A 144,179-nucleotide genomic window follows, 5' to 3' on the forward strand; every position below is an offset into this window, starting at 1 on the left:
AATATACGGGTTTGTACAAAAAATCAGCAAAATCCCCCAAAAAGTTCTCGAGTTATGGCGTTTTGGAAACTTCTCCCTCTTAAGGGAGAAGTTTCCAAAACCCCATAACTCCGTTATTTTTCCAGTTAGAAGGTTGAAATTTTTACTGAAGAAACTAGAGGTTGTTTGGTAAGTTGGGACAAAATATCATTAAAATCCCTCATGCACTTTAGGAGATATTAAATTTTGAAAAATATATTTACAAATTCAGATTAATCAAATCAGACATCCCGCTTGCGCGGGCAGTTTCTTTAGCGGGCATAATCGACATGGTGCGTTTGCGCGCCGACGTTTTCCCCCTCTCCCTCTCCACCCTGACGCCGGGCATGACGGTCATGCGCCGCGACGCCGGCATCGCCGCCATCTGGCGGAACAAATGCGCAACCTCGTCCTTCATCTTCTGATCCGCCATCATCTGGATGATCTTGTTCTCTCTCTTCTCCAGCTGTTTGGCGCCAAACAAATCGTCGAACTGGAGCAGTTCGATCACCTCCTGGCACAATTCGACGTAACCGACCTTGTCCGGGTCCTGGAGGAGTTGCGCGCACGCCCTGGCGCCGGCCAAATCGTTTTTCGCGTCGCTCTTGTTGTGTTCCGCCATGTTGCTTTTCACCGTTTGCATCGTGCTGTTAAACACCCATTTTAGATTGTTGACGGTCTGCGCCTGTTTGATGCACTTTTTCGCGTACAATCTGGATAAATCGTAGTGGCCCGCATCGTACTCTAACCTGAAATTATTGGTGCCAAAAATCAGCCAAATCCCTCCAAGGGTTCTCGAGTTATGGGGTTTTGGAAACTTCTCCCTCTTAAGGGAGAAGTTTACAAAACCCCATAACTCCGTTATTTTTCCAGTTAGAAGGCTGAAATTTTTACACAAGAAACTGGAGGTTGTTTAGTATGTTGGGTAAAAAAATCACTAAAATCACCCATACAGTTTTGGAGATATTGAATTTCAAAAATTTCACCATTAAATTTTTTAAAAACAGGATTTTTTCTGAAAATTTTCTAGTACGGCGCTGATTTTTAGGTTCAATTTAGTACATTCAGTGAAAATTTCAGGTCCGTAACTGCCCAATTACCCAAATTATGCTCTAAATTGTGTTTCAAGTTACTTGAGTGAGTTTTCTGTAATTTTCAGTTTGGTTTTCCAAGTTTAACAAAAAACAGGATTTTTCCTGAAAATTTTCCAGTACGGCGCTGGTTTTTAGGTTCAATTTAGTGTATTCAGTGAAAATTTCAGGTTCGTAACTGCCCAATTACCCAAATTATGCTACAAATTGTGTTTCAACTTAGTTAAGTGAGTTTTCTGTCATTTTCAGTTTGGTTTTCCAAGTTTCACAAAAAACAGGATTTTTCCTGAAAATTTTTCAGTACGGCGCTGGTTTTTAGGTTCAATTTAGTACATTCAGTAAAAATTTCAGGTCCGTAACTGCCCAATTACCCAAATTATGCTCTAAATTGTGTTTCAAGTTACTTGAGTGAGTTTTCTGTAATTTTCAGTTTGGTTTTCCAAGTTTAACAAAAAACAGGATTTTTCCTGAAAATTTTCCAGTACGGCGCTGGTTTTTAGGTTCAATTTAGTACATTCAGTGAAAATTTCAGGTCCGTAACTGCCCAAATACCCAAATTATGCTCCAAATTGTGTTTCAAGTTACTTGAGTGAGTTTTCTGTAATTTTCAGTTTGGTTTTCCAAGTTTAACAAAAATCAGGATTTTTTATGAACATTTTCCAGTACGGCGCTGGTTTTTAGGTTCAATTTAGTGTATTCAGTGAAAATTTCAGGTTCGTAACTGCCCAATTACCCAAATTATGCTACAAATTGTGTTTCAACTTAGTTAAGTGAGTTTTCTGTCATTTTCAGTTTGGTTTTCCAAGTTTCACAAAAAACAGGATTTTTCCTGAAAATTTTCCAGTACGGCGCTGGTTTTTAGGTTCAATTTAGTGTATTCAGTGAAAATTTCAGGTCCGTAACTGCCCAATTACCCAAATTATGCTCTAAATTGTGTTTCAAGTTACTTGAGTGAGTTTTCTGTAATTTTCAGTTTGGTTTTCCAAGTTTCACAAAAAACAGGATTTTTCCTGAAAATTTTCTAGTACGGCGCTGGTTTTTAGGTTCAATTTAGTACATTCTGTGAAAATTTCAGGTCCGTAACTGCCCAATTACGCAAATTATGCTCTAAATTGTGTTTCAAGTTAGTTGAGTGAGTTTTCTGTCATTTTCAGTTTGGTTTTCCAAGTTTCACAAAAAACAGGATTTTTCCTGAAAATTTTCTAGTACGGCGCTGGTTTTTAGGTTCAATTTAGTACATTCTGTGAAAATTTCAGGTCCGTAACTGCCCAATTACGCAAATTATGCTCTAAATTGTGTTTCAAGTTAGTTGAGTGAGTTTTCTGTCATTTTCAGTTTGGTTTTCCAAGTTTCACAAAAAACAGGATTTTTCCTGAAAATTTTCTAGTACGGCGCTGGTTTTTAGGTTCAATTTAGTGTATTCAGTGAAAATTTCAGGTTCGTAACTGCCCAATTACCCAAATTATGCTACAAATTGTGTTTCAACTTAGTTAAGTGAGTTTTCTGTCATTTTCAGTTTGGTTTTCCAAGTTTCACAAAAAACAGGATTTTTCCTGAAAATTTTCCAGTACGGCGCTGGTTTTTAGGATCAATTTAGTGTATTCAGTGAAAATTTCAGGTCCGTAACTGCCCAATTACCCAAATTATGCTCTAAATTGTGTTTCAAGTTACTTGAGTGAGTTTTCTGTAATTTTCAGTTTGGTTTTCCAAGTTTCACAAAAAACAGGATTTTTCCTGAAAATTTTCTAGTACGGCGCTGGTTTTTAGGTTCAATTTAGTACATTCTGTGAAAATTTCAGGTCCGTAACTGCCCAATTACGCAAATTATGCTCTAAATTGTGTTTCAAGTTAGTTGAGTGAGTTTTCTGTCATTTTCAGTTTGGTTTTCCAAGTTTCACAAAAAACAGGATTTTTCCTGAAAATTTTCTAGTACGGCGCTGGTTTTTAGGTTCAATTTAGTACATTCTGTGAAAATTTCAGGTCCGTAACTGCCCAATTACCCAAATTATGCTCTAAATTGTGTTTCAAGTTACTTGAGTGAGTTTTCTGTCATTTTCAGTTTGGTTTTCCAAGTTTAACAAAAAACAGGATTTTTCCTGAAAATTTTCTAGTACGGCGCTGGTTTTTAGGTTCAATTTAGTACATTCAGTGAAAATTTCAGGTCCGTAACTGCCCAATTACCCAAATTATGCTACAAATTGTGTTTCAAGTTAGTTGAGTGAGTTTTCTGTAATTTTCAGTTTGGTTTTCCAAGTTAAAAAAAAAACAGGATTTTTTATGAAAATTTTCTAGTACGGCGCTGGTTTTTAGGTTCAATTTAGTGCATTCAGTGAAAATTTCAGGTCCGTAACTGCCCAATTACCCAATTTATGCTCTAAATTGTGTTTCAAGTTAGTTGAGTGAGTTTTCTGTAATTTTCAGTTTGGTTTTCCAAGTTTAAAAAAAAAACAGGATTTTTTATGAAAATTTTCCAGTACGGCGCTGGTTTTTAGGTTCAATTTAGTGCATTCAGTGAAAATTTCAGGTCCGTAACTGCCCAATTACCCAAATTATGCTACAAATTGTGTTTCAAGTTAGTTGAGTGAGTTTTCTGTAATTTTCAGTTTGGTTTTCCAAGTTTAAAAAAAAACAGGATTTTTTATGAAAATTTTCCAGTACGGCGCTGGTTTTTAGGTTCAATTTAGTACATTCAGTGAAAATTTCAGGTCCGTAACTGCCCAAATACCCAAATTATGCTCTAAATTGTGTTTCAAGTTACTTGAGTGAGTTTTCTGTAATTTTCAGTTTGGTTTTCCAAGTTTCACAAAAAACAGGATTTTTCCTGAAAATTTTCTAGTACGGCGCTGGTTTTTAGGTTCAATTTAGTACATTCAGTGAAAATTTCAGGTCCGTAACTGCCCAATTACCCAAATTATGCTCTAAATTGTGTTTCAAGTTACTTGAGTGAGTTTTCTGTAATTTTCAGTTTGGTTTTCCAAGTTTCACAAAAAACAGGATTTTTTATGAAAATTTTCTAGTACGGCGCTGGTTTTTAGGTTCAATTTAGTACATTCAGTGAAAATTTCAGGTCCGTAACTGCCCAATTACCCAAATTATGCTCTAAATTGTGTTTCAAGTTACTTGAGTGAGTTTTCTGTAATTTTCAGTTTGGTTTTCCAAGTTTCACAAAAAACAGGATTTTTCCTGAAAATTTTCTAGTACGGTGCTGGTTTTTAGGTTCAATTTAGTACATTCAGTGAAAATTTCAGGTCCGTAACTGCCCAAATACCCAAATTATGCTCCAAATTGTGTTTCAAGTTAGTTGAGTGAGTTTTCTGTAATTTTCAGTTTGGTTTTCCAAGTTTCACAAAAAACAGGATTTTTCCTGAAAATTTTCTAGTACGGCGCTGGTTTTTAGGTTCAATTTAGTACATTCAGTGAAAATTTCAGGTCCGTAACTGCCCAAATACCCAAATTATGCTACAAATTGTGTTTCAAGTTAGTTGAGTGAGTTTTCTGTAATTTTCAGTTTGGTTTTCCAAGTTTCACAAAAAACAGGATTTTTCCTGAAAATTTTCTAGTACGGCGCTGGTTTTTAGGTTCAATTTAGTACATTCAGTGAAAATTTCAGGTCCGTAACTGCCCAATTACCCAAATTATGCTCTAAATTGTGTTTCAAGTTACTTGAGTGAGTTTTCTGTAATTTTCAGTTTGGTTTTCCAAGTTTCACAAAAAACAGGATTTTTCCTGAAAATTTTCTAGTACGGCGCTGGTTTTTAGGTTCAATTTAGTACATTCAGTGAAAATTTCAGGTCCGTAACTGCCCAAATACCCAAATTATGCTCCAAATTGTGTTTCAAGTTAGTTGAGTGAGTTTTCTGTAATTTTCAGTTTGGTTTTCCAAGTTTCACAAAAAACAGGATTTTTCCTGAAAATTTTCTAGTACGGCGCTGGTTTTTAGGTTCAATTTAGTACATTCAGTGAAAATTTCAGGTCCGTAACTGCCCAAATACCCAAATTATGCTCCAAATTGTGTTTCAAGTTAGTTGAGTGAGTTTTCTGTAATTTTCAGTTTGGTTTTCCAAGTTTAACAAGAAACAGGATTTTTCCTGAAAATTTTCCAGTACGGCGCTGGTTTTTAGGTTCAATTTAGTACATTCAGTGAAAATTTCAGGTCCGTAACTGCCCAAATACCCAAATTATGCTCCAAATTGTGTTTCAAGTTAGTTGAGTGAGTTTTCTGTAATTTTCAGTTTGGTTTTCCAAGTTTCACAAAAAACAGGATTTTTCCTGAAAATTTTCTAGTACGGCGCTGGTTTTTAGGTTCAATTTAGTACATTCAGTGAAAATTTCAGGTCCGTAACTGCCCAAATACCCAAATTATGCTCCAAATTGTGTTTCAAGTTAGTTGAGTGAGTTTTCTGTAATTTTCAGTTTGGTTTTCCAAGTTTAACAAGAAACAGGATTTTTCCTGAAAATTTTCCAGTACGGCGCTGGTTTTTAGGTTCAATTTAGTACATTCAGTGAAAATTTCAGGTCCGTAACTGCCCAATTACCCAAATTATGCTCTAAATTGTGTTTCAAGTTACTTGAGTGAGTTTTCTGTAATTTTCAGTTTGGTTTTCCAAGTTTAACAAGAAACAGGATTTTTCCTGAAAATTTTCCAGTACGGCGCTGGTTTTTAGGTTCAATTTAGTACATTCAGTGAAAATTTCAGGTCCGTAACTGCCCAATTACCCAAATTATGCTCTAAATTGTGTTTCAAGTTACTTGAGTGAGTTTTCTGTAATTTTCAGTTTGGTTTTCCAAGTTTAACAAAAAACAGGATTTTTCCTGAAAATTTTCCAGTACGGCGCTGGTTTTTAGGTTCAATTTAGTACATTCAGTGAAAATTTCAGGTTCGTAACTGCCCAATTACCCAAATTATGCTACAAATTGTGTTTCAACTTAGTTGAGTGAGTTTTCTGTAATTTTCAGTTTGGTTTTCCAAGTTAAACAAAAAACAGGATTTTTCCTGAAAATTTTCCAGTACGGCGCTGGTTTTTATGTTCAATTTAGTACATTCAGTGAAAATTTCAGGTCCGTAACTGCCCAAATACCCAAATTATGCTCCAAATTGTGTTTCAAGTTAGTTAAGTCAGTTTTCTGCCATTTTCAGTTTGGTTTTCCAAGTTTAACAAAAAACAGGATTTTTCCTGAAAATTTTCCAGTACGGCGCTGGATTTTAGGTTCAATTTAGTACATTCAGTGAAAATTTCAGGTCCGTAACTGCCCAATTACCCAAATTATGCTCTAAATTGTGTTTCAAGTTACTTGAGTGAGTTTTCTGTAATTTTCAGTTTGGTTTTCCAAGTTTAACAAAAAACAGGATTTTTCCTGAAAATTTTCTAGTACGGCGCTGGTTTCTCAACAGGGAGAAGTTTCCAAAACCCCGTAACTCCGTTATTTTTCCAGTTAAAAGGCTGAAATTTTTACAGAAGAAACTGGAGGTTGTTTAGTATGTTGATAGAGATATTGAATTTCAAAAATTTCACCCTTAAATCAGGTAGTTTCTTTGAATTTCAATAACTTTGGTAGTTGGACAGTTAGAGACGTGAAATTTCCAGGGTGAATACTTCCAACAAATATACGGATTTGTACAAAAAATCAGCAAAATCCCCCCAAAGGTTCTCGAGTTACAGCGTTTTGGGTTTTCAAAACCCCATAACTCCGTTATTTTTCCAGTTAGAATGCTGAAATTTTTACACGAGAAAATATGGAATATTCTCTACCTGGACAATTCGTGGTAATACCAGCAAACCTCCTCTTCGGTGGTGGCATTCTCCAGTCTTGAGGAATATTCGGTGATTTTCTTCTTGTAATCGGTGAAAACGTTTTTGAACTGATTTACCACCGAATCTCTGGATGGTGGCCGACTGAGTGGAATACCCAGTATACAGTAGATTCGTTTGGTCTGTTGGTAGCGCGATTGTTCCGGATTCACCCTGTAGATGTCGTAGAAGGCGTTGCAAACCTGGAATTTCCAAAAAAAAACATTTTTAGGTAATTTTAAGCAGAAACCTCGTTGAAACACAATTTGTGTCCTAATTTGGGTATTTGGGCTGGTACGGACCTGAAATTTTCACTGAATGTACTAAATTGAACCTAAAAGCCAGCGCCGTACTGGAAAATTTTCAGAAAAAATCCTGTTTTTTGTTAAACTTGGAAAACCAAACTGAAAATTACAGAAAACTCACTCAACTAACTTGAAACACAATTTGGAGCATAATTTGGGTAATTGGGCAGTTACGGACCTGAAATTTTCCCTGAATGTACTAAATTGAACCTAAAATCCAGCGCCGTACTGGAAAATTTTCAGGAAAAATCCTGTTTTTTGTTAAACTTGGAAAACCAAACTGAAAATGACAGAAAACTCACTTAACTAAGTTGAAACACAATTTGGAGCATAATTTGGGTAATTGGGCAGTTACGGACCTGAAATTTTCACTGAATGTACTAAATTGAACCTAAAATCCAGCGCCGTACTGGAAAATTTTCAGGAAAAATCCTGTTTTTTGTTAAACTTGGAAAACCAAACTGAAAATGACAGAAAACTCATTCAAGTAACTTGAAACACAATTTGTAGCATAATTTGGGTAATTGGGCAGTTACGGACCTGAAATTTTCACTGAATGTACTAAATTGAACCTAAAAACCAGCGCCGTACTGGAAAATTTTCAGGAAAAATCCAGTTTTTTGTTAAACTTGGAAAACCAAACTGAAAATGACAGAAAACTCATTCAAGTAACTTGAAACACAATTTGGAGCATAATTTGGGTAATTGGGCAGTTACGGACCTGAAATTTTCACTGAATGCACTAAATTGTACCAAAAAACCAGCGCCGTACTGGAAAATTTTTAGGAAAAATCCAGTTTTTTGTTAAACTTGGAAAACCAAACTGAAAATGACAGAAAACTCATTCAAGTAACTTGAAACACAATTTGGAGCATAATTTGGGTAATTGGGCAGTTACGGACCTGAAATTTTCACTGAATGCACTAAATTGTACCAAAAAACCAGCGCCGTACTGGAAAATTTTTAGGAAAAATCCAGTTTTTTGTTAAACTTGGAAAACCAAACTGAAAATGACAGAAAACTCATTCAAGTAACTTGAAACACAATTTAGAGCATAATTTGGGTAATTGGGCAGTTACGGACCTGAAATTTTCACTGAATGTACTAAATTGAACCGAAAAACCAGCGCCGTACTGGAAAATTTTCAGGAAAAATCCTGTTTTTTGTTAAACTTGGAAAACCAAACTGAAAATAACAGAAAACTCATTCAAGTAACTTGAAACACAATTTGGAGCATAATTTGGGTAATTGGGCAGTTACGGACCTGAAATTTTCACTGAATGTACTAAATTGAACCGAAAAACCAGCGCCGTACTGGAAAATTTTCATAAAAAATCCTGTTTTTTGTTAAACTTGGAAAACCAAACTGAAAATAACAGAAAACTCATTCAAGTAACTTGAAACACAATTTGGAGCATAATTTGGGTAATTGGGCAGTTACGGACCTGAAATTTTCACTGAGTGTACTAAATTGAACCGAAAAACCAGCGCCGTACTGGAAAATTTTCATAAAAAATCCTGTTTTTTGTTAAACTTGGAAAACCAAACTGAAAATGACAGAAAACTCACTCAAGTAACTTGAAACACAATTTAGAGCATAATTTGGGTAATTGGGCAGTTACGGACCTGAAATTTTCACTGAATGTACTAAATTGAACTTAAAAACAAGCGCCGTACTGGAAAATTTTCAGGAAAAATCCTGGTTTTTGTTAAACTTGGAAAACCAAACTGAAAATTACAGAAAACTCACTCAACTAACTTGAAACACAATTTGGAGCATAATTTGGGTAATTGGGCAGTTACGGACCTGAAATTTTCACTGAATGCACTAAATTGAACTTAAAAACCAGCGCCGTACTGGAAAATTTTCAGAAAAAATCCTGTTTTTTGTTAAACTTGGAGAACCAAACTGTAAATGTCACAAAACTCACTCAACTAACTTGAAAAACAATTTGGAGCATAATTTGGGTAATTGGGCAGTTACGGACCTGAAATTTTCACTGAATGTACTAAATTGAACCTAAAAACCAGCGCCGTACTGGAAAATGTTCAGAAAAAATCCTGTTTTTTGTTAAACTTGGAAAACTAAACTGAAAATGACAGAAAACTCACTCAAGTAACTTGAAACACAATTTGGAGCATAATTTGGGTAATTGGGCAGTTACGGACCTGAAATTTTCACTGAATGTACTAAATTGAACCTAAAAACCAGCGCCGTACTGGAAAATTTTCAGGAAAAATCCTGTTTTTTGTTAAACTTGGAAAACCAAACTGAAAATGGCAGAAAACTCACTCAAGTAACTTGAAACACAATTTGGAGCATAATTTGGGTAATTGGGCAGTTACGGACCTGAGATTTTCACTGAATGTACTAAATTGAACCTAAAAACCAGCGCCGTAATGGAAAATTTTCATAAAAAATCTTGTTTTTTGTTAAACCTGGAAAGCCAAACTGAAAATGACAGAAAACTCACTTAAATAAGTTGAAACACAATTTAGAGCACAATTTGGGTAATTGGGCAGTTACGGACCTGAAATTTTCACTGAATGCACTAAATTGTACCAAAAAACCAGCGCCGTACTGGAAAATGTTCATAAAAAATCCTGATTTTTGTTAAACTTGGAAAACCAAACTGAAAATTACAGAAAACTCACTCAAGTAACTTGAAACACAATTTAGAGCATAAATTGGGTAATTGGGCAGTTACGGACCTGAAATTTTCACTGAATGTACTAAATTGAACCTAAAAACCAGCGCCGTACTGGAAAATGTTCAGAAAAAATCCTGTTTTTTGTTAAACCTGGAAAACCAAACTGAAAATGACAGAAAACTCACTTAACTAAGTTGAAACACAATTTGGAGCATAATTTGGGTAATTGGGCAGTTACGGACCTGAAATTTTCACTGAATGTACTAAATTGAACCCCAAATCCAGGGACGTACTGGAAATTTCCAAAAAAAAAAACCAAAAAATCATCAAACTGCCCCACAAACCTTGTCGTAGATCTCCTCCATGTACTCCCCCTTGTTCGGAAGCAGTTTCCTGGGCTTGGAGTCGCAGTAATGCTTCAAATTCTCCACCAAATCCAGAAACACCTTCAGCTCCTTCTTGTGATAAGCGGCCAGCATTCGGGCACACAAAATGTCCGCCTCCTCTTTCGTGTTAGCCTGCTGGAGCTCCAGCTCCTTCTTCTGCCTCACCTAAAATTTTCGTTTGTTTTCGGTCAGTTTACGCCCTAAAGGGCACTTTTATGGTGTTTTCTGACAGCTGACAGTCCGTGCTACAGTTTACTTTCTATGACTTTTTGTTGTCAGTGGTTTAATAAGCGAGTTACACGGAGTGGAAGTGTCTTTGAGGTTCTAGCAACCTCACCACTTTGCTTATCTTGTCAGAACTCCTCAACCAGAGGAGCTAAAATTTTGAGTTTTTGGTCACTTAACCTACTAGGCTAAGGCTGTAACCAGGCCAAAAATCAAGGCTGTAGGTTACCAAATAAATTTTTGAGGACAGATCAAAGTTACGTTGCCCTAGTGGGACACAACTCTCCCCAGAGCTGTGATTGATTGTCCTCTTAGAACTTCTCAACCAGAGGAGCTAAAATTCTGATTTTTTTACCACCTAACCTACAGGACCAAGGCTAGAAACCACCCAAAAATCAAGGCTGTAGGTTACCAAATAAATTTTTGAGGACAGATCAAAGTTACGTTGCCCTAGTGGGACACAACTCTCCCCAGAGCTGTGATTGATTGTCCTCTTAGAACTTCTCAACCAGAGGAGCTAAAATTCCGATTTTTTTACCACCTAACCTACAGGGCCTGGGCTAGAAACCCCTCAAAAATCAAGGCTGTAGGTTACCAAATAAATTTTTTAGGACAGTTCAGAGTTACGTTGGCCTAGTGGGACACAAATCTCCCCAGAGCTGGGATTGTCCTCTTAGAACTTTTGAACCAGAGGAGCTAAATCTCTGAAATTTTTACCACCTAACCTACAGGGCCTGGGCTAGAAACCACCCAAAAATCAAGCTCCTAACCTCAAAACTAAACTTTTGCGAGCGATTCAAAGGTTGCCCTGCACTTGGTTACCTTCAGGGTTGGGGAGATCCTGGCCTCCTGGTATTTGATGAAATAGAAGGGCCGTCTGGCTCGCAACAATTCCTGCTTGTAGGACACCTAGAAGGGAACATTCTAGACTGTTCTAGATGGTAATTGGAGGTGCGTAACCGTTTTCAAGCAATTTCGAGCCAATTGATGGATCCGTTTCGTTCCGTTTTCGTTGGGGCTCTTCGCGCCCGGTTCGCCCTGTAGATTTTTGAGGAAAATCTTGTCCAAATACATGGCGTCCAAGTATTTTTCCGCCATGTAGTTCTCTATGTTGGTCGTGTAGTGTTGGAGGGGTCGGAAGGGGAACGGTTTGGAGTATTTGGGGATCGGTTCGTTGTCCGGTTGGAGGGAGTGCAACGAATCCCTGATTTCCTTCTCTCTCGAGTCTTTGGCTGAAAATTTTCCATTTCTAGATTGTTCTAGAAGCTTTCGGGAGTTTCCAGAAGCTTCTAGAAGCTTTTGGAAATTTCTAGAAGCTTCTGTAACTTGCTAGAAGGTTTTGAATGCTTCAAGAATGATCTGAAAGTGTTCGAAGGTTTCTGGTTTGTTCCAAGAGTTTCTGGACGTTTCTAGAGCATTCTAGAAGTTTCTAGAGGATTCTAGAAGTTTTTGAAAGTTTCTAGAAGCTTTCGGTAGTTTCCAGAAGCTTCTAGAAGCTTCTGTAACTTTCTAGAAGGTTTTGAATGCTTCCAGATTGTTCTGAAAGGGTTTGAAGGTTTCTGGTTTATTCTAGGAGTTTCTGGAGGTTTCTAGAGAATTCTAGAAGTTTCTAGAATAGTCTAGAAGTTTTTGAAAGTTTCTAAAAGCTTCTAGAAGTTTTTGGAAGCTGTCAGACTGATTTGAATGCTTTTAGATTATTCCAAAAGCGTTTCGTAGTTTCTGGACGTTTCTAGAGGTTTCTAGAAGTTTCTAGAGGATTCTATAAGTTTCTAGAATAGTCTAGAAGTTTTTGAAAGTTTCTAGAAGTTTTTGGAAGCTGTCAAACTGTTTTGAATGCTTTTAGATTGTTCCAAAAGCGTTTGGTAGTTTCTAGAGGTTTCTAGAAGTTTCTAGAGGATTCTAGAAGTTTTTGAAAGTTTCTAGAAGCTGATGGAAAATTATTAAAGATTCTAGAAGTTTTTATAACTTTCTAGAAGGTTTTGAATGCTTCCAGATTGTTCTGAAAGCGTTTAAAGGTTTCTGGTTTGTTCTAGGAGTTTCTGGACGTTTCTAGAGCATTCTAGATGGTTCTAGAAGTTTCTAGATGATTCTAGAAGTCTTTGAAAAGTTTCTGAAAGCTATTAGAACTTTCTAGAAGGTTTTGAATGCTTCCAGATTGTTCTGAAAGCGTTTGAAGGTTTCTGGTGTGTTCCAAGAGTTTCTGGACGTTTCTAGAGGATTCTAGAAGTTTCTGAAAGTTTCTAGAAGCTTTTGGAAATTTCTAGAAGCTTCTAGAAGTTTTTGGAGGCTGTCAGACTGTTTTGAATGCTTTTAGATTGTTTCAAAAGCGTTTGGTAGTTTCTGGAAGTTTCTAGAGGTTTCTAGAACTTTCTAGAGGATTCTTGAAGTTTTTGAAAGTTTCTAGAAGCTATTGGAAAGCTCTAGAAGCTTCTAGGAGCTTTTGTAACTTTCTAGAAGGTTTTCAATGCTTCCAGATTGTTCTGAAAGTGTTTGAAGGTTTCTAGATTGTTCTCGGAGTTTCTGGAAGTTTCTAGAGGATTCTAAAGGCTTCTGAATGTTTCTAGAAACTATTGGAAAATTCTAGATTCTTCTAGAAGCTTTTAGCAGTTTCTAGAAGATTCTGGAAGCTTCCAGACGGTAGTGAAGATTTCTAGAATGTTCTGTAAGCTTTTGAACGTTTCTAGAAGTTTCTGGAAGCTTCTAGACGGTGGTGAAGATTTCTAGATGGTTCTGTAAGCATTTTGAAGGTTTTTAGATTTTTCTAGAAGCTTTTAGGAGTTTCTAGAGGTTTCTGGAAGCTTCTAGACAGTTGTAAAGACTTCTAGATTGTTCTGAAGGCTTTTAAAGGTTTCTAGATTCTTCTAGAAGCTTTTAGGAGTTTCTAGAAGTTTCTGGAAGCTTCTAGACAGTGGTAAAGACCTCTAGATTGTTCTGAAGGCTTTTAAAGGTTTCTAGATTCTTCTAAAAGCTTTTGGAAGCTTCTAGAGAGTGTTAAAAACTTCTAGACTGTTTTGAAGCATTTTGAAGGTTTCTAGATTCTTCTAGAAGCTTCTATTAGTTTGTAGAAGTTTCTGGAAGCTTCTAGACGGTGGTGAAGATTTCTAGAACGTTCTGTAAGCTTTTGAACGTTTCTAGAAGTTTCTGGAAGCTTCTAGAGAGTTTTAAAAACTTCTAGACTGTTTTGAAGCATTTTGAAGGTTTCTAGATTCTTCTAGAAGCTTCTATTAGTTTGTAGAAGTTTCTGGAAGCTTCTAGACGGTGGGGAAGATTTCTATAATGTTCTGTAAGCTTTTGAACGTTTCTAGAAGTTTCTGGAAGCTTCTAGAGAGTTTTAATAACTTCTAGACTGTTTTGAAGCATTTTGAAGGTTTCTAGATTCTTCTAGAAGCTTTTAGAAGTTTCTAGAAGCTTCTGGAAGCTTCTAGATGGCGGTGAAGACTTCTAGAAGGTTTTGAAGCATTTTGGAGATGTTTAAATTCTTCTAGAAGCTTTTAGAAGCTTCTAGGTAGTTTTGAAAGTTTTTTGATTGTTCTGGAAGCGTTTGGAGGTTTCTAGATTGTTCTAGAAGCTTTTGGGACATTCTAGATGTTTCTGGAAACTTTTAGATTGTTTTGAAAGCTGTTCAATTGTTCTGGACGCTTTCGAGAGTTTCTAGAAGTTTCCGGAAGCTTCTAGAGACTGTTAAAAACTTCTACATTGTTCTCAAACCTTTTTGAGGTTTATAGATTCTTCTAGAAGCTTTTAGGAGTTTCTAGAAGTTTCTGGAAGCTTCTAGAGCGTGTGGAAGACTTCTAGACGGTTTTGAAGCATTTTGGAGAAGTCTAAATTCTTCTAGAAGCTTTTAGGGGTTTCTAGAAGGTTCTAGAAGCTTCTAGACAGTGGTGAAGACTTCTAGATTGTTTTGAAGCATTTTGAAGGTTTCTAGATTCTTCTAGAAGCTTTTAGGAGTTTCTGGAAGCTTCTAGACGGTGTTGAAGACTTCTAGATGGTTCTCAAACCTTTTGGAGGTTTCTAGAGTCTTATAGAAGCATTTAGGAGTTTCTAGAAGTTTCTGGAAGCTTCTAGAGAGTGTTAAACACTTCTAGACTGTTCTGAAGCATTTTGAAGGTTTCCAGATTCTTCTAGAAGCTTTTAGGGGTTTCTAGAAGTTTCTGGAAGCTTCCAAACAGTGGTGAAAACTTCTAGATTGTTCTGAAAGCTTTTAAAGGTTTCTAGATTCTTATAGAAGCTTTTGGAAGCTTCTAGAAGTTTCTAGAAACAGTTTTGACAGCTTCTCTGCCACACCCTGTAGTTCCTAAACCGGACGTTTTTCGCGAAAAGTGTACAGGGTGAACCCTGGTCAGTTTTCCTCGTAGAATCTTCTGGTGCCCTCAAAATTTACCAGTTTCAGGTCGTTTGAGGTGTTTTGGCTGCGCCGGCTCCTTCACTCCCTCCACCTTCAGCAGTTTGGACAACATCACTTTCGGTCGTTTCCTGGGCATGTTGGTGGGCTTGGGTTCGAACGGTTTCTGCGCCAAATAGTTCCGTTTCCAAGCCAGTTTCCGAATGATTTTGAAATGATCCCTCAAAGGCCTCCCCGCCCTCTCTCCCAGGCAATTTTCGATGGCGTCCGAGCATTGCATCACGCCCATTTTGAAATTTTCCGGTTTCTGACGTTTCGGTAAGGTCCTGGTGTTCCGCACCAAACCTGTAAACACCCGTCAAAATCACTAATTCGTACCGCCCACCGTTTCCGAGATATCGAGGAAAGTTTGGATGGAGTACGTCAAATTCCACCAAGTCCTCCAAGACACATTTTCAACCACAACTCCCAGCACAGAAGAGTGAGGAGGTTGAAATTTGGTCACGTGACTTTACAGGCCACTGGGCAACTTTCACAAAGTTAGGCAATTTTCGCTCCAACCTACCGTTTATGAGATATGGAGGAAAGTTTATCTGCCAACCTGTGTGACCCTCCACCTAGTATGTAAGTCACACTTTCAACCACAACTCCCAGCGCAGAAGAGCGAGAGAGTTGAAATTTGGTCAGGTGACTCTACAGGCCACTAGGCAACTTTCACCAAGTTAGGCAATTTTCCGTACAACGCACCGTTTTTGAGTTATCGAGACCAAAAATGCTTCAACCTCCTCACGGTGATATAAGCAGTGGCACAGGCACGTTTCGCGCTAAAACTCCCCAATTTTTTGTGTTTTTGACACTTGACAGCCTTGACAGTGACAGTTCTAACCAAAAAATTGACTTTCCTCAACTGTCAAAAATCCAAAATGGCCGCTATAACCGATCTACGCGAATCGTTCGATTGGTACATACATTCTTCCAGTTTGACACAAAAAGCGGGCAAATTTTGATTTTTGACAGATGACAGTTGACGTTGACAGTTGTCAAAATTAACAATTCTGACAGTTTGACAGTAAAAATGACCGATTTGACAGCCCAAACTAACTAAGCAATCGTAGAGAACATTTCGGATTGAAATTCCCTGATTTTGGTACATTTTGACGTTTGACAGCTTTCGCACTGACATTTCTGACAGAAAAATTGACAGTTGAGACATTTGACAGTTGACGTTTTGACAACCTTGACATTTCCGACCTGTCAAAAATCAAAATGGCCGCCCTAACCGATCACACCATTCATTTACACGATTCAACGCTTTGCTGCTGCAGTTTGACACGTTAAATGACTAATTTTGACATTTGACAGGTGACAATTGTCAAAATTGAAACTTCTGACAGTTGACAGGAAAAATGCGAGGTTAAACAGCCCAAACTGACGTGTTTGGTACAAAAAAAATCGCTCAAACTGCTCGTCGGCTAAAAACGATTTGTCAGCACCAGAACGAGGAGTCACATTTTCGACCCTAACTCCCTTAACAGTAAAGTGAGGAGGTTGAAATTTGGTCACGTGACTGTACAGGCCAGTAGGCAACTTTTACCAAGTTAGGCAATTTTCGCTCCAACCTACCGTTTATGAGATATGGAGGAGAGTTTATAGGCCAACCTGTGTGACCCTCCACCTAGTATGTAAGTCACATTTTCAACCACAACTCCCAGCGCACAAGAGTGAGAGAGTTGAAATTTGGTCAGGTGACTCTACAGGCCACTAGGCAACTTTTACCAAGTTAGGCAATTTTCCCTCCACCCTACCGTTTCTGAGATATTGAGGAGAGTTTATCTGCCAACCTCTGTGACACTCCACCTAGTATGTAAGTCACATTTTCAACCACAACTCCCAGCTCAGAAGAGCGAGAGAGTTGAAATTTGGTCACGTGACTCTAAAGGCCACTAGGCAACTATCACCAAGTGAGGCAACGCCCTCACCATCAAGGCTTGCTAGAAAAATGAGGCCGTTCTTGTACACTGACCTTCCTCAAACTCGCTACAAAGGTAAATGTTCAAAGCCTTGTCAGCCAACACCACCAAATCGTCCGGATCAAGGCTCAAGGCTCTGTTCACGTCCTCCAAGGCTCCCTCGTACTGGATCAGCTTGGATCTAGCCCTGGCTCGACCGATCAAGGCTCTTTTGTCCTCCGGAGTGTTTTTGATTGCCTCATCGAACCATTTCAACGAATTTTCGTACTGTTCCAACCTAAATCGCCATTTTTTTGGGATGCGCAAGCCTTCAAACCGAGTTCAACCTACCTGGAAATGTAGCAGCCGATCTCGCGGTGCAGCGTTTGGTAGCCGTACAGCTCCTGTTTGGCGAATGGGTTGAAGGGAGCCTTGGCCGGAGGCATTTTCCGGCTGACAACTGTCAAATGGTTGATTGACCGGTTATGACAGTTGCGTCAGGTGATTGTACGGACCAGTAGGCAACTTTTACCAGGTTAGGGAATTTTCGCTCCGACCTACCGTTTCTGAGATATTGAGGAGAGTGTACATGGTCACCTTTCTGGCAGTCCACCAAGTCCTCCAAGACACATTTTCAGCCAAAACTCCCCTCACAGAACAGTGAGGAGGTTGAAATTTGGTCATGTGACTGTACAGGCCACTAGGCAACTTTTACCAAGTTAGGCAATTTTTTCTCCGTCTCACCGTTTCTGAGATATTGAGGAAAGTTTATCTGCTAACCTCTGCAACACTCCTCCAAGACACATTTTCAACCAGAACTCCCTTAACAGTAAAGTGAGGAGATTGAAATTTGGTCACGTGACTGTACAGCCCACTATGCAACTTTTACCAGGTTAGGCAATTTTCGCTCCGACCTACCGTTTCTGAGATATTGAGGAGAGTGTACATGGTAACCTTACTAGCACTCCACCAAGCCCTCCAAGTCACATTATCAATCAGAACTCCCTTAAGAGTAAAGTGAGGAGGTTGAAATTTGGTCACGTGACTGTACAGGCCACTAGGCAACTTTTACCAAGTTAGGCAATTTTTTCTCCGTCTCACCGTTTCTGAGATATTGAGGAGAGTTTATCTGCTAACCTCTGCAACACTCCTCCAAGACACATTTTCAATCAGAACTCCCCTCACAGAACAGTGAGGAGGTTTAAATTTGGTCATGTGACTGTACAGGCCACTAGGCAACTTTTACCAAGTTAGGCAATTTTCCCTCCAACGCACCGTTTTTGAGATATTAAGGCCCAAACTCCGTAAACCTCCCCACGTTGGTGGAAGCAGTCGCGCAGGCGCATTTCGCGCTAAAACTCCCCAATTTTGCGTGTTTTTGACAGTTGACAGTCTTGACAGATGACAGTGGACGTTGACAGGTGTCAAAATTGACAGTTCTGACAGTTTGACGTTAAAAATGACGATTTTGACAGCCTAAACTAACAAAGCAGTGGCACAGAACAATTTGAAGTGAAATTCCCCGATTTAGTTCGATTTTGACGTTTGACAGATGACAGTTGACGTTGACAGGTGTCAAAATTTACAATTCTGACAGTTTGACGGTAAAAATGACCGTTTTGACAGCCCAAACTTACTAAGCAGTCGCTCAGAACATTTCGGAGAGAAATTTCCTGATTTTGTTAGATTTTGACGTTTGACAGCTTTGACACTGACATTTCTGACAGAAAAATTGACATTTCCGAACTGTCAAAAATCAGCTTTGACATTTCTGACAGGAAAATTGACATTTCCGAACTGTCAAAAATCAAAATGGCCGCTTTAAGCGGTTACACTAATCATTCAATTAATTTCTGCTACATTCATCCAGTTTGACACACAAAATGAGCAATTTTGACATTTGACAGGTGACAGTTGTCAAATCTAAAAATTCTGACAGTTTGACATTAGAAATGACAGTTTTGACAGCCCAAACTGACCGATTTGGTGTGGAAAACTTTCAAAATGCTCGTCAACTAAAAACGATTTGGAAACTCCAGAACGAGGGATCACATTTTCGACCATAACTCCTAGAGGAGGAAAGATAGAATTTTGAAATTTGGTCACGTGACTCTACACCCCACTAGGCAACTTTTACCAAGTTAGGCAATTTTCCATACAACCAACCGTTTTTGAGTTATAGAACCGAATGTTGCACGATAACTTACATGCCATGTAGCAGAGCTACAGTTACCTATTTTCGCCCATAACTCCTGAACGAGGTAAGATAGGATGGTGAAATTTTTACCACACTCAGTACAGACCCAAAGGGAGTTCCACAAGAAAAATCATCAAAATCGACGAAGTATAACCGAAGTTATTTGCATTAGTTTGGCTCCCTTTGCCTGCACAACAAGATTACCATAAATTAAGCGGAAACAAGGCAACGTTGGCCTCGAACGGCCCTGATTTGAGCCCTAGAGAGATTCAGAGGGTCCCTGAATTAAAACCGGCAACACGATCCAATCATATACAGGGTGAACGTGGCGGAAAGGGGTGAAACGACCCCCTCGTGTGCCATCCCTTTTATCGTTGTTAATTCAGCTTTCCGCACGCGATTATTATCGTTTCTGCTTCGCAGAATGGATGGTCGGCTAAAATACGATAATTTGCGTACTTTTAGCTACATTTTAGTAAAAAAATCCACCCTGTAGCTCTTACACAACGAAAGTTATGACCTGTCAAACTAGACAGTGTTTTTTTTTGGTTTTGACTTAGTGTCACTTTGACGTTTCTCCCCTTGGCGCTATCACTACAAATTTTTCCGGACAAGCTCTACAGGGTGGTCTAGTAAAGCATTCTTTTAGCTACATTTTGGTAAAAAAATCCACCCTGTAGCTCACACACAACCAAAGTTATGACCTGTCAAACTAGACAGTGCTTGTCATGGTTTTGGCTTAGTGTCACTTTGACGTTTCTCCCTCTGGCGCTGTCACTACAAATTTTTCCGGGCAAGCTGTACAGGGTGGTCTAGTAAAGCATTGTTTTAGCTACATTTTGATAAAAAAATCCACCCTGTAGCTGTCACACAACCAAAGTTATGACCTGTCAAACTAGACAGTGTTTTTTTTGGTTTTGACTTAGTGTCACTTTGACGTTTCTCCCTCTGGCGCTGTCACTACAAATTTTTCCGGACAAGCTGTACAGGGTGGTCAAATAAAGCATTCTTTTGGCTACATTTTGGTAAAAAAATCCACCCTGTAGCTCACATACAACCAAAGTTATGACCTGTCAAAGTGAAGTGAGCACTTTTTGTCCCTCTTTTGATGTTTCACCCTGTATGTCCCTAAGTTTAGTTAGTGTAACTGCTTCAGGCGGCCATTTTGATTTTTGACAGTTGTCAAATGTCAATTTTCCTGTCAGAAATGACAGCGTCAAAGCTGTCAAACGTCAAAATCTAACAAAATCAGGACATTTCAATCCGAAATGTTCTGTACGATTGCTTAGTAAGTTTGGGCTGTCAAAACGGTCATTTTGAACGTCAAACTGTCAGAATTGTCAATTTTGACAACTGTCATTGTCAACTGTCACCTGTCAAACGTCAAAATTGACCATTTTGTCTGTCAAACTGGATGGATGTTGTGGCAAAGCATTGAATCAATTGAACAATCAGTGTAACTGCTTCAGGCGGCCATTTTGGTTTTTGACAGTTCGGAAATGTCAATTTTTTCTGTCAGAAATGTCAGTGTCTTTTGACAGTTCTCAAATGTCAATTTTCCTGTCAGAAATGACAGTGTCAAAGCTGTCAAATGTCAAAATCGAAAAAAAACCAGAAAATTTCACTTCAAATTGTTCTGCGCCACTGCTTTGCTAGTTTAGGCTGTCAAAATCGTCATTTTTCCTGTCAAACTGTCAGAACTGTCAATTTTGACACATGTCAACGTCAACTGTCATCTGTCAAACGTCAAAATCGAACAAAATCAGGGAATTTCACTTCAAATTGTTCTGTGCCACTGGTTTGTTAGTTTAGGCTGTCAAAATCGTCATTTTTAACGTCAAACTGTCAGAATTGTCAATTTTGACATCTGTCAACGTCGACTGTCATCTGTCAAAAGTCAAAATTGCCCATTTTGACAGTGTCAAAGCTGTCAAACGTCAAAAAGGAATAAAATCAGGAAATTTCTCTCCGAAATGTTCTGTACGTGTGTTTAGTTAGTTTGGGCTGTCAAAAGGGTCATTTTTCCTGTCAAACTGTCAGAATTGTCAATTTTGACATCTGTCAACGTCCACTGTCACCTGTCATACGTCAAAATCGAACAAAATCAGGGAATTTCACTTCAAATTGTTCTGTGCCACTGGTTTGTTAGTTTAGGCTGTCAAAATCGTTATTTTGAACGTCATACTGTCAGAATTGTCAATTTTGACAACTGTCAACGTCGACTGTCATCTGTCAAAAGTCAAAATTGCCCATTTTGACAGTGTCAAAGCTGTCAAACGTCAAAAAGGAATAAAATCAGGAAATTTCTCTCCGAAATGTTCTGTACGTGTGTTTAGTTAGTTTGGGCTGTCAAAACGGTCATTTTTCCTGTCAAACTGTCAGAATTGTCAATTTTGACATCTGTCAACGTCCACTGTCACCTGTCAAACGTCAAAATCGAACTAAATCAGGAAATTTCACTTTGCTTTGTTCTGTGCCACTGCTTTGTTAGTTTAGGCTGTCAAAATCGTCATTTTTACTGTCAAACTGTCAGAATTGTCAATTTTGACACCTGTCAACGTCCACTGTCATCTATCAAGACTGTCAACTGTCAAAACCACGCAAAATTGGGGAGTTTTAGCGCGAAATGTGCCTGCGCGACTGCTTCCACCAACGTGGGGAGGTTTACGGAGTTTGGGCCTTAATATCTCAAAAACGGTGCGTCGCATCGAAAATTGTCTAACTTGCGAAAAGTTCCGCGAAGGGCCGTAGAGTCACGTGACCGAATTTCAAAACTCTCCCTCTCCTCTTCGAGGAGTTATGAGCGAAAACGTGACTGTAGCTCCACTAAGTGGTTTTTCAGCTAAAATGAGTGAAATTTTAAAAATTTCCAACTCCTGCCCTGTACTAGACAAGCGAATGAAATTTTTACGGGAGCTAGCAGGATGATTCCAGAATGTACCAAAAAAATTTCATTAAAATATTTTGAAAAACAGGGCCGTAATCGCAAAAATTCCGAGAGCACGTCTGGTAGTTTGCTTGGTTGGTTTCAATCGCCTGTAACTCGGTTATTTGAAAGTTTATCTAAAAAATTATTTGACAGGTAATGAACTGGGCTGTCACGTGACGTTGACTGGAGTGGTTTAAGTTGAGGCGTTTGGCCGCTAGGGGGCGTCAAAGTTACCGGTTGCCCGGACTGTCTTCTGGGCCCTTGGGGCGTTGGTTCACACTTGGGGCCGGTACGGCCCTGTTTCCCGAGGGATTTCAGTGAAATTTTTACCAAATATTCGCAAAGGTTGGAGGAAGTTACGGTAAAAATTTCAGCTTCCTAACCCAACTAGTTTGGGAGGAATTAATTTTCAAAAAAAAAAAATTTAAATTTTTCTGGCATGAATCAACAGTTTCGTAAACGCCGCCATCATCAGCCGCCCGAAGGAAAGTAAACAGAAGAGTGCGCCCCCAGCTGGTGCGCAACGTTGCGGCATCGAGCGGGCCACGAACGCTAAGGCCCCGTACACACTGATCAGTATTGGCGGGCCGTAAGTTGAGTGTGAACGGTGCTTTAGTGAAAAACCACGTGATCGGGCCGTAAACTGTCACTTACCACCCGCAGGATTAACGGGAACAAGGCGGTAAGTCAGCTGTTTCTGCCCTGGCGATTTTTTAGGTTAGTTTCTTAATTTTTAACCGTTTTTTGGTGTCAATTTTCCAATTTTAGCGGCCAAAATAAAACTTTTAGAGGATTACTCACTTTGACAGCGATTTTCTCCCAGACTGTACCCGATTTTTTAGTGTTTTTTCATGTCATTAGATAGGAAATTTAGTGAGGATTCCAAAAATGTGCTTAAAAATGCGATTCGGGCACTCTAAGTGGGTTTTACAAACGATTTTGTAGCAGACTGTCCTTTAAATTGTCATTCTTGCACTTCAAACTTTGACAGCGTTTTTCTCCCAGACTGTACTCGATTTTTTAATGTTTTTTTCCGGTTATTGGATAGGAAATTTAATGAGGATTCCAAAAATGTGCTTAAAAATGCGATTCGGGCACTCTAAGTGGGTTTTACAAACGATTTTATTCCAGACTGTTCTTTAAATTGTCATTCTTGCACTTCAAACTTTGACAGCAATTTTCAACCAGACTGTACTCGATTTTTTAGTGTTTTTTCTGGTTATTGGATAGGAAATTTAATGAGGATTCCAAAAATGTGCTTAAAAACTCGATTCGGACACTCTAAGTGGGTTTTACGGAAGATTTTATCCCAGACTGTCTTTTAAATTGTCATTTTTGCACTTCAAACTTTGACAGCGATTTTCTCCCAGACTGTACTCGATTTTTTCGTGTTTTTTTCTGGTTATTGGATAGGAAATTTAATGAGGATTCCAAAAATGTGCTTAAAAATGCAATTCGGACACTCTAAGTGGGTTTTACGGACGATTTTCTACCAGACTGTCCTTTAAATTGTCATTCTTGCACTTCAAACTTTGACAGCGATTTTCTCCCAGACTGTACCCGATTTTTTAGTGTTTTTTCTGGTTATTGGATAGAAAATTTAATGAGGATTCCAAAAATGTGCTTAAAAACGCGATTCGGGCACTCTAAGTGGGTTTTGCGGACGATTTTATCCCAGACTGTCCTTTAAATTGTCATTCTTGCACTTCAAACTTTGACAGCGATTTTCTCCCAGACTGTACCCGATTTTTTAGTGTTTTTTCTGGTTATTAGATAGAAAATTTAATGAGGATTCCAAAAATGTGCTTAAAAACCTGATTCGGACACTCTAAGTGGGTTTTACGTACGATTTTCTACCAGACTGTTCTTTAAATTGTCATTTTTGCACTTCAAACTTTGACAGCGTTTTTCTCCCAGACTGTACCCGATTTTTTAGTGTTTTTTCTGGTTATTGGATAGAAAATTTAATGAGGATTCCAAAAATGTGCTTAAAAACGCGATTCGGGCACTCTAAGTGGGTTTTGCGGACGATTTTATCCCAGACTGTCCTTTAAATTGTCATTCTTGCACTTCAAACTTTGACAGCGATTTTCTCCCAGACTGTACCCGATTTTTTAGTGTTTTTTCTGGTTATTAGATAGAAAATTTAATGAGGATTCCAAAAATGTGCTTAAAAACCTGATTCGGACACTCTAAGTGGGTTTTACGTACGATTTTCTACCAGACTGTTCTTTAAATTGTCATTTTTGCACTTCAAACTTTGACAGCGTTTTTCTCCCAGACTGTACTCGATTTTTTAGTGTTTTTTTCCGGTTATTGGATAGGAAATTTAATGAGGATTCCAAAAATGTGCTTAAAAATGCGATTCGGGCACTCTAAGTGGGTTTTACGGACGATTTTATCCCAGGCTGTCCTTTGAAACTGTCATTTTTGCTCTTCAAACTTAAAAACCTTGCATGACCTTGAAAATCAAAAAAAAAAGCTCACGTGACCTTTGAACACCGTCATCTGTCAGTCAATGACGTTTCGATTACGATCTGTCAATGTCCAGTGGAAATTTCATTCAAATCGGTGCAATACCAAGGCTGTGATGGGCAAAAATGTATCTTGGTGTCTTGGACTGACTTTGGCGCCCTCTAGCGGCCTTACCGGTCAACCTATCGCGGTTGTTCAAACGTCATTTAACAGCCCTGACTGTCCCCTACAAATTCCTTAATAACGCATTTTTCGTGAAATTGAGAAATAACGGAGTTATTGACGATTTTGCGTCCTGAACTTATGGTCCTTCGAACCGGGTGATTTGTTTTTTTAATTTTCCTAGCCAAATTATTGGTTTTACGGCCAAAACTCACAGAAAGTAAAAGGTGCGTCTAGTCTTGCTCTACCTAACCTGATAATTTCAAGTCGATATCTCTCACCGTTTTGCAGATATTGTTTGGAGCAACTTTGGCGCCCTCTAGCGGCCTTACCGGTCAACCTACCGCGGTCGTTCAAACGTCATTTAACAGCCCTGACCGTCCCCTACAAATTTTCTAATTACAAATTTTTAGTAAAAGTTTGAAATAACGGAGTTATTTAAGATTTTGTGTCACCGCGTCCTAGACTTACGGTCCTTCGAGCCGGATTTTTGGTGCACCCACGGGTTTTTGCCCTGTAACTCCTTAAGGAGAGCCTTAAGGGCCAAAACCCTTTAATACAATCTTGTAGAGAATTAAATTTCCTACAACTTCCGTTATTTACACTTTTTTTGTATCTCCTTAAATAACGGAGCTACGCTCCGTCAAAATGAAGTGTGTCTTAAAAAAACCACTTTGGTGCACCGAGTCACTTTTTGCCGTGTAACTCTTTAAGAAGGCCCTTAAGGGCAAAAACCCCTTAAAACAATCTTGTAGAGAATTAAATTTCCTACAACTTCCTTTATATACACTTTTTTTGTATCTCCTCAAATAACGGAGTTGCGCTGCGTCAAAATGGAGTTAGTTTTTGGGTGTCAAAATCGCAAAATTTTCCAATTTTAACCTCAAAAATGGATTCCCCGACCCCGATTTAGTCGAAAACGACCTACAACTCGGTAAAATACCCAAAAATTAGTCCAAAACATGATAAATGTTGAGGCAACATGATAAATTAATGTTTACTCAAGAAAATTTCGGTTTAAATGCACTGAAACTGGTTTAAACACGATTTCTACCAATTCCTACATGATTCAAGTGTTTTACTGGAGTTTTGTAATGTTTCAACATGATAAATGTTGCCTTTCAACCGGATAAATTATCATGTTTACTTAGAAAAACAGGTTTGGTGCACCCACGGGTTTTTGCCCTGTAACTCCTTAAGGAGGCCCTTAAGGGCCAAAACCCTTTAATACAATCTTGTAGAGAATTAAATTTCCTACAACTTCTTTATTTACGCTTTTTTTGTATCTCCTCAAATAACGGAGCTGGGCTCCGTCAAAATGGAGTTGTCTTAAAAAAACCACTTTGGTGCACCCAGTCACTTTTTTGCCGTGTAACTCCTTAAGGAGGCCCTTAAAAGCAAAAGTCCCTTAATACAATCTTTTAGAGAATTAAATTTTCTACAACTTCCTTTATTTACACTTTTTTTGTATCTCCTTAAATAACGGAGCTGCGCTCCGTCAAAATGGAGTAAGTTGAGAAAAATCAGTTTTGAGACACTTTTAAGGAATTTCCTCTACCTGAGTTGGTTTAATGGTTTCAATTGCGAAATTTACTACAAAAAAGCCGTTTTATTATGAATGGTAGTGGATAGCGAAAACCCTAAATCACCCCCTCACCTCCCTTGGAAAAGGGACCAAAAAATCTACCTGCGATCTTTGGGAACCAAATTTCAGGGTTTACATTTGTTTAGGGGCAATTTTGATGCAGGGCGATCAAAAGAGGACACTTTGGGCTACAAAACGGTAAAAAATGCAACCCTGTAACTCTAGAAATAACCGAGTTATGGGCGATCAAAGTGGATCAAGTTTTCCGACACTTACGCAGTGACTCTCGTTTGGTTTTTGGTTGGTTTTTCGGTAAAACGGACTGTACCGTTGAATTCCCCGTCCCCGAATTAGTCGAAAATGACCCGTCACTTAGTTGTTTACGTCAAATTTCAGATTTGCCGCAAGGGTGACCCTACGGCAGAACCCTACGGCAAATTAGAGAACCCCTACGGCAAAATGCAAACTTTTTGATAAACGCACGAGTGAGGGGTGGTTCTTTACTAATTTGGGGACGGGGAATTCAATGGTCTTGTCCGTTTTTGCTTATCTGCTTCGCAAGTCTAGTTTTCGTCCAGTTTTCCGGCCTGGGTAAGAGATAGCGCCAATCTGACAGCGGGAATGAATTCCCCGGCCCCAAATTAGTCGAAAACGAGTGGTCACTCAATATATTTTGTTCGACAGCGCCAAAATGACCCTACGGCAAATTGGAGGACCCTTACGGCAAAATTGCGGCAAAATGAAAACTTTCTGATAAAAGCACGAGTGAGGGATGGTTTTCTACTAAATCGAGGACGGGGAATTCAATGGTGCAGTCCGTTTTTGCGTATCTGCTACGCAAGTCTAGTTTTTGTCCAGTTTTCCGACCTGGGTAAGAGATAGCACCAATCTGACAGCGTGAATGAATTCCCCGACCCCAAATTAGTCGAAAACGAGTGGTCACTCAATATAGTTAGTTTGACTGCGTGAAAATGACCCTACGGCAAATTAGAGGACCCCTACGGCAAAATTGCGGCAAAATGCAAACTTTCTGATATAATCTCGAGTGAGGGGTGGTTTTTTACTAAATCGGGGACGGGGAATTTAATGGTGCAGTCCATTTTCACGTATCTCCTAAAAAAATATGATTAAACCCAGATTTCTCGGCGTGTGAAAGAGATAGCAAAAAACCGAAAACGGGAATGAATTCCCCGTCCCTAAATTAGTCAAAATGATTCAAAAAAACACTTTAAAACAATTTGCAAATTACCCAAAATGTATTAGTTAATGTCACTCAGATGCAGGTTGAAACCGATTAAATACTTCCGGCAACATGGCGGCAAATTATGGCCAATTACCTGTAGTGTTCAATGGGAAATTTGTTTTGTATGGTGGAAGGTGTAAACTGATCTGAAAAGTTGAAAAAATCACTTATTTTTACAGTTTTTGGTGGTTGAGAGTGTGATTTGTTCTTTTTTCTAAAGTAAGTGGTGTCCTGGAACGGCAAAATCGTCATAACTCACAGTCTAAACGACCTAAAATGTTGATTTTTGCTGGAGTGGTAGCTCAGACTGTGAGGAAGGTGCAGAAAAAAAATCAACTCGATCCGACTTAGTACAGGGCCGTAGCAGCCCTGGAAAGTTGAGAAAAACTGATATACTCAAAAAACACTGTCCTGGAACGGCAAAATCGTCATAACTCACAGTCTAAACGACCAAAATTGTTGATTTTTGGTGGAGTGGTAGCTCAGACTGTGAGGAACGTGCAGAAAAAAAATCAGCTTGATCCGACTTAGCACAGGGCCGTAGCAGCCCTGGAAATTTGAAAAAAACTGATAAACTCAAAAAACACTGTCCTGGAACGGCAAAATCGTCATAACTCACAGTCTAAACGACCTAAATCGTTGATTTTTGGTGGAGTGGTAGTTCAGACTGTGAGGAAAGTGCAGAAAAAAAAATCAGCTCGATCCGACTTAGTACAGGGCCGTAGAAGCCCTGGAAACGTGAGAGAAACTGATAAACTCAAAAAACACTGTCCTGGAACGGCAAAATTGACATAACTCACAGTCTAAACGACCTGAATTATTGATTTTTGGTGGAGTGGTAGCTCATACTGTGAGGAAAGTGCAGAAAAAAAATCAGCTCGATCCGACTTAGTACAGGGCCGTAGCAGCCCTGGAAATTTGAAAAAAACTGATAAACTCAAAAAACACTGTCCTGGAACGGCAAAATTGTCATAACTCACAGTCTAAACCACCTAAATTGTTGATTTTTGGTGGAGCGGTAGCTCAGACTGTGAGGAATGTTCAGAAAAAAAATCAGGTTGATCCGACTTAGTACAGGGCCGTAGAAGCCCTGGAAACGTGAGAGAAACTGATAAACTCAAAAAACACTGTCCTGGAACGGCAAAATTGACATAACTCACAGTCTAAACGACCTGAATTATTGATTTTTGGTGGAGTGGTAGCTCATACTGTGAGGAAAGTGCAGAAAAAAAATCAGCTCGATCCGACTTAGTACAGGGCCGTAGCAGCCCTGGAAACGTGAGAAAAACTGATAAACTCAAAAAACATTGTCCTGGAATGGCAAAAACGTCATAACTCACAGTCTAAACGACCTGAAATGATGATTTTTGGTGGAGTGGTAGCTCAGACTGTGAGGAACGTGCATAAAAAAAATCAGCTTGATCCGACTTAGCACAGGGCCGTAGCAGCCCTGGAAATTTGAAAAAAACTGATAAACTCAAAAAACACTGTCCTGGAACGGCAAAATTGTCATAACTCACAGTCTAAACCACCTAAATTGTTGATTTTTGGTGGAGTGGTAGCTCAAACTGTGAGGATTGTGCAGAAAAAAAATCAGCTCGATCCGACTTAGTACAGGGCCGTAGAAGCCCTGGAAACGTGAGAGAAACTGATAAACTCAAAAAACACTGTCCCGGAACGGCAAAAACGTCATAACTCACGTTCTAAACTCCTTAGAAGGTTGATTTTTGGTGTCAACATAGCTTAGACTGTACAGTATGTTTGGTAAAAAAATCAAGTCTGTAGGACTTAAGGCAGGGTCGTATCAGGCCTGGAAAGTTGAGAAAAACTGATAAACTCAAAAAACACTGTCCCGGAACGGCAAAAACGTCATAACTCACATTCTAAACCACGTAGAAGGTTGATTTTTGGTCTCAAGGTAGCTTAGACTGTACAGTATGTTTGGTAAAAAAATCAAGTCTGTAGGACTTAAGGCAGGGTCGTATCAGGCCTGGAAAGTTGAGAAAAACTGATAAACTCAAAAAACACTGTCCCGGAACGGCAAAAACGTCATAACTCACATTCTAAACGTCGTAGAAAGTTGATTTTTTTTGTGTCCACCCTGTATCGTATGCTCTTTACATTCTAAACGCTTTCGCAGCCAAATTTGTGCTGTGAAACGGTTATTTCGATTGAAATTCGTCTCGTTTCAATGCAAATCAAATGAAACGTGCTTCCGGTGGTATACAGAGTGTTGCCGCTTTGCCTGAACGAATAATTACCGTTAGAAAACTATTTTTTTCAGTGTAAACAGGTCTTTTATTGTTTTCTAAACGATTTCGGGTGAATCGCACGTTTTTACCGACTTTTTGATCGTTTTTTTTGGGTTATGCGCCCGGACTAACCAATCAGGTTAGTTTGATGGGGAAAATGCATTTTTTCGGTGTTTTTTTAGTCGAGTGCACTGAATCGGGATATGCGTAGGACTAATTGCTTCCCGACCGTATTAATTGGAACAAGGTCAGGACGATTCGGAGGCCTTTTGGTTTTGTAATTAGCCTGCTTGGTTCTAGTTCAGTTTTTGTTTTTCTACGCCCCTGCCTTAAGTCCTAGAGATTTGATTTTTTTACCAAACACTCTGCACAGTCTAAGCTACCTTGACACCAAAAATCAACATTCTACGTGGTTTAGAATGTGAGTTATGACGTTTTTGCCGTTCCAGGACAGTGTTTCTGAGTTTATCAGTTTTTCTCAACTTTCCAGGCCTGATACGGCCCTGCCTTAAGTCCTAGAGACTTGATTTTTTTACCAAACACTCTGCCCAGTCTAAGCTACGTTGACACCAAAAATCAACCTTCTAAGGCGTTTAGAACGTGAGTTATGACGATTTTGCCGTTCCAGGACAGTGTTTTTGAGTTTATCTGGACAAAAACTAGACTTGCGTAGCAGATACGCAAAAATGGACTGCACCATTGAATTCCCCGTCCCCGATTTAGTAAAAAACCACCCCTCACTCGAGCTTTTATTGGAAAATTTGCAATTTGCCGCAATTTTGCCGTAGGGGTCCTCTAATTTGCCGTAGGGTCATTTTCACGTTGTCAAACTAACTATATTGAGTGACCACTCGTTTTTGACTAATTTGGGGTCGGGGAATTCATTCCCGCTGTCAGATTGGCGCTATCTCTTACCCAGGCCGGAAAACTGGGAAAAAACTAGACTTGCGTAGCAGATACGCTAAAACGGACCAGACCATTAAATTCCCCGTCCCCGATTTAGTAAAAAACCACCCCTCACTCGTGCGTTTATCAAAAAGTTTGCATTTTGCCGCAATTTTGCCGTAGGGGTCCTCTAATTTGCCGTAGGGTTCTGCCGTAGGGTCACCCTTGCGGCAAATCTGAAATTTGACGTAAACAACTAAGTGACGGGTCATTTTCGGCTAATTCGGGGACGGGGAATTCAACGGTACAGTCCGTTTTACCGAAAAACCAACCAAAAACCAAACGAGAGTCACTGCGTAAGTGTCGGAAAACTTGATCCACTTTGATCGCCCATAACTCGGTTATTTCTAGAGTTACAGGGTTGCATTTTTTACCGTTTTGTAGCCCAAAGTGTCCTCTTTTGATCGCTCTGTATCAAAATTGCCCCCAAACAAACGTAACCCCTGAAATTTGGTACCCAAAGATCGCAGGTAGATTTTTTGGCACCTTTTTCAAGGGAAGTGAGGGGGTGATTTAGGGTTTTCGCTATCCACTACCATTCATAACAAATGGGCTTTTTTGTAGTAAATTACGCAATTGAAACCATTAAATATCCCTTTAAACCGACTCAGGTAGAGGAAATTCCTTAAAAATGTCACAAAACTGATTTTTCCCAACTAACTCCATTTTGACGGAGCGCAGCTCCGTCATTTAAGGAGATACAAAAAAAGCGTAAATAAAGGAAGTTGTAGGAAATTTAATTCTCTACAAGATTGTATTAAGGGACTTTTGCTTTTAAGGGTCTCCTTAAGGAGTTACAGGGCAAAAAGTGACTGGGTGCACCAAAGTGGTTTTGTAAGACCAACTTCATTTTGACGGAGCGTAGCTCCGTTATTTAAAAAGATACAAAAAAAGCGTAAAGAAAGGAAGTTGTAGGAAATTTAATTCTCTACAAGATTGTTTTAAAGGGTTTTGGCCCTTAAGGGTCTCCTTAAGGAGTTACAGGGCAAAAACCCAGTGGGTGCACCAAACCTGTTTTTCTAAGTAAACATGATAATTTATCCGGTTGAAAGGCAACATTTATCATGTTGAAACATTACAAAACTTCAGTAAAACACTTGAATCATGTAGGAATTGGTAGGAATCGTGTTTAAACCAGTTTCAGTGCATTTAAACCGAAATTTACTTGAGTAAACATTAATTTATCATGTTGCCTCAACATTTATCATGTTTTGGACTAATTTTTGGGTATTTTTTGAGTTGTAGGTCGTTTTCGACTAAATCGGGGTCGGGGAATTCATTTTTGAGGTTAAAAATTGAAAAAAGCTAGTTTTTTAAAACTTTTTTTTTTTTTTTTTTTTTTTGTCCAAAAATATCTCGGAAACGGTAGAAGAAATTAGAGAACCGAGTTAACTAGAGACCTGATTTTTTTACCAAATATACCGTACAGTCTAAGCTAACTTGACACCAAAAATCAACTTTCTCCAACGTTTAGACTGTGAGTTATGACGATTTTGCCGTTCCAGGACAGTGTTTTTTGAGTTTATCAGTTTTTCTCAACTTTCCAGGGCTGCTACGGCCCTGTACTAAGTCGGATCGAGCTGATTTTTTTTCTGCACTTTCCTCACAGTCTAAGCTACCACTCCAGCAAAAATCAATATTTTAGGTCGTTTAGACTGTGAGTTATGACGTTTTTGCCGTTCCAGGACAGTGTTTTTTGAGTTTATCAGTTTCTCTCAACTTTCCAGGGCTGCTACGGCCCTGTACTAAGTCCGATCGGCCTGATTTTTTTTCTACACATTCCTCACAGTCTGAGCTACCACTCCAGCAAAAATCAACAATTTAGGTCGTTTAGACTGTGAGTTATGACGATTTTTCCGTTCCAGGACAGTGTTTTTTGAGTTTATCAGTTTCTCTCAACTTTCCAGGGCTGTTACGGCCCTGTACTAAGTCGGATCGAGCTGATTTTTTTCCTACACATTCCTCACAGTCTGAGCTACCACTCCAGCAAAAATCAACATTTTAGGTCGTTTAGACTGTGAGTTATGACGTTTTTGCCGTTCCAGGACAGTGTTTTTTGAGTTTATCAGTTTCTCTCAAATTTCCAGGGCTGCTACGGCCCTGTACTAAGTCGGATCGACCTGATTTTTTTTCTGCACTTTCCTCACAGTCTGAGCTACCACTCCAGCAAAAATCAACATTTTAGGTCGTTTAGACTGTGAGTTATGACGTTTTTGCCGTTCCAGGACAGTGTTTTTTGAGTTTATCAGTTTCTCTCAACTTTCCAGGGCTGCTACGGCCCTGTACTAAGTCGGATCAAGCTGATTTTTTTTCTGCACAATCCTTACAGTCTGAGCTACCACTCCAGCAAAAATCAACATTTTAGGTCGTTTAGACTGTGAGTTATGACGATTTTGCCGTTCCAGGACAGTGTTTTTTGAGTTTATCAGTTTCTCTCAACTTTCCAGGGCTGCTACGGCCCTGTACTAAGTCGGATCAAGCTGATTTTTTTTCTGCACAATCCTCACAGTCTGAGCTACCACTCCAGCAAAAATCAACAATTTAGGTTGTTTAGACTGTGAGTTATGACGATTTTGCCGTTCCAGGACAGTGTTTTTTGAGTTTATCAGTTTCTTTCAAGTTTCCAGGGCTGCTACGGCCCTGTACTAAGTCGGATCGAGCTGATTTTTTTTCTGCACATTCCTCACAGTCTGAGCTACCACTCCAGCAAAAATCAACCATTTAGGTCGTTTAGACTGTGAGTTATGACGATTTTGCCGTTCCAGGACAGTGTTTTTTGAGTTTATCAGTTTCTCTCAACTTTCCAGGGCTGCTACGGCCCTGTACTAAGTCGGATCAAGCTGATTTTTTTTCTGCACATTCCTCACAGTATGAGCTACCACTCCAGCAAAAATCAACAATTTAGGTCGTTTAGACTGTGAGTTATGACGATTTTGCCGTTCCAGGACAGTGTTTTTTGAGTTTATCAGTTTCCCTCAACTTTCCAGGGCTGCTACGGCCCTGTACTAAGTCGGATCAAGCTGATTTTTTTTCTGCACATTCCTCACAGTATGAGCTACCACTCCAGCAAAAATCAACAATTTAGGTCGTTTAGACTGTGAGTTATGACGATTTTGCCGTTCCAGGACAGTGTTTTTTGAGTTTATCAGTTTCCCTCAACTTTCCAGGGCTGCTACGGCCCTGTACTAAGTCGGATCAAGCTGATTTTTTTTCTGCACCTTCCCCACAGTCTGAGCTACCACTCCAGCAAAAATCAACAATTTAGGTCGTTTAGACTGTGAGTTATGACGATTTTGCCGTTCCAGGACAGTGTTTTTTGAGTTTATCAGTTTCTCTCAACTTTCCAGGGCTGCTACGGCCCTGTACTAAGTACGATCAAGCTGATTTTTTTTCTGCACCTTCCTCACAGTCTGAGCTACCACTCCAGCAAAAATCAACCATTTAGGTCGTTTAGACTGTGAGTTATGACGATTTTGCCGTTCCCGGACAGTGTTTTTTAAGTTTATCAGTTTTTCTCAACTTTCCAGGGCTGCTACGGCCCTGTACTAAGTCGGATCGAGCTGATTTTTTTTCTGCACTTTCCTCACAGTCTGAGCTACCGCTCCAGCAAAAATCAACAATTTAGGTCGTTTAGACTGTGAGTTATGACGATTTTGCCGTTCCAGGACAGTGTTTTTTGAGTTTATCAGTTTCCCTCAACTTTCCAGGGCTGCTACGGCCCTGTACTAAGTCGGATCAAGCTGATTTTTTTTCTGCACCTTCCCCACAGTCTGAGCTACCACTCCAGCAAAAATCAACAATTTAGGTCGTTTAGACTGTGAGTTATGACGATTTTGCCGTTCCCGGACAGTGTTTTTTAAGTTTATCAGTTTTTCTCAACTTTCCAGGGCTGCTACGGCCCTGTACTAAGTCGGATCGAGCTGATTTTTTTTCTGCACTTTCCTCACAGTCTGAGCTACCGCTCCAGCAAAAATCAACAATTTAGGTCGTTTAGACTGTGAGTTATGACGATTTTGCCGTTCCAGGACAGTGTTTTTTGAGTTTATCAGTTTCCCTCAACTTTCCAGGGCTGCTACGGCCCTGTACTAAGTCGGATCAAGCTGATTTTTTTTCTGCACCTTCCCCACAGTCTGAGCTACCACTCCAGCAAAAATCAACAATTTAGGTCGTTTAGACTGTGAGTTATGACGATTTTGCCGTTCCCGGACAGTGTTTTTTAAGTTTATCAGTTTTTCTCAACTTTCCAGGGCTGCTACGGCCCTGTGCTAAGTCGGATCGAGCTGATTTTTTTTCTGCACTTTCCTCACAGTCTGAGCTACCGCTCCAGCAAAAATCAACAATTTAGGTCGTTTAGACTGTGAGTTATGACGATTTTGCCGTTCCAGGACACCACTTACTTTAGGAAATCGGGCAAATTTCCCTGTCAACCTGTAAAAACTGCGTTAAAAAGCGTTTTTTTTCAGCTTTTCAGTGAATTTACGACAAATTTAGTCTACGAGCAATCAAATCCAAATATTCCCACGCCGTATCCCAGTTTGTTTACGTTGGAAGCCATTTAACACAAACAATGGAATTCAACCGTTTCTAGTAAATTAAATAATTTTTTTTTTGAAGAAAATGTCAGTTGGGTTTACATCCTAAAGCCTGCCCTGTGTCCAGAAAAAATTTCACTAAAATATCTGCAAAAACAGGGCCGTAACGAGGGAAAAACCAAATTGGTGGACTGAAACTGAAGTTTTGAGGAAAGTGAAGTTTGAAAATTATTTTCTCAAAAACTACTCAACTTAGAAACGTGATTTTTTTCTTGTAGCAAGCCTTAGGCCTGCCCTGTATACAAAAAAAATTTCACTAAAATATCTGGAAAAACAGGGCCGTAATGACTAGAAATCCAAGTTGGTGTTTCCAGGACTCAAAAACAAAAGTTCAGTCATCTTTTGATCGTACATAACTCACTTATTTGACACTTTTACGATTTTCCTGTCATTTGACAGTTTATAGAGGACACTCTGGGCTACAAATTTAGTTATGTGACGTTTCGTCGTAACTGTCAAAATAACCGAGTTACGGGCTGTCAAAGTGACGGAAAGTGAATTTTTGACACAAATTAGTGCGTTGAAGGCTTTGACGTGGAATAACTCGCTTATTTGACACTTTTTTCGATTTTCCTGTCATTTGACAGTTTATAGAGGACACTCCGCGCTACAAATTTAGTTATATGACACTTTGCCGTAACTGTCAAAATAACCGAGTTACGGGCTGTCAAAATGACGAAATGAGTGCATTGCAGGATTTGACGTGGAATAACTCACTTATTTGACACTTTTACGATTTTCCTGTCATTTGACAATTTATAGAGGACACACCGGGCTACAAATTTAGTGAAGTGACATTTTGCCGTAACTGTCAAAATAACCGAGTTACGGGCTGTCAAAATGACCGGAAAGTGAATTTTTGACACAAATTCGTGCTTTAAAAGCTTAGACGTGGAATAACTCGCTTATTTGACACTTTTAGGATTTTCCTGTCATTTGACAGTTTAAAGAGGACACTCCGGGCTACAAATTTAGTGAAGTGAGATTTTGCCGTAACTGTCAAAATAACCGAGTTACGGGCTGTCAAAATGACCGAAAGTGAATTTTTGACACAAATTCGTGCTTTAAGGGCTTTGACGTGGAATAACTCGCTTATTTGACACTTTTACGATTTTTCTGTTATTTGACAGTTTATAGAGTACTTTCCGGGCTACAAATTTAGTTATGTGACACTTTGCCGTAACTGTCAAAATAACCGAGTTACGGGCTGTCAAAATGACCGGAAAGTTAATTTTTGACACAAATTAGTGCGTTAAAGGCTTTGACGTGGAATAACTCACTTATTTGACACTTTTAGGATTTTCCTGTCATTTGACAGTTTAGAGAGGACACTCCGGGCTACAAATTTAGTAAAGTGACATTTTGTCGTAACTGTCAAAATAACCGAGTTACGGGCTGTCAAATTGACGAAAAGTGAATTTTTGACACAAATTAGTGCGTTGAAGGCTTTGACGTGGAATAACTCACTTATTTGACACTTTTAGGATTTTCCTGTCATTTGACAGTTTATAGAGAACACTCTGGGCTACAAATTTAGTAAAGTTACATTTTGCCGTAACTGTCAAAATAACCGAGTTACGGGCTGTCAAAGTGACCGAAAGTGAATTTTTGACACAAATTCGTGCTTTAAGGGCTTTGACGTGGAATAACTCGCTTATTTGACACTTTAAGGATTTTCCTGTCATGTGACAGTTTATAGAGGACACTCCGGGCTACAAATTTAGTAAAGTGACATTTTGCCGTACCTGTCAAAATAACCGAGTTACGGGCGGTCAAAAGGTAACAAGTAAGTTTGCAACGCTCTAAACACGTTTCACCCTGTAACTCCCTTGTTTGACAGCCAAAATGTTCGAAAAAATTCCCCTAAATACTACAGGGTGTACCGAGTAACCGACCCAAAAACGAAGCAAATCCGCTACAAACCCTCTTCAGGAGAATTTTTTCAATACGTCGCTGCAGATGGGCGAAAAAACCCATTTTGACCATTCCGTTTGTTCTGGCCCCATTGTGTCCCACATAACCTTACAAATCGTTGAATTTAGGGTTTCTAGGGTCGCAGAAATCGAATCTGGGCATCAAAACCACTCAGGCAGATGTTTTCACACCCTTATCCAATATTCACCCTCCCCTCACCCCCTTTGAGGGGGGGTGATGGTTTTTTAGGCCATTTTGGGGCCATTTTGATGGTTTTTTTCTGGTTTTTTTCACTGTTTCTGGTTGTTTTCAGGCTGTTTTGTGTATTTTACTAAGAAACACGAAGAAACATCTGCTCTTTCGGTTATTAAAATTTGTTTTTTTAACGTTTATGGTATAGGCCAGATGTGGGGGGAATTATTATGATTTTACCGCTTCAATTCGACCGAAACGGTCTGTTTTGTGTCGTTTTTTCGGTGTTTTCTGGCTTATTTACCCTGAAAACACTCAAATTACCCAAAAAATCACTTGGAAAATGAAAAAAAAATCAATATTTTCCCTTCCATTGATTTTCCTGAGGAAAATCATTAATGGGGAAGGAATTATTGATTTTCCTGGGCAATTTAAGGGACAAAACTGCCTTTCCAGTGAATCGATACTACTTTCCCTTCCTGGGGAAGGGGAGGGAGTTGAAAATTTCCCCCAAAGAGGGCGCTGTGCACTAAAAATTGGTTGGCTGGAAGGAAGGGGAAAAAAGGGTGGTTTTCAACCCCTTACACTAAGTTGTACAAGAAAAATTTTTGGAGAGCTTACAGGGTGGTCGAAAGAGCACTTTTCAGGCTACAAATCGGTAAAAAGAACCACCCTGTAGCTCATCAAATAACCGAGTTACAGGGTGATCAAAATTGACTAATTTTTTGACATTTACTGCCTTTGTCACTTTCGACGCCATTTTGTTTTTACTGTCAAATTTATATGGTACTGTACAAATTGGTCAAAAGAGCACTTTTCAGGTTACAAATCGGTAAAAAGAACCACCCTGTAGCTCATCAAATAACCGAGTTACAGGGTGATCAAAATTGACTAATTTTTTGGGAATTTACTGTCTGTCATTTTAGACGCCATTTTGTTTTTACTGTCAAATTTAGATGGTGCTGTACAGGGTGGTCAAAAGAGCACTTTTCAGGCTACAAATCGGTAAAAAAAAACACCCTGTAGCTCATCAAATAACCGAGTTACAGGGTGATCAAAATTTACTAATTTCATGAAATTTACTGCCTTTGTCACTTTCGACGCCATTTTGTTTTTACTGTCAAATTTAGTTGGTACTTTACAGAGTGGTCAAAAGAGCACTTTCTGGGCTACGAATCGGTAAAAAGAACCACCTTGTAGCTCATCAAATAACCGAGTTACAGGGTGATCAAAATTGACTAATTTTTTGGGAATTTACTGTCTGTCATTTTAGACGCCATTTTGTTTTTACTGTCAAATTTAGTTGGTACTGTACAGGGTGGTCAAAAGAGCACTTTTCAGGCTACAAATCGGTAAAAAAAACCACCCTGTAGCTCATTAAATAACCGAGTTACAGGGTGATCAAAATTTACTAATTTTTTGACATTTACTGCCTTTGACACTTTCGTCGCCATTTTGTTTTTACTGTCAAATTTAGTTGACACTGTACAGGGTGGTCAAAAGAGCACTTTCTAGGCTACAAATCGGTAAAAAAAACCACCCTGTAGCTCATCAAATAACCGAGTTACAGGGTGATCAAAATTGACTCATTTTTTGAAGTTTACTGCCTTTGTCACTTTCGTCGCCATTTTGTTTTTACTGTCAAATTTAGTTGGTACTGTACAGGGTGGTCAAAAGAGCACTTTTCAGGCTACAAATCGGTAAAAAAAACCACCCTGTAGCTCATCAAATAACCGAGTTACAGGGTGATCAAAATTGACTAATTTTTTGACATTTACTGCCTTTGACACTTTCGTCGCCATTTTGTTTTTACTGTCAAATTTAGTTGACACTGTACAGGGTGGTCAAAAGAGCACTTTCTAGGCTACAAATCGGTAAAAAAAACCACCCTGTAGCTCATCAAATAACCGAGTTACAGGGTGATCAAAATTGACTAATTTTTTGACATTTACTGCCTTTGACACTTTCGTCGCCATTTTGTTTTTACTGTCAAATTTAGTTGGTACTGTACAGGGTGGTCAAAAGAGCACTTTCTGGGCTACAAATCGGTAAAAAAAACCACCCTGTAGTTCATCAAATAACCGAGTTACAGGGTGATCAAAATTAACTAATTTTTTGGGAATTTACTGTCTGTCATTTTAGACGCCATTTTGTTTTTACTGTCAAATTTAGTTGGTACTATACAGGGTGGTCAAAAGAGCACTTTTCAGGCTACAAATCGGTAAAAAAAACCACCCTGTAGCTCATCAAATAACCGAGTTACAGGGTGATCAAAATTAACTAATTTTTTGGGAATTTACTGTCTGTCATTTTAGACGCCATTTTGTTTTTACTGTCAAATTTAGTTGGAACTCTACAGGGTGGTCAAAAGAGCACTTTTCAGGCTACAAATCGGTAAAAAAAACCACCCTGTAGCTTGTCAAATAACCGAGTTACAGGGTGATCAAAATTTACTCATTTCATGAAATTTACTGCCTTTGACACTTTCGTCGCCATTTTGTTTTTAGTGTCAAATTTAGCTGGTACTATACAGGGTGGTCAAAAGAGCACTTTCTGGGCTACAAATCGGTAAAAAAAACCACCCTGTAGCTCATCAAATAACCGAGTTACAGGGTGATCAAAGTTGGAAGACCAACTTTTAGGAGATTTACTGTCTTTGTCACTTTGACAGCGCTTTTCTACCTGACTGTACCTAATTTTTGAGTGTTTTTTTTAGGTTATTGGATAGGAAATTTAATGAGGATTCCAAAAATGTGCTTAAAAACGTGATTCGGTGATTCTAAGTAGGTTTTACAGGTGATTTTGTAACTTACTGTACTTTTAAACTGCGTTTCTGGAAGTTCAAATTTTGACAGCGCTTTTCTACCTAACTGTACCGAATTTTTGAGTGTTTTTTTAGGTTATTGGATAGGAAATTTAATGAGGATTCCAAAAATGTGCTTAAAAACGTGATTCGGTGATTCTAAGTAGGTTTTACAGGTGATTTTGTAACTTACTGTACTTTTAAACTGCGTTTCTGGAAGTTCAAATTTTGACAGCGCTTTTCTACCTAACTGTACCGAATTTTTGAGTGTTTTTTTAGGTTATTGGATAGGAAATTTAATGAGGATTCCAAAAATGTACTTAAAAACGTGATTAAGTGATTCTAAGTAGGTTTTACAGGCGATTTTGTCACTTACTGTATTTTAAAAGTGCGTTTCTGGAAGTTTAAGTTTTGACAGCGCTTTTCTTTCTGACTGTACTGAATTTTTTAGTGTTTTTCTATGTCATTGGATAGGAAATTTAATGAGGATTCCAAAAATGTGCTTAAAAACACGATTTGGTGATTCTAAGTAGGTTTTACAGGCGATTTTGTCCCTGACTGTCCTTGTGGGTGGTAAGTGGTTCAGACCGTTTACCGCCCCTGGGGGCGGTTCCACCGAACCGATTTAGGTCTAAATTTCTGTGAGGACTTCTCAAGGTTCAGTCTTCCACTTCCAAGAGGCCGGTTGAAAAAGTCGCAAAAAAAATTTTTTGCCACCCCTTGCCGCCCCCGGGGGCGGTTTTTGCTCCGGCCACTATAAAACCACCCCAATTTAGACAGGCACACCAAATTTCAGCTTGATCAGACCTTTGGTTCTAAAGTTATGGGCAAATCAAGCAAACTACTTTTGGTGTCCACCCTGTAACTTAAGGGAAAACCACCAAAAAACCATTTTTCCCCACTCCGTTTAGAAAAATGCCTTTTTTAGCTCACCGAGCCTAATTAATTATTTAATTCAAACTCATTTTAGCCCAAAAAGGGCAAAATTGGGGTAATCGATCACTTTTAAGGGATTATTCCTTAAGACAAGAGCTATTGAGGGCAACAAAAGGAAATTCCGAGTGTTTTCCAGTTTCTTTGGGGTTTTTCGCGGCAATTTCCACGTCTGCGACAGCTCGGGCGTTTAATTTAACCGAAAATCGAAAAAAAAATAAAAAAAATGGGTCCAAAATGCTTTTTTCTCTGCTTTCCTGTCACTTTCCACGATAAAACCGCCATTTTTAATTGACTCGTTCGGGAAAACTGGAATTTTACTGACTTTTCACATAAAATGGGGGAAACCCAACATTTTTGCACTCTTGCAATTTTTTCGTAACTCTCACCGTTTCCGAGTTATTTCCTATCAATTAGTTTGAAATTTTCTGGCAAAACAGTAGTTTGAAATTTGGACACCCTGTAACTCGGTTATTTTTGCGAGTTCAGAAAGGTTGAACCACTCAAAAAAACCGTTTTGAGCTCCTCTTTTCAGTGGTGTTGAGGAAAAAATTCTATCTAGTAACCTTCATACAGGGTGGCCCAAAGAAGGAAATTGTTAGAATTTTGTTGCCCCCCCTGTATAGTGGGAGCAAAAACTGACCTTCAAACTTACAGGGTTGGATTCACCAGTTTGTTACGAACATTTTTGCTCTCTTTCAGTTTTTTTGTAACTCTAACCGTTTTTGAGATATTTGCCAAAAACTAATCTGATGCGCTTTTAATGGGAAATTTGTACTCTCCCGCACAAAATCGCACGTAAAACCCACTTAGAGTGACCCAATCACGTTTTTAAGCACATTTTTGGAATCCCCATTAAATTTACTATCCAATGACATAAAAAAATAACCAAAAATTCGGTACAGTCAGGGAGAAAAATGGTGTCAAAGTTTAAACTGTCATGAAACCCAGTTTCAAAGTACAGTCAGTGAGAAAATCGCCAGTAAAACCCATTTAGAGAGCCCGAATCGGGTTTTTAAGCACATTTTTGGAATCCCCATTAAATTTTCTATCCAATGACATAAAAAAACACTAAAAAATTAGGTACAATCAGATAGAAAAATTGTGTCAAAGTTTAAACTGTCAGGAAACCCAGTTTTAAAGTACAGTCAGTGAGAAAAACGCACGTAAAACCCACTTAGAGTAACCTAATCACGTTTTTAAGCACATTTTTGGAATCCTCATTAAATTTCCTATCCAATGACATAAAAAAATATTAAAAAATTCGGTACAGTCAGGGAGAAAAACGGTGTCATAGTTTAAACTGTCAGGAAACCCAGTTTTAAAGTACAGTCAGTGAAAAAATCGCACGAAAAACCCACTTAGAGTGAGCAAATCATGTTTTTAAGTACATTTTTGGAATCCTCATTAAATTTCCTATCCAATGACATGGAAAAACGCTAAAAAATTCGGTACAGTCAGGGAGAAAAACGGTGTCAAATTTTAAACTGTCAAGAAACCCAGTTTCAAAGTACAGTCAGTGAGAAAATCGCACGTAAAACCCATTTAGAGTGCCCGAATCGGGTTTTTAAGCACATTTTTGGAATCCCCATTAAATTTCCTATCCAACGACATAGAAAAACACTAAAAAATTCGGTACAGTCAGGGAGAAAAACGGTGTCAAAATTTAAACTGTCAAGAAACCCAGTTTCAAAGTACAGTAAGTGAGAAAATTGCACGAAAAACCCACTTAGAGTAACCAAATCACGTTTTTAAGCACATTTTTGGAATCCTCATTAAATTTCCTATCCAACGACATAGAAAAACACTAAAAAATTCGGTACAGTTAGGGAGAAAAACGGTGTCAAAGTTTAAACTGTCAGGAAACCCAGTTTTAAAGTACAGTCAGTGAGAAAATCGCACGTAAAACCCACTTAGAGTGACCTAATCACGTTTTTAAGCACATTTTTGGAATTGTCATTAAATTTCCTATCCAATGACATAGAAAAACGCTAAAAAATTCGGTACAGTCAGGAAGAAAAACGGTGTCAAAGTTTAAACTGTCAAGAAACCCAGTTTCAAAGTACAGTAAGTGAAAAAATCGCACGTAAAACCCATTTAGAGTGACCAAATCACGTTTTTAAGCACATTTTTGGAATCCCCATTAAATTTCCTATCCAATGACATGGAAAAACGCTAAAAAATTCGGTACAGTTAGGGAGAAAAACGGTGTCAAAGTTTAAACTGTCAGGAAACCCAGTTTTAAAGTACAGTCAGTGAGAAAATCGCACGTAAAACCCACTTAGAGTGACCTAATCACGTTTTTAAGCACATTTTTGGAATTGTCATTAAATTTCCTATCCAATGACATAGAAAAATAATAAAAAATTCGGTACAGTCAGGGAGAAAAACGGTGTCAAAGTTTAAACTGTCAGGAAACCCAGTTTCAAAGTACAGTCAGTGAGAAAATCGCACGTAAAACCCATTTAGAGTGCCCGAATCGGGTTTTTAAGCACATTTTTGGAATCCCCATTAAATTTCCTATCCAACGACATAGAAAAACACTAAAAAATTCGGTACAGTCAGGGAGAAAAACGGTGTCAAAATTTAAACTGTCAAGAAACCCAGTTTCAAAGTACAGTAAGTGAGAAAATCGCACGAAAAACCCACTTAGAGTAACCAAATCACGTTTTTAAGCACATTTTTGGAATCCTCATTAAATTTCTTATCCAATGACATAAAAAACACTAAAAAATTAGGTACACTCAGATAGAAAAATTGTGTCAAAGTTTAAACTGTCAGGAAACCCAGTTTCAAAGTACAGTAAGTGAGAAAATGGCACGTAAAACCCATTTAGAGTGCCCTAATCGGGTTTTTAAGCACATTTTTGGAATCCTCATTAAATTTCCTATCCAATGACATGGAAAAACGCTAAAAAATTGGGTACAGTCAGGGAGAAAAACGGTGTCAAAGTTTAAACTGTCAGGAAACCCAGTTTCAAAGTACAATCAGTGAGAAAATCGCACGTAAAACCCACTTAGAGTGACCGAATCACGTTTTTAAGCACATTTTTGGAATCCCCATTAAATTTCCTATCCAATGACATAGAAAAACACTAAAAAATCAGTACAGTCAGAGAGAAAAACGGTGTCAAAGTTTAAACTGTCAAGAAACCCAGTTTTAAAGTACAGTCAGTGAGAAAATCGCACGTAAAACGCACTTAGAGTGACCAAATCACGTTTTTAATCACATTTTTGGAATCCCCATTAAATTTCCTATCCAATGACATAGAAAAACACTAAAAAATTCGGTACAGTCAGGGAGAAAAACGGTGTCAAAATTTAAATCCTCTCAATTACAGAAAATTTCAGTAAAAAAAAACGAGAATTGTCCAATCATTCAATATAAGCCGACAAGCCCTCCAAAATGGGCCAATTAATTAATTAAAAGTTAATTTCAGACCGATTTAGACTTAATTTACCGCCCATTTATCGGAAACCTGGTAACTGAGCAGTTTCCGGTAATTTCGCCCCTAGCAAAGAAATCATAAATTTGTTTCAGCGCCCCCTAGCGGCGTTTCGGTGAAGTTTTGATAAAGTTTTACAGCATTTTCGGAAAGCTTGTTGTTTCGGCTATCGATCACTAAAAAAGCATTTTTATCGTATCTCATCAAATAAGGGAGTTATTGAGGGTTAAAGTAAATTGGGGTTGATTTTTCTGGGGAGGGGCCAAACGAAAATTCTCACCCCATTTACTGGGAAACTGTAGCTTTTACAGTGAAAATGCATAGAAGACTAAAGTTCCAGCTGGGGGGGATCTAGCAGTCCTGAAAATTTCATTAAAATATCTGGAAGGGTTTTCGAGAAAAGTCCAGAAAACCAAACCCACCCCTTCCAGACAGTTTGCCTTGGAAAGTTTAACGCCCTCTAGCGGCGTTACTGGTCAAGCTAGAAAAACGCGCAACCCTGCTTTGGATAGGTCCTAAACTCATCAACCAATCAGATTCTATTAATTTTTGACGTATCTTGTCAAATAACCGAGTTATTTGAGGTTAAAACCGCCAACACCAACTTTTCTGGGGAGGGGCTGATGCTTTTAAAAAAAAATCAAATATCTCGCAAACGGTTAGAGTTACGGAAATTTTGTAAGAGAGCAAAAATGTTTAGAATGTCTTTCTGCACTAGACTGACTGGGTTTACGCTAGTTTTGTGGTACTGAAAACGAGGTAAACTCAGTCAATACTCCCACAATGTAATGTGGTGTCATTTTGACAGCTTGTAACTCTGTTGTTTTTCAAGTTACAGAGTGCGCTAAAAAAGCGTTGGACAGCTCTTGAAATTCCCGTTAAAACACCTAACCGCACTTTTTGCCGTAACTGTCAAAATAACCGAGTTACGGGCTGTCAAAGTGACGGAAAGTGAATTTTTGACACAAATTAGTGCGTTGAAGGCTTTGACGTGGAATAACTCGCTTATTTGACACTTTTACGATTTTTCTGTCATATGACAGTTTATAGAGAACACTCTGGGCTACAAATTTAGTAAAGTGAGATTTTGCCGTAACTGTCAAAATAACCGAGTTACAGGCTGTCAAATTAACGGAAAGTGAATTTTTGACACAAGTTAGTGCTTTGAAGGCTTTGACGTGGAATAACTCGCTTATTTGACACTTTTACGATTTTTCTGTTATTTGACAGTTTATAGAGAACACTTCGGGCTACAAATTTACTTATGTCACATTTTGCAGTAACTGTCAAAATAACCGAGTTACGGGCTGTCAAAGTGACAGGGGAATGCACTTTTGATTTCCCCCTTTTCTATTGGATTTACGATCCGAAAAAAAAAAACGAAAAATCACCGTTAACGGTTCGGAATACCAAAATGACAGAAAAACATGTCATCCCCGGGGGAACTATCAATGAAATTTCCACGAAAAGATCGGTAAAATTTTTACGATTTTCCCCTGGAGAAGTCTGGAATCAGCGTTTTATGATATAAGGTGCAATTCAAACTAAATTGCGGTGACGTCACAAACAATTTGACTAATCACTGTCTATAAGTGGATTGTCCTTTTCAAGACCTACAAAATGACGTAAATATGTCCGTACAAAAAGTGTACTGTTTTCGAGATATTTAGCTGGAAAGTTTGTGGTGTAACAAAGTTGCAAATGCTTCGCAGACAGTTTTCCTCCTGTAACTCCCTCAAATGATTTTTTAGGGAAAAATTTATTAGAAGCTTTCTTGTAGAGAGTGGAATTTTCTACAACTTTCATTCTTTACACTTTTGCTGTAACTGCTCAAATAACGGAGCTACGCTCCGTTGAAGTTACACTTTGGTGTTACAGGAAGGTTCGAGTACATCGCAGAACTGTTTTCGGCCTGTAACTCCCTTCAACGACCCTTTAGGGCAAAAACGCTTTAAATCAATCCTGTAGAGAATTGAATTCCCTACAACTTTCCTTCAGTACACTTTTGCGATAACTCCTCAAATAAGGGAGCTACGCAAAGAAAGGCGTTTACATAGAAAATGAGGTTAGGGGAAGGTTCGTTTCCCCTACCAAAGGATGATAACTCCCTTATTTGGAGGATTTAAAAAAAAGTTTCACCAGGTCAAATTCCCTTTTGGAACGCTCTTTCCAACCCCCCTTAACAGGGTTGCCAAATGTGTCAAATCTTCTCCACAAAACTCACATTCCCTATATGTGTCCCATTAGCATAGCAAGAAAAATGACCCTAACTCGGTTATTTTTGGACGCACGGTATGCTGCAACAACTCCCCATGTTGCTATTGAAGCCCCCTAACTGATGCACCAAACTGCGAAAGCGTTGTTGCCATATCTTTCTCGGGAGATTCAAAAAAGGGATATTGTCCTCATATTTTTAGGGCACAGCAACTTTAAACGACCATAACTCGGTTGTTTTTCAACTTACCGTGCACTTTAAAAGCTCAAAATGAAGCTCACAGAGCCCTCTATACAACGCATGTAACATACTAAAAGCGCCGTTGCCAGATGGGTTCGAAAAGTTGCAAAATAATGATTGTCCAAGACTTTTTTGTAGAAAAAGCAAGAGAAATAGGGATAACCAGGTGGTTTTTGGGCTTTCAGCTGGCTGCAACAGGTCTCTAGAATGCTTTTTCAAGTTTTCTGCGTAAATCCAGCAAAATCCTGGAAGCGCAGTTGCCAGATTTAGCCGAAATGTGGCTAAAATGAGGATTTTTAAGCTCATTTGGGGTAGAAACGTCCTATCTCGGTTATTTTTGGACGTACAGAATGCTGCAACAACTCCCCAGGTTGCTATTGAAGCCCCCTAACTGATGCACTAAACTGCGAAAGCGTTGTTGCCATATCTTTCTCGGGAGATTCAAAAAAGAGATATTGTCCTCATATTTTTAGGGCATAGCACTACAAATGGCCATAACTTGGTTATTTTTGGACTTTCAGAAAGTTTTAAAAACTCAAAATATTCTAAATTTCACCCTCTTTCCAATGATGTCAAGTGCAGAAAGCGCAGTTGCCAAATGTTCTCTGTAGAAGCCTTAAAACGCGGTTTCTTTATATGTTCCTTAGGCTTAGCACTACAAATGGCCATAACTCGGTTATTTTTGGACTTTTGGAGTGTTTTAAAAACTCAAAATATTCTAAATTTCACCCTCTTTCCAATGATGTCAAGCGCAAAAAGCGCAGTTGCCAAATGTTCTCTGTAGAAGCCTCAAAACGCGGTTTCTTTATATGTTCCCTTAGGATTAGCACTACAAATGGCCATAACTTGGTTATTTTTGGACTTTTGGAGTGTTTTAAAAACTCAAAATATTCTAAATTTCACCCTCTTTCCAATGATGTCAAGCGCAAAAAGCGCAGTTGCCAAATGTTCTCTGTGGAAGCCTCAAAACGCGGATTCTCTATATGTTCCTCAGACTTAGCACTACAAATGGCCATAACTTGGTTATTTTTGGACTTTCAGAGAGTTTTAAAAACTCAAAATATTCTAAATTTCACCCTCTTTCCAATGATGTCAAGCGCAAAAAGCGCAGTTGCCAAATGTTCTCTGTGGAAGCCTCAAAACGCGGTTTCTTTATATGTTCCCTTAGGATTAGCACTACAAATGGCCATAACTCGGTTATTTTTGGACTTTCAGAGAATTTTAAAAACTCAAAATATTCTAAATTTCACCCTCTTTCCAATGATGTCAAGCGCCAAAAGCGCAGTTGCCAAATGTTCTCTGTAGAAGCCTTAAAACGCGGTTTCTCTATATGTTCCTTAGGCTTAGCACTACAAATGGCCATAACTTGGTTATTTTTGGACTTTCAGAGAGTTTTAAAAACTCAAAATATTCTAAATTTCACCCTCTTTCCAATGGTGTCAAGCAAAAAAAGCGCAGTTGCCAAATGTTCTCTGTGGAAGCCTCAAAACGCGGTTTCTCTATATGTTCCTCAGGCTTAGCACTACAAATGACCATAACTTGGTTATTTTTTGACTTTTGGAGAATTTTAAAAACTCAAAATATTCTAAATTTCACCCTCTTTCCAATGATGCCAAGCGCAAAAAGCACAGTTGCCAAATGTTCTCTGTGGAAGCCTTAAAACGCGGTTTCTCTATATGTTCCTCAGGCTTAGCACTACAAATGGCCATAACTTGGTTATTTTTGGACTTTTGGAGAATTTTAAAAACTCAAAATATTCTAAATTTTACCCTCTTTCCAATGATGTCAAGTGCAGAAAGCGCAGTTGCCAAATGTTTTCTGTAGAAGCCTCAAAACGCGGTTTCTTTATATGTTCCCTTAGGATTAGCACTACAAATGGCCATAACTCGGTTATTTTTGGACTTTCAGAGAATTTTAAAAACTCAAAATATTCTAAATTTCACCCTCTTTCCAATGATGTCAAGCGCAGAAAGCGCAGTTGCCAAATGTTCTCTGTGGAAGCCTCAAAACGCGGTTTCTCTATATGTTCCCTTAGGCTTAGCACTACAAATGGCCATAACTCGGTTATTTTTGGACTTTTGGAGTGTTTTAAAAACTCAAAATATTCTAAATTTCACCCTCTTTCCAATGATGTCAAGTGCAGAAAGCACAGTTGCCAAATGTTCTCTGTGGAAGCCTTAAAACGCGGTTTCTCTATATGTTCCTCAGGCTTAGCACTACAAATGGCCATAACTTGGTTATTTTTGGACTTTCAGAGAATTTAAAAAACTCAAAATATTCTAAATTTCCCCCTCTTTCCAATGATGTCAAGCGCCAAAAGCGCAGTTGCCAAATGTTCTCTGTAGAAGCCTTAAAACGCGGTTTCTCTATATGTTCCTTAGGCTTAGCACTACAAATGGCCATAACTTGGTTATTTTTGGACTTTCAGAGAGTTTTAAAAACTCAAAATATTCTAAATTTTACCCTCTTTCCAATGATGTCAAGTGCAGAAAGCGCAGTTGCCAAATGTTCTTTGTGGAAGCCTTAAAACGCGGTTTCTTTATATGTTCCTTAGGCTTAGCACTACAAATGGCCATAACTTGGTTATTTTTGGACTTTCAGAGAATTTTAAAAACTCAAAATATTCTAAATTTTACCCTCTTTCCAATGATGTCAAGCGCAAAAAGCGCAGTTGCCAAATGTTCTCTGTGGAAGCCTTAAAACGCGGTTTCTCTATATGTTCCTCAGGCTTAGCACTACAAATGGCCATAACTTGGATATTTTTGGACTTTTGGAGAGTTTTAAAAACTCAAAATATTCTAAATTTCACCCTCTTTCCAATGATGTCAAACGCAAAAAGCGCAGTTGCCAAATGTTCTCTGTGGAAGCCTCAAAACGCGGATTCTCTATATGTTCCTTAGGCATAGCACTACAAATGGCCATAACTTGGTTATTTTTGGACTTTCAGAGTATTTTAAAAACTCAAAATATTCTAAATTTCACCCTCTTTCCAATGATGTCAAGCTCAAAAAGCGCAGTTGCCAATTTGGGGCATTTTTTTTGGTCCCAAAGGAAAATTCTGTTTTTTTTCTAGTTTGGGGCTCACTTAACGAGTTTTCCAATGTGTCAAACTTTCGGAAAAGTTAAGTTTATATTTAGATTGAGGGACGTAACCTGAAAATCCCTCGAGTCATCCGAATACCCTGGATTTTGTCCCTTAAAACAGTAAAAAATGCAATTTTTACGAACGATTTTTCCTGGAATTTTCCCGCCAAACCGCACGTCCTACAGAAAAATGTTTAATACAAAAAGTGTAGATATGGAAAAAATGTACAACTTTCGTTCTATTCACTTTTCCTCCTAACCTTCAAATTTCCGAGAAAAATACGAAAAACCTATTTTCTCAAAATTTAAATTGCAAAAACACAGTTTTAAAGTACAGGTTGTGACAAAATCGCCTGTAAAACCTACTTAGAATCACCGAATCACGTTTTTAAGCACATTTTTGGAATCCTCATTAAATTTCCTATCCAATAACCTAAAAAAACACTCAAAAATTAGGTATAGTTAGGTAGAAAAGCGCTGTCAAAATTTGATCTTCCAGAAACGCAGTTTTAAAGTACAGTAAGTTACAAAATTGACTGTAAAACGTATTTAGAATCACCGAATCACGTTTTTGAGCACATTTTTGGAATCCTTATTAAATTTCCTATTCAATAACCTAAAAAAACAGTCAAAAATTTGGTACAGTCAGGTAGAAAAGCGCTGTCAAAATGTGAACTTCTAGAAACGCAGTTTTAAAGTACAGTGAGTGAAAAAATTGCCTGTAAAACCTACTTAGAATAACCGAATCACGTTTTTAAGCACATTTTTGGAATCCTCATTAAATTTCCTATCCAATAACCTAAAAAAAAACACTCAAAAATTAGGTACAGTCAGGTAGAAAAGCGCTATCAAAATTTGAACTTCCAGAAACGCAGTTTTAAAGTACAGTAAGTTACAAAATTGACTGTAAAACGTATTTAGAATCACCGAATCACGTTTTTAAGCACATTTTTGGAATCCTCATTAAATTTCCTATCCAATAACCTAAAAAAAACACTCAAAAATTCAGTACAGTTAGGTAGAAAAGCGCTGTCAAAATTTGAACTTCTAGAAACACAGTTTTAAAGTACAGTAAGTTACAAAATTGCCTGTAAAACCTACTTATAATCACTTAATCACGTTTTTAAGCACATTTTTGGAATCCTCATTAAATTTCCTATCCGATAACCTAAAAAAAACACTTAAAAATTAGGTACAGTCAGGTAGAAAAGCGCTGTCAAAATTTGAACTGCAGAAAACAGAGTTTGAAAGTACAGTAAGTTACAAAATCGCCTGTAAAACCTACTTAGAGTGACCTAATCAAGTTTTTAAGCACATTTTTGGAATCCTCATTAAATTTCCTATCCAATAACCTAAAAAAACACTCAAAAATTCAGTACAGTCAGGTAGAAAAGCGCTGTTAAAATTTAAACTTCCAGAAACGCAGTTTTAAAGTACAGTAAGTTACAAAATTGACTGTAAAACGTATTTAGAATCACCGAATCACGTTTTTAAGCACATTTTTGGAATCCTCATTAAATTTCCTATTCAATAACCTAAAAAAACACTCAAAAATTCGGTACAGTCAGTTAGAAAAGCGCTGTCAAAATTTGAACTTCCAGAAACGCAGTTTTAAAGTACAGTAAGTTACAAAATCGCTTGTAAAACGTACTTAGAATCACCGAATCACGTTTTTAAGCACATTTTTGGAATCCTCATTAAATTTCCTATTCAATAACCTAAAAAAAACACTCAAAAATTCAGTACAGTCAGGTAGAAAAGCGCTGTCAAAATTTGAACTTCCAGAAACGCAGTTTTAAAGTACAGTAAGTTACAAAATCACCTGTAAAACCTACTTAGAATCACCGAATCACGTTTTTAAGCACATTTTTGGAATCCTCATTAAATTTCCTATCCGATAACCTAAAAAAAACACTTAAAAATTAGGTACAGTCAGGTAGAAAAGCGCTGTCAAAATTTGAACTGCAGAAAACAGAGTTTGAAAGTACAGTAAGTTACAAAATCGCCTGTAAAACCTACTTAGAGTGACCTAATCAAGTTTTTAAGCACATTTTTGGAATCCTCATTAAATTTCCTATCCAATAACCTAAAAAAACACTCAAAAATTCAGTACAGTCAGGTAGAAAAGCGCTGTTAAAATTTAAACTTCCAGAAACGCAGTTTTAAAGTACAGTAAGTTACAAAATTGACTGTAAAACGTATTTAGAATCACCGAATCACGTTTTTAAGCACATTTTTGGAATCCTCATTAAATTTCCTATCCAATAACCTAAAAAAACACTCAAAAATTCAGTACAGTCAGGTAGAAAAGCGCTGTTAAAATTTAAACTTCCAGAAACGCAGTTTTAAAGTACAGTAAGTTACAAAATTGACTGTAAAACGTATTTAGAATCACCGAATCACGTTTTTAAGCACATTTTTGGAATCCTCATTAAATTTCCTATTCAATAACCTAAAAAAACACTCAAAAATTCGGTACAGTCAGTTAGAAAAGCGCTGTCAAAATTTGAACTTCTAGAAACGCAGTTTTAAAGTACAGTGAGTGAAAAAATTGCCTGTAAAACCTACTTAGAATAACCGAATCACGTTTTTAAGCACATTTTTGGAATCCTCATTAAATTTCCTATTCAATAACCTTAAAAAAACACTCAAAAATTAGGTACAGTTAGGTAGAAAAGCGCTGTCAAAATTTGAAGCTCCAGAAAAGCAGTTTTAAAGTACAGTAAGTTACAAAATTGCCTGTAAAACCCACTTAGAGTGACCGAATCAAGTTTTTAAGCACATTTTTGGAATCCTCATTAAATTTCCTATCCAATAACCTAAAAAAAACACTCAAAAATTCAGTACAGTCAGGTAGAAAAACGCTGTCAAAATTTAAACTTCTAGAAAAACAGTTTTAAAGTACAGTAAGTTACAAAATCGCTTGTAAAACGTACTTAGAATCACCGAATCACGTTTTTAAGCACATTTTTGGAATCCTCATTAAATTTCCTATCCAATAACCTCAAAAAACACTCAAAAATATGGTACAGTCAGGTAGAAAAGCGCTGTCAAAGTGACAAAGACAGTAAGTCTGGAAAAAGTTGGTCTTCCAACTTTGATCACCCTGTAACTCGGTTATTTGACGAGCTACAGGGTGGTTTTTTTTACCGTTTAGTAGCCTAAAGAATCCTCTTTTGACCACCAGAAAAAAAAACTGACAAAAACTCGTCTAACACTCCTCCAAAAATCATAAATCTTCGGTTGGAATTGTCTGGAAACTTTCAAGTTACCTGACGTGCTGTTCCTTTGGAACAATTCTGATTTTCCACGCAGTCATCGTTCGTTAATCTGTTAGTGAAACCCACTTGACTTATTTCCGTACGTGTCTGGACTGTCGAGTGGTTTTAAATTAACATGGGAAACGTTATCGGGAAAATTCCTAAAAATGATTTTTTTTCTCAGTAGAAAAGGGAAAGTTTAGAAATTTATATCTCGAAAACTACGTGAGGTAGAGTGCTGATTTTTTGGGTGAATATAGCCAAAAGACTTGGGAATGTTGGGTAAAAATTTCATCAAAATCGCTCCAGTAATAAGGCCGTAGTGGACCAGAAACCAGGTTGGTGCCTTCAGAGCCCAAAACTGAGTTACAGCCAGAAGCAACTTTGGAAATTTATATCTCGAAAACTACGTAAGGGAGAAGAGTGATTTTTTTAGGGTATTTTGCTGAAGGCTTTGGCAATATACAGAAAAAATTTCATTAATGACACTCAAGTGACAGGGCCGTAGTGAAATCTAGAAGAAATTTGCTTTAAAATAAGGTGCAACATGGTCTTTTGACCAGAAATTCAAAATGGCGGCCTGAGACGCCATTTTGTCTGTCATTTTCTGAATCTACGTGAAATTTCCTTTAAAATGAGGTGCAACATGGTTTTTTGACAGAAAATTGAAAATGGCGGCCTGGGACGCCATTTTGTCTGTCATTTTTAGAATCTACGTGAAATTTTCTTTAAAATGAGGTGCAACATCGTTTTTCGACAGGAAATTCAAAATGGCGGCCTGGGACGCCATTTTGTCTGTCATTTTTAGAATCTACGTAAAATTTCCTTTAAAATGAGGTGCAACATCATTTTTTGACAGGAAATTTAAAATGGCGGCCTGGGACGCCATTTTGTCTGTCATTTTCTGAATTTACGTGAAATTTCCTTTAAAATGAGGTGCAACATTGTTTTTTGACAGGAAATTCGAAATGGCGGCCTGAGACGCCATTTTGTCTGTCATTTTCTGAATTTACGTGAAATTTCCTTTAAAATGAGGTGCAACATGGTTTTTTGACAGAAAATTCAAGATGGCGGCCTGGGACGCCATTTTGTCTGTCATTTTCTGAATCTACGTGAAATTTCCTTTAAAATGAGGTGCAACATGGTTTTTTGACAGAAAATTCAAAATGGCGGCTTGAGACGCCATTTTGTCTGTCATTTTTAGAATCTACGTAAAATTTCCTTTAAAATGAGGTGCAACATGGTTTTTTGACAGGAAATTCAAGATGGCGGCCTGGGACGCCATTTTGTCTGTCATTTTCTGAATTTACGTGAAATTTCCTTTAAAATGAGGTGCAACATCGTTTTTTGACAGGAAATTCAAAATGGCGGCTTGAGACGCCATTTTGTCTGTCATTTTCTGAATCTACGTGAAATTTCCTTTAAAATGAGGTGCAACATGGTTTTTTGACAGAAAATTGAAAATGGCGGCTTGAGACGCCATTTTGTCTGTCATTTTTAGAATCTCCGTAAAATTTCCTTTAAAATGAAGTGTAACATGGTTTTTTGACAGGAAATTCAAAATGGCGGCCTGGGACGCCATTTTGTTTGACATTTTCTGAATTTACGTGAAATTTCCTTTAAAATGAGGTGCAACATGGTTTTTTGACAGAAAATTCAAAATGGCGGCCTGGGACGCCATTTTGTCTGTCATTTTTAGAATCTACGTGAAATTTCCTTTAAAATGAGGTGCAACATCGTTTTTTGACAGAAAATTCAAAATGGCGTCTCACGCCGCCATTTTGTACCATTTACTGTCATTTTAATGTCAAACCGCCATTTTGGAATTTCAAATAATACCAGTTGAAGTGTTGAAAGTTGTTGTGAAGTGTCAGAAAGTGACAGTTGAAAAAAATCAAAATGGCCGTTTGACGTTTAAATGACAGACAAAATAGCCGCCATTCCGCCATCTTGATTCTTGTTTAACTGTCATTTTTTTGACATTCTAAACTTGTTTTGTCTTCCTGGTCGAAAGAGACTTACAAACGACGTAATTTTCAAATTCAAAATGGCGGTTTGACATTTAAATGACAGTAAATAATACAAAATGGCGTCCCCGGACGCCATTTTGAATTTCCTGTCAAAAAACGATAATGCACCTCATTTTAAAGGAAATTTCACGGAGATTCAGAAAATGACAGACAAAATGGCGTCCCATGCTGCCATTTTGAATTTGCTGTCAAAAAACGATGTTGCACCTCATTTTAAAGGGAATTTGACGTGGATTCTAAAAATGACAGAGAAAATGGCGTCTCAAGCCGCCATTTTGAATTTTCTGTCAAAAAACAATGTTGCACCTCGTTTTAAAGGGAATTTCACGTAGATTTAGAAAATGACAAACAAAATGGCGTCCCAGGCCGCCATTTTGAATTTTCTGTCAAAAAACGATGTTGCACCTTTTTTTAAAGGGAATTTCACGTAGATTTAGAAAATGACAAACAAAATGGCGTCCCAGGCCGCCATTTTGAATTTTCTGTCAAAAAACGATGTTGCACCTCATTTTAAAGGGAATTTCACGTAGATTTTTAAAATGACAAACAAAATGGCGTCCCAGGCCGCCATTTTGAATTTTCTGTCAAAAAACGATGTTGCACCTCATTTTAAAGGAAATTTGACGTTGACCCTAAATAACTCCCTTATTTGACAAGTTACGTCAAAATGTCATAGAAAACAAAAGATAGAGCAGATTTCAAGCTTTCCAAAAATATCCCCCCACGAGTTGATTGGTTATATCGTTTGGCCGCTAGCGGGCGTCAAAGTTCCTTCACCATAAAATCTCATATTTTGTGACACTCGTTGCTTTGACCCTAAATAACTTCCTTATTTGACAAGTTACGTCAAAATGTCATAGAAAAGAAAAGATAGAGCAGATTTCAAGCTTTCTAAAAATGTCCCCCCATGAGCTGATTGATAACACCGTTTGGCCGCTAGAGGGCGTCAAAGTTCAGCCAATCTAAATTAACAGTTTCTTACGAAAGTTTAATTAGGCTTCACCTGGGAGGAATTCGGAGAGTATGTAAATGAATAACCGCATTACCAAGGTACGTGATCCTTGTTTAATATGCGAAAAAGAGCGAAAAGTCGAGTCACGAACCCCCGAGAAGCAATAACGTTGTTGTTTGCAAAGTTTTCCTTAAAAATCCACTTTTAACACAAGAAAAAATGCGATAATCCTTAAAGAAAACTTTACCGCGGGGAGTTTTTGAATTTTTAAGCACATTTTTGGATTCCTCATTAAATTTCCTATCCAATAACTGGAAAAAACACTAAAAAATTCGGTACTTTCAGGGAGAAAAACGCTGTCAAAGTTTGATTTGCCAAAATGACGGTTTAAAGGACAGTCTTCGAGAAAATCGTCCGTAAAACCCACTTAGAGTAACCGAATTGCATTTTTAAGCACATTTTTGGAATCCTCATTAAATTTCCTATCCAATAACCAGAAAAAACACTAAAAAATTCGGTACGTCATGGAGAAAAACGCTGTCAAAGTTTGAACAGCAAAAATGACAGTTTAAAGAACAGTCTTCGAGAAAATCGTCCGTAAAACCCACTTAAAATGACCGAATCCGGCTTTTAAGGACATTTTTGGATTCCCCATTAAATTTTCTATCCAATAACCTAAAAAAACACTAAAAAAACTCGATAAGTCAGGGAGAAAAACGCTGTCAAAGTTTGAATTGCGAAAATGACGGTTTTAAAGACAGTCTGTAAGAAAATCGTCCGTAAAACCCACTTAGAAAGACCGAATCGCGTTTTGAAGCACATTTTTGGATTCCTCATTAAATTTCCTGTCCAATAACCATAAAAAACACTAAAAAATGTAGTACAGTCAGGGAGAAAAACGCTGTCAAAGTTTGAACAGCAAAAATGACAGTTTAAAGGACAGTCTCCGAGAAAATCGTCCGTAAAACCCACTAAGAGTAACCGAATCGCGTTTTTAAGCACATTTTTGGAATCCTCATTAAATTTCCTATCCAATAACCAGAAAAAACACTAAAAAATCCTGTACAGTCAGGGAGAAAAACGCTGTCAAAGTTTGAAATAAAAAAATGACGGTTTAAAAGACAGTCTTCGACAAAACCGTCCGTAAAACCCACTTAGAGTGACCGAATCGCGTTTTTAAGCACATTTTTGGAATCCTCATTAAATTTCCTATCCAATAACCAGAAAAAGCACAGAAAAATTTAATACAGTCAGGGAGAAAAACGCTGTCAAAGTTTGAATTGCAAAAATGACGGATTAAAGGACAGTCTCCGAGAAAATCGTCCGTAAAACCCACTTAGAGTAACCGAATTGCATTTTTAAGCACATTTTTGGAATCCTCATTAAATTTCCTATAAAATAACCAGAAAAAACACTAAAAAATTCGGTACAGTCAGAGAGAAAAACGCTGTCAAAGTTTGAATTGCAAAAATGACGGTTTAAATGACAGTCTCCGAGAAAACCGTCCGTAAAACCCACTTAGAGTAACCGAATCGCGTTTTTAAGCACATTTTTGGAATCCTCATTAAATTTTCCATCCAATAACCGGAAAAAACACTAAAAAATTCGGTACTGTCAGGGAGAAAAACGCTGTCAAAGTTTGAAATGAAAAAATGACGGTTTAAAAGACAGTCTTCGACAAAACCGTCCGTAAAACCCACTTAGAGTGACCGAATCGCGTTTTTAAGCACATTTTTGGAATCCTCATTAAATTTTCCATCCAATAACCGGAAAAAAACACTAAAAAATTCGGTACTGTCAGGGAGAAAAACGCTGTCAAAGTTTGAAATGAAAAAATGACGGTTTAAAAGACAGTCTTCGACAAAACCGTCCGTAAAACCCACTTAGAGTGACCGAATCACGTTTTTAAGCACATTTTTGGAATCCTCATTAAATTTCCTATCCAATAACCAGAAAAAATACTAAAAAATCCTGTACAGTCAGGGAGAAAAACGCTGTCAAAGTTTGAAATGAAAAAATGACCGTTTAAAAGACAGTCTCCGAGAAAATCGTCCGTAAAACCCACTAAGAGTAACCGAATCGCGTTTTTAAGCACATTTTTGGAATCCTCATTAAATTTCCTATCCAATAACCAGAAAAAACACTAAAAAATCCTGTACAGTCAGGGAGAAACACGCCGTCAAAGTTTGAAATGAAAAAATGACGGTTTAAAAGACAGTCTTCGACAAAACCGTCCGTAAAACCCACTTAGAGTGCCCGAATCGCGTTTTTAAGCACATTTTTGGAATCCTCATTAAATTTCCTATCCAATAACCAGAAAAAACACTAAAAAATCCTGTACAGTCAGGGAGAAAAACGCTGTCAAAGTTTGAATTGCAAAAATGACGGTTTAAAGGACAGTCTTCTACAAAACCGTCCGTAAAACCCACTTAGAGTGACCGAATCGCGTTTTTAAGCACATTTTTGGAATCCTCATTAAATTTCCTATCCAACAGTGTCAATAACGACGTGCAGAGGGCGCGCGGTATAAAGAAAAATGGCGGACAAAACGATAACCGTCCGGATAAAGCGTTTTTATTGCTGATATTACGAGTTTTCCGGGGTGAAAAACGATTCGCGTTTCCTTAAAGATCAAAATGCATCATTAATCTTGCACGATGCTATGATTCGGTCATCGTATTGATATATAAGGGGTAATAAAACACCCTTTTATATCAGAAATTGCAACTTTTCCACCACAACTTTATATAGGAAGAATTTTGGGATTTGGGGTTTTTGGGCCACTACGGCCCTGATTTCTGTCCGATTTACTTCAAAATTTTACTGCAAGTTCCTTAAACTGTCCTAAAATTACCCTAAAAAAATCAACCCTCTAGCTAGTCGCGTTTTTGAGTTAGAGACATTTAACCGTTGCAGGACAGTGTTAATCACTCCCATGATTTCAAGAGGGAGTAACTCGGTTATTTGATTAGCTATCAAAAAATTTTATATAAACAAACTTCAAGGAAATTCAATTCTCTACAAGGTTGTATAAAGGTGTTTTTGCTTTTAGGGGCTTGGTAACGGAGTTACAGGCCGAAAAGCCAAGACCAACACCAAACTTTTTTGACCCAATTTCAATCGAACATATCTCCGTTATTTTAGGAGATATTAAAAAAGCGTAAAGAATGAAAGTTGTAGGGAATTTCCCGCTCTACAAAACACCTTCTAAGGGTTTTCAGCCTTAGCCGCCCCTAAACTGAGTTATTCCCCTAAACAGGGGACGGGGCATTCTTTGCCCGATTTTTCCAGAGCATTTGTGAAACACAGACCAAATTTGACAGGAAAACTACGTAACTGTCAAAGTCCAGGCTGTCAGTGGGGGAAAAATCAATTTTTTTCACCTTAAAACTGTCATTTTGACAGTTATTTTGACAGTTACGTCACTCAGTCAAGTGGAAGTTGCAGAAAAGCAAACTGACTGTGGGTTTTTGGGCCATTACGGTCCTGATTTTGGTCCGATTGACTTCAAAATTTTACTGAAAGTTCCTTGGACTGTCAGAAATGTTCCCTGAAAAAATCAACCCTCTAGCTTGTCAGGTTTTTGAGTTAGACGCATTTTGCCGTTGCAGGACACTAAAATCAGCTTTAATCAAACTCACTGTGGGTTTTTGGGCTGTTACGGCCCTGATTTTAGTCCGATTTACTTGAAATTTGGTTTGTGGATTCCTTATACTGTCAGAAATGTTCCCTCAAAAAATCAACCCTCTAACTTGTCACGTTTTTGAGTTAGACGCATTTTGCCGTTGCAGGACAGTACAATCAACTTTAATCAAACTGACTGTGGGTTTTTGGGCTGTTACGGCCCTGATTTTAGTTCGATTGACTTCAAAATTTTACTGTAAGTTCCTTGGACTGTCAGAAACTTACCCTGAAAAAATCAACCCTCTAACTTGTCACGTTTTTGAGTTAGACGCATTTTGCCGTTGCAGGACAGTACAATCAACTTTAATCAAACTGACGTGGGTTTTTGGGCTGTTACGGCCCTGATTTTGGTCCGATTAACTTGAAATTTGGTTTGTAGGTTCCTTAAACTGTCAGAAATGTTCCCTGAAAAAATCAACCCTCTAACTTGTTAAGTTTTTGAGTTAGACGCATTTTGCCGTTGCAGGACAGTACAATCAACTTTAATCAAACTGACGTGGGTTTTTGGGCTGTTACGGCCCTGATTTCAGTCCGATTTACTTGAAATTTGGTTTGTGGGTTCCTTGGACTGTCAGAAATGTTCCCTCAAAAAATCAACCCTCTAGCTTGTCAGGTTTTTGATTTAGACGCATTTTGCCGTTGCAGGACACTACAATCAACTTTAATCTAACAGACTGTGGGTTTTTGGGCTGTTACAGCCCTGATTTTGGTCCGATTTACTTGAAATTTGGTTTGTGGGTTCCTTAAACTGTCAGAAACTTACTCTAAAAAATCAACTTTCTAACTTGTCAGGTTTTTGAGTTAGACGCATTTTGCCGTTGCAGGACAGTACAATCAGCTTTAATCAAACTGACTGTGGGTTTTTAGGCTGTTACGGCCCTGATTTCAGTCCGATTGACTTCAAAATTTTACTGAAAGTTCCTTGGACTGTCAGAAATGTTACCTCAAAAAATCAACCCTCTAGCTTGTCAGGTTTTTGAGTTAGACGCATTTTGCCGTTGCAGGACACTAGAATCAACTTTAGTCAAACTGACGTGGGTTTTTGGGCTGTTACAGCCCTGATTTTAGTCCGATTGACTTGAAATTTGGTTTGTGGGTTCCTTAAACTGTCTGAAATGTTCCCTCAAAAAATCAACCCTCTAACTTGTCACGTTTTTGAGTTAGACGCATTTGGCCGTTGCAGGACAGTACAATCAACTTTAATCAAACTGACTGTGGGTTTTTGGGCTGTTACGGCCCTGATTTCAGTCCGATTTACTTGAAATTTGGTTTGTGGATTCCTGAAACTGTCAGAAACTTACCCTGAAAAAATCAACCCTCTAACTTGTCACGTTTTTGAGTTAGACGCATTTTGCCGTTGCAGGACAGTACAATCAACTTTAATCAAACTGACGTGGGTTTTTGGGCCGTAACGGCCCTGATTTCAGTCCGATTAACTTGAAATTTGGTTTGTGGGTTCCTTAAACTGTCAGAAACTTACCCTGAAAAAATCAACCCTCTAACTTGTCACGTTTTTGAGTTAGACGCATTTTGCCGTTGCAGGACAGTACAATCAACTTTAATCAAACTGACGTGGGTTTTTGGGCCGTAACGGCCCTGATTTCAGTCCGATTAACTTGAAATTTGGTTTGTGGGTTCCTTAAACTGTCAGAAATGTTCCCTCAAAAAATCAACCCTCTAGCTTGTCACGTTTTTGAGTTAGACGCATTTTGCCGTTGCAGGACAGTACAATCAACTTTAATCAAACTGACGTGGGTTTTTGGGCTGTTACGGCCCTGATTTCAGTCCGATTTACTTGAAATTTGGTTTGTGGGTTCCTTAAACTGTCAGAAATGTTTCCTGAAAAAATCAACCCTCTCACTTGTCACGTTTTTGAGTTAGACGCATTTTGCCGTTACAGCACAGTCTCTTCCAAGGAACCAGTCAAACACTTTAGCCTGTTACGGCCCTGTTTCAAGTCCGTTCGTCCTGATTTTTTCTCCGACGATAGATTCAGGTTTAAAAAGGTGAAAAAAATGGGGAAAACTGATATTTACGTTCAAACCGCCTTCTCGAATTTCTCAGGAGTGTCAGGTGACCGAAATCGTGTTTGTTTGTCTTAATTTTAAACAAAAAACATGTAAACGCAGTTAAATCTGACGAAACGATAACAAACGTGGGAACGTTTACATTTGGTCCTGCGAGCCGATTTTTTTTTGGTTTTCTAGGGATTTTCCAGGGAAAATGGTTTAATCGAAAGTGGAAAAATCCTTATTTGAGATTTAAAATTCAAAGTACCAACTCGCTGAGTAAAGATAACGAATCAATGGACGTTATCGGGGACGATTTGCATAATCGGGAGAAATACTCGAAAATGCTGATAACGACGCGGTTTTCTCTTATTTCCGTCCATTTTTCCGAATGAGTCGAACAAGGGGAGGAATTTACCCGGAAAAGTGAAAAATTTGATTTTTTTTAATTTTGTTCCAGAAACTCGAGCTGGGTGAAAGGTACGTCAAATTTGACAGCAAATTTGGATTCGGCGACCCCAAATTAGTCGAAAATGAGTGGTCACTTCGGGGGTCTAAGTTGACTAATAACAAAGTTGTTTTTAGTTAAAGATGGCGCTGCTAGCGCTGTGAAGCTTTGTAACTCAGTTATTTGACCAACTAACCCCATCGAGTTTGTACTCCTTTTCGACTAATTTGGGGACGGGCTATCCATTCCAACTGTCAGTTTGGCGAAATTTCCTAACCTAACCGAGTTGGACCGAAAAAAATGAGTTTTAACGGTTAATTTGCTAGAAAATCGAGTTAAGTGAAATTTGATTGCGGATTTGGATTCAGCGACCCCAAATTAGTCGAAAATGAGTGGTCACTTCGGGGGTCTAGGTTGACTAATAACAAAGTTGTTTTTAGTTAAAGATGGCGCTGCTAGCGCTTTGAAGCTTTGTAACTCCGTTATTTGACCAACTAACCCCATCGAGTTTGTACTCCTTTTCGACTAATTTGGGGACGGGCTATCCATTCCAACTGTCATTTTGGCGAAATTTCTTAACCTAACCGAGTTGGACCGAAAAAATGGTGTTTTAACAATTAATTTTCTAGAAAATCGAGTTAAGTGAAATTTGATTGCGGATTTGGATTCAGCGACCCCAAATTAGTCGAAAATGAGTGGTCACTTCAGGGGTCTAGGTTGACTATAACAAAGTTGTTTCTAGTTAAAGATGGCGCTGCTAGCGCTTTGAAGCTTTGTAACTCGGTTATTTGACCAACTAACCCCCCCGAGTTTGTACTCCTTTTCGACTAATTTGGGGACGGGCTATCCATTCCAACTGTCATTTTGGCGAAATTTCCTAACCTAACCGAGTTGGACCGAAAAAATGGTGTTTTAACCGTTAATTTGCCAGAAAATCGAGTTAAGTGAAATTTGACTGCGGATTTGGATTTGGCGACCCCAAATTAGTCGAAAATGAGTGGTCACTTCGGGGGTCTAGGTTGACTAATAACAAAGTTGTTTCTAGTTAAAGATGGCGCTGCTAGCGCTTTGAAGCTTTGTAACTCCGTTATTTCTCCAACTAACCCCCCCGAGTTTGTACTCCTTTTCGACTAATTTGGGGACGGGCTTTCCATTCCAACTGTCATTTTGGCGAAATTTCCTAACCTAACCTAGTTGGACTGGAAAAAATGAGTTTTAACAGTTAATTTGCCAGAAAATCGAGTTAAGTGAAATTTGATTGCGGATTTGGATTCGGCGACCCCAAATTAGTCGAAAATGAGTGGTCACTTCGGTGGTCTAAGTTGACTAATAACAAAGTTGTTTTCAGTTAAAGATGGCGCTGCTAGCGCTTTGAAGCCTTGTAACTCTGTTATTTGACCAGCTAACCCCCCCGAGTTTGTACTCCTTTTCGACTAATTTGGGGACGGGCTATCCATTCCAACTGTCAGTTCTGCGAAATTTCCTAACCTAACCGAGTTGGACCGAAAAAATGGTGTTTTAACAATTAATTTGCTAGAAAATCGAGTTGGGTGAAATTTGGTTGCGGATTTGGATTCGGCGACCCCAAATTAGTCGAAAATGAGTGGTCACTTCGGGGGTCTAGGTTGACTAATAACAAAGTTGTTTTCAGTTAAAGATGGCGCTGCTAGCGCTTTGAAGATTTGTAACTCGGTTATTTGACCAACTAACCCCCCCGAGTTTGTACTCCTTTTCGACTAATTTGAGGACGGGCTATCCATTCCAACTGTCAGTTTGGCGAAATTTCCTAACCTTACCGAGTTGGACCGGAAAAAAATGAGTTTTAACGGTTAATTTGCCAGAAAATTGAGTTAAGTGAAATTTGATTGCGGATTTGGATTCGGCGACCCCAAATTAGTCGAAAATGAGTGGTCACTTCAGGGGTCTAGGTTGACTAATAACAAAGTTGTTTCTAGTTAAAGATGGCGCTGCTAGCGCTTTGAAGCTTTGTAACTCCGTTATTTGACCAGCTAACCCCCCCAAGTTTGTACTCCTTTTCGACTAATTTGGGGACGGGCTATCCATTCCAACTGTCATTTTGGCGAAATTTCCTAACCTAACCGAGTTGGACCGAAAAAATGGGGTTTTAACAGTTAATTTGCCAGAAAATCGAGTTACGTGAAATTTGACTGCGGATTTGGATTCGGCGACCCCAAATTAGTCGAAAATGAGTGGTCACTTCGGGGGTCTAGGTTGACTAATAACAAAGTTGTTTTCAGTTAAAGATGGCGCTGCTAGCGCTTTGAAGCCTTGTAACTCCGTTATTTGACCAGCTAACCCCCCCGAGTTTGTACTCCTTTTCGACTAATTTGGGGACGGGCTATCCATTCCAACTGTCATTTTAGCGAAATTTCCTAACCTAACCGAGCTAGACCTAAAAAAATGAGTTTTCACTGTTAATTTGCCAGAAAATCGAGTTAAGTGAAATTTGATTGCGGATTTGGATTCAGCGACCCCAAATTAGTCGAAAATGAGTGGTCACTTCAGGGGTCTAGGTTGACTAATAAAAAAGTTGTTTCTAGTTAAAGATGGCGCTGCTAGCGCTTTGAAGCTTTGTAACTCCGTTATTTGACCAGCTAACCCCCCCGAGTTTGTACTCCTTTTCGACTAATTTGGGGACGGGCTATCCATTCCAACTGTCAATTTTGCGAAATTTCCTAACCTAACCGAGTTGGACCAAAAAGATGAGTTTTAACAGTTAATTTGCCAGAAAATCGAGTTAAGTGAAATTTGATTGCGGATTTGGATTCGGCGACCCCAAATTAGTCGAAAATGAGTGGTCACTTCGGGGGTCTAGGTTGACTAATAACAAAGTTGTTTTTAGTTAAAGATGGCGCTGCTAGCGCTTTGAAGCTTTGTAACTCCGTTATTTGACCAACTAACCCCATCAAGTTTGTACTCTTTTTCGACTAATTTGGGGACGGGCTATCCATTTCAACTGTCTTTTTGGCGAAATTTCCTAACCTAACCGAGTTAGAAAGTTTTTTTCACATTTTTTCATTCTAAAGCCTCATTCTAGCTAAAAACTGACGTAAACCACCAGCATCAGGCAACTTAATAAACTAAATTAATCGTTAAAGCTGCGTAGCAAAACTTAACGTTGCAATTTGCTTTTCGCCAGCATCTTCGAGAAGACAGTTCGTTAATCAAATTCCTGCGAACGTTTTGATCAAAGCTTAAGGCAAACAGTAATTACCAACTTCCCCACTTTGCACAGCTTTTAGAGACGACGTGAGCACGTTAATTCACTTGAGAAACGTTTTAAAAACCGTTTACTACGCTGTAACTTGGTTAGTTGAGGTGATATCGCAAAACCGATTGTACCGGCGTGTTTCCTGGAAAAAATTACCATAAAATGAATTTGAGATGAGGTTTCTAGCGTTCCAAACAAAAAAGTTGGTTTTTGGGGGTCGAAACGTCGCGTTGTTTCGTAACTTTGTTACCTTTCCAGATAAGTTTATCGAGTTTGTACTCGTTTTCGACTAATTTGGGGTCGGGAAATCCATTTCCGCTGTCATTTAACCGATACCAGGCACCCAGTTCGAGAAACTGGGTTTTCTCCCTGAAATGTTTAAAAAAAATTAAAATTAAGACCTAATAGTACAGTTTGGCTTCCATGAACGTTTCCCGCATACATTAGACAACTTACGAGTATTATTCACGTTAGAGCACGTTCGTAAACTAATCCGGAAGCGTTTTTATATGGTTTTTTCGGCGGAAGTCAGGTAGAAAACTGAATAGAATCGTTTACGATGCGATTTACACGTTTAAACGCGGTTTAAGGTGTGAGTGTGGTGATTGGGGAAAGGTAGGAAATTTTTCGAAAATTTTTGCTTTATAGTGGCTAGGATTCATGCGCCACCTAACCTGAAAATTTCAAGTCGATATCTCGAACCGTTTCCGAGATATTGCCTGGAGTAACTTTGGCGCCCTCTAGCGGCCGTACCGGAAAACTTAACTTAGTCGTTCAAACGTCATTTGACAGCCCTGACTGTCAGCTACAAATTCTGTTATTATAAATTTTTTGTAAAAGTTTGAAATAACGGAGTTATTAACGATTTTGTGTGACCGTGTCTTGAACAATCTTATGGTCCTTCGAGCCGGGTTTTTGGGTTTTTTAATTTTCCCAGCCAAACCGTTCGTTTTACAGCAAAAGCTCATAAAAAGTAAAAGTTGCGTCTAGTCAAGACCTACCTAACCTGATAATTTCAACTTGATACCTCTAACCGTTTCGGAGATATTGCTTGTTCAAACTTTGGCGCCCTCTAGCGGCGTTACCTGCAAACTTAACTTGGTCGTTCGAACGTCATTTGACAGCTCTGACTGTCCGCTACAAATTCCTTTATTACACATTTTTTGTAATAGTTCGAAATAACGGAGTTATTAACGATTTTGTGTGACCGTGACCTGAACAATCTTATGGTCCTTCGAGCCGAGTTTTTGGGTTTTTTAATTTTTCCAGCCAAACCGTTCGTTTTACGGCAAAAACTCTTAGAAGGTAAAAGTTGCCTATAGTCACCGCCTACCTAACCTGAAAATTATAAACTCGATATCTCTTACCGTTTCGGAGATATTGCTTGTTAAAAGTTTGTAGCCCTCTAGCGGCCTTACCAGTAAACTTACCTTAATCGTTCAAACGCCATTTGATAGCCCTAACTATCAGTTACAAATTCTGTTCTTAGATATTTTTCGTAAAAGTTAAAAATAACGAAGTTATTGACTATTTTGTGTGACGGTGTCCTGAACAAAGTTATGGTCCTTCGAGCCGAGTTTTTGGGTTTTTTAATTTTTCCAGCCAAACCGGTCGTTTTACGGCAAAACCTCATAGAAGGTAAAAGTTATCTCGGGTGACGGCCTACCTTACCTGAAAATTTGAAAGTAATCACTCAAACCGTTTGGGAGATAGGACTGAAAGTAGCTGAGGGGGTTGGCACAAACCACCCTAAAACGGTTTTTCCCTCCGATTGGCGGCATTTAACAACCAAAAAATTTGAAAATTCTACGGAGGCTTCTTGAGACCGTTGTTCCCACGTGGGTGTCATCAAAAATTGTCCAGCTCAAAAATTTTATTTTTGCCACCCCTTTACCGCCCCCGGGGGCGGAAGGAAGTAGTGGGGTTTAATTGTCTTCCCATTCCATCCCTACAACCCAAATTTGAAAGTAATCACTCAAACCGTTTGGGAGATAGGGCTGAAAGTAGCTGAGGGGGTTGGCACAAACCACCCTAAAACGGTTTTTCCCTCCGATTGGCGGCATTTAACAACCAAAAAATTTGAAAATTTTACGGAGGGTTCTTGAGACCGTTGTTCCCACGTGGGTGTCATCAGAAATTGTCCAGCTCAAAAATTTTATTTTTGCCACCCCTTTACCGCCCCCGGGGGCGGAAGGAAGTAGTGGGGTTTAATTGTCTTCCCATTCCATCCCTACAACCCAAATTTGAAAGTAATCACTCAAACCGTTTGGGAGATAGGGCTGAAAGTAGCTGAGGGGGTTGGCACAAACCACCCTAAAACGGTTTTTCCCTCCGATTGGCGGCATTTAACAACCAAAAAATTTGAAAATTTTACTGAGGGTTCCTCAGAGCTAGGTTCCCACGTGGGGGTCAACAAAAATTTTCCAGCTCAAAAATTTAATTTTTGCCACCCCTTTACCGCCCCCGGGGGCGGAAGGAAGTAGTGAGGTTTACTTCCCACCTTCCAAATTTCGTCTCACACACCAAATTTCACTCGAATCACTCAAACCGTTTGGGAGATAGAGCAAAAAAGCCAATCAACTGATTGGTTTTAAGAACTCGGTTCTTTTCAGTTTTTTTCGTCTAATTTGGCTGATTTTTTTAGGTAAATTAATGATTTTTTACATATTTTATGACGTCAGCTTGATTGGCAATTTATTTAAAACAAAAATAATCTCGTTTGCCAGGAATTTGCACCTTCGCAACGAAAACAAAACGATTTAATTATCGTTTTGCCCTGCGAGCTTAACGTAATAAGACGCTCAACTTATCACAGTGTCAGCCTCCGTTTTCGCCGATTTAATAAGTTCCATTTAAACGACAATTTATGCGGAAATGTTTGTTTTAAGCTGAGAAAGAATTTCCGGGACAAATCCAGCCCGAATGAGCCTAAACAGGAGCTGAGGATTTGGAACCAATTGGCTGTTTGGTTTTTTTGGTCTATCTCGGAAACGGTTCGAGATATCGACTTGAATTTTTTGAGGTTATATAGGGCAAGGCTAGACGCAACTTTTACCTTCTACGAGTTTTTGCCATAAAACGAACGGTTTGGCTGGGAAAATTAAAAAACCCAAAAATCCGGCTCGAAGGACCATAACTTTGTTCAGGACATGGTTTTTCACCTACTTTCTGCTCTATCTCCCAAACGGTTTGAGTGATTTGAGTCAAATTTGGGGTGGTGGGTTAGAATGGACAGGAAAACAAAACTGACTACTTCCTTCCGCCCCCGGGGGCGGTAAAGGGGCGGCAAAAATAAATTTTAAGAGCTGGAAAATTTTTGGTGACACCCACGTGGGAACATAAGTCACGGCAACCCACAAAAAAAATTTCAACATTTTCCGACTTAAACTGCCGCCAATCGGAGCGGAAAACCATTTTGGGGTGGCAACTTCCAGGTCCTTGACCTACTTTCTGCTCTATCTTCCAAACGGTTTGAGTGATTTGAGTCAAATTTGGGGTGGAGGGTTGGAATGGGCAGGAAAACAAAACTGACTACTTCCTTCCGCCCCCGGGGGCGGTAAAGGGGCGGCAAAAATAAATTTTAGGAGCTGGAAAATTTTTGGTGACACCCACGTGGGAACATAAGTCACGGCAACCCACATAAAAAATTTCAAAATTTTCCAACCTCAACTGCCGCCAATCCAAGCGAAAAACCATTTTGGGGTGGCAAGTTCCAGGTCCTTCACCTACTTTCTGCTCTATCTTCCAAACGGTTTGACTGATTTGAGTCAAATTTGGGGTGGGGGGTTTGAATGGGCGGACAAACAAAACCCACCACTTCCTTCCGCCCCGGGGGCGGTAAAGGGGCGGCAAAAATAAATTTTAGGAGCTGGAAAATTTTTGTTGACACCCACGTGGGAACATAAGTCACGGCATCCCACACAAAAAATTTCAAAATTTTCCAACCTCAACTGCCGCCAATCGGAGAGGAAAACCATTTTGGGGTGGCAACTTCCAGGTCCTTCACCTACTTTAAGCCCTATCTCCCAAACGGTTTGAGTGATTCGAGTCAAATTTGGGGTGGAGGGTTAGAATGGGCGGACAAACAAAACTGACTACTTCCTTCCGCCCCCGGGGGCGGTAAAGAGGCGGCAAAAATAAATTTTAGGAGCTGGAAAATTTTTGTTGACACCTCCGTGGGAACATACGTCACGGCATCCCACACAAAAAATTTCAAAATTTTCCGACCAGAACTGCCGCCAATCGGAGCGGAAAACCATTTTGGGGTGGCAACTTCCAGGTCCTTGACCTACTTTCTGCTCTATCTTCCAAACGGTTTGAGTGATTTGAGTCAAATTTGGGGTGGAGGGTTGGAATGGGCAGGAAAACAAAACTGACTACTTCCTTCCGCCCCCGGGGGCGGTAAAGGGTCGGCAAAAATAAATTTTAAGAGCTGGAAAATTTTTGGTGACACCCACGTGGGAACACAAGTCAAGGTAACCCACAAAAAAAATTTCAAAATTTTCCGACCAGAACTGCCGCCAATCCAAGCGGAAAACCATTTTGGGGTGGCAACTTCCAGGTCCTTCACCTACTTTCTGCCCTATCTCCCAAACGGTTTGAGTGATTTGAGTCAAATTTGGGGTGGAGGGTTGGAATGGGCGGACAAACAAGACCCACCACTTTCTTACGCCCCCGGGGGCGGCAAAGGGGCGGCAAAACTCAAACCTTCCCTCACACCCCAGTATTTTACATGTTCTGCCCTCAGGCAGTTTCTGACAGGGTTTTGACCGAAATTTTTGCGCATACTTGTGGGGAATGAGTTGTTTGAGATGTAAACTGGTTTGGTTTGTTTCAGATAATGTCAAAACTGTGGTTGGTGGCCGTTTTCCTGTTCCTTGGCACCACTTTGGCTGGCATGTGTCCCACCAAGTGCTCCTGCTACCTGGACCAGCGCGGTCGCAAGACGGTTTTCTGCAAGGAAGGCGGTTTGGTGGGTCCCCTGAACCTAAACAACGTGAGCCTGGACACGGAAGTGATCAAAATCACCGCCCCCGACGATAACGCCAACCTGCTGACCATGTCGCCGGTGTTTCAGAGCTACCGCCACCTGGAAGAGATCCACGTGACAAAAAGTAACGTTCCCCAGTTGGGAATGCACTTTTTTTGGGGTCTAAGCAGGCTGGACGTGTTGAATTTGTCGCAAAACAACATCAGCCAACCGTTGGATCACAATTTTCGCGGTTTGGATCAGCTGAAGGAGCTCTATCTGGACGATAACCGGATACAATCGTTGCCGAGCGGCACGTTTCGCTACCTGAGAGAGCTGAAAGTGCTGTCGATTCAACGGAACCGCATCACCGATCTGGTGAACCGGATTTTCCTGGAGGTGGGCAAGTTGCGCGCGCTGAAACTGAGCGGGAACAACCTGAAAGTGCTCCATCCGGAGGTATTCCGGGACGTTGAGGTTTGTTGCGTTTTTTTGCTCTATTTTCGTTTGGGTTTGAGGGATTTTGTTTATTTTTGGAGTGGTGGGTTGGAATGGGAGGTGGAAGAAACCTTGCTACTTCCGACCGCCCCCGGGGGCGGCGGAACGACGGAAAAATCACTAATTGTAACTTTTTCCCATTTTTATGAGAGAATCGTGGGAGCAGTGCTCTCAGAAAGCTAAATGCAAAATTTCAAATTTTTCCCGCTTAAACTGCCGCGACGCGGTGCAAAAAACCATTTTTGCCTTGGGTACTTTACAGTTTTTCTGCCATATCTCCGGAACGGTTAGAGATATCCACTTGAAATTGACACCATAGATAGGTCATTACTAGACTTACAATTGACTTTCTATGAGTTTTTGCTGTAAAACTAATAGTTTGGCTGGAAAAATTAAAAAACCCAAAAACTCGGCTCGAAGGACCATAAGATTGTTCAGGACACGGTCACGGTCAATCGTGAATAACTCCGTTATTTCAAACTTTTACAAAAAATGTGTAAATAAGGAATTTGTAGCGGACTGTTAGGGCTGTCAGATGACGTTTGAACGACTAAGATAAGTTGACTAGTAACGCCGCTAGAGGGCGCCAAAGTTTGAATAAGCAATATCTCCGAAACAGTTAAAGATATCAAGTTGAAATTATCAGGTTAGGTGGGTCGTGTCTAGACGCAACTTTTACCTTTTATGAGTTTTTGCAGTAAAACGAACAGTTTGGCTGGAAAATTGAAAAACCCAAAACTCGGCTCGAAGGACCATAAGATTGTTCTGGACACGGTCACAGAAAATCGTTAATAACTCCGTTATTTCAAACTTTTACAAAAAATGTGTAATAAAGGAATTTGTAGCGGACAGTCAGAGCTGTCAAATGTCGTTTGAGCGACTAAGTTAAGTTAACCGGTAACGCCGCTAGAGGGCGCCAAAATTTGAACAAGCAATATCTCCGAAACGGTTACAGATATCAAGTTGAGGTTTGTTGATTTTTTGCTCTATTTTCGTTTGGGTTTGAGGGATTTTGTTTATTTTTGGGGTGGTGGGTTAGAATGGAGGGGGGAAGAAACCTTGCTACTTCCGACCGCCCCCGGGGGCGGCGGAGGGGCGGCAAAATTACTAATTGTAACTTTTTCCAATTTTTACTAGAGAATCGTGGGAACAGTTCTCTCAGGAAGCTAAATGCAAAATTTCAATTTTTTTCCGCTTAAACTGCCGCGACGCGGTGCAAAAAACCATTTTTGCCTTGGGTGCTTTACAGTTTTTTGGCCATATCTCCGGAACGGTTAGAGGTATCCACTTGAAATTGACACCATAGATAGGTCATTACTAGATGTACAATTGTCTTTCTATGAGTTTTTGCTGTAAAACGAACAGTTTGGCTGGAAAAATAAAAAAACCCAAAACTCGGCTCGAAGGACCATAAGATTGTTCTGGACACGGTCACACAAAATCGTTAATAACTCCGTTATTTCAAGCTTTTACAAAAAATGTGTAATAAAGGAATTTGTAGCGGACAGTCAGAGCTGTCAAATGTCGTTTGAGCGACTAAGATAACTTGACTGGTAAGGCCGCTAGAGGGCGCCAAAGTTTTAACAAGCAATATCTCCGAAATGGTTAGAGACATCAAGTTGAAATTATCAGATTAGGTAGGTCTTGTCTAGACGCAACTTTTACCTTTTATGAGTTTTTGCTGTAAAACGAACAGTTCGGCTGGAAAATTAAAAAATCCAAAACTCGGCTCGAAGGACCATAAGATTGTTCAGGTCACGGTTACACAAAATCGTTAATAACTCCGTTATTTCAAACTTTTACAAAAAATGTGTAATTAAGGAATTTGTAGGGGACAGTCAGAGCTGTCAAATGACGTTTGAACGACTAAGATAAGTGGACTGGTAACGCCGCTAGAGGGCGCCAAAATTTAAACAAGCAATATCTCCGAAACGGTTACAGATATCAAGTTGAGGTTTGTTGATTTTTTGCTCTATTTTCGTTTGGGTTTGAGAGATTTTGTTTATTTTTGGGGTGGTGGGTTGGAATGGAAGGGGGAAGAAACCTTGCTACTTCCGACCGCCCCCGGGGGCGGCGGAGGGGCGGAAAAATTACTAATTGTAACTTTTTCCAATTTTTACTAGAGAATCGTGGGAACAGTGCTCTCGGGAAGCTAAATGCAAAATTTCAAATTTTTCCCGCTTAAACTGCCGCGACGCGGTGCAAAAAACCATTTTTGCCTTGGGTACTTTAACAGTTTTTCTGCCATATCTCCGGAACGGTTAGAGATATCCACTTGAAATTGACACCATAGATAGGTCATTACTAGATGTACAATTGTCTTTCTATGAGTTTTTGCAGTAAAACGAACAGTTAGGCTGGAAAAATAAAAAAACCCAAAACTCGGCTCGAAGGACCATAAGATTGTTCAGGTCACGGTTACACAAAATCGTTAATAACTCCGTTATTTCAAACTTTGACAAAAAATGTGTAATTAAGGAATTTGTAGCGGACAGTCAGGGCTGTCAAACGACGTTTGAACGACTAAGATAAGTTGACTAGTAACGCCGCTAGAGGGCGCCAAAGTTTGAACAAGCAATATCTCCGAAACAGTTAAAGATATCAAGTTGAAATTATCAGGTTAGGTGGGTCGTGTCTAGACGAAACTTTTACCTTCTATGAGTTTTTGCTGTAAAACGAACAGTTCGGCTGGAAAATTAAAAAATCCAAAACTCGGCTCGAAGGACCATAAGATTGTTCAGGACATGGTCACAGAAAATCGTCAATAACTCCGTTATTTCAAACTTTTACAAAAAATGTGTAATTAGAAACTTGTAGCGGACAGTCAGAGCTGTCAAATGTCGTTTGAGCGACTAAGATAAGTTGACTGGTAAGGCCGCTAGAGGGCGCCAAAATTTTAACAAGCAATATCTCCGAAACGGTTAGAGATATCGACTTGAAACTTGCAGGTTGGGTACTTCCCGACTAGACCCATAAAATTCGCAATTTTTCTGCTTGCAAATTTGCTCCGGTACATTGTATCGGGCGAACTGAAATAAAACCGTAAAACCGCCGCGGTGTCGATCCGGGAATATCGTAAAATTGCCTCGTAAAACTTTGTTTAAGAACATCCTCCGTTTTGACGTTTACTGCATCGCAATTTACTCGTCGAGTTGGGTTGAAAATGGGAAAAATACGTCCGGAAAATGACTAGTTTCACTTGAAAAACGCTTAGCAAACTAGGTCAGGTCTGGTTTACGTTTTTTGACGAAAATCTTGAAGTAAATCAAGCAGATTTGGTTAATTGTGTCGCTGAGAGGTGAAAGTGAGGCTAAAAAAGCCAAATTGAGTGGAAAAATTGCAAAAAAAATGGTTTTTTTCTGTGAGGGAGCTAAAAAAAGTGGTTGTCCTCTTAGCCTGGCGGCATTTTGGGCACTAAAATTCTGAAAATTTGTGTGGAGGTCCTTGAAACTATCGTTCCCACTACACACTAGTAAAAATTTAGAAAAACCTGTTTTTGAATTTTTGCCGCCCCTTTGCCGCCCCCGGGGGTGGGTGGAGGTGGGTAGGTTTTTTTGGTCCTTCATTCTAACCCCCCACCCCAAATTTGACTTAAATCGGACAAAGCGCGAGGGAGATAGGGCAGAAACACTGTGAGGGAGGTTAAAAAAGTGGTTGTCCTCTTAGCCTGACGCCATTTTGGGCACTAAAATTCTGAAAATTTGTGTGGAGATTGCTGAAACTATCGGTCCCACATTTCTCTAGTAAAAATTTAGAAAAAGTAATTTTTTTTATTTTACCACCCCCTAACCACCCCCGGGGGTGGTTGGGGGTGGGTAGGTTTGTTCAGACCCCCATTCTAAACCACCACCCCAAATTTGACATAAATCGGACAAAGCGCGAGGGAAATAGGGCAGAAATACTGTGTGAGGGAGGTTAGAAAAAGTGGTTGTCCTCTTGGCCTGTCGCCATTTTGGGCACTAAAATTCTGAAAATTTGTGTGGAGGTTGCTGAAACTATCGGTCCCACATTTCTCTAGTGAAAATTTAGAAAAAGTAAAATTTTTTTTTTAACCACCCCTTAACCACCCCCGGGGGTGGTTGGGGGTGGGTAGGTTTGTTCAGACTTCCATTCTAACCCACCACCCAAAATTTGACTTAAATCGGACAAAGCGCGAAGGAGATAGGGCAGAAATACTGTGTGAGGGAGGTTAGAAAAAGTGGTTGTCCTCTTAGCCTGACGCCATTTTGGGCACTAAAATTCTGAAAATTTGTGTGGAGGTTGCTGAAACTATCGGTCCCACATTTCTCTAGTGAAAATTTAGAAAAAGTAAAATTTTTTATTTTACCACCCCCTAACCACCCCCGGGGGTGGTTGGGGGTGGGTAGGTTTGTTTAGACCCCCATTCTACCCCACCACCCCAAATTTGACTTAAATCGGACAAAGCGCGAGGGAGATAGGGCACGAAAACCACGAAGTGAGGCAACAAAATACCCTAAACCCTTCCCAGCTCACCTTCAACCCCCTCCGGGGGGGAGGGGGGGAGTTTTTAACGATTTTTCTGCAATTTTAACTAGTGCGCTTCTTTCAGGAACTGCGCCAGCTCGAGTGCCGCGGCTGCGCCCTCACCCACATCAACCCGCACGTCCACCAACACCTCCCAAACTTGGTTTTCCTTGACCTGGGCGACAACCAGTTAACCTCAATCCGCGAGGAAGACCTCCAGCACCTCACCAACCTCAAACAACTCAAATTGGACGGGAACCAGTTGCAGACGATACAGCACGACTTGTTCCACAGCCTCACCAGTCTGAGGAGGCTGGTTTTGGCCAGAAACTGGCTGAAAGTTGTTGGCAGTTTGCCCAACCTCACCGAGTTGGATTTGAGCTTCAACAGGCTGAGGACAGTGAGGCTGGAGGGTGTGGAGGTGCTGGATTTGAGTGGGAACCCCCTGGAAGAGGAGGGTTTGAAGAATCTGAGGTTGGAAGGTTTGAGGGAGCTGAGGCTGGCCCAGTGTGGGCTGTCCCACTTTAACTTCCCCCTGGAGGGTTTGGAGGTGTTGGACGTGAGTCGCAACCACATAACCTCCCTCCCAGCCTCACTCCCTTTCACTCTGCGACTCCTGGACCTGTCGGACAACCTCCTCAAAGGAATCGACGAGTACCACATGGAGAAGCTGGATGGAATCAAGCTTCTGCTCCTCCAAGGGAATCCGTGGTCTTGTGACCTGTGTCACGTGGTTCCTCTGCTAAACAGAATCAACCAAAGTGCCAATATCCAGGAATTGACTTGCGCAGCACCAAATACAGTGAGGGGGCAGACTTTGAGGAATCTGGACAAGTCGCAGCTGGTTTGGTGTTCCGGTTACGATTCCGACTACTTCCTGGTGACCGCCCGGGGGAATTTTGGGCTGATTGCGGCCGCCCTGTCCGTGTGTCTGCTCCTCCTCGTCCTCCTCGCTGTTTTGGTGGCGTTGTGCTACGGGAAACGTCACGCCGCCCGCTACTACACCCACGAGGAGAAGCTGGAAGAGGAGTTGAGTTTCCCTGCGAGTGAGTCGCTGTTTTGCGACGGGGAGTTGACGTTTAAGTTCCCCCTGGAAGGGAAACTGGGGGTTTCTACGGTGGAGGAGGTGAGGAGGGGGTTGCCCAACGGGACCTGAGTGCGCGGAAGTAGTCCAGTGGCTTGTACATAGCGGTTTTTGGGTGAATAAACATTTTTACTGCAGAAAAGTGGGACCGATAGTTTCAAGCACCTCCACACAAATTTTCAGAATTTTAGTGCCCAAAATGGCCACAGGCTAAGAGGACAACCACTTTTTTTACCTCCCTCACAGTGTTTCTGCCCTATCTCCCTTGCGCTTTGTCCGATTTAAGTCAAATTTGGGGTGGTGGGTTAGAATGGGGGTCTAAACAAACCTACCCACCCCCAACCACCCCCGGGGGTGGTTAGGGGGTGGTAAAAAAAAAATTTTACTTTTTCTAAATTTTTACTAGAGAAATGTGGGACCGATAGTTTCAGCAACCTCCACACAAATTTTCAGAATTTTAGTGCCCAAAATGGCCACAGGCTAAGAGGACAACCACTTTTTCTAACCTCCCTCACAGTGTTTCTGCCCTATCTCCTTAACGCTTTGTCCGATTTAAATCAAATTTGGGGTGGTGGGTTAGAATGGGGGTCCAAACAAACCTACCCACCCCCAACCACCCCCGGGGGTGGTTAGGGGGTGGTAAAAAAAAAAATTTTACTTTTTCTAAATTTTTACTAGAGAAATGTGGGACCGATAGTTTCAGCAACCTCCACACAAATTTTCAGAATTTTAGTGCCCAAAATGGCGCCAGGCTAAGAGGACAACCATTTTTTCTAACCTCCCTCACAGTGTTTCTGCCCTATCTCCCTTGCGCTTTGTCCGATTTAAGTCAAATTTAGGGTGGTGGGTTAGAATGGGGGTCTAAACAAACCTACCCACCCCCAACCACCCCCGGGGGTGGTTAGGGGGTGGTAAAAAAAAAAATTTACTTTTTCTAAATTTTTACTAGAGAAATGTGGGACCGATAGTTTCAGCAACCTCCACGCAAATTTTCAGAATTTTAGTGCCCAAAATGGCCACAGGCTAAGAGGACAACCACTTTTTTAAACCTCCCTCACAGTGTTTCTGCCCTATCTCCCTTGCGCTTTGTCCGATTTAAGTCAAATTTAGGGTGGTGGGTTAGAATGGGGGTCTAAACAAACCTACCCACCCCCAACCACCCCCGGGGGTGGTTAGGGGGTGGTAAAATAAAAAATTTTACTTTTTCTAAATTTTTACTAGAGAAATGTGGGACCGATAGTTTCAGCAACCTCCACGCAAATTTTCAGAATTTTAGTGCCCAAAATGGCCACAGGCTAAGAGGACAACCACTTTTTCTAACCTCCCTCACAGTGTTTCTGCCCTATCTCCTTAACGCTTTGTCCGATTTAAGTCAAATTTGGGGTGGTGGGTTAGAATGGGGGTCTAAACAAACCTACCCACCCCCAACCACCCCCGGGGGTGGTTAGGGGGTGGTAAAAAAAAAATTTTACTTTTTCTAAATTTTTACTAGAGAAATGTGGGACCGATAGTTTCAGCAACCTCCACACAAATTTTCAGAATTTTAGTGCCCAAAATGGCCACAGGCTAAGAGGACAACCACTTTTTCTAACCTCCCTTACAGTGTTTCTGCCCTATCTCCCTTACGCTTTGTCCGATTTAAGTCAAATTTGGGGTGGTGGGTTAGAATGGGGGTCTAAACAAACCTACCCACCCCCAACCACCCCCGGGGGTGGTTAGGGGGTGGTAAAATAAAAAAATTTACTTTTTCTAAATTTTTACTAGAGAAATGTGGGACCGATAGTTTCAGCAACCTCCACGCAAATTTTCAGAATTTTCCTGCGGAAAACACCCCCAGGTTTGGGAAAAAACTAAAAAATCCGGCTCGAAGGACCATAAGTTTAGGACGCGGTCACACAAAATCTTTAATAACTCCGTTATTTCAAAGTTTTACAAAAAAATTGTAATTAGGAAATTTGTAGGGGACAGTCAGGGCTGTTAAATGACGTTTGAGCGACCGCGGTAGGTTGCCCGGTAAGGCCGCAAGAGGGCGCCAAAGTTGCGCCAAAAAATATCTCGAAAACGGTGAGGGATATCGACTTGAAATTAACAGGTTAGGTAGGGCAAGACCAGACGCATCTTTTACTTTCTGTGAGTTTTTGCCGTTAAACCCACAATTTGGCTGGAAAAATAAAAAAAAACAAATCACCCGGTTCGAAGGACCATAAGTTCAGGACACAAAATCGTCAATAACTCCGTTATTTCAAACTTTTCCTAAAAACTTGTAATTAAGGAATTTGTAGGGGACGGTCAGGGCTGTTAAATGACGTTTGAGCGACCGCGGTAGGTTTACCGGTAAGGCCGCTAGAGGGCGTCAAAGTCAGTCCAAGACACCAAAATACATTTTTGCTCGTTACAGCCTTGGTATTGCACCGATTCGAATGAAATTTCCACTGTACATTGACAGATCGTAATCGAAACGTCATTGACTGACAGATGACGGTGTTCAAAGGTCACGTGAGCTTTTTTTTTTGATTTTCAAGGTCATGCAAGGTTTTTAAGTTTGAAGAGCAAAAATGACAGTTTCAAAGGACAGTCTGCGACAAAATCGTCCGTAAAACCCACTTAGAGTGCCCGAATCGGGTTTTTAAGCACATTTTTGGAATCCTCATTAAATTTCCTATCCAATAACCGGAAAAAACACTAAAAAATTCGTTACAGTCAGTGAGAAAAACGCTGTCAAAGTTTGAACAGCAAAAATGACAGTTTAAAGGACAGTCTCCAACAAAACCGTCCGTAAAACCCACTTAGAGTAACCAAAATGAATTTTTAAGCACATTTTTGGAATCCTCATTAAATTTCATATCCGATAACCTAAAAACGCACTAAAAAATGTAGTACAGTCAGGGAAAAAAACGCTGTCAAAGTTTGAAGTGCAAAAAAGAAAATTTAAAGAACGGTCTAGTATAAAATCGTCCGTAAAACCTACTTAGAGTGTCCGAATCGTATTTTTAAGTACATTTTTGGAATACCCATTAAATTTCCTATCCAATAACCAGAAGAAACACTAAAAAATCGAGTACAGTCTGGGAGAAAATCGCTGTCAAAGTTTGAAGTGCAAAAATGACAATTTAAAGGACAGTCTGCTACAAAATCGTCCGTAAAACCCACTTAGAGTGCTCGAATCGTATTTTTAAGTACATTTTTGGAATCCTCATTAAATTTCCTATCCAATAACCAGAAAAAACACTAAAAAATCGAGTACAGTCTGGGAGAAAATCGTTGTCAAAATTTAAAGTGCAAAAAAGAAAATTTAAAGGACAGTCTGGGATAAAATCGTCCGTAAAACCCACTTAGAGTGCCTGAATCGTATTTTTAAGTACATTTTTGGAATCCCCATTAAATTTCCTATCCAATAACCAGAAAAAACACTAAAAAATCGAGTACAGTCTGGGAGAAAAACGCTGTCAAAGTTTGAAGTGCAAAAAAGAAAATTTAAAGGACAGTCTGGTATAAAATGGTCCGTAAAACCCACTTAGAGTGCCCGAATCGCATTTTTAAGCACATTTTTGAAATCCTCATTAAATTTCCTATCCAATAACCAGAAAAAACACTAAAAAATCGGGTACAGTCTGGGAGAAAATCGCTGTCAAAGTGAGTTTTCCTCCAAAAGTTGCATTTTGGGCCGCTACGGCTCTGCTTTTCTACCGATTTGAACGAAATTTCTACTGAATCTTCCTCAACCCTCCAGAAACCTTTTTCAAGCAGTTCCAGACATTTTACGGTAAAAAAAAGTGGTTTTCTGGCATATTTTGGCTACCAAGAGTGAGATAGCAACGAAGTACTTGACAGAGTGCATTATTTAGTTTTTAAAATAAATTATTTAATAATTTTTTAATTTTTGTCGTTTAATTTTAAGTCCAAATCGTAGTTTTTAAGACTTTTTTGTCGCTTTTTTTCTCCTAACCAAAGAAAAAAATTAGAAAATATAGTAATATATTTATGTGTATGTTGATTTTTTTTGTTTTTTTTTCTCTCCCCAACCACACCCAGTACGGTCCTGATTTTTTTACCAGAACAAGTGACACTCCTAGGCAGTATACACAAAAAATTTCATTGACGTCACTCAAACGACAGGGCCGTAATCAGCCAAAATGTCGCTGAGTGACTAAAAGGCTAAAAATAGTAGCAAACACAAAGTTTGACAATTTTTCACTCCTCAACCAGAAGGAGTACGGTCCTGATTTTTTTACTGTAACCCACCAAAAGGTCTGGCAGTCTACAGAAAAAATTTCATTGACGTCACTCAAAGGACAGGGCAGTACTGACCCAAAATCCAAGTTGGTGCTTGACAAGGCCAAACTACTCGTCACTGACATGAGTGACTTTAAAAATTTTTTCCTCCCCAACCAGAAGGAGTACGGTCCTGATTTTTTTACCAGAACTAGTGACAGTTCTAGGGAGTATGCAGAAAAAATTTGGTTCATTTCACTAGAGTAACAGGGCCGTAGTGGGAGAGTGAAATTTAAAAAATCACTTTTGTGTCACTCGGTGCTTTGACTTTGAATAACTCCCTTACCTGACGTGTGACGTCAAAATGTCATAGAAGCGAAAAGATGGCTGAGATTCTGGGCTTTCCAAAAATGTATGATTTTGTAATGATTGGTTGGCCCGTTTGGTCGCTAGAGGGCGTCAAAGTTAGGCCTCGAAAATGAATGGAGTTTTAAAGGGTCAAAGTCGCCATTTTGGTGGGAGGAATAATTCAATTTTCAATTCAATTATGAATTAAAAAAAAAATAAGAAAAATAAAGGAAAAAAAAAGAAAAACAAACAAAGAAAAAAAAAACAAAAAAAAAGAAGAAAATAAAGAAAACAAAAAAAAAAGAAGAAAATAAGGAAAACAAAAGAAAAATAAAAGAAGAGAATAAGGAAAACAAAAGAAAAATAAAAGAAGAAAATAAGGAAAACAAAATAGAAAAAAAGAAGAAAATAAGGAAAACAAAAGAAAAATAAAAGAAGAGAATAAGGAAAACAAAAGAAAAATGAAAGAAGAAAATAAGGAAAACAAAAGAAAAATAAAAGAAGAGAATAAGGAAAACAAAATAGAAAAAAAGAAGAAAATAAGGAAAACAAAAGAAAAAAGAAGAAAATAAAAAAAACAAAAGAAAAATAAAAGAAGAGAATAAGGAAAACAAAATAGAAAAAAAGAAGAAAATAAGGAAAACAAAAGAAAAAAGAAGAAAATAAAAAAAACAAAAGAAAAATAAAAGAAGAAAATAAGGAAAACAAAATAGAAAAAAAGAAGAAAATAAGGAAAACAAAAGAAAAATAAAAGAGGAAAATAAGGAAAACAAAAGAAAAAAGAAGAAAATAAGGAAAACAAAAGAAAAATAAAAGAAGAGAATAAGGAAAACAAAAGAAAAATAAAAGAAAATAAAAGAAACAAAAGAAAAATAAAAGAGGAAAATAAGGAAAACAAAAGAAAAAAAAGAAGAAAATAAAAAAAACAAAACAAAAAAAAAAAAAAAAAATCTAAAATTTCGTTGAACCAACTGAGATAAATTGAAAAATTCACCCTGTACAAACCGAGTGAGCTAGAAAATTGAAATTTTCAGGATTTACGGAACAAAGTCTATTGTATTAGTGTCCCAAGTTTCGTCGTGATCGGATCATCAGGAGCGGAGCTACAGGGTGTGCAACGTACAGATGTCCTGAATCCATCAGTAACTGGGAGTAGCAGTTTTGAAAATTCATATCTCCGGAACTATTTGAGCTACAGAGGTGAGTTTTAGTGTGAATTGTTGCCTAAACTGTCAGGAATGACATATCCAAATTTGACAGTTCTAACTTGTCTCCTTCCCTAGTTTTCACAGGAATGAATTTGATGAAATGCCTCAGAAAGCACCAAAACACTAAAAATTCAATATCTCCGGAACTATCAGAGCTACAGAAGTGAATTTTAGTGTGAATTATTCCCTAAACTGTCAGGAATGACATATCCAAATTTGACAGTTCTAACCTGTCTCCTTCTCTAGTTTTCACAGGACTGAACATGAGAAAATGCCTCAGAAAGCACTAAAACACTAAAAATTCAATATCTCCGGAACTATCAGAGCTACAGAAGTGAATTTTAGTGTGAATTATTTCCTAAACTGTCAGGAATGACATATCCAAATTTGACAGTTCTAACCTGTCTCCTTCCCTAGTTTTCACGGAGCTGAACTTGATGAAACGCCTCAGAAAGCATCAAAACACTAAAAATTCAATATCTCCGGAACTATCAGAGCTACAGAAGTGAATTTTAGTGTGAATTATTCCCTAAACTGTCAGGAATGACATATCCAAATTTGACAGTTTTAACCTGTCTCCTTCCCTAGTTTTCACGGAGCTGAACTTGAGGAAATGCCTCAGAAAGCACTAAAACACAAAAAATGCAATATCTCCGGAACTATTAGAGCTACAGAAGTGAATTTTAGTGTGAATTATTCCCTAAACTGTCAGAAATGACATATCCTAAAATGACAGTTCTAACCTGTCTCCTTCCCTAGTTTTCACAGAGCTGAACTTGAGGAAATGCCTCAGAAAGCACCAAAACACTTAAAATTCAATATCTCCGGAACTATCAGAGCTACAGGGGTGAGTTTTTGTGTGAATTGTTGCTAAAACTGTCAGGAATGACATATCCTAAAATGACAGTTCTAACCTGTCTCCTTCCCTAGTTTTCACAGGACTGAACTTGAGGAAATGCCTCAGAAAGCACTAAAACACTAAAAATTCAATATCTCCGGAACTATCAGAGCTACAGAAGTGAATTTTAGTGTGAATTAATCCCTAAACTGTCAGAAATGACATATCCAAATTTGACACTTCTAACCTGTCTCCTTATCTAGTTTTCACGGAGCTGAACTTGAGGAAATGCCTCAGAAAGCACCAAAACACTAAAAATTCAATATCTCCGGAACTATCAGAGCTACAGAAGTGAATTTTAGTGTGAATTATTCCCTAAACTGTCAGAAATGACATATCCAAATTTGACAGTTCTAACCTGTCTCCTTCCCTTGTTTTCACGGAGCTGAACTTGAGGAAATGCCTCAGAAAGCACCAAAACACTAAAAAATCAATATCTCCGGAACTATCAGAGCTACAGAGGTGAGTTTTAGTGTGAACTATTCCCTAAACTGTCAGGAATGACATATCCAAATTTGACAGTTCTAACTTGTCTCCTTCCCTAGTTTTCACAGGGCTGAACTTGAGGAAATGCCTCAGAAAGCACCAAAACACTTAAAATTCAATATCTCCGGAACTATCAGAGCTACAGAAGTGAATTTTAGTGTGAATTATTCCCTAAACTGTCAGGAATGACATATCCAAATTTGACAGTTCTAACCTGTCTCCTTCCCTAGTTTTCACGGAGCTGAACTTGATGAAATGCCACAGAAAGCACCAAAACACTAAAAATTCAATATCTCCGGAACTATCAAAGCTACAGAGGTGAATTTTAGTGTGAATTATTCCCTAAACTGTCAGGAATGACATATCCAAATTTGACAGCTCTAACCTGTTTCCTTCTCTAGTTTTCACGGAGCTGAACTTGATGAAATGCCACAGAAAGCACCAAAACACTAAAAATTCAATATCTCCGGAACTATCAAAGCTACAGAGGTGAATTTTAGTGTGAATTATTCCCTAAACTGTCAGGAATGACATATCCAAATTTGACAGTTCTAACTTGTCTCCTTCCCTAGTTTTAACAGGGCTGAACTTGAGGAAATGCCTCAGAAAGCACCAAAACACTTAAAATTCAATATCTCCGAAACTATCAGAGCTACAGAAGTGAATTTTAGTGTGAATTGTTCCCTAAACTGTCAGGAATAACATATTCAATTTTGACAGTTCTAACCTGTCTCCTTCACTAGTTTTCACAGGAATGAACTTGAGAAAATGCCACAGAAAGCACCAAAACACTAAAAATTCAATATCTCCGAAACTATCAGAGCTACAGAAGTGAATTTTAGTGTGAATTAGTCCCTAAACTGTCAGGAATGACATATCCAAATTTGACAGTTCTAACCTGTCTCCTTCCCTAGTTTTCACGGAGCTGAACTTGATGAAATGCCACAGAAAGCACCAAAACACTAAAAATTCAATATCTCCGGAACTATCAAAGCTACAGAGGTGAATTTTAGTGTGAATTATTCCCTAAACTGTCAGGAATGACATATCCAAATTTGACAGTTCTAACCTGTCTCCTTCTCTAGTTTTCACAGGAATCAACTTGAGAAAATGCCTCAGAAAGCACCAAAACACTAAAAATTCAATATCTCCGGAACTATTAGAGCTACAGAGGTGAGTTTTAGTGTGAATTATTCCCTAAACTGTCAGGAATGACATATCAAAATTTGACAGTTTTAACCTGTCTCCTTCCCTAGTTTTCACGGAGCTGAACTTGAGGAAATGCCTCAGATGCACCAAAACACTAAAAATTCAATATCTCCGAAACTATCAGAGCTACAGAAGTGAATTTTAGTGTGAATTAATCCCTAAACTGTCAGGAAAGACTTATCCAAATTTGACAGTTCTAACCTTTCTCCTTCACTAGTTTTCACAGGAATGAACTTGAGAAAATGCCACAGAAAGCACCAAAACACTAAAAATTCAATATCTCCGAAACTATCAGAGCTACAGAAGTGAATTTTAGTGTGAATTAGTCCCTAAACTGTCAGGAATGACATATCCAAATTTGACAGTTCTAACCTGTCTCCTTCCCTAGTTTTCACGGAGCTGAACTTGATGAAATGCCACAGAAAGCACCAAAACACTAAAAATTCAATATCTCCGGAACTATCAAAGCTACAGAGGTGAATTTTAGTGTGAATTATTCCCTAAACTGTCAGGAATGACATATCCAAATTTGACAGTTCTAACCTGTCTCCTTCTCTAGTTTTCACAGGAATCAACTTGAGAAAATGCCTCAGAAAGCACCAAAACACTAAAAATTCAATATCTCCGGAACTATTAGAGCTACAGAGGTGAGTTTTAGTGTGAATTATTCCCTAAACTGTCAGGAATGACATATCAAAATTTGACAGTTTTAACCTGTCTCCTTCCCTAGTTTTCACGGAGCTGAACTTGAGGAAATGCCTCAGATGCACCAAAACACTAAAAATTCAATATCTCCGAAACTATCAGAGCTACAGAAGTGAATTTTAGTGTGAATTAATCCCTAAACTGTCAGGAAAGACTTATCCAAATTTGACAGTTCTAACCTTTCTCCTTCTCTAGTTTTCACAGGGATGAACTTGAGGAAATGCCTCAGAAAGCACCAAAACACTAAAAATTCAATATCTCCGGAACTATCAGAGCTACAGAAGTGAATTTTAGTGTGAATTGTTCCCTAAACTGTCAGGAATGACATATCCAAAAATGACAGTTCTAACTTGTCTCCTTCCCTAGTTTTCACGGAGCTGAACTTGATGAAACGCCTCAGAAAGCATCAAAACACTTAATATTCAATATCTCCGAAACTATCAGAGCTACAGAAGTGAGTTTTAGTGTGAATTGTTCCCTAAACTGTCAGGAATAACATATTCAAATTTGACAGTTCTAACCTGTCTCCTTCACTAGTTTTCACAGGAATGAACTTGAGAAAATGCCACAGAAAGCACCAAAACACTAAAAATTCAATATCTCCGGAACTATCAGAGCTACAGAGGTGAGTTTTTGTGTGAATTGTTGCCTAAACTGTCAGGAATGACATATCCAAGTTTGACAGTTCTAACCTGTCTCCTTCTCTAGTTTTCACGGAGCTGAACTTACCAGAAACACGTTACAAAACTCCCAGCCTACATCACTCTGTTTCGAGTCGTTTAAACTGGTTTTTCACTCGTTTTTAGTGGTTCCAAGCGTGTTTTCACCCTTTTTTACGGTTGCTCTAATTAAAAGGTCCAAAATCCAGTGAAAACACTGAAAAAGACCCATAAACACCTACCGGAAACCCTTCAAACAACGAGATAAGCATAATGGGGAAAACCCTTCAATTCTACCTTTACCTGATTCGTTTGACTGGCAATTTTCCAGACAAAAGGACCGTAGACAACGGTGATTTAGTTAAGTCCCTTATTAAAATCGAAATTAATGCATCGGAGACAATTCTGAAGCGCTTTTGTGCCCAAACTAAGCTGCTTTGGGGTGGTTTTGTCTTGTGTTAGCCCTTAATTGGGTTGTTTCTCAAACTGATTGCAAATTGAATTTTTTCCCGTTCGTTGCTGAAGTTTTTTGGGTGTTTACGGTAGAAAAATCAAAATTTTCTTTGGATTGGCTTAGGAGATATGAATTTTCAAATTTTCTGTTACCCGTAAGTGCGTTTTGGGCTCACAAGGCGGAAATTTGATTTTTGGTCTTTTTCTCAAGTTTAACTTCGTGAAAAGTAGGGAAGGAGACAGGTTAGAACTGTCAAATTTGGATATGTCATTCCTGACAGTTTTGGCAACAATTCACACTAAAATTCACTTCTGTAGCTCTGATAGTTCCGGAGATATTTAATTTTTAGTGTTTTGGTGCTTTCTGAGGCATTTTCTCATGTTCAGTCCTGTGAAAACTAGAGAAGGAGACAGGTTAGAACTGTCAAATTTGGATATGTCATTCCTGACAGTTTAGGGAATAATTCACACTAAAATTCACTTCTGTAGCTCTGATAGTTTCGGAGATATTGAATTTTTAGTGTTTTGGTGGTTTCTGAGGCATTTCCTCAAGTTCAGCTCCGTGAAAACTAGGGAAGGAGACAGGTTAGAACTGTCATTTTTGGATATGTCATTCCTGACAGTTTAGGGAATAATTCACACTAAAATTCACTTCGGTAGCTCTGATAGTTTCGGAGATATTGAATTTTTAGTGTTTTGGTGGTTTCTGAGGCATTTCCTCAAGTTCAGCTCCGTGAAAACTAGAGAAGGAGACAGGTTAGAACTGTCATTTTTGGATATGTCATTCCTGACAGTTTAGGGAATAATTCACACTAAAATTCACCTCTGTACCTCTAATAGTTCCGGAGATATTGACATTTTAGTGTTTTGGTGCTTTCTTTGGCATTTCCTCAAGTTCAGCTTCGTGAAAACTAGGTCACTACGTCCTCAAATTAACTCCGATTGACGTGATTTTTTTACTCTACGTCCATGACACCTTTACTTACCATCTGTCCAAATTTCAGCTTTATATCTAGTCTAGATAGGAAGTTATGGCAATTTGGCCGTTCGCGGACAGTGAAACCAACTCAACTCAAACAATCGCGCGGTTTTTCGGTCACTACGTCCTTAAATTAAGTCCGATTAACGTGATTTTTTTACCGTACGTTCATGACACTTTTAGTTATAACCTGTCAAAATTTCAGCTTTATACCTAGTCTGGATAGGGAATTATGACAATTTTGCCGTTCGCGGACAGTGAAACCACCTTAACTCAAAACTTGATTTGTTTTTCGGTCACTACGTCCTCAAATTATGTCCGATTGACATGATTTTTTTACTGTACGTCTATGACACCTTTACTTCCCATTTGTCCAAATTTCAGCTTTTTAAGTAGTCTGGATAGGGAGTTATGGCAATTCTGCCGTTCGCGGACAGTGAAAACAACTTAACCCAAACACTCGATTGGTTTTTCGGTCACTACGACCTCAAATTAAGTCCGATTGACGTGATTTTTTTACCGTACGTCCATGACACCTTTAGTTATGACTTGTCAAAATTTCAGCTTTTTAAGTAGTCTGGATAGGGAGTTATGGCAATTCTGCCGTTCGCGGACAGTGAAACCATCTTAACCCAAACACTCGCATGGTTTTTGGGTCACTACGTCCTCAAATTAAGTCCGATTGATGTGATTTTTTTACCGTACGTCCATGACACCTTTAGTTATGACTTGTCAAAATTTCAGCTTTATTACTAGTCTGGATAGGGAGTTATGGCAATTTTGCCGTTCGCGGACAGTGAAACCATCTTAACCCAAACACTCGATTGGTTTTTCGGTCACTACGTCCTCAAATTAAGTCCGATTGACGTGATTTTTTTACCGTACGTCCATGACACTTTTACTTACCACCTGTCCAAATTTCAGCTTTTTAAGAAGTCTGGATAGGGAGTTATGGCAATTCTGCCGTTCGCGGACAGTGAATCCATCTTAACCCAAACACTCGCATGGTTTTTCGGTCACTACGTCCTCAAATTATGTCCGATTGACATGATTTTTTTACTGTACGTCCAGGACGCCTTTACTTACCATCTGTACAAATTTCAGCTTTTTAAGTAGTCTGGATAGGGAGTTATGACAATTTTGCCGTTCGCGGACAGTGAAACCATCTTAACCCAAACACTCGATTGGTTTTTCGGTCACTACGTCCTCAAATTAAGTCCGATTGATGTGATTTTTTTACCGTACGTCCATGACACATTTACTTACCACCTGTCCAAATTTCAGCTTTTTAAGTAGTCTGGATAGGGAGTTATAGCAATTTGGCCGTTCGCGGACAGTAAATCCATCTTAACCCAAACACTCGATTGGTTTTTTAGTCACTACGTCCTCAAATTAAGTCCGATTGATGTGATTTTTTTACCGTACGTCCATGACACATTTACTTACCACCTGTCCAAATTTCAGCTTTATTACTAGTCTGGATAGGGAGTTATGGCAATTTTGCCGTTCGCGGACAGTGAATCCATCTTAACCCAAACACTCGCATGGTTTTTCGGTCACTACGTCCTCAAATTAAGTCCGATTGACGTGATTTTTTTACTGTACGTCCATGACACCTTTACTTCCCATTTGTCCAAATTTCAGCTTTTTAAGTAGTCTGGATAGGGAGTTATGGCAATTCTGCCGTTCACGGACAGTGAAACCAACTTAACCCAAACACTCGCATGGTTTTCCGGTCACTACGTCCGCAAATTAAGTCCGATTGACGTGATTTTTTTACTGTACGTCCATGACACCTTTACTTCCCATTTGTCCAAATTTCAGCTTTTTAAGTAGTCTGGATAGGGAGTTATGGCAATTCTGCCGTTCGCGGACAGTAAATCCATCTTAACCCAAACACTCACATGGTTTTTCGGTCACTACGTCCGCAAATTAAGTCCGATTGATGTGATTTTTTTACCGTACGTCCATGACACCTTTACTAACAACAATCTGTGAAAATTTCACCTTTTTAACTAGTCTGGATAGGGAGTTATGGCAATTTGGCCGTTCGCGGACAGTGAAACCAACTCAACTCAAACACTCGCATGGTTTTTCGGTCACTACGTCCTGAAATTAAATCCGATTGACGTGATTTTTTTACCGTACGTCCATGACACCTTTAGTTATGATCTGTCAAAATTTCAGCTTTTTAACTAGTCTGGATAGGGAGTTATGGCAATTTTGCCGTTCGCGGACAGCAGTTCCCAATTAGCAAAATTAAACATCTAATTAGTCAAGTTTCGTTGTCTTCCACGCCTAATTTCCGAGTGGTTTTCCATACAAATTTCCCAGTTTAGCGTATTCAACCGACGCCTTGGAAAACAAGTAAATAGATGAGGCTGTTTTGGCACTAAAACGCGATTCATCCGGACCTGAAACTTCCGAGGCCGTTATTATCCTTTCTCGTTCGATAATTAACTTTTTCGCCAACAAAATCGTCAAGAAACTCGGTAATTAGTATCAAAGTGCAAAGTTTTCCAACAGAATGTCGAGCTGCTAAATAGGCGGGGATGGAAAGAACCATTAACCTAACAAGGGTATCGATTATCTTGTCATTGGCACGCCACCGAACGTTTTCTTTTGAATAAACTCGTTTGGAAACATCTTTGACGCGATTAAAGCGGGAAAAAACGCTTTGAAAGTTGGATGGGGTGTCCGCGAACGGCCAAATGGCCATAACTCCCAAACTAGAGGGGGGATGAAGGTGATTTTTTCAGAGGGGATAGGTAGAAGTGTTGTGGACGTGCAGTAAAAAAATCAGGTCAATCCGACTGAATTCAGCGCCGTAGTGAAGGAAAAAGTGGGGTGAGAACAGTTTACATGTCCGCGAACGGCAAAAACGTTGTAACTCACATTCTAAACGCTGTAGAACGTCGATTTTTGGTATCGAGGTAGTTTAGACTGTACAGTATGTCTGGTAAAAAAATCAAGTCGACCGGATTTGTTGAACGGCCGTTACAGTGCTACAAATCCAAGAAAAACTGATAATCCTTAAAAACACTGTCCGCGAACGGCAAAAACGTCATAACTCACATTCTAAACGCTGTAGAACGTTGATTTTTGGTTTCGAGGTAGTTTAGACTGTACAGTATGACTGGTAAAAAAATCAAGTCGACCGGATTTGTTGAACGGCCGTTACAGTGCTACAAATCCGAGAAAAACTGATAATCCTTAAAAACACTGTCCGCGAACGGCAAAAAACGTCATAACTCACATTCTAAACGCTGTAGAACGTCGATTTTTGGTATCGAGGTAGTTTAGACTGTACAGTATGTCTGGTAAAAAAAATCAAGTCGACCGGATTTGTTGAACGGCCGTTACAGTGCTACAAATCCGAGAAAAACTGATAATCCTTAAAAACACTGTCCTCGAACGGCAAAAACGTCATAACTCACATTCTAAACGCTCTAGAACGGTGATTTTTGGTTTCGAGGTAGTTTAGACTGTACAGTATGTCTGGTAAAAAAATCAGGTCAATCGGACTGAATTCAGGGCCGTAGTGAAGGAAAAAGTGGGGTGAGAACAGTTTACATGTCCGCGAACGGCAAAAACGTTGTAACTCACATTCTAAACGCTGTAAAAAGTTGATTTTTGGTTTCGAGGTAGTTTAGACTGTACAGTATGTCTGGTAAAAAAATCAAGTCAATCGGACTGAATTCAGGGCCGTAGTGAAGGAAAAAGTGGGGTGAGAACAGTTTACATGTCCGCGAACGGCAAAATGGCCATAACTCACATTCTAAACGCTGTAGAACATTGATTTTTGGTTTCGAGGTAGTTTAGACTGTACAGTATGTCTGGCAAAAAAATCAAGTCGACCGGATTTGTTGAACGGCCGTTACAGTGCTACAAATCCGAGAAAAACTGATAATTCTAAAAAACATTGTCCGCGAACGGCAAAAACGTCATAACTCACATTCTAAACGCTGTAGAACGTTGATTTTTGGTTTCGAGGTAGTTTAGACTGTACAGTATGTCTGGTAAAAAAATCAAGTCGACCGGATTTGTTGAACGGCCGTTACAGTGCTACAAATCCGAGAAAAACTGATAACCCTAAAAAACACTGTCCGCGAACGGCAAAAACGTCATAACTCACATTCTAAACGCTCTAGAAAGTTAATTTTTGGTTTCGAGGTAGTTTAGACTGTACAGTATGTCTGGTAAAAAAATCAAGTCTATCGGACTGAATTCAGAGCCGTAGTGAAGGAAAAAGTGGAGTGAGAACAGTTTACATGTCCGCGAACGGCAAAATGACCGTAACTCACATTCTAAACGCTCTAGAACGGTGATTTTTGGTGTCAAGGTAGTTTAGACTGTACAGTATGTCTGGTAAAAAAATCAAGTCGATCGGATTTGTTGCACGGCCGTTACAGTGCTACAAATCCGAGAAAAACTGATAATTCTAAAAAACACTGTCCGCGAACGGCAAAAACGTCATAACTCATATTCTAAACGCTGTAGAACGTTGACTTTTGGTTTCGAGGTAGTTTAGACTGTACAGTATGTTTGGTAAAAAAATCAAGTCGAACGGACTGAATTCAGAGCCGTAGTAAAGGAAAAAGTGGAGTGAGGCCAGTTTACATGTCCGCGAACGGCAAAAACGTTGTAACTCACATTCTAAACGCTGTAGAACGTCGATTTTTGGTATCGAGGTAGTTTAGACTGTACAGTATGTCTGGTAAAAAAATCAAGTCGATCGGATTTGTTGAACGGCCGTTACAGTGCTACAAATCCGAGAAAAACTGATAACCCTAAAAAACACTGTCCGCGAACGGCAAAAACGTCATAACTCACATTCTAAACGCTCTAGAAAGTTAATTTTTGGTTTTGAGGTAGTTTAGACTGTACAGTATGTCTGGTACAAAAATCAAGTCTATCGGACTGAATTCAGGGCCGTAGTGAAGGAAAAAGTGGGGTGAGAACAGTTTACATGTCCGCGAACGGCAAAATGGCCATAACTCACATTCTAAACGCTCTAGAACGGTGATTTTTGGTTTCGAGGTAGTTTAGACTGTACAGTATGTCTGGTAAAAAAATCAAGTCTATCGGACTGAATTCAGGGCCGTAGTGAAGGAAAAAGTGGACGGAGAACAGTCTACATGTCCGCGAACGGCAAAATGGCCATAACTCACATTCTAAACGTTGTAGAACGGTGATTTTTAGTGTCAAGGTAGCTAAGACTGTACAGTATGTCTGGTAAAAAAATCAGGACAATCCGACTGAATTCAGGGCCGTAGTGCGGGAAAAAGTGGAGGGAGAACAGTTTACATGTCCGCGAACGGCAAAATGGCCATAACTCACATTCTAAACGCTCTAGAACGGTGATTTTTGGTTTCGAGGTAGTTTAGACTGTACAGTATGTCTGGCAAAAAAATCAAGTCGACCGGATTTGTTGAACGGCCGTTACAGTGCTACAAATCCGAGAAAAACTGATAATTCTAAAAAACACTGTCCGCGAACGGCAAAAACGTCATAACTCACATTCTAAACGCTCTAGAAAGTTAAATTTTGGTTTCGAGGTAGTTTAGACTGTACAGTATGTCTGGGAAAAAAATCAAGTCTATCGGACTGAATTCAGGACCGTAGTGAAGGAAAAAGTGGAGTGAAAACAGTTTACATGTCCGCGAACGGCAAAATGGCCGTAAATCACATTCTAAACGCTCTAGAAAGGTAATTTTTGGTTTCGAGGTAGTTTAGACTGTACAGTATGTCTGGTAAAAAAATCAAGTCAATCGGACTGAATTCAGGGCCGTAGTGAAGGAAAAAGTGGGGTGAGAACAGTTTACATGTCCGCGAACGGCAAAATAGCCATAACTCACATTCTAAACGCTCTATAACATTGATTTTTGGTTTCGAGGTAGTTTAGACTGTACAGTATGTCTGGCAAAAAAATCAAGTCGACCGGATTTGTTGAACGGCCGTTACAGTGCTACAAATCCGAGAAAAACTGATAATTCTAAAAAACACTGTCCGCGAACGGCAAAAACGTCATAACTCACATTCTAAACGCTCTAGAAAGTTAATTTTTGGTTTTGAGGTAGTTTAGACTGTACAGTATGTCTGGCAAAAAAATCAAGTCGACCGGATTTGTTGAACGGCCGTTACAGTGCTACAAATCCGAGAAAAACTGATAACCCTAAAAAACACTGTCCGCGAACGGCAAAAACGTCATAACTCACATTCTAAACGCTGTAGAACGTTGATTTTTGGTTTCGAGGTAGTTTAGACTGTACAGTATGTCTGGGAAAAAAATCAGGTCAATCGGACTTGTTGAACGGCCGTTACTGTGTTACAAATCCAAGAAAAACTGATAATCCTTAAAAACACTGTCCGCGAACGGAAAAAACGTCATAACTCACATTCTAAACGCTGTAGAACGTTGATTTTTGGTTTCGAGGTAGCTTAGACTGTACAGTATGTCTGGTAAAAAAATCAAGTCGACCGGATTTGTTAAACGGCCGTTACAGTGCTACAAATCCGAGAAAAACTGATAATTCTAAAAAACACTGTCCGCGAACGGCAAAAACGTCATAACTCACATTCTAAACGCTGTAGAACGTTGATTTTTGGTATCGAGGTAGTTTAGACTGTACAGTATGTCTGGCAAAAAAATCAAGTCGACCGGATTTGTTGAACGGCCGTTACAGTGCTACAAATCCGAGAAAAACTGATAATTCTAAAAAACACTGTCCGCGAACGGCAAAAACGTCATAACTCACATTCTAAACGCTGTAGAACGTTGATTTTTGGTATCGAGGTAGTTTAGACTGTACAGTATGACTGGTAAAAAAAATCAAGTCGACCGGATTTGTTGAACGGCCGTTACAGTGCTACAAATCCGAGAAAAACTGATAATCCTTAAAAACACTGTCCTCGAACGGCAAAAACGTCATAACTCACATTCTAAACGCTCTAGAACGGTGATTTTTGGTTTCGAGGTAGTTTAGACTGTACAGTATGTCTGGTAAAAAAATCAAGTCGACCGGATTTGTTGAACGGCCGTTACAGTGCTACAAATCCAAGAAAAACTGATAATCCTTAAAAACACTGTCCGCGAACGGCAAAAACGTTGTAACTCACATTCTAAACGCTGTAGAACGTTGATTTTTGGTTTCGAGGTAGTTTAGACTGTACAGTATGTCTGGTAAAAAAATCAAGTCGACCGGATTTGTTGAACGGCCGTTACAGTGCTACAAATCCGAGAAAAACTGATAACCCTAAAAAACACTGTCCGCGAACGGCAAAAACGTCATAACTCACATTCTAAACGCTCTAGACCAGTGATTTTTGGTGTCAAGGTAGCTGAGACTGTACAGTATGTCTGGTGAAAAAATCGAGTCGATCGGACTTAATGCAGGGCCGTAGTAGGCGAAAACCCCATAAACAAATTGAACAAACTTAACAAAACTGTCCCGTAACGGCAAATTTACGATAACTCACATTCTAAACCACTGAGACCGGTGATTTTTGGTGATATGGTTGCTAAGACTGTACTGTAAGTATGTACAAAAATTCAAACCGATCGAAATTACTACAGATCCGTAATCAGCTGAAACGTGGTTTTGTTTTGGAAGCCATAATGATTTAAGGGCAACATGGATTTTGATTTTTTTTTCCTCTAAAACCGCTTAATTTAAAAATGTAATTTTTGGTGTGTGGCAAGCCTTAGACCTGTCCTGTCCACAAAAAAAATTTCACTTAAATACCATGCAGGACAGGGCCGTAATGTAAAAAAAATCCTAGTTGGTGTTTGAGTAGTTTAAATTTAGTTTTAACTTTAACGCCCTCTAGCGGCGTTATTTGTCAGGTTAGAAAATCGCGCAACCCCGATTTTGAAAGGTCTTGAACTGCTCAACCAATTAGGTTCTATGAATTTTTGACGTATCTTGTCAAATAACCGAGTTACAGGAGGTTAAAACTACTGGTAACCAACTTTGTGGAAAGGAGGCAAATGCTTTTCAAAACAAGTCGAATATCTGGGAAACGGTTAGAGTTACAAAACATTTGCAAGAGAGCAAAAATGTTTAGAATGTTGTTTTGCACTGAATTACTGAGTTTCAAGTTAATCGGACTTCAATCAGGGACGTCGCAGCCCAAAAACCCTTAGTCAAGCTAGTTTTGCTGAGGTTGTATCCGGGAAGGGTAAAACAACCACAACTCCGAAACTAATCGGGTTAGAAGGTTGATTTTTGGACTGGAGGTGGACAAGAAAATGGAGAATAACCAGACAAAAAATCAACCAAATTGGACCACTCTAACCGGAATTAATTCAATAAAAGTTCGATTTGCATTGAGAGCGTCTCGTGCAGTTTGTCGCCGCCCGATCTGGGGACTTTTTTCCTCTCCCATCGACTGGGAATATAAAATAAGGTCGAATCGACGATACGAGATGCATTTCACTGAATTTGCACCGCAAGAAAAATGACTAAAATGAGGTCAATCGTTGTCGTTTTGTTCGTTTGTTACGTCGAATGCAACCTTGCAGTTTTTTGCGAATATCTCCCTTAAACGTCCCTGTAGACAAAAAATGCTTAGAAGCATTCTTGTAGAGGATTAAATTGTGTACATTTTGCTTTTTTTATATTTTTTCTAGCTCTAGAAATAACGAAGTTACAGACATTTGAAGTTCAATAAAATTTATGTTAACTGGAGTGATGAGGGTTAAGAGTTTTCAAACTTAATAAATGCAGCTTTGCAGTTTTTTGCGAATATCTCCCTTAAACGTCCCTGTAGACAAAAAATGCTTAGAAGCATTCTTGTAGAGGATAAAATTGTCCACATTTCGCTTTTTTTAGATTTTTTCTAGCTCTACAAATAACGGAGTTACAGGCAATTAAAGTTACATATTTTTTTTTCACGTAGCGCGATGAGGACTGAGAGTTTTCAAATTATTATAAATGCAACCTTGTAGATTTTTGCGAATATCTCCGTTAAACGTCCCTGTAGACAAAAAATGCTTAGAAGCATTCTTGTAGAGGATTAAATTGTCTACATTTTGCTTTTTTTATATTTTTTCTAGCTCTACAAATAACGAAGTTACAGACATTTGAAGTTAAATAAAATTTATGTTAACTGGAACGATGAGGGTTACGAGTTTTCAAACTATATAAATGCAACTTTGCAGTTTTTGACAAATATCTCCCTTAAATGTCCCTGTAGACAAAAAACGCTTAGAAGCATTCTTGTAGAGGATTAAATTGTCTACATTTTGCTTTTTTTAGATTTTTTCTAGCTCTACAAATAACGAAGTTACAGGCAATTAAAATAAAATAAAAATTTTGTTACCTGGAGCGATTAGGGTTGAGAGTTTTCAAACTTAATAAATGCAACTTTGCAGTTTTTTGCAAATATCTCCCTTAAACGTCCCTGTAGACAAAAAATGCTAAGAAGCATTCTTGTAGAGGATTAAATTGTCTACATTTTGCTTTTTTTAGATTTTTTCTAGCTCTACAAATAACAAAGTTACAGACATTTGAAGTTAAATAAAATTTATGTTAACTGGAGCGATGAGGGTTACGAGTTTTCAAACTATATAAATGCAACTTTGCAGTTTTTGACAAATATCTCCCTTAAATGTCCCTGTAGACAAAAAATGCTAAGAAGCATTCCTGTAGAGGATTAAATTGTCTACATTTTGCTATTTTTAGATTTTTTGTATCTCTACACATAACGAAGTTACAGACATTTGAAGTTCAATAAAATTTATGTTAACTGGAGTGATGAGGGTTAAGAGTTTTCAAACTTAATAAATGCAGCTTTGCAGTTTTTTGCGAATATCTACCTTAAACGCCCCTGTAGACAAAAAACGCTTAGAAGCATTCTTGTAGAGGATTAAATTGTCTACATTTTGCTTTTTTTAGATTTTTTCTAGCTCTACAAATAACGAAGTTACAGACATTTGAAGTTAAATAAAATTTATGTTAACTGGAGCGATGAGGGTTACGAGTTTTCAAACTATATAAATGCAACTTTGCAGTTTTTGACAAATATCTCCCTTAAACGTCCCTGTAGACAAAAAATGCTAAGAAGCATTCTTGTAGAGGATTAAATTGTCTACATTTTGCTTTTTTTATATTTTTTCTAGCTCTACAAATAACGAAGTTACAGACATTTGAAGTTAAATAAAATTTATGTTAACTGGAGCGATGAGGGTTACGAGTTTTCAAACTATATAAATGCAACTTTGCAGTTTTTGACAAATATCTCCCTTAAACGTCCCTGTAGACAAAAAATGCTAAGAAGCATTCTTGTAGAGGATTAAATTGTCTACATTTTGCTTTTTTTAGATTTTTTCTAGCTCTACAAATAACGAAGTTACAGGCAATTAAAATAAAATAAAAATGTTGTTACCTGGAGCGATTAGGGTTAAGAGTTTTCAAACTTTATAAATGCAACTTTGCAGTTTTTTGACAAATATCTCCCTTAAACGTCCCTGTAGACAAAAAATGCTTAGAAGCATTCTTGTAGAGGATTAAATTGTCTACATTTTGCTTTTTTTATATTTTTTCTAGCTCTACAAATAACGAAGTTACAGACATTTGAAGTTAAATAAAATTTATGTTAACTGAGGCGATGAAGGTTAAGAGTTTTCAAACTTTATAAATGCAACCTTGCAGTTTTTTGCGAATAACTCCCTTAAACGTCCCTGTAGACAAAAAATGCTTAGAAGCATTCTTGTAGAGGATTAAATTGTCTACATTTTGCTTTTTTTATATTTTTTCTAGCTCTAGAAATAACGAAGTTACAGACATTTGAAGTTAAATAAAATTTATGTTAACTGAGGCGATGAAGGTTAAGAGTTTTCAAACTTAATAAATGCAACTTTGCAGTTTTTTGCAAATATCTCCCTTAAACGTCCCCTTAGAGAAAAAATGCTTAGAAGCATTCTTGTAGAGGATTAAATTGTCTACATTTTGCTTTTTTTATATTTTTTCTAGCTCTAGAAATAACGAAGTTACAGACATTTGAAGTTAAATAAAATTTATGTTAACTGGAGCGATGAGGGTTAAGAGTTTTCAAACTTTAAAAATGCAACATTTTTTGTTTTTTGCGAATATCTCCCTTAAACGTCCCTGTAGACAAAAAATGCTAAGAAGCATTCTTGTAGAGGATAAAATTGTCTACAAGATGCTTTTTTAAAATTTTTCCTATCCTTACCAACAACAAAGTTACAGTCGATTAAACATAAAGAAGCCAAAAAACACTGTTAACGCTTCGCGAATCGCGTCAACAAAAAGCAACGAGAGAAAACAATAATGAAATGTGTCGGGGCTTTAATATCTGAGCAGATTGGCAAAGTTTCCCGATTTTTATTGGCGGGAAAACATAACTTTGTAGCGGTGCCAAAGCTTAATAGATCTTCTCGCAACAAAAGACATAAATTCTAGTTCCAAACATCCCGCAATTCGCTATCAGATTTATTTCGGGAATATTCGATGCAACTGTAGGCGGAATTAATTAAATGCGCCGTTTCTGAGCGAAAATAGGCGGTCGGATTATAGCTTTTTTGTTCTGGAATCGATTTGTGTGTCCTCGAACGGCAAAACTGTCATAACTCCCAAACTAAGTGAGTTATCGAGTTGATTTTTTTAGAGGAGGTTTGTAAAGGTGTTCTGGAAGTTCAGTAAAAAAATCAAGTCAATCAGACTAAAATCAGGGCTGTAGCAGCCCAAAAACCTGTTAGTAGTTTGAGTAAATGCGATTGTAGTGTCCGCGAACGGCAAAACTGTCATAACTCCCAAACTAAGTGAGTTATCGAGTTGATTTTTTTTAGAGGAGGTTTGTAAAGGTGTTCTGTAAGTTCAGTAAAAAAATCAAGTCAATCGGACTAAAATCAGGGCTGTAGCAGCCCAAAAACCTGTTAGTAGTTTGAGTAAAGGCGATTGTGATGTCCGCGAACGGCAAAACTGTCATAACTCCCAAACTAAGTGAGTTATCGAGTTGATTTTTTTAGAGGAGGTTTGTAAAGGTGTTCTGGAAGTTCAGTAAAAAAATCAAGTCAATCAGACCAAAATCAGGGCTGTAGCAGCCCAAAAACCTGTTAGTAGTTTGAGTAAAAGCGATTGTAGTGTCCGCGAACGGCAAAACTGTCATAACTCCCAAACTAAGTGAGTTATCGAGTTGATTTTTTTAGAGGAGGTTTGTAAAGGTGTTCTGGAATTTCAGTAAAAAAATCAAGTCAATCAGACTAAAATTAGGGCTCTACCAGCCCAAAAACCAGTTAGTAGTTTGAGTAAAAGCGATTGTAGTGTCCGCGAACGGCAAAACTGTCATAACTCCCAAACTAAGTGAGTTATCGAGTTGATTTTTTTAGAGGAAGTTTGTAAAGGTGTTCCGGAAGTTCAGTAAAAAAATCAAGTCAATCGGACTAAAATCAGGGCTGTAGCAGCCCAAAAACCTGTTAGTAGTTTGAGTAAAGGCGATTGTGATGTCCGCGAACGGCAAAACTGTCATAACTCCCAAACTAAGTGAGTTATCGAGTTGATTTTTTTAGAGGAGGTTTGTAAAGGTGTTCTGGAAGTTCAGTAAAAAAATCAAGTCAATCAGACCAAAATCAGGGCTGTAGCAGCCCAAAAACCTGTTAGTAGTTTGAGTAAAAGCGATTGTAGTGTCCGCGAACGGCAAAACTGTCATAACTCCCAAACTAAGTGAGTTATCGAGTTGATTTTTTTAGAGGAGGTTTGTAAAGGTGTTCTGGAAGTTCAGTAAAAAAATCAAGTCAATCAGACCAAAATCAGGGCTGTAGCAGCCCAAAAACCAGTTAGTAGTTTGAGTAAAGGCGATTGTAGTGTCCGCGAACGGCCAAACTGTCATAACTCCCAAACTAAGCGAGTTATCGAGTTGATTTTTTGAGAGAAGGTTTGTAAAGGTGTTCTTAAAGTTCAGTAAAAAAATCAAGTCAATCAGACTAAAATCAGGGCTGTACCAGCCCAAAAACCTGTTAGTAGTTTGAGTAAAGGCGATTGTGATGTCCGCGAACGGCAAAACTGTCATAACTCCCAAACTAAGTGAGTTATTGAGTTGATTTTTTTAGAGGAGGTTTGTAAAGGTGTTCTGGAAGTTCAGTAAAAAAATCAAGTCAATCAGACCAAAATCAGGGCTGTAGCAGCTCAAAAACCAGTTAGTAGTTTGAGTAAAAGCGATTGTCTTGTCCGCGAACGGCAAAACTGTCATAACTCCCAAACTAAGTGAGTTATCGAGCTGATTTTTTTAGAGGAGGTTTGTAAAGGTGTTCTGGAAGTTCAGTAAAAAAATCAAGTCAATCAGACTAAAATCAGGGCTGTAGCAGCCCAAAAACCTGTGAGTAGTTTGAGTAAAAGCGATTGTGATGTCCGCGAACGGCAAAACTGTCATAACTCCCAAACTAAGTGAGTTATCGAGTTGATTTTTTGAGAGGAGGTTTGTAAAGGTGTTCTGGATGTTCAGTAAAAAAATCAAGTCAATCAGACTGAAATCAGGGCTGTAGCAGCCCAAAAACCTGTTAGTAGTTTGAGTAAAAGCGATTGTGATGTCCGCGAACGGCAAAACTGTCATAACTCCCAAACTAAGTGAGTTATCGAGTTGATTTTTTTAGAGGAGGTTTGTAAAGGTGTTCTGGAAGTTCAGTAAAAAAATCAAGTCAATCGGACTGAAATCAGGGCTGTACCAGCCCAAAAACCTGTTAGTAGTTTGAGTAAAAGCGATTGTGATGTCCGCGAACGGCAAAACTGTCATAACTCCCAAACTAAGTGAGTTATCGAGTTGATTTTTTTAGAGAAGGTTTGTAAAGGTGTTCTGGAAGTTCAGTGAAAAAATCAAGTCAATCAGACCAAAATCAGGGCTGTAGCAGCCCAAAAACCTGTTAGTAGTTTGAGTAAAAGCGATTGTCTTGTCCGCGAACGGCAAAACTGTCATAACTCCCAAACTAAGTGAGTTATCGAGTTGATTTTTTTAGAGGAGGTTTGTAAAGGTGTTCTGGAAGTTCAGTAAAAAAATCAAGTCAATCAGACTAAAATCAGGGCTGTACCAGCCCAAAAACCTGTTAGTAGTTTGAGTAAAGGCGATTGTGATGTCCGCGAACAGCAAAACTGTCATAACTCCCAAACTAAGTGAGTTATCGAGTTGATTTTTTTAGAGGAGGTTTGTAAAGGTGTTCTTAAAGTTCAGTAAAAAAATCAAGTCAATCAGACTAATATCAGGGCTGTAGCAGCCCAAAAACCTGTTAGTAGTTTGAGTAAAGGCGATTGTGATGTCCGCGAACGGCAAAACTGTCATAACTCCCAAACTAAGTGAGTTATTGAGTTGATTTTTTGAGAAGAGGTTTGTAAAGGTGTTCTGGATGTTCAGTAAAAAAATCAAGTCAATCAGACTAAAATCAGGGCTGTACCAGCCCAAAAACCTGTTAGTAGTTTGAGTAAAGGCGATTGTAGTGTCCTCGAACGGCAAAATGGCCATAACTTCAGTTCCTTAAGGAGAAAATTTCTGAAAAAATTACCATTTAAGCTACTAATTCCACTGATCAATTGCCCCAACTTTCAATTTTGTCGCTACAAAACTGGATTTTTAAAAAATCTTTTTGTACCAACAAATTTTTTTTTTTTTGTGGCAAAGTTTTAACTTCATTACAGGCGATACTGATGCGCTATTATGGGGGAACAACAGTTTGATTGGACCCGAAAAGAGGGTCATTAATCACGTTTTTCTCGCCCCGAAGGGAAAATGGACTTTTTTCACTAAATTTGCCGTTCAAATCTGGCCTGGTTGATGCACCAAAACCGTTTGCTGTTTTTTGCAAATATCTCCCTTAAACGACTCTGTAGACAAAAAGTGCTTATTACCATTCTTGTAGAGAATTAAATTCCCTACATTTTGCATTTTTTAAGTTCACTCTAGCTTTTAAGATAACGGAGATACAGGTAATTAAAGTTGAAGAAAGGTTTTGTTAATTAAATCGATGAGGGCTGCGAGTTTTCAAACTTTATAAGTGCAACTTTACAGTTTTTTGCAAATATCTCCCTTAAACGACTCTGTACACAAAAAGTGCTTATCACCATTCTTGTAGAGGATAAAATTCCCTACATTTTGCATTTTTTAAGTTTACTCTAGCTTTTAAGATAACGGAGATACAGGCAATTAAAGTTGAAGAAAGGTTTTGTTAATTAAAGCGATGAGGGCTGCGAGTTTTCAAATTTTATAAATGCAACTTTGCAGTTTTTTGCGAATATCTCCCTTAAACGTCCCTGTAGACAAAAAGTGCTTATCACCATTCTTGTAGAGAATTAAATTCCCTACATTTTGCATTTTTTAAGTTCACTCTAGCTTTTAAGATAACGGAGATACAGGTAATTAAAGTACAAGAAAAGTTTTGTTAATTAAAGCGATTAGGGCTGCGAGTTTTCAAACTTTCTAAGTGCAACTTTACAGTTTTTTGCAAATATCTCCCTTAAACGTCTCTGTAGACAAAAAGTGCTTATCACCATTCTTGTAGAGGATAAAATTCCCTACATTTTGCATTTTTTAAGTTCACTCTAGCTTTTAAGATAACGGAGATACAGGCAATTAAAGTTGAAGAAAAGTTTTGCTAATTAACGCGATGAGGGTTGCGAGTTTTCAAACTTTATAAATGCAACTTTGCAGTTTTTTGCAAATATCTCCCTTAAACGACTTTGTAGACAAAAAGTGCTTATTACCATTCTTGTAGAGAATAAAATTCCCTACATTTTGCATTTTTTAAGTTTACTTTAGCTTTTAAGATCACGAAGATACAGGCAATTAAAGTTGAAGAAAGGTTTTGTTAATTAAAGCGATGAGGGCTGCGAGTTTTCAAATTTTATAAATGCAACTTTGCAGTTTTTTGCGAATATCTCCCTTAAACGTCCCTGTAGACAAAAAGTGCTTATTACCATTCTTGTAGAGAATAAAATTCCCTACATTTTCCATTTTTAAAATATTTTCTAGCTTTTTAAACAACAGAGATACAGGTAGGTAAAGTTGAACAATCAAAATCACACTTTTGAAGTAAAAATCATTTAATTTGCACTGTATTTACATGGAATTTGGTACCCAAGTACCTAAAAGTCAACGGAAAAAAAAAAACACAAAAAAAAATCAAATTCGTCCCCTGTTTCGAGCAAAATGGCCCACTTCAATGATGACCTGATAGTACAAATCGCCACCGTTACAAAACGCCAACAATTCCTGATAATCGTGCTCGTGATTGAACGGCGTTTCGACGTTTCGGCCATCATCGGGAGCTTTCCTGACCTGCGCTTTGATGATTTTCAACTTGCGGCAACGGTGCGACAGTGGAAATTGCTTGGCAAACGTCAAACTGTAGTTGTAAATGACGATTGGATTGCCGTTGCCCAGGGACACCATGCCAAACTTGACTTTGTTGGATTCGTCCGCGTTGAAAGTCCAGTGGAGCTTGAAGAGACGATCTGAAGAGGGTTAAGAGTTGTGAAAATTTACAAGTGCAACTTTGAAGTTTTTTGCAAATATCTCCCTTAAACGTCCCCGTACAGAAAAGTTGCTTAGAAGCATTCTTGTAGAGAATAAAATTGCCTACAAGAAGCTTTTTTTAAATTTTTTCTAGCTTGACAAATAACGGAGATAGAGGCAGTTGAAGTTACAGAAAAATTAAGTCAATTTTAGTGATGAGGGTTAAGAGTTTCAAAACTTTATAAATGCAACTTTGAAGTTTTTTGCAAATATCTCACTTAAACGTCCCCGGAGACAAAAATTGCTTATCAGCATTCTTGTAGAGAATAAAATTGCCTACAAGAAGCTTTTTTTAATTTTTTTCTAGCTTTACAAATAACGGAGATAGAGGCAGTTGAAGTTAGAGAATAATTGTGTTAGCTGGAGCGATGAGGGTGAAGAGTTTCAAAACTTTATAAATGCAACTTTGAGGTTTTTTGCAAATATCTCACTTAAACGTCTCCGTAGACAAAAAACGCTTAGAAGCATTCTTGTAGAGAATGAAATTGCCTACAAGAAACTTTTTTTAGTTTTTTTCTAGCTTTACAAACAACCGAGATAGAGGCAGTTAAAGTTACAGACAAATTGGGTCAATTTGAGCGATGAGGGTTAAGAGTTTCAAAACTTTATAAATGCAACTTTGCAGTTTTTTGCAAATATCTCACTTAAACGTCCCCGGAGACAAAAGTTGCTAATAGCATTCTTGTAGAGGATTAAATTCCCTACAAGAAGCTTTTTTTAAATTTTTTCTAGCTTTAGAAATAACGAAGATAGAGGCAGTTAAAGTTACAGACAAATTGGGTCAATTTGAGTGATGAGGGTTACGAGTTTCAAAACTTAATAAATGCAACTTTGCAGTTTTTTCAAAATATCTCCCTTAAACCTCCCCGTAGACAAAAATTGCTTAGAAGCATTCTTGTAGAGGATAAAATTGCCTATAAGAAGCTTTTTTTAGATTTTTTCTAGCTTTACAAACAACGGAGATAGAGGCAGTTGAAGTTAGAGAATAATTGCGTTGACTGGAGCGATGAGGGTGAAGAGTTTCAAAACTTTATAAATGCAAGTTTGTTTTTTGCAAATATCTCACTTAAACGTCCCCAGAGACAAAAAGTGCTTATTAGCATTCTTGTAGAGAATGAAATTGCCTACAAGAAGCTTTTTTTAGATTTTTTCTAGCTTTACAAACAACTGAGATAGAGGCAGTTAAAGTTACAGACAATTTGGGTCAATTTGAGTGATGAGGATTACGAGTTTCAAAACTTAATAAATGCATCTTTGCAGTTTTTTGCAAATATCTCACTTAAACGTCTCCGTAGACAAAAAACGCTTAGAAGCATTCTTGTAGAGAATGAAATTGCCTACAAGAAACTTTTTTTAGATTTTTTCTAGCTTTACAAATAACGGAGATAGAGACAGTTGAAGTTCCAGACAAATTAAGTCAATTTGAGTGATGAGGGATAAGAGTTTCAAAACTTAATAAATGCATCTTTGAAGTTTTTTGCAAATATCTCACTTAAACGTCCCCGGAGACAAAAGTTGCTTATTAGCATTCTTGTAGAGGATTAAATTCCCTACAAGAAGCTTTTTTTAAATTTTTTCTAGCTTTAGAAATAACGAAGATAGAGGCAGTTAAATTTACAGTCAAATTTTGTAAATTTGAGCGATGAGGGTTAAGAGTTTCAAAACTTAATAAATGCAACTTTGGGGTTTTTTGCAAATATCTCCCTTAAACGTCCCCGTAGACAAAAAACGCTTAGAAGCATTCTTGTAGAGAATGAAATTGCCTACAAGATCCTTTTTTTAGTTTTTTTCTAGCTTTACAAACAACGGAGATAGAGGCAGTTGAAATTAAAGAATAATTGTGTTGACTGGAGCGATGAGGGTTAAGAGTTTCAAAAGATTATAAATGCAACTTTGAAGTTTTTTTGCAAATATCTCACTTAAACGTCCCCGGAGACAAAAGTTGCTTATTAGCATTCTTGCAGAGGGTTAAATTCCCTACAAGAAGCTTTTTTTAAATTTTTTCTAGCTTTACAAATAACGGAGATAGAGGCAGTTAAACTTACAGACAAATTGGGTCAATTTGAGTGATGAGGGTTACGAGTTTCAAAACTTAATAAATGCAACTTTGCAGTTTTTTTTCAAATATCTACCTTAAAAGTCCTCGGAGACAAAAATTGCTTATTATCATTCTTGTAGAGATTGAAATTGACAAAAAACGCTTAGAAGCATTCTTGTAGAGAATGAAATTGCCTACAAGAAGCTTTTTTTAAATTTTTTCTAGCTTTACAAATAACGGAGATAGAGGCAGTTAAATTTACAGACAAATTGGGTCAATTTGAGTGATGAGGGTTACGAGTTTCAAAACTTTATAAATGCAATTTTGAAGTTTTTTGCAAATATCTCCCTTAAACGTCCCCGGAGACAAAAGTTGCTTATTAGCATTCTTGTAGAGAATGAAATTCCCTACAAGATGCTTTTTTTAGTTTTTTTCTAGCTTTACAAACAACGGAGATAGAGGCAGTTAAATTTACAGACAAATTGGGTCAATTTGAGCGATGAGGGTTAAGAGTTTCAAAACTTAATAAATGCAACTTTGGGGTTTTTTGCAAATATCTCCCTTAAACGTCCCCGTAGACAAAAAACGCTTAGAAGCATTCTTGTAGAGAATGAAATTGCCTACAAGATCCTTTTTTTAGTTTTTTTCTAGCTTTACAAACAACGGAGATAGAGGCAGTTGAAGTTAGAGAATAATTGTGTTAGCTGGAGCGATGAAGATTAAGAGTTTCAAAACTTTATAAATGCAACTTTGAGGTTTTTGGCAAATATCTCACTTAAACGTCCCCGGAGACAAAAATTGCTTATTAGTATTCTTGTAGAGAATGAAATTCCCTACAAGAAGCTTTTTTTAAATTTTTTCTAGCTTTACAAATAACGGAGATAGAGGCAGTTAAAGTTACAGACAAATTGGGTCAATTTGAGTGATGAGGGTTACGAGTTTCAAAACTTAATAAATGCATCTTTGCAGTTTTTTGCAAATATCTCACTTAAACGTCCCCGGAGACAAAAAACGCTTAGAAGCATTCTTGTAGAGAATGAAATTGCCTACAAGATGCTTTTTTTAGTTTTTTTCTTGCTTTACAAACAACGGAGATAAAGGCAGTTAAAGTTACAGACAAATTGGGTCAATTTGAGTGATGAGGGTTACGAGTTTCAAAACTTAATAAATGCAACTTTGAGGTTTTTTGCAAATATCTCACTTAAACGTCCCTGGAGACAAAAAGTGCTTATTAGTATTCTTGTAGAGAATAAAATTGCCTACAAGACGCTTTTTTTAGATTTTTTCTAGCTTTAGAAACAACGGAGATAGAGGCAGTTAAATTTAGAGAATAATTGTGTTAGCTGGAGCGATGAGGGTTACGAGTTTCAAAACTTAATAAATGCAACTTTGAAGTTTTTTGCAAATATCTCTCTTAAACGTCCCCGTAGACAAAAGTTGCTTATTATCATTCTTGTAGAGAATAAAATTGCCTACAAGAAGCTTTTTTTAGATTTTTTCTAGCTTTACAAACAACGGAGATAGAGGCAGTTAAAGTTTCAGACAAATTGGGTCAATTTGAGTGATGAGGGTTAAGAGTTCCAAAACTTAATAAATGCAACTTTGCAGTTTTGTGCAAATATCTCACTTAAACGTCCCCGGAGACAAAAAGTGCTTATTAGCATTCTTGTAGAGAATGAAATTCCCTACAAGAAGCTTTTTTAAAATTTTTTATAGCTTTACAAACAACGGAGATAGAGGCAGTTGAAGTTGTGATAGCTGGAGCGATGCGGGTTGTGGTGTTTGTACTCGTTTTTGACTAATTCGGGGATGGGGAATCCATATCAGCTGTCAGATTCCACGTACCTGTCACTCAAGTCGAGAAACGTCACTTTAGTCAAGTCAAGTTTAAAAAAAAAAAACAGTTTTTGTTTAAATAATTTTAAAAAATTTCTGAAAAGATGTACCATTGTACTATTCAGTACAATTAACAAGTACATTTAGTAGTACAACCCTGAATTTTTTCAAAAATTTTCCGTATCAAATTAGGGAGATACAGGGTGAAACGTTTAGGAGACACAACTAAGTAGCAAAAGCAGAGTGATTAAGGTTGGGAGTTGCATAACTTTTTTACGCGACCAGATACAAGAAAAACTTATAGAATATTTTTTGTAGAGGATTAAATTGCCTACAAGAAGCTTTTTTTAATTTTTTTCTAGCTTAACAAACAACGGAGATAGAGGCAGTTGAAGTTACAGACAAATTAAGTCAATTTGAGTGATGAGGGTTACGAGTTTCAAAACTTTATAAATGCAACCGTGCAGTTTTTTGCAAATATCTCCCTTAAACGTCACCGGAGACAAAAAACACTCAGAAGCATTCTTGTAGAGAATGAAATTCCCTACAAGAAGCTTTTTTTAGATTTTTTATAGCTTTACAAATAACGGAGATAGAGGCAGTTGAAGTTACAGTCAAATTTTGTAAATTTGAGCGATGAGGGTGAAGAGTTTCAAAACTTTATAAATGCAACTTTGCAGTTTTTTGCAAATATCTCACTTAAACGTCCCCGGAGATAAAAATTGACTATTAGCATTCTTGTAGAGGATTAAATTCCCTACATTTTGCATTTTTTAAGTTTACTCTAGCTTTTAAGATAACGAAGATACAGGCAATTAAAGTTGAAAAAGATTTGTGTTACTTAACGCGATTAGGGCGACGAGTCTCAAAACTTTATAAATGCAACCTTGCAGTTTTTTGCAAATATCTCCCTTAAACGTCCCCGGAGACAAAAAACCCTAAGAAGCATTCTGGTAGAGAACAAAATTGCCTACAAGAATCTTTTTTAAAAAAATTTTTATCTCGACAAACAACGGAGATAGAGGCCGTTAAACTTGAAGACAAAAAAGTGAGGCGAAACTAACCGTGTACCACAAAAACGATGCTGTAGTTGCGCTTAATGGCCTGCGCAAACCCCGCACACTTCATCACCACACTGGGACTGAAGCACACATTGGCCCAGTGCTCCTCCACTAAATGTCCCTCCACCCCCTCCATTGTCCCCTTCCAGGGACACTCGTGCTGTTTTCCCAACGGACACTTGATGGGATACATTCTACAGTACTGTTCGTGAATGATGGTCTGTGACGTAGACGCAATGTACGCGCATCCCTCCCATTTACACTGGAAACCAATCAGAGGATGGAGTTTTTCCAGAGCATGCGCTCTGGTCAAGGTTTTGCCCACCCTGCACGTGGGACAGTTGATGCAACGTTTCCAACAGTCGTAGCAAATGATGTGGCTGTTGATGCACATCATTATGGGTGGGGCACAATAATTGAAGCAGACAGGACACTCGTACTCTTTGGCGATGGTTTTCTCCAGTTTGGCCTCTTTTTCGCTCAGAGGATAGGCGACCTGGAGAGAAACGGACACTTTAGGGGTGTAGGGGATGAAATTGGCTTTATAAGGGTTTTTTTTGAACGTTTCTAGCTTTGTAAATAAGGAAGATATGGGCGGTTGAAGTTTTTGCGCTATTAACTTCACGTTTTTCAGTTTTTGGCAAATATCTTCCTTACCATACCTTCTAGACTGGAAATGCTTCTTAGCATTCTTGTAGAGAATTAAATGGGCTACAAGAAGCTTTTTTTAATTATTTTCTAGCTCTTCAAACAACCAAGATATGGGCGGTTGAAGTTCACGATGAATTTTGTTAATCGAAGCGATGAAGGTCAGGAGTTTTCAAACTTAATAATTGCAACTTTGAGGTTTTTTGCAAATATCTCCCTTAAACGTCCCCGTAGAAAAAAATTGCTTATTAGCATTCTTGTAGAGAATGAAATTGCCTACAAGAAGCTTTTTTTAATTATTTTCTAGCTCTTCAAACAACGAAGATATGGGCGGTTGAAGTTCACGATGAATTTTGTTAATTAAAGCGATGAAGGTCAGGAGTTTTCAAACTTAATAATTGCATCTTTGAGGTTTTTTGCAAATATCTCCCTTAAACGTCCCCGTAGAGAAAAATTGCTTATTAGCATTCTTGTAGAGAATGAAATGGGCTACAAAATGCTTTTTTTAATTATTTTCTAGCTCTTCAAACAACCAAGATATGGGCGGTTGAAGTTTACGATGAATTGTGTTAATTGGGAGCGATGAAGGCTAGGAGTTTTCAAACGTTATAACTTAACACCTTTGCGGTTTTTTGCAAATATCTTCCTTCAAAGTCCCCGTAGGGCAAAAATGCTTATTAGCGTTCTTGTAGAGAATTAAATTCCCTATTTAACAGTTTTTTTAGTTTTTTTTTAGGTTTAGAAACAACGGAAGTACAGAGAGTTAAATGTGAAGATACATTGAGTTTGGAGTTCTCAAACTTTATAAATGCAGCTACCCGGTTGTCATTTGACAGGTTGTAGAGGACACTGTGGACTACAATCTGTCAAAAAAATCAAGTCGATATCTGTCAAAATAACCAAGTTACGGGCTGTCAAAATGAGAGTAGCACAAATCGTGATGTTCTAATGCATTCGGGCAAATTTCGTGCAATAACTCGATTAGTTGGCTTTTATCGCAAAAATATGTTATTTGACAGGTTGTAGAGGACACTTTGAGCTACAATCTGTCAAAAAAATCAACTCGATATCTGTCAAAATAACCGAGTTATGGACTGTCAAAGTGACCGGAGTGGAAATCTGAACGCGCCAGTGCACCTCGAAGGTTTTCGTCAATTAACTCGGTTAGTTGACATTTCTCGTAAAAACATGTTATTTGACAGGTTATAGAGGACACTATGGGCTACAATTTGTCAAAAAAATCGACTCGATATCTGTCAAAATAACCGAGATGCACATCATTATGGGTGGGGCACAATAATTGAAGCAGACAGGACATTCGTACTCTTTGGCGATGGTTTTCTCCAGTTTGGCCTCTTTTTCGCTCAGAGGATAAGCGACCTGGAGAGAAACGGACACTTTAGGGTAGTAGAGAATGAAATTGGCTTTATAAGGGTTTTTTTTGCACGTTTCTAGCTTTGTAAATAAGGAAGATATGGGCGGTTGAAGTTTTTGCGCTATTAACTTCACGTTTTTCAGTTTTTGGCAAATATCTTCCTTACCATACCTTCTAGACTGAAAACGCTTCTTAGCATTCTTGTAGAGAATGAAATTGCCTACAAGAAGCTTTTTTTAATTATTTTCTAGCTCTTCAAACAACCGAGATATGGGCGGTTGAAGTTCACGATGAATTTTGTTAATTAAAGCGATGAAGGTCAGGAGTTTTCAAACTTAATAATTGCAACTTTGCGGTTTTTTGCAAATATCTCCCTTAAACGTCCCCGTAGAGAAAAATTGCTTATTACCATTCTTGTAGAGAATAAAATTTCGTACAAGAATCTTTTTTTAATTATTTTCTAGCTCTTCAAACAACCGAGATATGGGCGGTTGAAGTTCACGATGAATTTTGTTAATTAAAGCGATGAAGGTCAGGAGTTTTCAAACTTAATAATTGCATCTTTGAGGTTTTTTGCAAATATCTCCCTTAAACGTCCCCGTAGAGAAAAATTGATTATTAGCATTCTTGTAGAGAATGAAATTGCCTACAAGAAGCTTTTTTTAAATTTTTTCTAGCTCTTCAAACAACCAAGATATGGGCGGTTGAAGTTCACGATGAATTGTGTTAATCGAACCGATGAAGGTCAGGAGTTTTGAAACTTAACAATTGCAACTTTGCGTTTTTTTTGCAAATATCTCCCTTAAACGTCCCCGTAGAGAAAAATTGCTTATTACCATTCTTGTAGAGAATGAAATTGCCTGCAAGAAGCTTTTTTTTATTTTTTTCTAGCTCTTCAAACAACCGAGATATGGGCGGTTGAACTTCACGATGAATTTGGTTAATTAAAGCGATGAAGGTTAGGAGTTTTCAAACTTAATAATTGCAACTTTGCGGTTTTTTGCAAATATCTTCCATCAAAGTCCCCGTAGGGCAAAAATGCTTATTAGCGTTCTTGTAGAGAATTAAATTTTCTATTAAACAGTTTTTTTTATTTTTTTTAGGTTTAGAAACAACGGAAGTAGAGAGAGTTAAAGGTGAAGATACATTGAGTTTGGAGTTCTCAAACTTTAGAAATGCAGCTGCCCGGTTGTCATTTGACAGTTTGTAGAGGACACTGTGGACTACAATCTGTCAAAAAAATCAACTCGATATCTGTCAAAATAACCGAGTTATGGGCTGTCAAAGTGACCGGAGTGGAAATCTGAACGCGCCAGTGCACCTCGAAGGTTTTCGTCAATTAACTCGGTTAGTTGACATTTCTCGTAAAAACATGTTATTTGACAGGTTATAGAGGACACTATGGGCTACAATTTGTCAAAAAAATCGACTCGATATCTGTCAAAATAACCGAGATGCACATCATTATGGGTGGGGCACAATAATTGAAGCAGACAGGACACTCGTACTCTTTGGCGATGGTTTTCTCCAGTTTGGCCTCTTTTTCGCTCAAAGGATAAGCGACCTGGAGAGAAACGGATACATTAGGGTTGTAGGGGATGAAATTGGCTTTATAAGGGTTTTTTTTGCACGTTTCTAGCTTTGTAAATAAGGAATATATGGGCGGTTGAAGTTTTTGCGCTATTAACTTCACGTTTTTCAGTTTTTGGCAAATATCTTCCTTACCATACCTTCTAGACTGGAAATGCTTCTTAGCATTCTTGTAGAGAATTAAATGGGCTACAAGAAGCTTTTTTTAATTATTTTCTAGCTCTTCAAACAACCAAGATATGGGCGGTTGAATTTCACGATGAATTTTGTTAATTGAAGCGATGAAGGTTAGGAGTTTTCAAACTTAATAATTGCAACTTTGCGGTTTTTTTTGCAAATATCTCCCTTAAACGTCCCCGTAGAGAAAAATTGCTTATTACCATTCTTGTAGAGAATAAAATTTCCTACAAGAAGCTTTTTTTAATTATTTTCTAGCTCTTCAAACAACGAAGATATGGGCGGTTGAAGTTTACGATGAATTGTGTTAATCGAACCGATGAAGGTCAGGAGTTTTGAAACTTAATAATTGCAACTTTGCGGTTTTTTGCAAATATCTCCCTTAAACGTCCCCGTAGAGAAAAATTGCTTATTAGCATTCTTGTAGAGAATGAAATGGTCTACAAAATGCTTTTTTTAATTATTTTCTAGCTCTTCAAACAACCAAGATATGGGCGGTTAAAATTTACGATGAATTTTGTTAATCGAAGCGATGAAGGTCAGGAGTTTTGAAACTTAATAATTGCAACTTTGCGGTTTTTTGCAAATATCTCCCTTAAACGTCCCCGTAGAGAAAAATTGCTTATTAGCATTCTTGTAGAGAATGAAATGGTCTACAAAATGCTTTTTTTAATTATTTTCTAGCTCTTCAAACAACCAAGATATGGGCGGTTAAAATTTACGATGAATTTTGTTAATTGAAGCGATGAACGTCGGGAGTTTTCAAACTTAATAATTGCAACTTTGAGGTTTTTTGCAAATATCTCCCTTAAACGTCCCCGTAGAGAAAAATTGCTTATTAGCATTCTTGTAGAGAATGAAATTGCCTACAAGAAGCTTTTTTTTATTTTTTTCTAGCTCTTCAAACAACCGAGATATGGGCGGTTGAAGTTCACCATGAATTGTGTTATTAGGGAGCGATGAGGGTTAGGAGTTTTCAAACTTTATAACTACACCTTTGCGGTTTTTTGCAAATATCTTCCTTCAAAGTCCCCGTAGGGCAAAAATGCTTATTAGCGTTCTTGTAGAGAATTAAATTTCCTATTTAACAGTTTTTTTAGTTTTTTTTTAGGTTTAGAAACAACGAAAGTACAGAGAGTTAAAGGTGAAGATACATTGAGTTTGGAGTTCTCAAACTTTAGAAATGCAGCTACCCGGTTGTCATTTGACAGTTTGTAGAGGACACTGTGGACTACAATCTGTCAAAAAAATCAACTCGATATCTGTCAAAATAACCGAGTTACGGGCTGTCAAAATGAGAGTAGCACAAATCGTGATGTTCTAATGTATCCGGGCAAATTTCGTGCAATAACTCGGTTAGTTGACATTTATCGCAAAAATATGTTATTTGACAGATTGTAGAGGACACTGTGGACTACAATATGTCAAAAAAATCAACTCGATACCTGTCAACATAACCTAGTTAAGAGTTTTCAAACATCAAAATTGCAGCTTCTCGGTTTTTGACAAATATCTCCCTTAAACGTCCCCGGAGACAAAAATTGCTTATTAGCATTCTTGTAGAGGATGAGATTCCCTACAAGAATCTTTTTTTATATTTTTTCTAGCCCTATAAACAACGAAGATACAGTCAGTTAAAGTTTAAAAAAAATTGTGTTACGTGGAGCGATGAGGGTTAGGAGTTTTCAAACTTTATAAATGCAACTTTTTGGTTTTTTGCAAATATCTCCCTTAAACGTTCTTTTACACAAAAAACGCTTATTAGAATTCTTGTAGAGAATAAAATTCTCTACAAGAAGCTTTTTTTATAATTTTTGTAAGTTTATAAATAACGAAGATACGGGCAGTTGAATCCAACCTACTTGACAAAAAAATTAACGTGAAAAAAACCCAATTTTTGGGCACATCTTTATTAACCAATATCTCAAAAACGCTGAGAGATACAGGGACCGTTCCACCGCCATTTTGTAGAGTTTTTCTTGCTCTTTCCATTGGTGTATGAAAAGTTGGTTATTGAAGTCCAAATAGAGGTGTTATGGGGCTTTAAAGTGACTTATTGGATTTAAAAAAAAATATATGTTTGTTGACCTGATGATGGCTGATTGTAGAAACGTTTGCACTTACCTTTGTCGCAAAATTTCGGTTTCTCAACGTATCCATAACGTCCATTTTCTGGAAAAGGAAAATTGGTGAAATTACTTCAATTTGGTTGAACGGGTCGTAAATGTCATTTACCGCACTAGAGTGCGAAGTTTTCGCCCTGTAACTCGCTTATACGGCCTTTAAGAGAAAAAATGCTTTAAACAACTTTTGTAGAGCGTGAAATTTTCTACAAATCTTCTTATTTACACTTTTGCTCTAGCTCCTCAAATAACGGAGCTGCGCTCTGTTGAAGCTACGCTTTGAAGGTACCAAAGCACTCGAGTGTATTGCAATCAGTTTTCGGCCTCTAACTTTCTTAAACGGCCCCCTAGAGCAAAAATGCTAAGAAACTGTCTTGTAGAGCGTGAAATTCTCTACAAATCTTCTTATTTACACTTTTGCTCTAACTCCTCAAATAACGGAGCTGCGCGCTGTTGAAGTTACGCTTTGAAGGTACCAAAGCACTCGAGTGAATTGCAATCAGTTTTTGGCCTCTAACTTCCTTAAACGGCCCCCTAGAGCAAAAATGCTAAGAAACTGTCTTGTAGAGCGTGAAATTTTCTACAAATCTTCTTATTTACACTTTTGCTCTAGCTCCTCAAATAACGGAGCTGCGCTCTGTTGAAACTACGCTTTGAAGGTACCAAAGCACTCGAGTATATTGCGATCAGTTTTCGGCCTCTAACTTCCTTAAACGGCCCCTTAGAGCAAAATTGCTAAGAAACTGTCTTGTAGACCGTGAAATTCCCTACAAATGTATTTCTTACAAATTTTCTGTAGCTTTTCAAATAACCGAGTTACGCTCTGTTGAAATCGCAATTTAACACAAAATTAGGTTAGTGAGTGAAATGAGTGAGAAATCAGCGGTTTTCAAACAGTTTTTTTTACATTTTAGCTCACAGGGAACTCAAAGAGTGTCCCCAGCGGTTCTCAAACTCGATATTTGTCAAGAAAACCCCCTATTTCCACGAAAATAACTTTAAAGTGAAATAACTCGAAAACCGGTGGTTCTAAAAATGTCAAATTTTGACAGGTGACAGATACACTCTTAATTGACGTACCTGTCAAATTATAATCGCTCCAAAACGGTTTTAAACACTGAAAATCCACTAAAACAACCGTTTGTTCACCAAAACCGTTTCTATGGTAGGCCACGACCAGAATTGCCCATTTTTCATGGTAAACACCCAGAAAAACGGGTTTTTGCCCATTATTTACGCTGATAACGGTACAAACTGGTAAACAAACATGTACAGGGTGTCCCAAAAAATTTTGGACGATTTTTAGCCGGAATTTTGGCCGCTAGAGGGCGCTGAGTTGTCACTAACCTACAATTATACACGGCACACTTTGACAGCCTGTCACTTTTGACAGCTGCCACCTATCAACGTCAAATTTTCACAGTGTCTAGTACAGTCCCTGTAGAGTGTCCTGGAATTTTTTCCGAATTTTCCGTCACTCGGTTTGCCCGGTAGAGGGCGTTGAGTTTTTACTAAGCTACAATTGAAGAGGACACACTTTGACAGCCTGTCACTTTTGACAGCTTCCACCTATCAACGTCAAATTTTCACAGTGTCTAGTACAGTCCCTGTAGAGTGTCCTGGAATTTTTTCCCGAATTTTCCGTCGCTCGGTTTGGCCGGTAGGGGGCGTTGAGGGCCGCAAGTCCCCTGGACAAATTTGCCTCCAGTCACTTTGACAGCCTGTCAAATTTGACAGCCACCACCTATCAACGTCAAATTTACACACTTTCTAGTACAGTCGCTGTAGGGTGGCTGGGGAATTTTTCAGAATTTTAGTACAGCAAATAACCGCCAGAGGGCGCTTCAAACGTTAGTCAACCATAAAATTGAGTTTGGTGCCTCAAATTTGAGGTTTTTTCCCTCAAATCAAATTAAAGAAAAGTTGGGTTATGTAGTTTCGCGAACTACTCAAAAACGAAAGCTAATTTAATGTCAGGAAACTTATGATATGGGAAAGTTTTGCAGGGAAGTTACGTCTCGTATGCAAACTCCTCAAAGTTTGAGGAGGTTTTTGTTGGCGGATTTACCTGAAAAAATTATGGAGTATTCCGGATAAGACAGTTGAGGTGTGGTGAAAAAATCAGGTCCGTACTCCCTCTAGTTTGGGAAGAAAAAATTTTCAAAGTTTGTGTTGTTTGTGAGTGAAGTTTGGGCTGATAAGGTACGAGGTTGGATTTTGGCTCAGTACGTCCCTGTCACTTAACTGTCATTAATTAATTTTTTTTTGCATATTCTACAAGCTTTGATCTGTCATTCAGTAAAAAAATCAGGTCCGTACTCCCTCTAGTTTGGGAGGAAAAAAATTTTAAAGTTTGTGTTGTCTGTGAGTGAAGTTTGGGCTGATAAGGTACGAGCTTGCATTTTGGCTCAGTACGTCCCTGTCACTTAACTGTCATTAACCAAATTTTTTTTGCATATTCTACACACATGGAGCTGTCATTCAGTAAAAAAATCAGGTACGTACTCCCTCTAGTTTGGGAGGAAAAAATTTTCAAAGTTTCTGTTGTTTGTGAGTGGAGTTTGGGCTCATAAGGTACGAGCTTGCATTTTGGCTCAGTACGTCCCTGTCACTTAACTGTCATTAACGAAATTTTTTCTGCATAATCTACACACTTGGAGCTGTCATTCAGTAAAAAAATCAGGTACGTACTCCCTCTAGTTTGGGAGGAAAAAATTTCTAAAGTTTGTGTTGTCTGTGAGTGGAGTTTGGGCTCATAAGGTACGAGCTTGCATTTTGGCTCAGTACGTCCCTGTCACTTAACTGTCATTAACGAAATTTTTTCTGCATATTCTACACACATGGAGCTGTCATTCAGTAAAAAAATCAGGTCCGTACTCCCTCTAGTTTGGGAGGAAAAAAATTTTAAAGTTTGTGTTGTCTGTGAGTGAAGTTTGGGCTGATAAGGTACGAGCTTGCATTTTGGCTCAGTACGTCCCTGTCACTTAACTGTCATTAACGAAATTTAATTCCCCATCCTCGATTTAGTAGAAAACCGGTACAAACTAGATTTTCCCGAAAAAAAAAACAAAATGGCCGCTTTAGCGTCACTTTGGTCAAGTCAAGTTTTGAAAAAAAAAAACAGTTTTTGTTTATATAATTTTAAAAAATTACTGAAAAAATGTACCATTTTACCCTTAAGTACAATTAACAAGTACATTTAGTAGTACAACCCTGAATTTTTTCAAAAATTTTCCGTATCAAATTAGGGAGATACAGGGTGAAACGTTTAGGAGATACAACTAAGTAGTAAAAACAGAGTGATTAAGGTTGGGAGTTGCATAACTTTTTTACGCGACCAGATACAAGAAAAACTTATAGAATCTTTTTTGTAGAGAATTAAATTCCCTACAAGAAGCTTTTTTTAATTTTTTTCTAGCTTTACAAATAACGGAGATAAAAGCATTTGAAGTTACAGACAAATTAAGTCAATTTGAGTGATGAGGGCGAAGAGTTTCAAAACTTTATAAATGCAACTCTGAAGTTTTTTGCAAATATCTCCCTTAAACTTCTCCGGAGACAAAAATTGCTTATTAGCATTCTTGTAGAGGATTAAATTGCCTACAAGAAGCTTTTTTTAATTTTTTTCTAGCTTTACAAACAACGGAGATAGAGGCAGTTGAAGTTAGAGAATAATTGTGTTAGCTGGAGCGATGAGGGTTAAGAGTTTCAAAACTTTATAAATGCAACTTTGCAGTTTTTTGCAAATATCTCACTTAAACGACCCCGTAGAGAAAAATTGCTATTTAGCACTCTTTTAGAAGATGAAATTGCCTACAAGAAGCTTTTTTTAGATTTTTTCTAGCTTTACAAATAACGGAGATAGAGGCAGTTAAACTTAAATCAAATTTATGTTAACTCGAGCGATGAAGGTTAAGAGTTCCAAAACTTTATAAATGCAACTTTGAAGTTTTTCGCAAATATCTCCCTTAAACGTCCCCGGAGACAAAAATTGCTTAATAGCATTCTTGTAGAGGATGAAATTTCCTACAAGAAGCTTTTTTTAGATTTTTTCTATCTCTATAAACAACGGAGATAGAGGCAGTTAAAGTTACAGAAAAATTGTGTACATTTGAGCGATGAGGGTTGAGAGTGGTCAAACTTAATAAATGCAAGGTTGCAGTTTTTTGCAAATATCTCCCTTAAACTTCTCCGGAGACAAAAATTGCTTATTAGCATTCTTGTAGACAATAAAATTGCCTACAAGAAGCTTTTTTTAGATTTTTTCTAGCTTTATAAACAACGGAGATAGAGACAGTTAAAGTTAGAGAATAATTGTGTTAGCTGAAGCGATGAGGGTCAAGAGTTTCAAAACTTTATAAAAGCAATTTTGAAGTTTTTTTGCAAATATCTCCCTTAAACGTCCTTGGAGACAAAAATTGCTTATTAGCATTCTTGTAGAGAATAAAATTGCCTACAAGAAGCTTTTTTTAGATTTTTTCTAGCTTTATAAACAACGGAGATAGAGACAGTTAAAGTTAGAGAATAATTGTGTTAGCTGAAGCGATGAGGGTCAAGAGTTTCAAAACTTTATAAATGCAATTTTGAAGTTTTTTGCAAATATCTCCCTTAAACGTCCCCGGAGACAAAAAATGCTTATTAGCATTCTTGTAGAGAATAAAATTGCCTACAAGAAGCTTTTTTTAATTTTTTTCTAGCTTTACAAACAACGGAGATAGAGGCAGTTGAAGTTAGAGAATAATTGCGTTAGCTGGAGCGATGAGGGTTAAGAGTTTCAAAACTTTATAAATGCAACTTTGCAGTTTTTTGCAAATATCTCCCTTAAACGTCCCCGGAGACAAAAATAGCTTATTATCATTCTTGTAGAGAATAAAATTGCCTACAAGAGGCTTTTTTTAGATTTTTTCTAGCTCAACAAATAACAGAGATACAAGCCGCTGTAGCGGTGGAACAAGAAACTTCCCCTCTTTCCTGAAAAACCAAAGTTTTTCCTAATGGAGGGACTGAAATGTTAATGGTGCGGAAAAGCAAAGATCCTTAACGTCGAAACCGATAATAATTAATGATCGAACGAGGGCAATAAAGGCCTCTTTACGTCACTGGAAGCAGTAAACCAGCACAATAGTAAAGTAAGTCGTAAAATGCCGAAACTAGGGAAATTAATGTATCAAGGCGGAAAGTTGGGTTATGGTTGTCTTGTACGGTTTTACGAGGATTTTACACCTTTATATTGGCACTGACCTGAATGGTTCCAAATGATTCATTACAATGTTTATGTTTCCGGGGCGGTTTTTGGCTCATATCTCCCTTAAACCACTTCCTAGGGTAAAAGTGTTTATTTGCATTCTTGTAGAGAGTGAAATTGTCTATATTTCGGTTTTTTTATGTTATTTGTAGCTTAAGAAACAACGGAGATACAGGCAGTTAAAGTTGAAGATGAATTAGGATTATTAAAGCGATGAGGGTTGGGAGTTTTGAAACTTATAATTTGCGGGTTTGCGGTTTTTTGCAAATATCTTACTTAAACGTCACTTTAGAGCAAAAACGCTTATTAGCATTCTTGTAGAGGATGAAATTTCCTACATTTTGCTTTTTTTAGATTTTTTTTAGCTTTACAAACAACGAAGATACAGGCAGTTAAAGTTGAAGGTAAAATGTATTAGAGCGATGAGGGTTAGGAGTACTCAAACTATATAATTGCAGCGACGCTGTCTGGCAGTTTGTAGAGGACACTGTGGACTACAATCTGTCAAAAAAATCAACTCGATACCTGTCATAATAACCGAGTTATGGGCTGTCAAAATGACAGGAGTGGAACTTACAACCTGCCTGTGCAACCCGAAAGTTTCTGTCCAATAACTTGGTTAGTTGACAATTCTCGTAGAAATATGTTATTTGACGGTTTGTAGGGGACACTGTAAGCTACAATATGTCAAAAAAATCAACTCGATATCTGTCAAAATAACCGAGTTATGGACTGTCAAAATGAGAGTAGCACAAATGGTGACGTTCTAATGCATTCGCGTAAATTTCGTACAATAATTCGGCCAGGTGACATTTTTCGCAAAAACATGATATTTGACAGTTTGTAGAGGATACTGTGGGCTATAATCTGTCAAAAAAATCAACTCGATATCTGTCAAAATAACCGAGTTAACAGTTTTCGAATTAAAAAAATGAAGCTTCTCCGTTTTTGACAAATATCTCTTTGAAACGTCCTGGTAGAGCAAAAATGCTTATTAGCATTCTTGTAGAGGATAAAATTTCCAATAAGATGCTTTTTTTAGAATTTTTGTAGCTTTTCAAATAACGAAGATACAGCAAGTTAAAGTTGAAGAAGAATTATGTAAAGAAGAGCGATAGGGGTAAGGAGTTTCAAAAATATTTAAATTGCAATTTTTTGGTTTTTGGCAAGTATCTCCCTTAAACGTCATTTTAGAGAAAAAATGATTATTAGCACATTTATAGAGCGTAAAATTTCCTACATTTCAGTTTTTTTAAAATTTTTGTAGCTTTTCAAATAACGAAGATACAGCAAGTTAAAGTTGAAGAAGAATTATGTAAAGAAGAGCGATGAGGGTTAGGAGTTTCAAAAATATTTAAATTGCAATTTCTCGGTTTTTCGCAAATATCTCCCTTAAAGGTCGTTTGAGAGAAAAAATGATTATTAGCACATTTATAGAGCGGAAAATTTCCTACATTTTAATTTTTTTTAGAAATTTTTTAGCTTTTCAAATAACGAAGATACAGCAAGTTAAAATTGAAGAAGGATTATGTAAAGAAGAGCGATGAGGGTAAGGAGTTTCAAAAATACTTAAATTGCAATTTTTTGGTTTTTGGCAAATAACTCCAGTAAACGTCGTTTTAGAGAAAAAATGATTATTAGCACATTTAAAGAGCGTAAAATTTCCTACATTTCAGTTTTTTTAGAATTCTTGTAGCTTTTCAAATAACGAAGATACAGCAAGTTAAAGATGAAAAAGAATTATGTAAAGAAGAGCGATGAGGGTAAGGAGTTTTAAAAATACTTAAATTGCAATTTTTTGGTTTTTGGCAAATATTTCCCTTAAACGTCGTTTCAGAGAAAAAATGATTATTAGCACATTTAAAGAGCGTAAAATTTCCTACATTTCAGTTTTTTTAGAATTCTTGTAGCTTTTCAAATAACGAAGATATAGCAAGTTAAAGTTGAAGAAGAATTTTGTAAAGAGCGATGAGGGTTAGGAGTTTCAAAACTATTTAAATTCCAATTTTTCGGTTTTTGGCAAATATTTCCCTTAAACGACGTTTTAGAGAAAAAATCATTATCATCAATTTTGTAGAGCGTAAAATTTCCTACATTCACGTTTTTTTAAAAATTTTGTAGTTTTTCAAATAACGAAGATATAGCAAGTTAAAGTTGAAGAAGAATTTTGTAAAGAGCGATGAGGGTTAGGAGTTTCAAAACTATTTAAATTGCAATTTTTCGGTTTTTGGAAAATATCTCCCTTAAACGTCCCTGTAGAGCAAAAACGCTTATTTCCACTCAGGTAGAGAATGAAATTCCCTACATTTCCCATTTTTTAAATTCACTCTAACTCCACTCTGAACGGAGATACGAGCGGTTGAACTGCACGCAATACAAACCTCATACAACCACCAAACAAATGGGCCAATTTTACTTCACCCTCGACATAATCTGGTTGTAAGGACGTCCTAAACGATAATAAACTATTCGCCGTAAATCTCAACGAAACAGAACAAAAAATGGGGGCGAAAATGCCTTTTTAAGGGTTGTAGGGACCGTTAATTGCCCTTAAAAGTACCAAGTAAAGTAAAACTTCCCCAATATCAAGCCAGATGTGATAAATGTACGTGACATCGTAAACGAGAAGCGGAAATATATTTTATTCCAAAGACGATCGACCTTATAAGCACATCTGTCTGAACGATAAACGATTTTTCATAAATCACGTCACGTATCGAAACAAACCTTTGAAAAGATTGTTTTCTACAGTAAACTGGTCCGTCAATCCAGGGCAGTGTTCAAAAAAAATTTCGTTATCGTAGCTCAAATTACAGGAGCGTAATGAGGAAAAGTACGTGATTTTATGGTGAAGGAATTTTGACGCCCTCTAGCGGCCAAACGGTATAACCAATCAACTCATGTTATGGCATTTTTGGAAAGCCTGAAATCTGCTCAATCTTTTGTTTTCTATGACATTTTGACGTCACTTGTCAAATAAGGGAGTAAATTAGGGTCAAAGCAACAAACGTCAAAAAATATGTGATTTTGTGGTAAAGGAACTTTGACGCCCTCTAGCGGCCAAACGGTATAACCAATCAACTCATGGAGGGATATTTTTGGAAAGCCTGAAATCTGCTCAATCTTTTGTTTTCTATGACATTTTGACGTCACTTGTCAAATAAGGGAGTAAATTAGGGTCAAAGCAACGTGTGTCAAAAAATATGTGATTTTATGGTAAAGGAACTTTGACGCCCTCTAGCGGCCAAACGGTATAACCAATCAACTCATGGGGGGATATTTTTGGAAAGCTTGAAATCTGCTCTATCTTTTATTTTCTATGACATTTTACTGTCACTTGTCAAATAAGGCAGTAAATTAGGGTCAAAGCATCAAACGTCAAAAAATATGTCATTTTACGGTAAAGGAATTTTGACGCCCTCTAGCGGCCAAACGATATAACCAATCAACTTGTGGGGGGATATTTTTGGAAAGCTTGCAATCTGCTCTATCTTTCGTTTTCTATGACATTTTGACGTCACTCGTCAAATAAGGGAGTAATTTAGGGTCAAAGCAACGAACGTCAAAAAATATGTGATTTTATGGTAAAGGAATTTTGACGCCCTCTAGCGGCCAAACGATATAACCAATCAACTCGTGGGGGGATATTTTTGGAAAGCTTGCAATCTGCTCTATCTTTTGTTTTCTATGACATTTTACTGTCACTTGTCAAATAAGGGAGAAATTTAAGGTCAAAGCAACAAACTTCAAAAAATATGTAATTTTATGGTAAAGGAACTTTGCCGCCCTCTAGCGGCCAAACGGTGTAACCAATCAACTCGTGGGGGGATATTTTTGGAAAGCTTGCAATCTGCTCTATCTTTTGTTTTCTATGACATTTTGACGTCACTTGTCAAATAAGGGAGTAAATTAGGGTCAAAGCAACAAACGTCAAAAAATATGTGATTTTATGGTAAAGGAACTTTGACGCCCTCTAGCGGCCAAACGGTATAACCAATCAACTCATGGGGGGATATTTTTGGAAAGCTTGCAATCTGCTCTATCTTTTGTTTTCTATGACATTTTACTGTCACTTGTCAAATAAGGGAGTAAATTAGGGTCAAAGCAACAAACGTCAAAAAATATGTGATTTTATGGTAAAGGAACTTTGACGCCCTCTAGCGGCCAAACGATATAACCAATCAACTCGTGGGGGGATATTTTTGGAAAGCTTGCAATCTGCTCTATCTTTTGTTTTCTATGACATTTTACTGTCACTTGTCAAATAAGGGAGTAAATTAGGGTCAAAGCAACAAACGTCAAAAAATATGTGATTTTATGGTAAAGGAACTTTGACGCCCTCTAGCGGCCAAACGGTATAACCAATCAACTCATGGGGGGATATTTTTGGAAAGCTTGCAATCTGCTCTATCTTTTATTTTCTATGACATTTTACTGTCACTTGTCAAATAAGGCAGTAAATTAGGGTCAAAGCAACAAACGTCAAAAAATATGTCATTTTACGGTAAAGGAATTTTGACGCCCTCTAGCGGCCAAACGATATAACCAATCAACTCGTGGGGGGATATTTTTGGAAAGCTTGAAATCTGCTCTATCTTTTGTTTTCTATGACATTTTACTGTCTCTTGTCAAATAAGGAAGTAATTTATGGTCAAAGCAACGAATGTCAAAAAATATGTCATTTTACGGTAAAGGAATTTTGACGCCCTCTAGCGGCCAAACGATATAACCAATCAACTTGTGGGGGGATATTTTTGGAAAGCTTGCAATCTGCTCTATCTTTTGTTTTCTATGACATTTTGACGTCACTCGTCAAATAAGTGAGTAAATTAGGATCAAAGCAACGTGTGTCAAAAAATATGTGATTTTATGGTAAAGGAACTTTGACGCCCTCTAGCGGCCAAACGGTATAACCAATCAACTCATGTGGGGATATTTTTGGAAAGCTTGCAATCTGCTCAATCTTTTGTTTTCTATGACATTTTGACGTCACTTGTCAAATAAGGGAGTAAATTAGGGTCAAAGCAACAAACGTCAAAAAATATGTGATTTTATGGTAAAGGAACTTTGACGCCCTCTAGCGGCCAAACGGTATAACCAATCAACTCATGGGGGGATATTTTTGGAAAGCTTGCAATCTGCTCTATCTTTTGTTTTCTATGACATTTTGACGTCACTTGTCAAATAAGGGAGTAAATTAAGGTCAAAGAAACGAACGTCAAAAAATATGTCATTTTACGGTAAAGGAACTTTGACGCCCTCTAGCGGCCAAACGATATAACCAATCAACTTGTGGGGGGATATTTTTGGAAAGCTTGCAATCTGCTCTATCTTTTGTTTTCTATGACATTTTGACGTCACTCGTCAAATAAGTGAGTAAATTAGGATCAAAGCAACGTGTGTCAAAAAATATGTGATTTTATGGTAAAGGAAATTTGACGCCCTCTAGCGGCCAAACGGTATAACCAATCAACTCATGTTATGGCATTTTTGGAAAGCTTGCAATCTGCTCTATCTTTTGTTTTCTATGACATTTTACTGTCACTTGTCAAATAAGGGAGTAATTTAGGGTCAAATCAACAAACGTCAAAAAATATGTGATTTTATGGTAAAGGAAATTTGACGCCCTCTAGCGGCCAAACGGTATAACCAATCAACTCGTGGAGGGATATTTTTGGAAAGCTTGCAATCTGCTCTATCTTTTGTTTTCTATGACATTTTACTGTCACTTGTCAAATAGGGGAGAAATTTAAGGTCAAAGCAACAAACGTCAAAAAATATGTGATTTTATGGTAAAGCAACTTTGACGCCCTCTAGCGGCCAAACGGTATAACCAATCAACTCGTGGGGGGATATTTTTGGAAAGCTTGAAATCTGCTCTATCTTTTGTTTTCTATGACATTTTGACGTCACTTGTCAAATAAGGGAGTAAATTAGGGTCAAAGCAAAACCTTATCAGTGTAAGTGGCCATTTCAGACTGATGAAGAAAACGAGTTTTCTAACTCTATTAATTAAATTTTTTTCGTGTTTTTTTCTGTGAATTGGGTTATTTAAGTGGGAAAAGACGTAAAAAAGCATTAAAACATTAACAAACAAAGACACAAAAATGTAAAAATCAAAAAATTCTATTAAAAGCATTGTGTTGCACCTTTTGTGGTTTCCTATCCACTTTTCCGCTTCCAATTGGTATTCAACGGTGAACAGCAATAAAAATGACAATGTAAAAGTTTCCATCGGGAAAGCTTTAGTTGGGAAAAATTGAAAAATAAATCGCACAAGCGTGAATGAAATAACGATACAATTTAATAGAGTTTTGCTATTTTCCTGCATTAATTCAGACAAAAACCAGTTGAATTACACCAAATTGGTGGTTTTTCCACTTAAACTAACCTAAAATAGTCCGAAAGTGGGCCAGAAATATGTTTGAAACTGTTTAAATGGGATTAGAAAACTCCCTTCCTTCATCAATGTGAACCTCTTTGGTTAAGGGAGTTTTTGAAAATTCGTATCTCCCAAACCAGGCAAGGAATTTTTTTGAATTTTTTACTGGTGGTAGCCAAAGGTGTGGGGTGTGTCCAGAAAAAATTTCATTCAAATCGGACAAAGAACAGGGCCGTCATAGACTAAAGTGTACCTAAGTAACCCGAGGGCCCAAACAATGTTGTTGCAACGGAACTTGATTTAACCTCAAAAATTCAGTTTGACAGTTACAAACTCAAATCAAAAAGGGCCTATCTGGGGTAACTCGATGCGCTCTACATTTTTGGTCTCTTGTCAATTTTTTGTAGGAGGTCACGTGACTGAGTTATCCGTTATTGAATGCTTCCTCCCCAGGCCTCAAATCTGGTTGGCTCCGTGGCCAGTCCGGACGCAGGCGCTTTTCACCGGGATTCCAGGCTGGACAGTAGCTCCTCCGAGTGCGTCCCAACTCAGTTCAAACGGAACGTCAAATTTTTGCCTGTCACTCAAATGACAGGCTGTCAAATTTCAACCTTCTCAAATTAGATTCAAAGTAGAGCATTTTGGTCACTTTGACAGCCCGTAACTCGGTTATTTTGACAGCTACGTCAAAATGTCACATAACCGAATTTGTAGCCCGGAGCCTTTTCTATAAACTGTCAGATAACAGGTAAATCGCTAAAGCGTCAAATAAGTGAGTTATTGCACATGAAACCATTCAACGCACTAGACTGTGTCAACAAAATGCATTCCCGTCACTTTGACAGCCCGTAACTCGGTTATTTTGACAGTTACGGCAAAATGTCACATAAACAAATTTGTAGCCCGGAGCCTTCTCTATAAACTGTCAAATGACAGGTAAACCGCTAAAGTGTCAAATAAGCGAGTTATGGCACGTGAAACGTTTCAACGCACTGGAGTGTGTCAAAAATGACAATTCTGACATTTTAAAAGTAAATACGTCATTTTGACGTACATAAAATGGGTAAAATAAGTGTAAATAATAAATAAGTGTGTTTTTGACAACTTCAAGACACGGCAAATAAATCATGATTTTTTTTGACAGTTTTGACATTTTTAACGTCAATTTTGACAACTGTTTGACAGGTGGAACAGTTTTAAATATTGCTTGACTGTTTCGCGACAGTTTTGACACTTTGAACGTCACTTTTGACGTTTTTCAACCAAATGTGTCATTTTGACGTTTGCGAGACAGGTAGAATTCTGTCAAATGACAGTTTGACAACCAAACTTCAAAAATTCGAGTTTATACGCGTTTTCGGCTAATTCGAGGTCGGGGAATTCAGAAAAAACGTCAAAACAGCTCGAAAACCATTCCCTCAACGTTAAATCGCCTAAAAGCGGGTTTTTACTTGTCAATTTGACGTTTGCGAGGTTAGGGTGGCCGGGAGGCGCTTAATTTCAGTTGCATTGAATTCCCCATCCTTGAATTACCCGAAAATGAGTCCAAATTCGATTTTTTGACATTTCGAGCTGTCATTTCCTGTCAAATGACAGCCATGTCAATCGAATGTCAAAAAGTCGAGTTTATACTCGTTTCCCAGTAAATCGAGGATGGGGAATTCGATGCAACTAAAATTTTTTGGGAATTTTGCCCAATAAACTAGGTACGAGACTTTAAAATTTGTTGTAAATGGAGATTAAGACACTTTGTTTTCGCTGAAACTTTCAAGTGGAAATATCTCCGTTGTGAGGCCCTTTAGGGCAAAATACCATTCTTAAGTTTTGGTAGGAAATCAAATTCTCTACAACTTTCATTCTTTAGTATTTTTCCAAATTTTGCGAAATAACCAAAATACGAGAGGTTAAAGTTGCGTAAATGAACATTAAGACACTTTGCCTCCCCCTAAACTTTCTAGTTTAAATATCTCCGTTCTGATGCTTTTTAGGGAAAAATACCATTTTTAAGTTTTGGTAGGAAATTAAATTCTCTACAACTTTCATTATTTAGTATTTTTCCAAATTTTGCCAAATAACCGAAATACGGAAGGTTAAATTTGTGTAAATGAACCTTTAGACACTTTGTCTTCCGTTAAACATTCTTGCAAAAATATCTAGTTTCTGAGGCTTTTTAGGGAAAAATACCATTCCTAAGTTTTGGAAGGAAATTAAATTCTCTACAACTTTTATTCTTTAGTATTTCTCCAAATTTTGCCAAATAACCAAAATACGAGAGGTTAAAGTTGCGTAAATGAACATTTAGACACTTTGCCTCCCCCTAAACTTTCTAGTTTAAATAGCTCCGTTCTGATGCTTTTTAGGGAAAAATACCATTCTTAAGTTTTGGTAGGAAATTAAATTCTCTACAACTTTTATTCTTTAGTATTTTTTCAAATTTTGCCAAATAACCGAAATACGAGAGGTTAAAGTTGCGTAAATGAACATTCAGACACTTTGTCTTCCCTTAAACTTTCTAGTGAAAATATCTCCCTTCTGAGGCTTTTCAGGGAAAAATACCATTCTTAAGTTTTGGTAGGAAATTAAATTCTCTACAACCTTTATTCTTTAGAGTTTTTCCAAATTTTGCCAAATAACCGAAATACGGAAGGTTAAATTTGTGTAAATGAACCTTTAGACATTCTGTCTTCCCTTAAATTTTCTAGTGGAAATATCTCCGTTCTGAGGCCTTTTAGGACAAAATATCATTCTTAAGTTTTGATAAGAAATTAAATTCTCTACAACATTTGTTCTTTAGTATTTTTCCAAATTTTGCCAAATAACCGAAATACGGAAGGTTAAACTTATGTAAATAAACATTAAGACAATTTGTCTTCCCTTAAACTTTCTAGTGGAAATATCTCGTTTCTGAGAATTTTTAGGGCAAAATATCATTCTTATGTTTTGGTAGGAAATTAAATTCTTTACAACTTTTGTTCTTTAGCATTTTTCCAAATTTTGCCAAATAACCGAAATACGAGAGGTTAAAGTTGCGTAAATGAACATTTAGACACTTTGCCTCTCCCTAAACTTTCTAGTTTAAATATCTCCGTTGTGATGCTTTTTAGGGAAAAATACCATTCTTAAGTTTTGGTAGAAAATTAAATTCTCTACAACTTTCATTCTTTAGTATTTTTCCAAATTTTGCCAAATAACTTGGTTACAGGAGATTAAATTTGTGTAAATGAACCTTAATATACACTTTGTCTTCCCTTAAACTTTCTAGTGGAAATATCTCGTTTCTGAGGCCCTTTAGGGCAAAATACCATTCTAACATTTTGGTAGGAAATCAAATTCTCTACAACTTCTATTCTTTAGTATTTTTCCAAATTTTGCCAAATAACCGAAATACGGAAGGTTAAATTTGTGTAAATGAACCTTAAGACACTTTGTCTTCCGTTAAACTTTCTAGCAAAAATATCTAGTTTCTGAGGGCTTTTAGGGAAAAATACCATTCTTAAGTTTTGGTAGAAAATTAAATTCTCTACAACTTTCATTCTTTAGTATTTTTCCAAATTTTGCCAAATAACTTGGTTACAGGAGATTAAATTTGTGTAAATGAACCTTAATATACACTTTGTCTTCCCTTAAACTTTCTAGTGGAAATATCTCATTTCTGAGGCCCTTTAGGGCAAAGTACCATTCTTATGTTTTGGTACAAAATTAAATTCTCTACAACTTTTATTCTTTAGTATTTTTCCAAATTTTGCGAAATAACCGAAATACGGAAGGTTAAATTTGTGTAGATGAACCTTAAGACACTTTGTCTTCCCCTGAACTTTCTAGTGGAAATATATCGTTTCTGATGCTTTTTATGACAAAATACCATTCTTAAGTTTTGGTAGAAAATTAAATTCTCTACAACTTTTATTCTTTAGTATTTTTCCAAATTTTGCCAAATAACCGAAATACGGAAGATTAAACTTGTGTAAATGAATTTTCAGACACTTTGCCTCCTCCTTCAGGTGATGAAGTTACAGCCGAAAACCACTTTTGACACAAATTTGACTGCTTAAAGACAGTAAGAAGCTGTCCACGAGAATTTTGACAACCAAAAGACACCTAAAAGCCGTCTAGTGGTAGTTTGACAACTTAAAAACAACAAACAAAACCCCAAACAGCAATTTTGACTAATAAAAGACAGAAAGGAGCCTTTTAAGTTTTATTTGACTACTTAAAGGCAGAAAGAAGCTTTCCAAGACTATTTTGACAACCAAACGGCATCTAGAAACGTTCCATTTGTAGTTTGACTGTTTGAAGACAGTAATAAGCTTATTACGACTATTTTGACAACCAAAAAGTAATTTTGAAGCGTTCCAGTTGTAGTTTGACAACATAGAGACAATAAATAGACGTCCAAACACGATTTTTGACTATTCTAAGACAGAGAGAAGCCTTCTAGTGCCAATTTGACTACTGGAAGACAGTAAGAAGCCTCCTGTCTTTAATAAATGTCTTTCTAGCAGTAATTTGACAATTTCAAGACAGAATGAATGAGAAATTGAAACATTTTTCAAAAATTCAGTTTATTTTTGAGAATTTTCAAATTTGGGGCAATTAGTCAGTGGCCTTAGTAGCTTCTAACCTCAAATTTTCAGAAATTTCCTCCTTAAAATAACCGAGTTACAGGGCAAAATCAATATGGCGACTTACATGAGTTGGACACACGTTGCTTTGACTTTAAATTACTCCCTTATTTGACAAGTTACGTCAAAATGTCATAGAAAACAAAAGATAGAGCAGATTTCAAGCTTTCCAAAAATATCCCCCCACGAGTTGATTGATGACACCGTTTGGCCGCTAGAGCACGTCAAAGTTCCTTCACCATAAAATCACATATTTTGTGACACTCGTTGCTTTGATCCTAATTTACTCCCTTATTTGACAAGTGACAGTAAAATGTCATAGAAAACAAAAGATAGAGCAGATTTCAGGCTTTCCAAAAATATCCCCCCACGAGTTGATCGGTTATATCGTTTGGCCGCTAGAGGGCGTCAAACTTATTTCACCCTAAAATCACATATTTTCGGACACACCTCGCTTTGACCCCAAATTACTCCCTTATATGACAAGTTACGTCAAAATGTCATAGAAAACAAAAGATAGAGCAGATTTCAAGCTTTCTAAAAATGTCCCCTCATGAGCTGATTGATAACCCCGTTTGGCCGCTAGAGGGCGTCAAAGTTCCTTTACCATAATATCACATATTATATTGTAAATATTTGTTAGTCAGATTTCATGTCTCTTAATCCGGCTGAGTTCCTGGCAAAGAAATTTGACACAATTAACACAAAATGTTAAATTTTAGATCTAACTCTGTTAGTTTTTGAGATATCAAAAAACCGACTGCACCAGCGTCTTTTCCGGGAAATTTTAACATAAAATGACACCGAGATGACAACTGTAACTTGACAAATAAAAAAGTTGTATTTTTTGACAGTTCGAGGCCGCCATTTTGAATTTTCTGTCAAAATATCGACATGCACCTCATTTTAAAGAATATTTCACGTAGTTTCAAGAAATGACAGACAAAATGGCGTCCGAGGCCGCCATTTTGAATTTTCTGTCAAAATATTGACATGCACCTCATTTTAAAGGAAATTTCACGTAGTTTCTAGAAATGACAGACAAAATGGCGTCCGAGGCCGCCATTTTGAATTTCCTGTCAAAATATTGACATGCACCTCATTTTAAAGAATATTTCACGTAGTTTCTAGAAATGACAGACAAAATGACGTCCGAGGCCGCCATTTTGAATTTCCTGTCAAAATATTGACATGCACCTCATTTTAAAGGAAATTTCACGTAGTTTCAAGAAATGACAGACAAAATGACGTCCGAGGCAGCCATTTTGAATTTTCTGTCAAAATATTGACATGCACCTCATTTTAAAGGAAATTTCACGTAGTTTCAAGAAATGACAGACAAAATGACGTCCGAGGCCGCCATTTTGAATTTTCTGTCAAATTATTGACTTGCGCACCTCATTTTAAAGGAAATTTCACGTAGTTTCAAGAAATGACAGACAAAATGACGTCCGAGGCCGCCATTTTGAATTTTCTGTCAAAATATTGACATGCACCTCATTTTAAAGGAAATTTCACGTAGTTTCAAGAAATGACAGACAAAATGACGTCCGAGGCCGCCATTTTGAATTTTCTGTCAAATTATTGACTTGCGCACCTCATTTTAAAGGAAATTTCACGTAGTTTCAAGAAATGACAGACAAAATGACGTCCGAGGCCGCCATTTTGAATTTTCTGTCAAAATATTGACATGCACCTCATTTTAAAGGAAATTTCACGTAGTTTCAAGAAATGACAGACAAAATGACGTCCGAGGCCGCCATTTTGAATTTTCTGTCAAAATATTGACATGCACCTCATTTTAAAGGAAATTTCACGTAGTTTCAAGAAATGACAGACAAAATGACGTCCGAGGCCGCCATTTTGAATTTTCTGTCAAATTATTGACATGCACCTCATTTTAAAGGAAATTTCACGTAGTTTCTAGAAATGACAGACAAAATGACGTCCGAGGCAGCCATTTTGAATTTTCTGTCAAAATATTGACATGCACCTCATTTTAAAGGTAATTTCACGTAGTTTCTAGAAATGACAGACAAAATGGCGTCCGAGGCCGCCATTTTGAATTTCCTGTCAAAATATTGACATGCACCTCATTTTAAAGAATATTTCACGTAGTTTCTAGAAATGACAGACAAAATGACGTCCGAGGCCGCCATTTTGAATTTCCTGTCAAAATATTGACATGCACCTCATTTTAAAGGAAATTTCACGTAGTTTCAAGAAATGACAGACAAAATGACGTCCGAGGCAGCCATTTTGAATTTTCTGTCAAAATATTGACATGCACCTCATTTTAAAGGAAATTTCACGTAGTTTCAAGAAATGACAGACAAAATGACGTCCGAGGCCGCCATTTTGAATTTTCTGTCAAATTATTGACTTGCGCACCTCATTTTAAAGGAAATTTCACGTAGTTTCAAGAAATGACAGACAAAATGACGTCCGAGGCCGCCATTTTGAATTTTCTGTCAAAATATTGACATGCACCTCATTTTAAAGGAAATTTCACGTAGTTTCAAGAAATGACAGACAAAATGACGTCCGAGGCCGCCATTTTGAATTTTCTGTCAAATTATTGACTTGCGCACCTCATTTTAAAGGAAATTTCACGTAGTTTCAAGAAATGACAGACAAAATGACGTCCGAGGCCGCCATTTTGAATTTTCTGTCAAAATATTGACATGCACCTCATTTTAAAGGAAATTTCACGTAGTTTCAAGAAATGACAGACAAAATGACGTCCGAGGCCGCCATTTTGAATTTTCTGTCAAATTATTGACTTGCGCACCTCATTTTAAAGGAAATTTCACGTAGTTTCAAGAAATGACAGACAAAATGACGTCCGAGGCCGCCATTTTGAATTTTCTGTCAAAATATTGACATGCACCTCATTTTAAAGGAAATTTCACGTAGTTTCAAGAAATGACAGACAAAATGACGTCCGAGGCCGCCATTTTGAATTTTCTGTCAAATTATTGACTTGCGCACCTCATTTTAAAGGAAATTTCACGTAGTTTCAAGAAATGACAGACAAAATGACGTCCGAGGCCGCCATTTTGAATTTTCTGTCAAAATATTGACATGCACCTCATTTTAAAGGAAATTTCACGTAGTTTCAAGAAATGACAGACAAAATGACGTCCGAGGCCGCCATTTTGAATTTTCTGTCAAATTATTGACTTGCGCACCTCATTTTAAAGGAAATTTCACGTAGTTTCAAGAAATGACAGACAAAATGACGTCCGAGGCCGCCATTTTGAATTTTCTGTCAAAATATTGACATGCACCTCATTTTAAAGGAAATTTCACGTAGTTTCAAGAAATGACAGACAAAATGACGTCCGAGGCCGCCATTTTGAATTTTCTGTCAAAATATTGACATGCACCTCATTTTAAAGGAAATTTCACGTAGTTTCAAGAAATGACAGACAAAATGACGTCCGAGGCCGCCATTTTGAATTTTCTGTCAAATTATTGACTTGCGCACCTCATTTTAAAGGAAATTTCACGTAGTTTCAAGAAATGACAGACAAAATGACGTCCGAGGCCGCCATTTTGAATTTTCTGTCAAATTATTGACTTGCGCACCTCATTTTAAAGGAAATTTCACGTAGTTTCAAGAAATGACAGACAAAATGACGTCCGAGGCCGCCATTTTGAATTTTCTGTCAAAATATTGACATGCACCTCATTTTAAAGGAAATTTCACGTAGTTTCTAGAAATGACAGACAAAATGGCGTCCGAGGCCGCCATTTTGAATTTCCTGTCAAAATATTGACATGCACCTCATTTTAAAGAATATTTCACGTAGTTTCTAGAAATGACAGACAAAATGACGTCCGAGGCCGCCATTTTGAATTTTCTGTCAAAATATTGACATGCACCTCATTTTAAAGGAAATTTCACGTAGTTTCAAGAAATGACAGACAAAATGACGTCCGAGGCCGCCATTTTGAATTTTCTGTCAAATTATTGACTTGCGCACCTCATTTTAAAGGAAATTTCACGTAGTTTCAAGAAATGACAGACAAAATGACGTCCGAGGCCGCCATTTTGAATTTTCTGTCAAAATATTGACATGCACCTCATTTTAAAGGAAATTTCACGTAGTTTCAAGAAATGACAGACAAAATGACGTCCGAGGCCGCCATTTTGAATTTTCTGTCAAATTATTGACTTGCGCACCTCATTTTAAAGGAAATTTCACGTAGTTTCAAGAAATGACAGACAAAATGACGTCCGAGGCCGCCATTTTGAATTTTCTGTCAAAATATTGACATGCACCTCATTTTAAAGGAAATTTCACGTAGTTTCAAGAAATGACAGACAAAATGACGTCCGAGGCCGCCATTTTGAATTTTCTGTCAAATTATTGACTTGCGCACCTCATTTTAAAGGAAATTTCACGTAGTTTCAAGAAATGACAGACAAAATGACGTCCGAGGCCGCCATTTTGAATTTTCTGTCAAAATATTGACATGCACCTCATTTTAAAGGAAATTTCACGTAGTTTCAAGAAATGACAGACAAAATGACGTCCGAGGCCGCCATTTTGAATTTTCTGTCAAAATATTGACATGCACCTCATTTTAAAGGAAATTTCACGTAGTTTCAAGAAATGACAGACAAAATGACGTCCGAGGCCGCCATTTTGAATTTTCTGTCAAAATATTGACATGCACCTCATTTTAAAGGAAATTTCACGTAGTTTCTAGAAATGACAGACAAAATGACGTCCGAGGCAGCCATTTTGAATTTTCTGTCAAAATATTGACATGCACCTCATTTTAAAGGAAATTTCACGTAGTTTCTAGAAATGACAGACAAAATGGCGTCCGAGGCCGCCATTTTGAATTTCCTGTCAAAATATTGACATGCACCTCATTTTAAAGAATATTTCACGTAGTTTCTAGAAATGACAGACAAAATGACGTCCGAGGCCGCCATTTTGAATTTCCTGTCAAAATATTGACATGCACCTCATTTTAAAGGAAATTTCACGTAGTTTCAAGAAATGACAGACAAAATGACGTCCGAGGCAGCCATTTTGAATTTTCTGTCAAAATATTGACATGCACCTCATTTTATAGGAAATTTCACGTAGTTTCAAGAAATGACAGACAAAATGACGTCCGAGGCCGCCATTTTGAATTTTCTGTCAAATTATTGACTTGCGCACCTCATTTTAAAGGAAATTTCACGTAGTTTCAAGAAATGACAGACAAAATGACGTCCGAGGCCGCCATTTTGAATTTTCTGTCAAAATATTGACATGCACCTCATTTTAAAGGAAATTTCACGTAGTTTCAAGAAATGACAGACAAAATGACGTCCGAGGCCGCCATTTTGAATTTTCTGTCAAATTATTGACTTGCGCACCTCATTTTAAAGGAAATTTCACGTAGTTTCAAGAAATGACAGACAAAATGACGTCCGAGGCCGCCATTTTGAATTTTCTGTCAAAATATTGACATGCACCTCATTTTAAAGGAAATTTCACGTAGTTTCAAGAAATGACAGACAAAATGACGTCCGAGGCCGCCATTTTGAATTTTCTGTCAAATTATTGACTTGCGCACCTCATTTTAAAGGAAATTTCACGTAGTTTCAAGAAATGACAGACAAAATGACGTCCGAGGCCGCCATTTTGAATTTTCTGTCAAAATATTGACATGCACCTCATTTTAAAGGAAATTTCACGTACTTTCAAGAAATGACAGACAAAATGGCGTCCGAGGCCGCCATTTTGAATTTTCTGTCAAAATATTGACATGCACCTCATTTTAAAGGAAATATCACGTAGTTTCAAGAAATGACAGACAAAATGGCGTCCGAAGCCGCCATTTTGAATTTTCTGTCAAAATATTGACATGCACCTCATTTTAAAGGAAATTTCACGTAGTTTCTAGAAATGACAGACAAAATGGCGTCCGAGGCCGCCATTTTGAATTTTCTGTCAAATTATTGACTTGCGCACCTCATTTTAAAGGAAATTTCACGTAGTTTCTAGAAATGACAGACAAAATGGCGTCCGAGGCCGCCATTTTGAATTTCCTGTCAAAATATTGACATGCACCTCATTTTAAAGGAAATTTCACGTAGTTTCTAGAAATGACAGACAAAATGGCGTCCGATGCCGCCATTTTGAATTTTCTGTCAAAATATTGACTTGCACCTCATTTTAAAGGAAATTTCACGTAGTTTCAAGAAATGACAGACAAAATGGCGTCCGAGGCCGCCATTTTGAATTTCCTGTCAAAATATTGACATGCACCTCATTTTAAAGGAAATTTCACGTACTTTCAAGAAATGACAGACAAAATGGCGTCCGAGGCCGCCATTTTGAATTTTCTGTCAAAATATTGACATGCACCTCATTTTAAAGGAAATATCACGTAGTTTCAAGAAATGACAGACAAAATGGCGTCCGAGGCCGCCATTTTGAATTTTCTGTCAAAATATTGACATGCACCTCATTTTAAAGAAAATTTCACGTAGTTTCAAGAAATGACAGACAAAATGGCGTCCGAGGCCGCCATTTTGAATTTTCTGTCAAAATATTGACATGCACCTCATTTTAAAGGAAATATCACGTAGTTTCAAGAAATGACAGACAAAATGGCGTACGAGGCCGCCATTTTGAATTTTCTGTCAAAATATTGACATGCACCTCATTTTAAAGGAAATTTCACGTAGTTTCAAGAAATGACAGACAAAATGGCGTCCGACGCCGCCATTTTGAATTTTCTGTCAAAATATTGACATGCACCTCATTTTAAAGGAAATTTCACGTAGTTTCAAGAAATGACAGACAAAATGGCGTCCGAGGCCGCCATTTTGAATTTTCTGTCAAAATATTGACATGCACCTCATTTTAAAGAATATTTCACGTAGTTTCTAGAAATGACAGACAAAATGGCGTCCGAGGCCGCCATTTTGAATTTCCTGTCAAAATATTGACATGCACCTCATTTTAAAGGAAATTTCACGTAGTTTCAAGAAATGACAGACAAAATGGCGTCCGAGGCCGCCATTTTGAATTTTCTGTCAAAATATTGACATGCACCTCATTTTAAAGAATATTTCACGTAGTTTCTAGAAATGACAGACAAAATGGCGTCCGAGGCCGCCATTTTGAATTTCCTGTCAAAATATTGACATGCACCTCATTTTAAAGGAAATTTCACGTAGTTTCAAGAAATGACAGACAAAATGGCGTCCGAGGCCGCCATTTTGAATTTTCTGTCAAAATATTGACATGCACCTCATTTTAAAGGAAATTTCACGTAGTTTCAAGAAATGACAGACAAAATGGCGTCCGAGGCCGCCATTTTGAATTTTCTGTCAAAATATTGACATGCACCTCATTTTAAAGAATATTTCACGTAGTTTCTAGAAATGACAGACAAAATGGCGTCCGAGGCCGCCATTTTGAATTTCCTGTCAAAATATTGACATGCACCTCATTTTAAAGGAAATTTCACGTAGTTTCAAGAAATGACAGACAAAATGGCGTCCGAGGCCGCCATTTTGAATTTTCTGTCAAAATATTGACATGCACCTCATTTTAAAGGAAATTTCACGTAGTTTCAAGAAATGACAGACAAAATGGCGTCCGAGGCCGCCATTTTGAATTTTCTGTCAAAATATTGACATGCACCTCATTTTAAAGGAAATTTCACGTAGTTTCAAGAAATGACAGACAAAATGGCGTCCGAGGCCGCCATTTTGAATTTTCTGTCAAAATATTGACATGCACCTCATTTTAAAGAATATTTCACGTAGTTTCTAGAAATGACAGACAAAATGGCGTCCGAGGCCGCCATTTTGAATTTCCTGTCAAAATATTGACATGCACCTCATTTTAAAGGAAATTTCACGTAGTTTCTAGAAATGACAGACAAAATGGCGTCCGAGGCCGCCATTTTGAATTTCCTGTCAAAATATTGACATGCACCTCATTTTAAAGGAAATTTCACGTAGTTTCAAGAAATGACAGACAAAATGGCGTCCGAGGCCGCCATTTTGAATTTTCTGTCAAAATATTGACATGCACCTCATTTTAAAGAATATTTCACGTAGTTTCTAGAAATGACAGACAAAATGGCGTCCGAGGCCGCCATTTTGAATTTCCTGTCAAAATATTGACATGCACCTCATTTTAAAGGAAATTTCACGTAGTTTCAAGAAATGACAGACAAAATGGCGTCCGAGGCCGCCATTTTGAATTTTCTGTCAAAATATTGACATGCACCTCATTTTAAAGAATATTTCACGTAGTTTCTAGAAATGACAGACAAAATGGCGTCCGAGGCCGCCATTTTGAATTTCCTGTCAAAATATTGACATGCACCTCATTTTAAAGGAAATTTCACGTAGTTTCAAGAAATGACAGACAAAATGGCGTCCGAGGCCGCCATTTTGAATTTTCTGTCAAAATATTGACATGCACCTCATTTTAAAGGAAATTTCACGTAGTTTCAAGAAATGACAGACAAAATGGCGTCCGAGGCCGCCATTTTGAATTTTCTGTCAAAATATTGACATGCACCTCATTTTAAAGGAAATTTCACGTAGTTTCAAGAAATGACAGACAAAATGACGTCCGAGGCCGCCATTTTGAATTTCCTGTCAAAATATTGACATGCACCTCATTTTAAAGGAAATTTCACGTAGTTTCAAGAAATGACAGACAAAATGGCGTCCGAGGCCGCCATTTTGAATTTTCTGTCAAAATATTGACATGCACCTCATTTTAAAGAATATTTCACGTAGTTTCTAGAAATGACAGACAAAATGGCGTCCGAGGCCGCCATTTTGAATTTCCTGTCAAAATATTGACATGCACCTCATTTTAAAGGAAATTTCACGTAGTTTCAAGAAATGACAGACAAAATGGCGTCCGAGGCCGCCATTTTGAATTTCCTGTCAAAATATTGACATGCACCTCATTTTAAAGAATATTTCACGTAGTTTCTAGAAATGACAGACAAAATGGCGTCCGAGGCCGCCATTTTGAATTTTCTGTCAAATTATTGACTTGCACCTCATTTTAAAGGAAATTTCACGTAGTTTCAAGAAATGACAGACAAAATGGCGTCCGAGGCCGCCATTTTGAATTTTCTGTCAAAATATTGACATGCACCTCATTTTAAAGAATATTTCACGTAGTTTCTAGAAATGACAGACAAAATGGCGTCCGAGGCCGCCATTTTGAATTTCCTGTCAAAATATTGACATGCACCTCATTTTAAAGGAAATTTCACGTAGTTTCAAGAAATGACAGACAAAATGGCGTCCGAGGCCGCCATTTTGAATTTTCTGTCAAAATATTGACATGCACCTCATTTTAAAGGAAATTTCACGTAGTTTCAAGAAATGACAGACAAAATGGCGTCCGAGGCCGCCATTTTGAATTTTCTGTCAAAATATTGACATGCACCTCATTTTAAAGAATATTTCACGTAGTTTCTAGAAATGACAGACAAAATGGCGTCCGAGGCCGCCATTTTGAATTTCCTGTCAAAATATTGACATGCACCTCATTTTAAAGGAAATTTCACGTAGTTTCAAGAAATGACAGACAAAATGGCGTCCGAGGCCGCCATTTTGAATTTTCTGTCAAAATATTGACATGCACCTCATTTTAAAGAATATTTCACGTAGTTTCTAGAAATGACAGACAAAATGGCGTCCGAGGCCGCCATTTTGAATTTCCTGTCAAAATATTGACATGCACCTCATTTTAAAGGAAATTTCACGTAGTTTCAAGAAATGACAGACAAAATGGCGTCCGAGGCCGCCATTTTGAATTTTCTGTCAAAATATTGACATGCACCTCATTTTAAAGAATATTTCACGTAGTTTCTAGAAATGACAGACAAAATGGCGTCCGAGGCCGCCATTTTGAATTTCCTGTCAAAATATTGACATGCACCTCATTTTAAAGGAAATTTCACGTAGTTTCAAGAAATGACAGACAAAATGGCGTCCGAGGCCGCCATTTTGAATTTTCTGTCAAAATACTGACATGCACCTCATTTTAAAGGAAATTTCACGTAGTTTCTAGAAATGACAGACAAAATGGCGTCCGAGGCCGCCATTTTGAATTTCCTGTCAAAATATTGACATGCACCTCATTTTAAAGGAAATTTCACGTAGTTTCTAGAAATGACAGACAAAATGGCGTCCGAGGCCGCCATTTTGAATTTTCTGTCAAAATACTGACATGCACCTCATTTTAAAGGAAATTTCACGTAGTTTCAAGAAATGACAGACGGCGACATGACAAAGCGAGGTTTTTTCAAATTTTGTTTTTTCTCTTTAGGGAAAAATATCATTCTAAAGTTTTGTTAGGAAATTAAATTCTCTACAACTTTTGTTCTTAAGTGTTTTTGCAAATTTTGCCAAATAACCGAAATACGGAAGGTTAAATTAGTGTAAATGAACCTTAAGACACTTTTGTCTTCCCTTAAACTTTCTATCGAAAATATCTCATTTCCGGGGCTTTTTTAGGAAAAATACCATTCTTAAGTTTTGGTAGAAAATTAAATTCTCTACAACTTTTATTCTTTAGTATTTTTCCAAATTTTTCGAAATAACCGAAATACGGAAGGTTAAATTTGTGTAAATGAACATTCAGACACTTTGCCTTCCCCTGAACTTTCTAGTGGAAATATCTCGTTTTTGAGGCTTTTTCGGGCAAAATACCATTCTTATGTTTTGGTGGAAAATTAAATTCTCTACAACTTTTATTCTTTAGTATTTTTCCAAATTTTGCCAAATAACCAAAATACGAGAGGTTAAAATTGCGTAAATGAACATTAAGACACTTTGCCTCCCCCTAAACTTTCTAGTTTAAATATCTCCGTTCTGATGCTTTTTATTGAAAAATACCATTCTTAAGTTTTGATAGCAAATTAAATTCTCTACAACTTTCATTCTGTAGTATTTCTCCAAATATCAAATTTAAGGGCAAAAACGTCAACCGAAATTCCCTAAAACGCATTTTCCTCCCCTTTGAATTGCTGATTCGGGCGCTTTAAGGGACCGTATATCATTTTCTGTAACGTAATTTGGCCGTGGCCGTAAAATATTCCGAAAATGTTTACCATCGCTTATACCATGATGGATTAGTCGCGTTTGTAATGTATTTATGCGACGCGTATACCTTGAAATGTCTCCTGATTAGTCCGGGGGCAGAAACTACGTTTTTGTCCCGTACGGCCCTGTAGTGTAACCGATTTTGATGAAATTTTTTTTGAGTGTGGCCAAGGCCCTTAGGTACCCACAAACCAAAAATGACTTTCCTAACCCAAGTAGTTTTTGAGATAGAAAATTCCAAATTTCTGTTTTGCAGTTACAGCAGTTTGGGCTCACTAGACATGAAGTGGTATTTTGTTCCAGTACGGCCCTGTCCTGTAGCGCATTTTGATGAAATTTTTTCTGAGTATGGCCAAGGCCCTTAGGTACCCACAAACCAAAAATGACTTTCCTAACCCAAGTAGTTTTTGAGATAGAAAATTCCAAATTTCTGTTTTGCAGTTACAGCAGTTTGGGCTCACTAGACATGAAGTGGTATTTTGTTCCAGTACGGCCCTGTCCTGCAGCGCATTTTGATGAAACTTTTTCTGAGTGTGGCCAAGGCCCTTAGGTACCCACAAACCAAAAATTAACTTTTTATCTAAAGTACTTTTTGAGATAAAAATTCTTAAATTTGCGACTTTCAGTGAGTTGAATTTGGGCTCACTAGACATGAAGTGGTATTCTGTTCCAGTACGGCCCTGTCCTGCAGCGCATTTTGATGAATTTTTTTCTGAGTGTGGCCAAGGCCCTTAGCTACCCACAAACCAAAAATGACTTTCCTAACCCAAGTAGTTTTTGAGATAAAAAATTCCAAATTTCTGTTTCGCAGTTACAGGAGTTTGGGCTCACTAGACATGAAGTGGTATTTTGTTCCAGTACGGCCCTGTCCTGCTGCGCATTTTGATGAATTTTTTTCTGAGTATGGCCAGGGCCCTTAGCTACCCACAAACCAAAAATGACTTTCCTAACCTTAATACTTTTTGAGATAAAAATTTCCAAATTTCTGTTTTGCAGTTACAGCAGTTTGGGCTCACTAGACATGAAGTGGTGTTTTGTTCCAGTACGGCACTGTCCTGCAGCGCATTTTGATGAAATTTTTTCTGAGTGTGGCCAAGGCCCTTAGCTACCCACAAACCAAAAATGACTTTCCTAACCCAAGTAGTTTTTGAGATAGAAAATTCCAAATTTCTGTTTTGCTGTTACAGGAGTTTGGGCTCACTAGACATGAAGTGGTGTTTAGTTCCAGTACGGCCCTGTCCTGCAGCGCATTTTGATGAATTTTTTTCTGAGTGTGGCCAAGGCCCTTAGGTACCCACAAACCAAAAATGACTTTCCTATCCAAAGTACTTTTTGAGATAAAAAATTCCAAATTTGTGTTTGGTACTTACAGGAGTTTGGGCTCACTAGACATGAAGTGGTATTTTGTTCCAGTACGGCCCTGTCCTGCAGCGCATTTTGATGAAATTTTTTCTGAGTGTGGCCAAGGCCCTTAGCTACCCACAAACCAAAAATGACTTTCCTAACCAAAGTAGTTTTTGAGATAGAAAATTCCAAATTTCTGTTTTGCAGTTAAAGCAATTTGGGCTCACTAGACATGAAGTGGTATTTTGTTCCAGTGCGGCCCTGTTCTGCAGCGCATTTTGATAAAATTTTTTCTGAGTATGGCCAAGGCCCTTAGCTACCCACAAACGAAAAATGAATTTCC

At 38.1% G+C, this 144,179-nt stretch overlaps 3 protein-coding genes across 5 annotated transcripts; 1 reads left to right on the forward strand and 2 right to left on the reverse strand.

Annotated features, from left to right (window-relative positions):
• Window positions 1-204: 204 nt before the first annotated feature.
• Window positions 205-17,265, reverse strand: LOC145737674 (outer dynein arm-docking complex subunit 4-like). The gene is made up of 8 exons (XM_081992467.1): window positions 17,108-17,265; window positions 16,831-17,054; window positions 14,847-15,152; window positions 11,426-11,697; window positions 11,288-11,374; window positions 10,199-10,405; window positions 6,860-7,101; window positions 205-767 (listed from the first exon to the last, which is right to left on the reverse strand). Exons 1-8 carry the CDS (start codon window positions 17,200-17,202, stop codon window positions 239-241), a joined length of 1,962 nt encoding a protein of 653 aa, XP_081848593.1. The 5' UTR covers window positions 17,203-17,265; the 3' UTR covers window positions 205-238.
• Window positions 17,266-22,037: 4,772 nt separating this feature from the next.
• On the forward strand, window positions 22,038-80,608 carry LOC145737508 (uncharacterized). 2 transcript variants are annotated; one of them, XM_081992213.1, is made up of 3 exons: window positions 22,038-22,599; window positions 70,415-71,023; window positions 75,615-80,608. In XM_081992213.1, the coding sequence occupies exons 2-3, from the start codon at window positions 70,418-70,420 to the stop codon at window positions 76,683-76,685; spliced, it is 1,677 nt and encodes a 558-aa protein (XP_081848339.1). In that variant the 5' UTR covers window positions 22,038-22,599; window positions 70,415-70,417; the 3' UTR covers window positions 76,686-80,608. The 2 variants fall into 2 exon arrangements, with proteins under 2 accessions (XP_081848339.1, XP_081848338.1); XM_081992212.1 differs by having other exon boundaries at window positions 22,038-22,564.
• A 23,190-nt stretch (window positions 80,609-103,798) lies between these two features.
• On the reverse strand, window positions 103,799-116,366 carry LOC145737740 (uncharacterized). Of its 2 annotated transcripts, XM_081992569.1 has the most exons (5): window positions 116,217-116,366; window positions 115,138-115,185; window positions 109,549-109,719; window positions 109,227-109,485; window positions 103,799-104,227 (listed from the first exon to the last, which is right to left on the reverse strand). In XM_081992569.1, exons 2-5 carry the CDS (start codon window positions 115,180-115,182, stop codon window positions 103,896-103,898), a joined length of 807 nt encoding a protein of 268 aa, XP_081848695.1. In that variant the 5' UTR covers window positions 115,183-115,185; window positions 116,217-116,366; the 3' UTR covers window positions 103,799-103,895. The 2 variants fall into 2 exon arrangements, with proteins under 2 accessions (XP_081848695.1, XP_081848694.1); XM_081992568.1 differs by having other exon boundaries at window positions 109,227-109,719; window positions 116,217-116,364.
• Window positions 116,367-144,179: the final 27,813 nt, after the last annotated feature.

Source organism: Ips typographus, linkage group LG14, assembly GCF_016097725.1.
Source record: "Ips typographus isolate SLU linkage group LG14, UJ_Ityp_2.0, whole genome shotgun sequence".
Lineage (NCBI taxonomy): Eukaryota > Metazoa > Arthropoda > Insecta > Coleoptera > Curculionidae > Ips > Ips typographus.

What these genes read in the sequence shown, in the direction of transcription:
- LOC145737674 (XM_081992467.1), bottom strand. Translation starts at nt 17,202, where the DNA reads ATGCCTCCGGCCAAGGCTCCCTTCAACCCATTCGCCAAACAGGAGCTG. An exon ending in ATCGGCTGCTACATTTCCAG is followed by an intron (nt 17,055 to 17,107) that starts GTAGGTTGAACT and finishes ATGGCGATTTAG; the next exon opens with GTTGGAACAGTACGAAAATT. An exon ending in TGGAGGAGATCTACGACAAG is followed by an intron (nt 7,102 to 10,198) that starts GTTTGTGGGGCA and finishes TGGAAATTCCAG; the next exon opens with GTTTGCAACGCCTTCTACGA.
- LOC145737508 (XM_081992213.1), top strand. Translation starts at nt 70,418, where the DNA reads ATGTCAAAACTGTGGTTGGTGGCCGTTTTCCTGTTCCTTGGCACCACT. An exon ending in AGGTATTCCGGGACGTTGAG is followed by an intron (nt 71,024 to 75,614) that starts GTTTGTTGCGTT and finishes CGCTTCTTTCAG; the next exon opens with GAACTGCGCCAGCTCGAGTG.
- LOC145737740 (XM_081992568.1), bottom strand. Translation starts at nt 115,182, where the DNA reads ATGGACGTTATGGATACGTTGAGAAACCGAAATTTTGCGACAAAG. An exon ending in ACCGAAATTTTGCGACAAAG is followed by an intron (nt 109,720 to 115,137) that starts GTAAGTGCAAAC and finishes GTTTCTCTCCAG; the next exon opens with GTCGCCTATCCTCTGAGCGA. An exon ending in CATCGTTTTTGTGGTACACG is followed by an intron (nt 104,228 to 109,226) that starts GTTAGTTTCGCC and finishes AACCCTCTTCAG; the next exon opens with ATCGTCTCTTCAAGCTCCAC.